This window comes from Lygodium microphyllum, chromosome 1, assembly GCF_053477565.2.
Source record: "Lygodium microphyllum isolate KBCC chromosome 1, Lygodium_microphyllum_v1.1.10, whole genome shotgun sequence".
Taxonomy (NCBI): Eukaryota; Viridiplantae; Streptophyta; class Polypodiopsida; order Schizaeales; family Lygodiaceae; genus Lygodium; species Lygodium microphyllum.
The window spans coordinates 111808785-111952963 of NC_141135.1; the positions used below are offsets into that span (position 1 = coordinate 111808785).

General features: G+C 39.7%; 4 protein-coding genes across 5 annotated transcripts; 3 read left to right on the forward strand and 1 right to left on the reverse strand.

Moving 5' to 3' along the window:
- The first annotated feature begins 31926 nt into the window (after positions 1-31926).
- LOC148041556 (pentatricopeptide repeat-containing protein At2g33680-like) lies at positions 31927-36694 on the forward strand. The gene has a single exon (XM_087680721.1). It carries the CDS (start codon positions 32511-32513, stop codon positions 35862-35864), a length of 3354 nt encoding a protein of 1117 aa, XP_087536847.1. The 5' UTR covers positions 31927-32510; the 3' UTR covers positions 35865-36694.
- A 513-nt stretch (positions 36695-37207) lies between these two features.
- LOC148041557 (pentatricopeptide repeat-containing protein At5g27110-like) lies at positions 37208-40152 on the reverse strand. Its single transcript, XM_087680722.1, has one exon. It carries the CDS (start codon positions 39789-39791, stop codon positions 37248-37250), a length of 2544 nt encoding a protein of 847 aa, XP_087536848.1. The 5' UTR covers positions 39792-40152; the 3' UTR covers positions 37208-37247.
- LOC148041558 (uncharacterized) lies at positions 40141-63846 on the forward strand. Of its 2 annotated transcripts, none has more exons than XM_087680726.1 (3): positions 40141-40588; positions 40732-40893; positions 63721-63846. In XM_087680726.1, the coding sequence occupies exons 1-2, from the start codon at positions 40358-40360 to the stop codon at positions 40831-40833; spliced, it is 333 nt and encodes a 110-aa protein (XP_087536852.1). In that variant the 5' UTR covers positions 40141-40357; the 3' UTR covers positions 40834-40893; positions 63721-63846. The 2 variants fall into 2 exon arrangements, with proteins under 2 accessions (XP_087536852.1, XP_087536850.1); XM_087680724.1 differs by lacking the exon at positions 63721-63846 and adding an exon at positions 62054-62400.
- A 1827-nt stretch (positions 63847-65673) lies between these two features.
- Positions 65674-85350, forward strand: LOC148041559 (putative pentatricopeptide repeat-containing protein At3g25970). The gene is made up of 4 exons (XM_087689958.1): positions 65674-65980; positions 66126-66310; positions 66546-66653; positions 82222-85350. Exons 1-4 carry the CDS (start codon positions 65674-65676, stop codon positions 85348-85350), a joined length of 3729 nt encoding a protein of 1242 aa, XP_087546084.1.
- Positions 85351-144179: the final 58829 nt, after the last annotated feature.

The window sequence follows — 144179 nt, forward strand, 5'->3', positions numbered from 1 at the left end:
AAAAGACTTAATTAATGAAGCTAATTTTAAATGTCACACATAAATGTGGTAGGATCTAATTAGAAAACTAAAGCTATCAAGGGAAGCGGGTGAACGGAATCCCCAATGGGTCCGTCCTACGGCTGGGTGGTTCCAGAGAATTGGAAGACTTCTCACAAGGTTTTATCGATGATGACTTTAGGTATTGTTAAGTTAGAACCCTATTCATGCCATTTTAGGGGATCGGAATGGACTATGCCCTATGGGCAGAGAGGTTGAGCGGCGCATCCCTCTCGTTTCCCATTCTCTTTGAACCAAGTGCGGTATAGATTTGCTTCGGATTGGATATCTTTGTGTAAAGCAGGATGTCTAAAACCCGACGCTAGGATGCTATCAGGAGACTTTGTCTACTAGGAACCCAAATTTCAGGTTGATCCTAGTGGGTTTGACCATGGACGTTCCGTTGCAAGGCGGACTCGAGTAACCCTAGGGGACAAACCTTGAAACATTCCATGGAAGTGCCGGGCGGCGACGCCTAGAATCGTTTCTCGATGGACCGCTAAAACGTGCTTGGACAGCCGATAGGAGGGCACATTACAGTTGGTATCAAAGCAAAACTTCATGATGATACGTGATTGATTAATGTTTGGTTCATAGACATATCCTAAATAGAAATAACTTGAGTGGTATGGCTTGATTGCTAGGCACCTTCTGCATCCACGAATGCTGACATGCAAGAGAAGAAATTCCTTCTCAAGCAAATTAAGGCACTCGAGTTTGATGGAGAAGGGTTAGATGTTGCAATGGAGGCGGAGATATGGATTGAGTCGATGGATGACTATTTCTTTGCTTCAGGAACTACTGCTACCAATCAAGCAATGATTGGCAAACTGAAGTTAGTTGGCCAAGCTCGATTATGGTGGAAGCGATGGTGCTAAGATCAAGGTATTTCTACAGCCACTGTCACTTGGGCTCAGCTAAAAGATGCTGTACACGGACGATACCTTCCACCAACCTACCAGAATTTAAAGATGAATGAGTTCTTGAAGCTCAAGCAGCTGGAATTAACCCTGGAAGCTTACTACTCAAAGTTTGTAACCCTACTAAAATATGTGCCACCTATGGATATTGCACAGCAAGTATCCAAGTTTTGCCATGGCCTGAACACTTCTCTGAACCACAGTCTTGAAGAAATGCGTCCAACAGACTTGCAAGATGCATTACTTCGAGTGAATCCAATCGTCCAAGAACTTAAATTGGGAAATTGTAGCAAAGATGACTCCCGAGATCAGGATAAGAGATACCATACGTGCAGAGAGATAGGGCACATTCGTAGGAGATGTCCCTACCGTCAATGCTTCCATTGTAATGAGCTAGGACACATCCAAGCAGACTATCCTGATCTAAGTCCAAAAGACATTGAGCCTCCAAGAAAACGAAGCTACACACGTGCAGTCTAAGGATATATAGAGGAATCAAATGAAGGCGAAGACCTAGAACCTACAATACCTCCTCAGGATGACTAAAAATCCTAGAAGCTTAATAGGTATGTAACACAATTGAGAATAAATCCTACTCTTGTACCTATGGTTAATTGGAATAATATGAGTGCACTACTTGAAACATTAAGAGTAGCATAGCGGATGCATGGTGGGTCTTAACCCACACGCCCCAAGCCCCATTAATGCTTGTCTTCCCCAGTTTCTCTCGAGATGAGGACATCTCGGTTTCTCTAAGGGGAGGAGAATGTAATATTTCCATGCAATAAAAGTTAGTTGGCTAGTTTGAAAGTTGGTTAGTCAGTTAATAAGTTAGTAAGATTACTAACTAAAGACTAACTAAAGTAAAAACTAACTAATATTAATAAATAATATTTTTTATTTAATTAAAAAAATTTTAAAATAAACCAAGAGTCATAATCCAACATTTTTCTCGGATTGACAAGGACCGTAGCCACCCTTTACAGAAGTTACAACGTGAATGAGACTTATGAGCCATATTAATCACTAGTATTAATGTGTATAGTTTGGATGGTCCAAAAATATTAGATTTTTGGGAAAAAAAACTAGTATATTTTAGATATTATCCTAAAAAGATAGAGCTGAAAGTCATTTAAAAGAAAAGACAAGTGATGTTTTAGTTAGTTTTGGAGAATTTATAAAAAGAAAAAAATAAAGAAAAGTGATTGGCAAAATCGTATACGCCGCGATCGCAGTCTACAAGAAGACAATACTTTGAATAGAGAAAATAAGAAGGAGTGAACTGAGAGCTTTCTAAGCAAGTGTCTTGGAGTTTTGCCTCCCTTTTGGAGCCAATGCAACCATTGGATTTATGATCTGAGCATCGGATCATTGAGTCTTCCAAGAGCCCCTCCACTCTTGTTCTCAGCCTTATCCCCTCCCCTCTAAATCATTATAAATATGAGGTATGGGGGGGCACAAGGGAGCATAAGGAGACCTCGAGAGGTTGTGAGAGAGAGGTAGAGAGAAGGACACCCCTCCAAGAGAGAGAGAGAGAGAGAGAGAGAGAGAGAGAGAGAGAGAGAGAGAGAGAGAGAGAGAGAGAGAGAGAGAGAGAGAAGAGTTACCTCGAGAGGCTACACAATTCCCTCTATCTCGATCCTTGACTTATTTATCTTCTCTTACCCTCTTCCATATCGAATCTATTTTACCTTCTTAATCTCTTGAGTCTACTTGCGGACAGTGGTCTCCAAGTGAAGAATGTCGCATGTGGATGTCAATCCTACAACTAGCAACGAAGCTTCGGCCGAAGGGATCACTGTCAATCCAACTGTGGTACCGGTCGTAAGTAATGTATTTTCAAATTGATAGATGCTTGTTTTGATTCTCATATGAGATACATTAGGCTCCATACTATGATGGATGAGAATAGGTCATGGGAAGGGATAGGCCTCTTCTCACATATTTGAAAGATGGAATAGGCCATGGGAAGGGATAGGCCTCTTCTCACATATTTGAAAGATGGAATTTACAAAATGCATGTATCAAGGGAAGTTAATTGCACTTAGTTGCGTAAGGCTTATTCGTTGATAGAGCAATCGGTCAGGGGTTATGAATAGCATAATGGTAAAAAGAACGACATTAAGAATTGTGCGTACAAGTATTAAGAAAATTTTGCATAGAATCGCTCTTTGATCCCAAGGGGGAGAGCAAATATGCGATGGTTTTATTATTGCGTCTATTCTTGTATTGTTTGGGAAAAATACAATTAGTTTTGTTGGTTGATTGAACAACACCCTAAATGTTTTCTTTCAATCAATTGATTGTTGCATTGTGATTTGGATAGATGTTCCAAGTGCTTGTGTTGATGGCAAAAGCATGGCAAAGGTCAGAAATGGCAAGTAGCCATGGAAAATAAAGGAATGTTTCACTGGAAGATGATATTAGGATGATTGCCTTGGTTGTGATTGATTTCTAAATGGATTAATTAAGGAAGGATATTTTGCGTGGGTGGATCATCTCCAAGATCGCACCGTGGATTACCCCGAGAGGGCATTGCTCGATTCATAGGCTGATGGTCGAGTGGTGAAAAGGCCAACCACGGAAAGTGTGTCTTACTCCTAGGTCGCTTAGGGTCAGTGGAGCTCTAGACACCCCTTATCGAGTCTGAAACGGAGTTGTAGATTATCATGAGCCCAACGTTTGTGGCGTTGGAAGATCCTATTCTAGATAAAGGATGGAAATTTTGGTGCCATGTGATTTGGACCAGGTACTTCTGTTGGACAGAAGGGATACATAATTCTCTTGTATGGGCAGGAGACAAAGATTAACTTGAAGATAAGTTAAGGAACTTGTTTGTCAAAATGACTACTTGTTTTGTTTTCTTGTCTGTGCTGTAAATTATGCGAACGAACCCTGTTCCCTAAAAGGCTTAATTAATTAAGCTGGTTTTAAATGTCACACATAAATGTGGTAAGACCTAACTAGAAAACTAAAGCTATCAAGGGAAGCAGGTGGGCCAAATCCCCGACGAGTCCATCCTACGGCTGGGTGGTTCCAGAGAACTGGGAGGCTTCTCACAAGGTTTTATTGATGATGACTTTAGGTATTGTTAAGCTAGAACCCAATTCATGCCGTTTTAGGGGACCGGAATGGAACTATGCTCTATGAGTAGAGAGGTTGAGCGGCGCAACCCTCTCGTTTCCCATTCTCTTTGAACCAAGTGAGGTATGGATCTCTTCGGATTGGGTATCTCTGCGTAAAGTAGGATGTCCAAAACTCGATGCTAGGATGCTGTCAGGAGACTTTGTCTACTAGGAACCCAAATTTCAGGTTGATCCTAGTGGATTCGATCGTGGACGTTCTGTTGTGAGGCAGACTCAAGAAACCCTAGGCGACAAACCCTGAAACATTCCATGGGAGTGCCGGGCGGCGACGCCTAGAATTGTTTCTTGATGGACCGCTAAAACGTGCTTGGACAGCCGTTAGGCGGGCACATTACATATAAGGTCTGGGCTTACCCTATTAAGTAGAAATCAAATGTCTTGTCTACCTTTCAGCATTGGCTTGCTCTTGTTGAGAACTAGTCTTGGTATATGCTGAAATACCTAAGGTCAAATTGTGGGGGTGAGTATGTCTCAAAAGATTTTGAGCAGTTTTGCGATGAGCGGGGTATTAAGTATCAGTTGGCTGCCCTCTACATCCCTCCCTAGAATGGTACTGCCAAATGCATGAACATGATGATTTAGGAGAGATTTTGTTGTATGCTTAGCCATGTAGGCTTACCCTAGTACTTTTGGATTGAGGCAATTACTATTGTTGTACGCTTCATTAATCAGTCCCCTTGCACTGGTATTGATTGCCAAGTTGTAGAAGAGGTTTAGACTAGGAAAACCTTCATCATATGCTCATTTGTGTGTGTTTGGTTGTGAGGCATTCTGCCATGTTTCCAAAGACAAGTGCAATAAGTTGGATCCTAAGTATGTGAAATGCATCTTTCTTAGTTATGGGGATGTAGGTGAGATGGGCTATCACCTATGGGATCTGCAAGCTTACAAGATTATCCATAGCCATGATGTTGTTTTACATGAGAAAAATATACATAAGTAGTGTGAGCAAGTGGTTGAGATACACATGTGATGTTTCAAGAGTAGCCTCTTGCTCCCCCATAGCCATCTAGACAGCCTACAATAGTTGATGCTCCAGTAGCCTAGGTCCCCCGCTTGTTGTGCAGGATAGATGTCAAAGCGCTTTCATTAGGGGAGTTTTGAGATCTCGAAATGCCATGTAAGTGATCCTAAAGAGAGAAAATATTTTAGAAAACAAAATTATTTTTTAGATTTTTAAAACCTTTTATATTTTGGCAAGTAAATATATCAAAATTTGTTAATAAGTCATTGTCGTGATATTCTCATGGTCACATCAAACCTAGAAATCTAGGCCACCATAAAGGTGATAAAGATTGTCATTATGAAGATCTTACTCATCCTCATTAAAGTGAAAACTAATATTCAATTTGAATTTTGTTCGAAGTTTGATTACTTCCCTCCATTCTCACACTCTTCTTTCTTTCCCATCCTTATTAGTTTCTTCCTTCTTGTTTCTAATTCGCATAGTTTTTCAATCCAATCTTCTAATCACATCCTTAGCTATGGATCAGCCATCCAATGATCTCTGTAGCTCTAGTAAAAGGCATCTCTATCATCTTCATATTGAGTTGAATAGTGAGTATAAACCAATAAGGAAGAGAACAAGAACCATTATTATTACAAAGTCTATGAAACATATACTCAGGTTTGAAGGAAAGAAGAATCTTGATCTTTGGTTAGATGACAGGCTATATCCCAAAGATCCTAGCAAAAATAGCACTCCGCCTTTCTATAATAGCTCTTCATTGTTGAGGTTCATTGGTGATGGTTATAATGGGTTTCTAGGTTATACACTTAACTTGGTTGCAGAAAATTATGTCCCCAAATTGGAGAATCATCGTTTATCAAAAGATAACAACGAGTTACTGCAAAAGCTAGAGGGCTATCAATAGAAGATTCATTCATTGGAGAAATGCATCAAATCTTATTAGCGAAACAAACTATTTTAGGCCTTCGAAATCGACAAAAGGCTCTTAGAAATATTGAGAGTCTTAGACGAGGAGGAGGTGGTTGTAGTAAAAGAATCCAAGCAACAAGATACACTTTTTTCCACTTTAAAATATGAAATATGACTTTGTTTATAATTAATTGTATTGATTTGTGATGTTGATTTTGTTTAGGTCTCTTCTTCAACCGAATGCAAGTGAAAGAGATTCTTTGAAAGTATCTTAGTTTTATTATCATCTTCTTCCTTCAGTAGTTTCAAAAGATATTTTGGAGAGGGAGAAAATTAAAAAGGCAAAGAAACAATGCTTAGAGTCATTTATAAATGATCATTCTTTGGATACTGAGTTAGTACAGAAGACACTAGATAATATTGGTATCAGTCGAGATGCTTATATACAACTTTTCTAGCTTTTACAGTCAAATATGAAGCAAGGACAAATACGTAATTGCATACTTCCAAGGCCATCTGTGGTTAGAACTATTAGACAGAGAGTGAATAACAAAGTGATGGAGATTTTGGGTGAGCCTTTCTATATCAAGGCCAGCTTCAAGGGCAAGAAAAAGAAAGTTGTATTCAATGAATTTAACCATATTTTCCTTGACTTGCCCACCCTACAATGTTTAATGATTAGATTATATGGCTTGTCACTAGAAAAGGCACAAGGAGTGGCTAGATTTGTGGTTAAACTTGATGAAAGTGAGATTCTAAAATGTGCAAAACTAGAGAGGGTCTCTATACCCTTCATGGATAGAGCACTTTCATCAAATCATTGCAATCACTCAATGTTATTTAGTGTTTGTTGGGGGTAAAGACGCCTGTCACAGTCACTTATTCTTTATTCTTTTAGTGACAGATTGAATAAAGGAAGGCCCGGCCACACATTGTGGTTGTTGGAGTTCCCATTTCTTGTCTCTCTCTTTCTTGCTCTTGCTCTCCTACTATAGCTCTTACGTGCAAGCTTCGATCATTCTCACATTTCAACCGGTATCAGAGCAGGTCCTTTGCGAGTGCTTCCTAGCCTTCCTCGGCATCTACACGAGGTATGAGAGCTTGCTTCTCACTCAATTCTCAGCCATTCTTTGACATGAATAGCAGGGTTTCATGAAGAGGCAGCCATAACTTCCATCATTGAAGCTTGTTCTCTTCACCTCTTGCTTGGACTTGTCCTAGGCTTGTGTAGGCCTATTGTAGGCCTTCATTGGGCTCTTGCTTATTTCCTACCCACCCTGATTTGGTCCCTCAAGTATAGCAACATGCTCACATTTTATTTGCGCATGTTTACAAAAATGGCTCAAAAAATCACTCTTTTTGTCATATCTCGGGCATTCAAAACCCAATTCAGGCAAGGTAAGAGTCTAAATTAGGATTTTGGCATGCTTCAGACACGATGATGATGTCAAATTTTCCAAATTCTAATGACATGATATTCTGCAACAAATTTTAGGTCTGAGACAGCATGTATTTATATGCCTATGGCTTATGTGATGCTTCTACTGATGTCTATTGATACCGGATCACTTGTGGATGTTATGCCTCTTATGTGAGATGCATTTGGAGCTGATTTAGCTCAGCCATTGACTGTTTTGAACAGTCCTAGATCTGGCCAAAACAGGGCAGCACTTATCTCTTGAAGTCTATGCTTACCGAGATTGATCACTTGCTGTATATTGATGCCCGAATGATGTCTACATGTATGGAGATGCTATGTTAATGGATTGCCATCATTTTGGTATTGATTTGAGGCTTGAAATACATAGTCTCGAGCAGTGAATGTCTGTTGTAAACAGTTGCGTTGAAGCTATTATACTCATGTATGCTTATGCCTATGCTATTCGGGTCATGCCTTGGAGATGTACATTGATGTATTGACCATTGGGGATTGGAAAAGAGTTCGACATTGCTTCTTAATCATTGGTTGAGCTTGAGCTTGGCTTCCCATAGCATTTGGATATTTATCTTGGATGTATCTTGGCACTTATCGGTCTATTCTTGACCACTTTGGACATGCACTTATGCTCATGTCACCTACCTATGTCAGTTACATTGTTTGAGCTTGGATGCTATTGGAGCTTTACTTGGGCTTGACATTCGATTGTCTAGAGCATATTTTGGAGATTTATTGGCTTGCTAGAGTTTATTTTGGGATATACTATTCAAGATGCGGGATCTAGAGCATGGCAAAGGCGGAAGCTATGGAGGATGGAAGATAAAGACACAACTCATATTGACATGACAATATAGACAACTGTTACACAAGTGAATTAGGTTTCGAGATTGAGACTTGAACTCATAAACACAATCTTGTGTATGGACAACAATGACACAGACACTTGACAGAAGAGACAAGTACTATTGCACTATCATCATATGAAGGTGATAGTTCAAGTACATCATTATATAGAGTTCTTTGGTAGCACTTAACATCCACTGTGCATATGGGATTTTGTCTCTCTTCATGGACTACATCTTCCTAGCCTAGCTGTCCTATACCAAGGGACTAAAGTAGATGTGATTGCAAATATCTCAACATATACTTGATGTATATGGACGCTACATATGGATTCCACACCGCTTCCATGTTTGGGATGTCTCATTGATGCTTGATCTTGGACACTTGTCACTGGTGCTTGTACATGCTTTGTTCGAGCTTTGTTGCTTGATATTTATGGACTTTGTGCCAATGTGAGCGAATTTTGATGCTTGATAGACATTGAGCAGGCGGTCTATGCTATTTGAGCTTTTGAGACTATTTGGGATTTCTTACCCTTTGGGATGATGCATGGTTCATATGTCTTGGTTCCTTCCGATGCTTACGAGCTGACTCTTTGACTTGGGTCCCTTTCCTTGTGAGCTGACACCTACTTGTGCCAAGTCTTGGTAGTAGCAGGCACACTTTGCTCCGTTGACTGGGGGTGTGCCTACTCACTGGTAGATATTTCATGACATGTTTGGGTGTTGGGTTTATGCTTATCGACTGTCATATGCCTATGTTATGCCCGCATGATGCTGGTTATGGTCTTTGTAGTATATGATTGACTTGGGATCCGCTTTTGCCATAATTAGCTCTCATTTACTGAAATCTGTCATTTATTACAGCAAGCTGAAATCTATAAATTTTGAGCATTTCTATGAGGGTAATGCTTACTATTTGATGTTATCTTGGTCATATTTGGTGGACAGGTGCTTCTCTTGGTGAAATCCACCCTTTCAACTAGTTTTAATAGTGGTTTTAGTGTATTTTCTGCTAATTACAGCAACCTGCAATTTTATCTTTTTGCATTGATTTGGGACAATATGGTTGGTCATATGAAAGACACAGCTCTCTTTAACATTGCCAAGTTGGATGGTACCAACTAAGGATATTGGAATTCCCAAATATGGCAGGTTTTGGTGTAGAAGTTGCAGATTAAACCCTTGCGTTTCAAAGGTGTCAAACCTGAGGATATGGATGATGATGTTTGGATGGAAGTTGATGAGCTATGCAAGTCTACCATTATTTTGTCACTCTCAAAAGAGGTCCATCATAATGTTGTTGAAGATGAGAATTAGAGTGCATGGGATTTATGGGAGAAGATTCAAGAGCTCTATGCGGAGCAGAGTCCTACATCACAGATATATTGGCTGAAGCAGTTAATGGATCTTCGCATGAAGGAGGGGACCTCCCTTTCATCTCATTTCAGTCAGTTTCATGCTATCATGAAGAGTCTCTTGTCACAGAGTATTGAGTTCAAAGACAACTTGCACCCGTTGTTTCTGCTTGGCACCTTTTCTGAATCATGAGATGTCTTCCGTACTGCCATATGCACGAACAAGCTTGATGGGCTGAAAATCAAAGATGTTGAGAGTGCTTTACTGAGGAAATCAACAGGAGAAACAATGATGCTTCCCACTCTTCACATGCATTGACCGTTAGAGGTGGCAGACATGTCAGCCATGATAATGATCATAAGGTAGGGACTCTCAAAAGTCCAGTCCAAGTCACGTGGTCGTAGTAAGTCCCGTGGATGAAAGTCTGATCTTACCTGTCATTATTGTGGGAAAGTAGGACATATTAGGCTGTAGTGCCATAAAATGGGTGATGATAAGCGCAAGGAAAAGCAAAAAGAAAAAGTGCAGGAAAAGTCTTTTGAGCGTAGTATTGTACCTGCAAAGTCTAGTGTGAAGATAGAAGAGGTTAATGTCATGCAGGCCACTGATTCAGATGACGATTATATACTTGCAGCTTCTTCATGCGATGCCTTATAGACTTCTGAGATACACTCTATGTATGCACAGTGCTGATTCTTGGATTAGGGTGCGTCATTTCATGTGATAGACTGTAGAGATTGGTTTCATACCTATCATACTATGTCTGGTTCTGTGTGTCTTCATGATGACAGGTCTCTTGACATTGTGGGCATTGGAGATGTTAGGCTGCAGTTTCCTTCTGGCAGCTCTTTTATTTTGCATGATGTACGCCATGTACATGTGTTGACTCGCAGCCTTATGTCAGCTGGACAGCTTGATGATGCAGGGTATTTTGTGTCTTTTGGAGACTCTGCATGGAAGATTACTCGTTGGCAGGCTTGTACTTTTGCAAGAGGTGCCAAGTCTGGCAACCTCTATCCCTTACTTGTATCTGAAGCTACATTGGATCATGTTTTGTCGGTGGGTTCTATTTTCCATGTATCCCTTTGGCATGCTCGTTTGGGGCATATGTCTCTTAAAGGAATGAAAATGCTCCGTGCTTTGCAGTATCTTCCACCTTTTGACTCTTCGCATTTTGATTCTTGTGATCATTGTTTGTATGGCAAGCAGACTAGAAATACGCATAAAAAGTTTGGTAAGAAACGCATGGGTGAGCCCTTGGCTCTTATGCACTTAGATGTATGTGGGCCCATGCCCTGTCAGTCACCTAGTGGGGAAAAGTAATTTGTTACTTTCATAGATGATTACTCACGTAAGGTTTGGGCTTATCCCATAAAGAGAAAATCCAATGTCTTAGACACATTTCAGCATTGGCTTGCATTGGCAGAGAACCAGTTTGAGAAAAGGCTCAAATGCCTACGGTGAGATAATGGGGGTGAGTATGTATCACGTGCTTTTGAGCAGTTTTGTGATGAGCGGGGTATTAAGCATCACTTGATTGCCCCTTACATCCCACCCCAGAATGGTATGGCTGAACGCATGAATAGGACCATTTAGGAAAGGGTCCATAGCATGCTTAACTAGGCTGGCTTACCAGAGCACTTTTGGGCTGAGGCAATTACTACTACAGTGCATCTCATTAATAGGTCGCCTAGCAGTGACATTGACTTTCAAGTTACAGAGGAGGTATGGGCAGGCAAACCCCCCCTCTTATGATCATTTGCATGTCTTTGGCTATGAGGCGTTCTACCATGTGCCCAAGGACAAACGCAATAAGTTGGATCTTGAGAGTGTCAAATGCATTTTTATTGGCTATGGAGATACAGGAGAGATGGGTTACCACCTATGGGATCCACATGCATGGAAAGTGATCCACAACCATGATGTCATCTTTCATGAGGAAAAAATGCATATGCAGCCTGAGAAAGTGGTTGAGGTACGTAGAGTTATCTTTTAGGAGGAGCCACATGCTCCCGTTCTGCATGCTCCACGGCTAGCTAGACACCGCCCAGCATCACTTGATGCTCATAGCCCAGATGTTAGACATGCTTATGCTAGACAGGATGTTGATCAAGTAGTAAAGCATGGCTTGAGGCGTTCTACTAGAGATAGATGGCCTCCTGACCGTTGTGCACCCTCTATGGGTTATGTACTGGTTACGAATGCAGGAGAGCCTCTTACTTATGATGAGGCTATGCGTAGGGGTGATTGTCACTCTTGGGAGAGGGCTATGCAGTCTAAGCTTGACTCATTGCATAAGAATAAGACTTGGGATTTGGTTTCCTTGCCTCAGGGTAAAAAGGCTTTGCCATGCAAGTGGGTGTATAAGCTGAAAAGTACCCCTGGACACCCCAAGCCGGGATACAAGACTCGATTGGTTGCTAAGGGTTTTAGGCATGAGCATGGTGTTGACTTTGATGAAGTCTTTTCTCTTGTGGTCAAGATGACCACCCTACGCTTAGTCTTGGCCTTGGTTGCACAGCTTTGAGCTAGACTTGTACTAGATGGATATTAAGACGGCTTTTTTACATGGGGACTTGCATGATGAGATTAACATGAAGCGGCCTAAGGGCTTTATAAACCCTGGCAGGGAACACCTAGTGTGCAAGCTAAAGAAGAGTCTATATGGCTTGAAGCAGGCACCTAGGGATCTGTGCTTGTACACGAAGAAAGCTCATGACGGTTCTTTATTGATTTTGGTACTCTATATGGATGACATGATTTTAGCAAGGACAACTCATGAGGAGCTCGATACTATTAAGGCTCAGCTCAAGAAAAGCTTTGAGATGAAAGATTTGGGGCATGCCTCTCATATACTTGGTATGTGCATCACACACAATAGATCTCAGGGACTCCTCTATCTGTCACAGAGGGAGTACGTACATAAAGTCCTTGAGCGCTTCCGCATGTAGGATGTTAAGCCTATTGGCTGTCCATTACCTTCTCATGTGAAGGTTTCACAGGCCGATTGTCTGCAGACATATGAGCAGAGGGTTGAGATGGCCAAGATTCCCTATGCATCAGCCATGGCAGTCTTATGTATGCCATGATAGCCACCCATCCAGATATTGCTTTTGCAGTTGGGGTTGTGGCACGTTATATGGCTACACCTTTCAAGAAATATTGGGATGCCATGAAGGGTATCATGAGGTACCTGAAAGGCACAACACATATGTGTCTTTGTTATAGCAACCAGGATACAAGCATCGTGGTGTACACTGACTTTGATTATCCAGGTCATGCAGATAGTAGGAAGTCCACTTCTGGCTATGTGTTCACTTAAGCTGGAGGGGCTACTCTTGGATGTCCAGGGCGCAAAAGTGTACGACCATTTTTATTACAGAGGCCGAGTATATTGTAGTCACACAGGCTTGCAAGGAGGCTATCTAGTTAGGCTGTTTGATTGCATACCTTGGTACGACAGATGCTATGCCTACAGTGCATTTGGATTCTATGAGTGTTATTCAGTTGGCCAAGAATCCGGTCTTCCATGCGAAGACGAAACATATTGAGGTGAGGTATCACTTCATTTGCGAGGTCATTGAGGACAGGTTTGTTGACCTTGTCAAGATTCTAACTGAGCAGAATCCTGCAGACTTACTCACGAAAAGCCTCACTCTATCGAGCGCTTTGCCTTCCTCAGGAGATTGATGGGCATTGGATGAGATGGCGTCTTTTTCCTCATCCTGTTGTACATGTGTACATGTTGTATTGTCTTTTCTTTTTTCTCTCTCACTAGGGCATATTCGCCTTTAAGTGGGAGGTTGTTGGGGGTAAAGGCGCCTTCGCCTAGTCACCCATGTATTACTACACTGAAATGACAATACCTGCCATTGTTCACTGCAAGTGGCGGGCGCCTGTCGCAGTCACTTATTCTTTATTCTTTTAGTGACAGTTTGAATAAAGGAAGGCCTGGCCACACATTGTGGTTGTTGGAGTTCCCATTTCTTATCTCTCTCTTTCTTGCTCTTGCTCTCCCTCCATAGCTCTCGCATGCAAGCTTTGATTCTTCTCACCTTTCAGTGTATCGGAACACAACATCTAGTGGCTAGGAGCATTTGAAGTAGATACATAGGATTTTGATATATTGTATTGGGTTTTTTATCGAACACTAATACCTGATGTTATTAAGAGACAACAAGCAGGAGAAGAGCTATTTGTTGAAGGATTTGGGAACTATAAGATTGAGTGGCACATAGCTGGTGACTTGAAGACACTTAAATGTATGTACAATGTATCAAAGGGAGCCAACTCTAGATCTCCTTACATGTATTGCATGTCCCCAGCCATAGAGTTGAACTCAAGCAATTGGAATAGAGCTCCCTCCAAGCACAACAAGGATCCAGAGTTTAAACCAGTCCTAGATATTCCTTTAGTGAATGCCCATATCTGTACACTTCATGCACTTTGTAGGATAATTGAAAAGCTTGTTCATCTTTATATAGGATTTGCATGGAAGCTGAAGCCATTATCAACTAGAACAGATGCTATAACAAAGATTGAAAGTCATATCTGCAATTGGTTTGCATGGTGGTAATGTTGTTATTGAACCAGATCTTCAAAAGTCTAAGGGTGGGAATTGTGTCCCCAAAAAGTCATCTATTGGTTGAATGAAGGCTAGAAGGTTCCTAGACTTTCATGGGAGACTTGGTAAGATAAACTCTAGGAATGGTGGCTCAACTATTAGATACAATCAGTGGAAGTGCCTACATAATGCAGTTAAGGATCATGCTAATAATGGACAAGGTCGAAATAGAAAAGCCAATGTTTGGGAAACACTAGACAAAGTATTCTTTTACTGTGATAAAACTGAGTGGAATGATGATGATCTCAAAGACTTCAAAAACCAATTGAACCTTTTTAAAAAAGCAATGACAAAAGCTTAGGGCAATTAACATTTCACTCACTATATGGTAAGAAGTTTGCATATGTATGTCTCTTTATTGTCTGACTCATATAGGGTTTTCTAATTGAATTTCTTTATTTGTTAACTATGCATCATATTTTATACAACCCTGCTCCATATTTTATCAAGAAATATGGATCTCTATCTATCTGGTCAACCTAAGGTATGGAAAAATCACATTATCAAGCAATAACAAAATGCTTTAGACACACAAGACATGGAGGTGGAAGATACAAAGCAAACAGTTTATTAGAAGCATTTTAATGGTTCTACAAACAAAATTGGCACAAATTCAAGCTCAAAGACACAACTGCATCATGTAATACATCATCTTTAGCAAGGACTATATCCACTGTTACCCAAAGAAGAAAAGAGGAATATTTAAAGTTTTGTGCAAAGCTCAGAATGGTTACAAACTAGACAAAGAGATGGAAAAAGATGGGTTTCAAGAAACCCTTAACATCTTTTAGTCTCACTCTGTTGCAAAAGAGTCTTTAGTTTCAGGGAATTCACGAGGTCCTCTAAAGGAATCTTTTGTTTCATCCCACTCGATGAGACCTCTACATTTTAGGAACTCTTGTTTCCTATAGTCTGGAAGGAGCTTCAAATTCTTGGCATCTCCTACATGGGAGAGCAAATAAGAGCCAAGAACTCCCAATCTAGGCATGAAGTCAAAAACTCTTATAGCTTTTTTCTTCTTCACCAAAATTATCTTGTCTGAACCTCTATTGAAAGCTTAGGATCCAATCACCTTGGAGATAGCTTTCAAAGTCATTATTGGTAAGCTTAGAGAGCTTGATAACATGCTATGATAAATTGCAACTGTTTGATTATTTAAGCTTCAAATATAATGATCAAGGTCTTGACTTTTGCCAAAGCTTCAATGGCCTTGAGCCCTTGGCTCTTCCAAGAAAGTTGTCTACATCTTCAATTTCTATCTGCACAATAAACCACAACAGTATAAGATGTCAGTAGATAAATATCCAATAATATTTGTCTATAATGCATAACATTCTCTAATATCAATCACAATGGATATCTTAGAATTATCTTTCATACCTTAGGGTTTTCATATTCTTCAAGAAGACTATCATCGTACAGATTTATTGAACTTTTTGGTTTCTCCACTAATGGAGACTTTAGTTTCTCTTCATACCCCATGTTATCAATACTAAGTCTCTTCTGAATCTGTAAGAACTCTTCCTTTGTAGGTTACCCCCCCTTTTCATATTCCACGATCTAATTAATACAAGAATGCAAGGCTATAGAGCTATCTTGAAAATTCTCTCCCTCAACATAAAGAGTTGCTAGCAATTCCTCTTTATAACCTATAAAATTATTATCATTGTGGGTGCAAGGATTTCCAAGCAATAATCTTCTCTAAGATCAAAAAGGTGTTGAGTATCATTTAGCAATACATATCTCTTTTTGTTGATGAGATAACTGGGAAATGTTGGGACACATGCAAGATGACATGTTTCAATCTATGCACTCAAGTCTATCTCTTTTCCTTCCACTTTCGTAATGTTCTCACTTTTAAACAAAGCAATATCAAATCCTTGCACTAATAACTGGTTCTCAATATCATCTTAAAACATTTCCCCCTTCTCTTCAACTTCTTTGTCTTTGCATGCAATATCCGTTATCTTCTTCTCTTGTATTGTATCTGAAGAACAACTATCCACATATTGAAGATATACAAGAAATCCAATATTCTTCAGTATAAGAAGACATTGATGTTGATTCTGAGGAAAAGGGCAATCTGCTTTCCACTTCTTGAATTCCTCATCAGTAAGGTTAAACCTTGTTTGCAAAGTTGTTCTAGTAGCATTGGTAGCTTCAATTACATCGCTATAATGGACAAATCCCTCAATCTCTAGGCCTTCCACATGTCTATCATAAAACTCCCTATAATCCTTCAATTTATCTTCAAGATCATTCAAGAGCTCTTGCAAATCAAAGGGAACATTGAGCATATCTCTGATGTAAATAAATCATCACAAGTATCCTCTAGATCCTCCTCCTCCATTCCCTCCAAAGAAAATTTCCTTTTAGTCATCTTGATCACTCACAAGAAAAAATTAAAATTAGGGGCATAATATACCAATCCACATCTACTCATATCCAGAAGACTAAAGAAAGATTGCTAAAAAATTTAAGTCCAAACCTACAAGGCACTGCTTTTGAATTTTGACAAATTTAACATGTTTGTCATGCTAGAGATTTAGAAATGCAAGATGAATGAAGTTAATTCAAACTTTATGCAACAGAGAAAGCCAAAAAAATTCACTGTCTCATTGATCAAATTTTGTTATACATCCATGACTCATAAAATGCGAAAACGATGATCCAAAACGCTTCACAGTTCATAAAATCATGTTTCACATATCACTTTTAAAAAAAATTGACAAATTCACATTTAAAACATCCGAAAAATTTGTCCAAAACAATGCATCTAGAACATCAAAATCCCATCGTTTAATGGAGACACTACCGTGAACGTCATGTTGCCTCTTATGTTGTCCCTCAAGGTGAGCTCTTGATAATTTCAATGAAGTATTTGACATTTTCCAATGTGGGAATATCCTTGTTCTTCCCCACACTGTTCAAAATTATGAACTCTAAAGGAAAGACCTAGCTAGGGGAAATTGTTTAAAACTAGTTTCATAATATGAAATAAGTTTCATATTTCCTAGTTCCATGAAATGTGATAACAAACTTTTGAAATTACATAAAACTAGGAAAAAGAAATTTTTAATTTTTGTTTTTCATGAAACGAGAAAATATACTTTCAAAACAATTAAGAAGTTGTAAAATCACGTTTCATACATCTATGAATCATTTGATCATCTTCAATACCTTGAAATTCAGGGTAAGAGGGAAAAAATGACAAGAAAAAGTTTATTACCTGAGATTTTTCGTCCTTGTTGAGGAGAATAAATGGTCTATTGTTAGAATACATTGGTAAAGCTTACTATGCTTACAAGATAAAATAGCTCGTCAAAGATAAGACAAAATAAGTCAAAGACCCGGCTCTGAGTGTCACACACACACACACACACACACACACACATATGTATGTATGTATGTATGCCAACTGTCACCACACGTTTGTCCAAGATGTACTAACTCGGAGGAGCTAAGGAAAAAAAATGCTAAGAATGATCTTTTACCTTTAAAAAAGGAGCCATGAAAGTGCAATCATTCCAAAAAAGAAAGTGACACGTGGCACAACTTTCCATGTAAAAATGACCTTCCCGTCGCACGTGTGAAAATAATTATGCATTAGGGTAGCCACACTTGTAAACCAATATCCTTTTAAACCCAAATCTTGAACCACAAAAGAGTTTTTTCGAAGACAAAGCTCTTTCTATACTCGATCACACCGATGCAAGCTCGCTAAGACATAGTCCAAAGTTATTCTTCAGCACAAGGCAACTAAAGAAGGTTTCCTTGCCCATCATATACACCGAACCCTCGGAAATGTAAGTTTTAAGGTTACTCCGCAACTCTTGCCAAATCTTGCCAAATTATACAAAAAAAGGCCCGACATATGAAACACGATTACTCATAATCTTCCAATTGACAAGAGTTCATTTACGTTTCATACATCGCCGAGAATGCAAGTTTCCTCAAATGGAAATTTTTTCCACTAATGTAAATTTGGTCATGGCACCTCCCATGGACAAGACTTCTTTCGTGTTTCATACATCACTAGAATGCAAGTTTCTTGATATACAATCGTGGCTTGTAAAACTTCATGATAATAAGAGGTTCTATTCTTAGGATACTTGTTGATAATAAAATGTTCTATTTTGAGACGCGTAAAAATTTATGACATTTATTCTCTTTGATCAAATATGTGCCCTAAAAAGGAGTGACGTATGAAACACGAAAAGTCATGGTTCTTCCCTTTGAAAAGATTTCTTTCGCGTTTCATAGGACACCGAAATGCAAGTTACTTGATATTCAATCCTCGCTTGTAAAACTTCATGATAATAAGATGTTATTTTTTAAGGATACTTGTTGATAATAAGATGGTCTTTTTTGAAACTTATAAAACTTCATGACATTTATTATCTTTGATCAAATATGCATCCTAAAAAGGAGTGATGTGTGAAACGCGAGAGGTGTTGGTTTCTCTTGTCTAGAAGGAGTCCTCACGTTTCTTATGTCTTTTGCCTGCATTGTTTTATTCAAATTGAAGGTAGACTATGTGATTAGTGTTTGTTTGCTACTAGGTGATTTTAGATAACATTATGTCAGAAATTTGGAGATTGATCTTAATTTTCTTGTATTATTATTTTTTCTTTGATGTTCCAAATGGCTAGAACAAAGGTCACTGCAAGGAAGCAAAAAGTTGATCCTAGAGGTCTTGCCTTAAAGATCCATCAGTCCTCCAAGCCTTCCAAACTTACAAGGAAATCAAAGCCAAGGAGAAGGTTCTCACAGCATGTTAGGTGCCTTATGGAGATTAGAAGTGCAATGAAGGCTTTGGATAATGCAATTCCAAATCTATCTTTTTAGAGGCTTATCAGAGAAATTTGTGACAAGCACAGCCTTGATAGTTTTAGATGGACTAGGGTAGCTCTCAACTGTATTTAGGAGGCTACATAAAAAATTTGATTGAGTTTTTCCAAGATTCTTATATCTGTGTTGCTCATGCACATAGGCTTATCCTTATGGATAAAGACATGATAATTCTCAGGAGATTGAGATACAGGTTTTCAAAGGTCCTTGAGCCAGTCCCTCTTTCTGATGTGAAGGCTTTCAATATTTTAAATGTCCCTCCATATAGAAAGAAGAAAAATGATCTCGATCTTAAGGTTGAAGATGTCACCCATGAAAAGGACACAAAACAACATGAGAAAGAGGAAAAGGCCACAGAAGAGCAAGCAGATAAATGGAGGTAGTATAAAAGAAAGAAGGAAGAAGAAAAGGAAGCATAACAACTCCCACCATTTGAAGATGACTTATCTACCCTTCTTGAGAGGGTTGACCCTAAGGGCTTCAATGTTTGTTGCTTTTTACCTGGTGATATTAGCAAAAGATCTACTATGTTGTTTCTGGACTCTAATTGTGTTCAAATTCTCAAGAATAAAGTGAGAGAAGTGAATGGCTCTATTCTTCTTGCTGGGATGAGGTATAGTATATCAAAATTTATTTTTACTCACTATATTTTTCTAGCAATAGACTTTCATGTTGATACTTACTATCTCCATTCCTTTGCTAGGTGTGCAATGCATGAGCTCCCCTTTGATATACAACAAAAGATTGAGGTTCTTGATCCATCTATCTCATACTATATGAGGAGTGAGCTTGATGCAAGTGCATTTGACAATTGATTCAATTCAATTGACTTTGAAACTTTGGAGGTTCTTATAATTCCATACAATGAAAAGTAAGTAATTTGATATTTTGTTAGATTTTATGAGATCTTATTTTGCTAGATTATTGAAATATGTTTGTTTTCAGTTCTCATTGGAGCCTAATTGGAATAGACTATGTGGAGAGGCAATGTTTTCTCATCAATTCTATAAAAGGAAGCCATGGAAATGCCAAGTTATAAGTTATATAATCTAGGGTCTCCTTGATATTTTGATATATTTTTTGTAGGTACTCTAAATATTTTGATCTTTCTTTTGTAATTACTCTAAATTTTATTACCTTTTTGGTACAAAGCTGTAAAAGGATTGATTGAAGTGCTAGAGAAAAAGCCTCATATGCCTTCTGACTTACTTACAACAATGCAATATAGACAAGTGCAGCAAGTTCTTGATTAATATGGTTGGAACATAATATGAAAATTTATTCTAAAAACTACCATAAACAAGTTTCATAGTTTTACTTTATATTGTCGGTTGCAGTGTCCTCATCAGGATGATAGTTACTCTTGTGGTTGGAGAGTAATTGTGAATGCTAGAAGATTGGTTCAATTTATTTATCTCAATGATGATAAACTTATAAAGGTAATGTGAAACGTACTAAACTTTAAGATAGAGGTTTATTGCAAAATAGTCCATTGTGAAAAAATAACAGTGAACTAAAAATCTTTTCTTACAAATATATGATAGTTTACAAGGGATTGCTATACAAGTGAGCATGTTTGGTATATAAGAGCAAAGCTCATGAAGTACATAATGGTCAATTGTATATAGCCGACAAGAATGGACAATAGTGGGGGCTTGGACATTGAAAGAGAGGAGGTACATGTAACTACAGTAGGTGAAGCTATGCCTTCAACACCCAAGGCGACCAAAGCATCAAAGATAGGCAAAAGAACTCCTAGAAAGGATGTCCCTTCTCCTAAGAAAAGTTCTCAAAAAAAGTAGCTTTGCCTCATTGATTGTAAGCCCTTGTGTATAAATCATGGAGATGACTAACAAAAATTTACCACAAAATTTGTACATGTATTTTATATTGATAGTAAAGAGATCTTTTTTTCAATATCATTGCATTGTATATTCTTCTCTCTCCTCGTTGATATCTGTAAAAAAATATGTTACAAATATTTATTAATCAAAAAGTGAAATTAGATATACACCTAAGTGGATATAACATGATATAAAAACTTACTCGTTTGTTATTAAGTTGGAACACAAATGAGTATGGCAGTTCAATATCTTCATTCTATAGATCCATGCTTATCAACTTCCTAAGGAAGGCAAAACACATTGTTGAGAGATTTTTCATTAGCAAAAACTATAGGATTTTGGTTAGTTGAGATCTTGACAAGTTCAACAGACTTGTCCTCAATGACTTCTTTGATGAGATGGTAATGCACCTCAATGTGTTTTGTCTTCACATGGAAGACCCTAACTGGATAGCACTCATAAAATTCAAATGGAGTGTAGGGACGACATCAATAATATCGGCCTAACTAGAGAGCCTCCTTGTAAGCCTTTGTGGCTACAACATACTCAGCCTCGGTAATAGAGAGGGCCATGGGAAAGGATAAAGTATAGGAAAATAATCCTGATCATAACATTATCCCTAGCAAGTTGAGTGTCAAGATTGAAGAGATTAATGTTGTACAAATAGATTCTAATGCTGACAACATACTTGTAGCTTCTTCTCTTGATGTTTCATAGTTGATTGATGCCTTGTCTGCCTATGCTCAGTGTTGGATGCTTGATTCAGGGGCTTCATTTCATGTCACCCTTCATCGAGAGTGGTTCCACTCCTGCCATAGCACGATAGAATCTATTAGATTGGGTAATAACTTGGCATTGGATCTTGTTGGTATTGGAGATATCCAATTGTAGTTTCCTTTGGGCAGTATGTTTACTTTGCATGATGTACACCATGTTTTGGCTATGACTAAAAGTCTAGTTTCAGCTGGACAGTTAGATGATGCAGGTTATTCTCTTTTGGGTTTCTCATGGAAGCTTACCTATGGGAATCTTGTCGTGGCATGAGGTGCTAAGTCTGGTACTCATTACCCCTTACTTTATCTTGGTCTATCGACTATGTTTTTTGGTAGTGGTTGTAGTACCACATGTATCATTATGGCATCGGTAAATTGGGCACATGTCATTAAATAGAGTGAACATTCTTACTCTTTGCAGTATCTTCCACTCCTTGACTATAAGATTGATTCTTGTGATTATTGTCTTTATGGCTAGTAGACTCATAATTCCCATAAGAATTCTAGCAGCACTATGCGCATGGGTGAGCCTCTAGCTCTTGTTCATTTTGATGTTTGTGAACCTATGCCTTGTAAGTCTTTAGGTGGCGCAAAGCATTTCATTACTTTTCATTGATGATTACTTGAATAATATTTGGGCATATCCCATGAAGCAAAAATCGAAAGTCATGGCTACATTTCAACATCAGCTTGCTTTTGTTAAGAACTAGTTTGGGTATAGGCTGAAATGCCTATGATCTGACAATGGGAGTGAGCATGTATTTAAAGTCTTTGAGCAGTGTTGTGATGAGAGGGGTATTAAGCATCAGTTGATTGCCCCATACATCCCATGCTAAAGTGGTATGGTTAAGTATATGAATAGGACGATTCAGGAGTGACTTCGCGTAGTATGCTTAGACAGGTAGGCTTATCGGAGTACTTTTGGGTTGAGGCAGTTACTATTGCCATACATTTGATTAATCGATCTCCATGCACTATCACGTTGTAGAGAAGGTATGGTCTGGAAAACCTCCATCATATGCTCATATGAATGTCATTGGTTGTAAGACTTTCTGCCATGTTTCCAAGGACAAGCACAATAAGTTGGATTCTAAATCTCTCAAATGCATCTTTCTTGGTCATGGGAATGTAAGTGAGATGGGCTATCGCCTATGGGGTCCATAGGCTTAGAAGGTCATCTACAACCATGATGTTATTTTCCATGAGGTGAAAATGATTAAGCAACCTGAGCAAGTTGTTGAGGTATGTAGGGTGATATTTTAGGAGGAGCCTCCTGTTACTGTATAGCCAGCTAGATAGCCTATAACAATTGATGCTCCAATGGCTTAGGACCATGATATTAGACAGGATGTATAGGCCCCACAGCTTGTTTTGCAGTGGTCTACTAGAGATAGACATCAACCTGATCAGTTTGTACCCTCTATGGATTATGTTATGGTGACAGATGTGCTGGTGAGCCTCTTACCTATGATGAGGCCATGCGCAGAGGTGATAGTCACTCTTGGGAGAGGGCCATGCAATAAGAGTATGACTCACTATAGAAAAAATCATATGTGGGATTTGGTTTCTTTGCCTAGTGAAAAACGTGATTTGCCATGCAAGTGGGTGTATAAGTTGAAGAGTATCCCTAAAGAGTTACCAAGGGTTTTAAGTAAGAGCATGGTGTTGACTTTGATGAAGTCTTCTCTCATATCGTCCAGATGACTACCCTATGCTTGGTCTTGGCTTTGGTTGCACAACTGATTTGGACATCTATTAGATGGATGTAAATGCAATTTTCTTACATGGAGACTTACATGATGAGATTTATATGCAACAGCTTAAAGGGCTTTGAGGAAAAAGGCATGGAACACCTAGTGTGAAAGTCGAGAAAGAGCCTTTATGGCCCTAAGCAGGCACCTAGGGAATGGTGCCACAAGTTTGACGCTTTCATGCATTCACAAGGATATACTCATAGTGATATGGATTCGTGTTTATACACAAAGAAGGCCCGTGATGGAGGCCTTATGATTTTGTTACTCTATGTGGATGACATGCTCATTGTTGGGAGTGCACATGATGAGATGGATGCCTTGAAAGGTCAGCTCAAGAAGAGATTTGAGATGAAGGACATGGGACATGCCTCATATATTCTTGGGATGCACATCACACATGATCACTCTAAGGAGCTCCTTTGCTTGTCACAAAAGGAGTACATTCAAAAGGTCCTTGAGTGGTTTTATATGTAGGATATTAAGCCTATTGTATGTCCTGTAAACCTTCTCATTTGAAGGTTAGTCAAGCCGATTGTCCATAGTTTGATGAGCAGAAGGCCAAGATAGCCAAAATCCCTTATGCGTCCACACTGGGTAGTTTGTTGTATGCCATGATAGCTACTTGTCATGACATAGCATTTGCAGTGGGGATTATGGCATGCTATATAGTACACCTGGCAAGCAACATTGGGATGTCATGAAGGGTATCATGAGGTTTATTAAGGTCGCTGCAGATATGTGTATATGTTATGGTGGTCAGGATACATGAGTCATGGGATACATTGACTCTGATTATGTAGGACATGCAGATAGTAAGAAGACCAATGTCTTCACCTTTGCTGGAGATACTATTTCTTGGATGTCCTGCGTGTAGAAATGCATGGCCATGTTGGATATACTCAATGCCCCACCCTCATAAGATGCCACCAATGATCTATGGTGCTCTAAGTTGTAAGGCTCCCCTTATGAGGAGAAGCCATGTGTGAGCAGCACTGACATTGGGTGGGTCCTAACTTGTATATCAAATAAGGTCTATGTGACAAGATAGCAAAAAGGCGACCTTTGTGGATTTAGCCTTTGGGTAAGATAGAGTATTTATGCTAGTAGCAACTCAAGCGATAGCATCGAATTGTGGGGTGTGGGAGTTATCAGGGGTCCTTTTTTGGGGTATGGGGGCCACGAAAGCAGCCCCTGGCTGGGGGGGTCTTGGGGGGGTAGCACCCCCGACTTGACGGTAAAGGAAATATTCCCTGGTCAACTAGGGAAGATTTGTAATATGGTCCAGACATGTTTTCTAGACTACCTTCCCGGACTATAAAAGGAAGACCCCTCTAAAGCCATCGTTAATCTATCTTTCACCCAGTCAGAGTTCTTCCATCTACCCTAAGTTCTTCGCCTATCATCTATCTATATCGCCATCTAAGCTTCACAATGGAAGCATACGGGTAGATAGAGCCATGTTTGTATCGGTTTGTTTGAAATTAAAGCAATCTCTGTTCTTCTCATATTTTCCGTGTGTTCTCTCCTCCTTGCTCAGATTTTCTGTCCGATGTGTCATGTAATTTCTACATGGTATCAAAACCCATGGGGCTTTGAGGAGTGAAGAGTACATGAGAGGAAGGGCTTCAATAGCAAAGAGGATAAATATCACCTGTTGCATCAAGTAGTGGTGTTGGCACATTAGGTGGTGGTGATGATGTACCAACAATTCAAATACTGAGGATTCGTCCACCAACCTTGAACAAAGGCTGGTTAGATTGTACAAACTATACTTTTCCTGCAAATTATAGCCAATTCTTGGTATATAAGCCATACATTTTTCATTCGAGCCATACAATTACTAACACTCCTATGGTTACTCCTATAGCAAGTAATAAACACTATAGATTAAGGTTTGAATTGATTCGATAAAATCTCTTAATATTTTCAAATTCCATCCACTACTAGAAATACCATGAGGATGCTCCTCGTCTGACTTACATGTGTTAGGCATGTTGCCAGTGTTCATCCTAAGCTAGGAAAAACTTACATGTCCACAACGGTTGGGAGCTCTACCACAATGACAAAAGCTGAAGGGGAGTTGCTAGGAACACATAGGATCCACGTTTTTCTTAAAGAAAGGTTTTTTATATGGAAGAAGTATGTAGGGTATTTCTTAAGCAAGTATAGTCCATTCCGAATTGATGAGGATATGAATGCCTAATCCAAAGCGCATGGATGGCTTGACACAATCAGAGTGGTGTACCGTATAGGCCATGTCACAAAACACCTATTTTGCTCCAATCAGGATTCTTACCATCTAAGGGAATTCAATTAGTAGGGTCTGAGAAAACTAGTTGCATTTGGAATAAAAAGAAGTACATAATCTCAACAAATCACTTGTGAATTGAGCCATGTTATGCAAGCTTTTTTTTTACCAAGAATAATAAAGAGCAGGTGTGTTTGTAACTTTGGGGGGCACTATAGCCGGTATACTCGTAATTGGTTTAATGGGAATATTTGTGGAAGTTTAAAATCACAACTATTCTTTGATTCTTATGAGCTTCTAGAGACAATATTGGGGACTGACCAAGAACCAAAACCCACCCCCGACCCATGAAATTCAAGTGTTATGATTCCTCCAAATGCAAATCTCATATGAGATTGGAGATAAAGGAACACAAATGTACTATGTATCTTAGTTACAAGCTATTCTGATAGTGTTTTGACCTTGATTCATCATACAACCAAAGGCATCAGATGCTTGGAACGTACTAAGGAGATGGTACAAAATGCAAAATCAAACAAGGATTCAGAACTTGGAGAATCAACTAGTAGCAGAGAAGTTTGTTGAAAGGAGAGACAATTGAAGCATTCATCTCTTGGATTAAGAATCTGCATGACTAGATGACTGGAGTGCCGAGATAGAAAAGACTAGTGAGGAGCTAGCTTGGAGGTGTCTTTGGATTTGTCCACCAAAGTTTAATGGATTAGTAACTACCCTAAACACTCAGCTGAGACCCTAAGCTTTGGCATTTGAGGAATTTTGTGCACTAAGGCTTAAAGCCCAAGAGGACACAACAGTAGAGATATTGCATTCTTCGCCAATGTGAAAGGTAAAGGCGATTCCTCTACCAACAGTGATAAAAAGAAGAATGGTGGTAAGAAAAAGTTTCAAGGAGAGTGCTTCTACTACAAGAAGAAATGACATGCAATTGCAGATTGTCGTGTCAAGAAGGCATATGAAAAGAATGGCACGGTGAAGGATAAAGGGAAGAAGACGGCCAATATGGCTGAAGAAAAGTTGGAGTTATTCATGGAGACCATTGATAAAGTGTATTCCTTGGTGCAAGAAATATCTAACACTGACTCATTGGTATTGGATAGTGGCACCTCCCATCACATGACCAACAAGAAAGGTATATATAGTTCTATGAAGCCTCTATAAGAACCTATCATTGTGATGGTTGGGAATGATGAAAAATGCCTTATTGAGGGCCCAAGTACTATTTTCTTTGTCATCACTGCAAATGGTGAACTCAAGAATCTTTCAAATGTGTTGTATGTTCCAGAGATTAAGAGAAATCTGCTATCACCTACTTCTATAACTGATTTGGGCCATGAGGCGAGGTTCACTAAGATAGGTGCAAAAATTATCGATAGTGTTGGCAAAGTTGTTGGTAAAGGAGAAAGAAGGAACAACCTGTATGAGCTAGGTGCTCTTACAGTCACTATTAGTGTGGGCACTAGTAAACTTTGGCATGAAAGATTTGGTCACATTAGTTTTGCAGTGTTAAAGGAGATGCATAAGCAAGATATGGTTTCTCACCTACCTACAGTAACTGAAATGAAGGAACCATGTGAAGCTTGTATGATGGGCAAGCAATAGAGAAAGGCATTTCCACAAGAAAGCAAGAACAGAGTGAAGCCTACTCTAGAGTTGGTGCATGTTGACTTTGTGTAGTAAAATGCCTACAAAAGCCTTGGGAGTATCTTCTTATTTTATGTTGATCATCGACAAATACAATAGAAAGATGTGGGTGTACTTCCTTTGTAATAAGACTTGAGCTTTTGGTAAGTTTAAAGAATGACTAAAACTTGTTGATAATGAAACATGGCAAAGTGTGAAGAAGTTTAGAACAAATGGTGGTGGTGAGTTCAACTCAAGGGAGTTTGAAGACTTTTGTAAGAGCAAAGGGATTAAGCATCAATTGATGATGCCTCAAACACCTCATCAAAATGGTGTTATTGAACGCCAAAATCATACCATTGTGGAAATGGCAAGGTGCATGCTTAAGGGCAAGGGATTGCCCAGCTAGTTTTGGGCAGAAGCTATTAATACTGCATTCTAGATTCTCAATCAGAGTTACATAAAAGTTCTCAAGGGCAAAACTCCTCATGAGGCCTATTCTAGTAAGAAACCATCTATCTCACATTTTAGAATTTTTAGATGTAAATGTTATGCACATGTTCCAAAGGATAAGAGAAACAAGTTAAATCTAAAAAGCACAAAATGTATCTTCATGGGTTATAGTGATGAGCAAAAGGCTTACAAATTGTATGACCAAGAGGCAAAGAAGATCATAGCAAGCCGTGATATGGTGTTCAAGGAGCATCCATATACAATGGAGGAGGATAAAATAAGTTCTTCCACTTTATCATCTAGCGAAGTAGTCCACTATAAGCCTATCCCAAGAGCTGTCCCTACTCTCAAGGAGGAGGAAGCATCGTCTTTGAATAATGAGAACAAAGTTCACCAATCTACAATCACTCCATTGGAAAATCCATTGCCACGATAGGTGAAGCACCTCTATAATTGCATCAATCCTATGCCTACCACAATTAAGAAAAAGGTAGATGGACCAAGGAGGTCACTAAGAATAGAGGAGCAAGGAAAGGCTTCTCCTCACATAGTCAATATGGCCTTGATGGTGGCTGAGATTATGAGAGAAGTAAAGAAGCCAACCGACTTGGAAGAAGCACTTGCCGATCCAATATGGAGAGCAGCTATGCAAGATGAGTATGACAATATAATGAATAATGACACTTGGGAGCTAGTGGATTAACCTGAAAAGAGGAAGATTATTGGCACCAAGTGGGTATGGAAGGTAAAGTATAAGGTTGATGGAAGCTTAGAAAAGTACAAAGACAAATTAGTTGCACATGGATTTTCACAAGTTGAAGGATTTGATTTTCAAGAATCATTTGCTCCAACTTCTAGGATGATCACTTTCGCACAGTACTTGCATTGACTGCTTATCAGAAGTGGCAAGTTTACCAAATGGATGTCAAATCAACGTTCTTGAATGGTGACCTTAGGGAGGAGATGTATGTGGCTTAGCCACCAAGGTTTGAGGCCCCCCATTCTGAGAACAAAGTTTGTAACATGAAGAAGGCATTATATGGGCTAAAACAAGCCCTAGAGCATGGTTCCAGCACATAGATAAATTCTTTCTAGGTTTGAATTTCAAAACATATGCCTCATATACTAACTTGTATGTTTACATGGATAGTGAAAAGTCTGTAGTGATTGTCCTATATGTGAACGACCTTCTTACTATAGGTAACTATGAAGATATGATCCATTAGACTCGAAAGGCTTTGAGCTCTAAGTTTGAAATTATAGATTTGGGCTTATTGCACTATTGTTTGGGGATTGAAGTATGGTAAGTGCCTTACAAAATATTCATCTCTCAAAAGAAGTATGCATGGGATATCTTAAAAGCATTTAGCATGATCGAGTGTAAGAAGATAGCTACACCTATGGAGATCAATGTGAAGTTATCCATTGAGGGTACATCAACACTAGTAAACATTGGGAGGTATAGGAGGTTGATTGGCAGCCTCATCTACTTGTGTAACACTAGGCCAGATATCTGTTTTGATGTTGGTGTTTTGAGCAAGTTCTCAAACAAACAACAAGAAAGTCATTGCTAGGATGTGGGTGCTTAGATACTTGAAGGGAACTCTTGACTATGGTATTGCATACAATTTTGAAAGTGCTCTTACAGGGAACTGTGTCTTAGATTGGATAGGTGACAATGATTCCAAGAAATCAATTTTTGGATATTGTTTCTCTTTAGGTTCAAGAATCTTCTCTTAGATCAGTAAGAAGTAACCAACTATGGCATTGTTGTCTTCTACCGAAGCAGAGTACAAGGCAACTTGCTTTGCTGCATGTGAAGCAGTATGGTTAAGGAGGATCCTATGGCATATGGGAGTACATGATGAAGATCCAACAATGCTAAGATGTGATAATCAGAGTTGCATTGCCATTGCCCAAAATCCAATTTTTCATGCATGCACCAAACACATTGAGATCCAATATCACTATGTGCATGACTTGATCAAGGATGGGATGATAGAGCTGGGGTCTACTGTCCAACGGAAGAGAATGGAGTAGATATTTTCACCAAAGCTCTTACGAAGGATCTCCTTCGAATTCATCTTTAGAGACTCGGCAATGGACCGAGATTGTAGTTCACCTTCAAGTGGATATTGAGGGGAGGGGGATATTAGATATACTCAATGCTCCACCTCATAAGGTGCCACCCATGATCCATGATGCTCTAAGTTGTAAGGTCCCCATTATGAGGAGAAGCTATGTGTGAGCACGGACATTGGGTCGGTCCTGACTTGTATGTGAGATAAATTCTATGTGACTGAGTGGAAAAAGGTGACCTTTGTGGATCTAGCATTTGGATTAGATAGAGTAGTTGACTATTGTCTTGACTCCATATGTGTTGTTAGCTCATGTTCCATGGCTAAAAACTACAATTCTTGTAACAAAGAAGAGAAGAATACAGTTGTCTCTAAACTTGTGCTTCTCAAAATGAAGAGAAGAAGACCCTAAATAACCGAGATTAGCTTTTTAAATGAGTAACCGAGGACTCCGCAATCCAATCTTGTTTTTATTTAAGAGCTCATTAATGACTCGGTCATTAATAATAAGTGAGCTACTTACTGGACCAAACCTAAGCACAAGCTAGCAAAACCTTCAAATGATCATCAAACCTAAGATGAAACTTTCAAATGAATGAAAGTTTCATTCTTTTTTCTTAGCCTTCAATTAATGATAGTTTCACATTGTGCCTTGTTTCTTTTGCCCCATCCTTGTACCACATAGCCTATACACTTGTCCATTGTATGTCCAAGTGTAAAATCCTTCACGGTTGGTGTAATGGTCACGGTGCTAAGAGCTAGAAGTACCAAAATTAGAGTTCATTTTAGTTAAGTCATTAAGCCCATTTCTCACTCTGGTGACATATTTTCCCTCTTGAAAGATTGCAAGTGACCCCAATTACATAATAGTTAAGATTCAACACAGCATCCAAAATGACCAATACAAGTTTTCCAAGAACCAAGCATTGTATTGTTATTGTATGTATTCTCAATGTACAAATATCTAAACATAGTTCCAAGTAACTAAGCACATTGTTGTTCCTAAATGCATTGGCAAATATACAAATGTTTGTATATGGTTTCAAGTAATCAAGCATATAAATGTTACTCCATGTATTACCCTTGTACTATTGTGCAAGTTGGTAGCCATTGTGCTAGTAGACAACCAATCACAAGTGCACATATCCATGGCTATCAAAATGGTACTCACTACACTAGTGAATAACAAAGTGGAGTTGTAGAAACACACGTGTCTGCCACATTGATCACAGTATGTCTCAAAGCTTATTGTCTACTAAGACAAGAGGACACAACAAACCCACTAGCTTCATTCAAGCAATGCAAATTCTTTTAAAAAATATCCATCTATTTTCTCAAAGTTAGCCAAAGAAAGTATTTATCACTTTCTTAGTAGCATCAATACATCGAAGCCCTGCAATTGTAGACTATTACTTTTTTGACACCAAAGATGACCATACCTTTTTAAAAATTAACTCCATTTAGCTATCAAACTTAGCATAGCATATGCTTTACTTATTGGAGGTCCAAATACACCAAGATGCCACAACAAGAGATTCACCCACTCCCATATCACTTGTGTATCATCCTCAAAGCTCAAACCTACCATTGACAAATCAAGTGTATAGAAACATCCAATCAACATATACAAAAGCCCTCAATATAAGTACATGCCTAAAGCCTACAAGATCATGAACACGAAGGCTCTAACAAGTTGTAACTAACTTCAAATAAAAAGTTCGTGTCATAATGCATAAACATTGTGCACTGATCAAAAGCTCTAAAGGGCTATCAAAACCTCCCCTGTAATCCTTATCCATCTATCCATAGGATCATTCAAGCATTAGCCTATGATCCTTTGTTCAGACCAAGTCAAAAGGAAACTAAATTGGCTCGTACATATGTACACAGATCAAATACAGAATGAATTTGAAATCATCACATTGATCATCATGTTTAGCCAAAATACAATGAAATGAACAACACATTTAAACAAAGATAATTTAGTAGAAAAGAATTCATTATGTTGAAGAGAGAGCTTGGGCACATGTGCCTCCCTAGGCAAGGTTGCGGCAGTAGAGCGTTAGCCACCACACCACCTCTTTCCTTATCAGATTTCAATCAGAAACACCCTTCGGAGTCTGACTAATGACTCCTTCATGTACCGTCAGGCAAGGTCCGGCGGGGTTCAGCAACCAACTAGCTTCCTCCAGGTTGACCTTAACCTGTCACAGAGATTTTATCGAAGCATGTGCCCATAACTCCGATTCAATGGAAGTAAAATATGGCACAATTGCCTCTGCGTGAAATAGTCTCTGGCCAGCTGGATCTTCTTCAGAAATTTGACGGAAGGCCTCGTGTGCCCATGGGTGAGAGTCGCCTGCATTGGTCGACCTGATGTATTCTCTGGATTGCTAAATTCATCGACTGAAGGTCCTTTTTAGGCTACATAGGTCTGTTGGGTCATAATTAAAACGTCTCCAGGCTATGTGGGACCCTCTCGTGCTTAACGAGATATCTCCAGGGGAGAGAGCGAGCGAGGGAGCCGAGAGAAGGCGGAGTCCGGACATCCATCACCATTCCTGAAGTGTTCGCATCCAGAGAAAGCGTGATCTTTTCTGCTATTATGTTGCGAAGAAGGGATGCAGGCCGAGCTGCCTGCATTGGTCAGAGAGAATCTGATTGCAGCCCTCCAGGAATGCAGACAGAAGAAGGATGTACAGCAGGCCAGGCAGTTGCATGCCTACATGCGCCAGCAACAGCTGGATTGCCATCCAGTGTTTGGCAATCACCTTGTCCCCATGCTTGTGGAATGTGGACGCTTGCCATACGCGCAGCTCACCTTCGACAGACTCCCCTGCCGCAATGAGCACTCCTGGACGTCCCTCATCTCTGGGTACATTAGCTCTGGAGACCCCCAACATGCCTTCCTGTTGTATGACAAGATGCAGCAGGATTGCACCGTACGACCAAACAGGGTCACTTACCTCACCCTCCTCAATGCTTGCGCACGGCTTAAGGATGCAGAGAGAGGCCACCGATTGCATGTGGATATCACCCTGCAAGGCTTGGAAAGTGAGCTTACTGCCAGCAGTCTGGGAAACACGATGGTGGATATGTACGGTAAATGCAGCCTGCTTGCAGAAGCACACAAAGTGTTCGATGGGCTGTCAGTTAAAAATGCCATTTCCTGGGCTGCGTTGATTACAGCATATGGTGAACATGGGTCTGGTGAGGAACTGCAATTTTGTCTCCAAAAAATGAAATCGGAAGGCGTGTCTCCTGATTCTGTTGCTTTGATTTGCAGCTTGAAAGCTTGTGGCAAGACAGGAGCTGTTCAAACAGGCTTTGAGATCCATGCTGACATTCTCAGAACAGGAATGGAAACACAAACTCATGTCAGAAGTACACTGGTGGATATGTATATGAGATTTGGTCTAATTGCAGAAGCATGCCAGGTGTTTAATAAACCATCCATTGGATATGTATGCTCATGGAATGCATTGATTGCAGGGTACACTGAACATGGACTTCAGGAGGAAGTAGAGAGCTGCTTTAACCGGATGCAGCTGGAAGGTCTGCCCATGGACTCTGCCACCTCTGTTTGCAGCTTGAAAGCTTGTGGCATATTTAGACTTCTAGAAACAGGCCAAAAATTACATACCGAAGTAGCAAAAATGGGATTGGAAACAGAACTTTATGTAGGTAGTACATTGGTGGAAATGTACAATAAATGCAGCTCACTCTCAGAAGCTCATGATGTTTTTTGTGGACTACCAGTTCGAGATGCAGTATCTTGGGCTGCAATGATTCTAGGATATACTGAACATGGTTTGGGTGAGGAGGCTTGGAACTGTTTTGAACAAATGCAGCTGGAAGGCATATCTCCTGATTCTGTGACAGTTGTTTGCACTTTGAAGGCTTGTGGCACCATAGGATCCCTAGAAACAAGCCACAAAGTACACTCTGAAATACTGAAAAGGGGATTGGAAACAGAACTTTATGTTAGCAGTACTTTAGTGGATGTCTATCTGAAATGTGGCTCACTAGCAGAAGCATGGCAGGCTTTTGACAAACTACAAGTTCGAGATGTGGTCTTGTGGAATGCAGTCATTGCAGGATATACTGAACAAGGGAATGATACAGAAGCATGGAACTGCTTCCAACAAATGCAACTTGAAGGTGTGTCTGCAGATGCTGTTACCTTCATCTGCAGCTTAAAATCCTGTTGTGTCATGGGTGCTCTAGAATCGGGCCACACAATTCATGCTGAATTAACCAGAAGGGGCTTAGAAAGACAGCCTAATGAGGCCAGTGCATTAGTGGATATGTATACCAGATGTGGCTTGCTTGCAGACGCAGTTCAAGTGTTCAATTGCCTACCAGACCATAATTTGATGTCTTGGAACGCATTAATTTCAGGCTTTGCTGAACATGGCCTTGGTAAAGAAGTTAACAACTGTTTCCGGCAAATGCAATTAAATGGCACATCTCCTGATTCTGTTACTTTTGTCTGTGCTTTGAAAGCTTGTGGAAACCAAGAATATTTAGATTTTTGTCAAAAATTACACGCTGAAGTAATCAAAAGAGGATTGGAAACAGACAATTATATTGGCAACACCCTTGTGGATGTGTACTCCAAAACCAGCTTATTTGCAGAAGCCCAACATGTTTTCGAGGGTCTTCCAATCAGAGATTCTGTGTGCTGGAATGCACTGATTTCAGGATATGCTGACCATGGCTTTGATTTGGAGGTCGAAAGTTGTTTCAAACAGATGCAGCTAGAAGGAATCTCTGTTGATGCAGTTACATTTGTTCTCTGCTTGAAATCCTGTGGTATTATAGAAGCCTTAGAAACTGGCCAAGTAATACATGTGGAACTGACCAAGAGAGGACTGGAAAAAGAACGTTTTGTTGGCCACACTTTGGTAGATATGTACAGCAAGTGTAGCTTACTTACTGAAGCACGACGAGTATTTGACAAATTATATGTTCGAGGTCTAGGCTCATGGAATGCAATGATTTCAGGATACGCTGAGCATGGTCTCGATGATCAAGCATTGAACTGCTTCAAAGAGATGCAGCTGGAAGGTGTGTCTGCAGATGATGTCACATTTGTTGTTTGCTTGAAAGCTTGTAGTGGCATGGTGGCTTTAGAAACAGGTCTAGAAATACACACTGAAATCTGGAAGTTGGGTTCAGAAGCAGATGTTTTTGTCGGTAATGTAATGGTAGATATGTATGGCAGATGTGGGTTGGTTGGAGAAGCATGGAGTGTATTCAACAGTATTCCTATCCGAGATGTGATAACTTGGAATGCAATGATAAAGGCTTTTGGTGAGAATCATTATGGATACTTAGCTATACAATGTTTTGAGGACATGCAAGAGCAGGGTGTAAGGCCAGATTCCATCACGTTCACCTGTCTTCTTGCTGCATGCAGCCATTCTAGTCTGGTATATGAGGGTCAGGCTTATTTCAAGCTGATGAAAGAAAAATGTGGTGTAGCGGCAACATTAGAGCACTACGCTTGTATGGTTGATTTACTTGGCAGATCAGGGCATGTTTGTGAGGCAGAGAGATTTATTGGAGGCCTGCAATGTCCTCCATGCTGTGTTATCTTGATGGCTCTGCTGAATGCCTGTAAGATTTACGGGGAAGTGGAACTGGGTGAAAGATGCTTTCAGCAGCTAGTGGAGACAAATCAAGAAGATGCTTCTGCATACTTGCTGATGACAGACATGTATGCATGTGCTGGCAGGTGGCTGGATGCAAACAGAGTAGAGGAGACGAGGTCATATGCAGGTGCCAAAAAAAAAGCAGGTAATGCATCTCTTGAGGTGGATGGCAGTTTGCAGGTATTTGTTGTGGGTATCAAGCAAAGCAAGGCGATAACCCAAATCCTATGCCTTATAAGCTCATCCACAAGGCATGAAGGTTATGTGCCAAATTTAGATATGACTACAAAGTGCTCATTTGATGAAAAAGGATTATGAATGTAGTATCGTCCTTCTTAGCAAAGTTTCACTCTGTCTATCATTGAAAGCCCTGGACGCTTATGTTGGATGCTCGAATAGTATTGAAAGAGGGATCTAACCCTGATACTGAATATACTAACTGCTGCTCTAGAGAAGATTCTGTAGCACTACTCTGCAGTGTTGAGTATGAAAGATTAGGGCTTTGTGATAATGTATTTTAAGGCTGGAGAAGTGCCAGCTTGGGAACCCTTTGCCAGTCTTTGTACTTGTATCATCTCTTCTGAGAATTGAAGCCTACATGTGGGCACTGAGTGCTTCAGATATGGTTAGGGATGCATGAGGTATCAGTCTGTATCCTCTAGTAAGAGGCTAACTCATGACCTTGGGAGCACATAGGAGCAGTTGCAGTGAATGGTGGAAGAGCTGAGAGCAAGCTCATTGGCCGCCACACAGGCCACTTTCTGCTAGGGCGCAGCGGGGGGAACACATTGACATGATTATACCAGTTTGATTTAGTACATCCAAGTCAATAGGAGATGAGCAAATAATCCTTAGGTTTTCTTTCTTACTAGGACTCTAACTACGAGTAGACGTTGGACCAATCAAAATAAAGTTCTGGGTTCTATTTTTTATTTCAGATCACACAAATCCTATAATGGGTACACTTGCAATAGCAGAGTGCTACACTACTAAGACTGATGAATTGTATCATCACCCAGTGTGAGCTACATAGCGCATTGCAAAGTAACACAACTAATCTTCTCCACTAGAAGACCCTCTAAAAGATAACTCTAGAACTATTTATACAAGTATTTATGCATACATAAACATATGTGCATAGACTCGTCCACACTTGAACAAGGCAAAATGGAGCACATACCATGATAGAATCAAACTTGCTTTTTCCCTTTTATCTTGACTGTTGTCATCTTTGACTAGTAATTAATAATTAATCTATCTCCCTCTCCCTCTCCCTCTCTCTCTCCAGCTTTTGTAACTAAACAAGTTCTCTCCCTCCCGCTTCCTGGCCCCCACAAGAGACTACCCTAACCCTCCTTGGATCCATTTTACTAGATGGTTCATGGCCAACATCGTCCTTCTGTGAAATTAGTTAGTACATAGCCCTCCATTCCTCATGGTCCTGTGAACTTACTGGACCTGATTGCCAAGAGAGCCTAACTTCTTAGGTAATTATAAACTGCCACCAATTGCTTTTTATGTATTAACACTTAAGATTGATTCTCAACTACACATCTGGTTTAACCAACAACAGGCAGTGGCCCACTCTAAACTACTGAACAAGAATGCAGTGCTAGTCCTCAGTCACAATATGCTCACAAGACCTATTAACCTACTTGACATTTCCTTCTTATACCGTTGAGCTGGTTACATTAACCATCTCTAAGCTCCACATTTGTGTGATATAATTTTCTCATTTAAAAAACGAAAGTGCTGAGATTTTGCAAAACTTAATGAAAACTTATCAAGCAACCTGTAAGACAATGTTTCTTTTCCTTCATGAGTGTCATATTTCATAATAACATCTAGATGTGGTATATGTCCTACCTTCTTCATGCATAAACTAAGAAAATCTAACATTTCCAATGTATTGTTGCCTTGCTTGACACCACCAACAAATTGGTGCACCTTTTTGTCCACCTCAAGTAATGCACCTCCAGGCTTTTTCTTTGCTCTAGCAAATATCCTCATCTCCTCTACTTTTTTTGCATCTTTCCACCTGCCAGCACTTGCATACATATCTGCTATTAGCAAATATGCAGACGCATCATCCTGACACATCTCCACAAGCTGCTGGAAGCATCTTTGTCCTAGTTCCACTTTTCCATAGATCTTACAAGCACTAAGCATAGCCAATAAGGTTACACTGGATGGAGGGCAGCCCATGGCTGCAAGAAATCTCTCTGCCTCATGAACATGACCCGATCTTGCAAAAAGATCTATCATGCATGCATAGTGTTCCACTGTCGGCTCAATTTCATGTTTTTCTTTCATCACTTTGAAGTAAGCCTGACCCTTGACAAGCAGGCTGGAATGGCTGCATGCAGCAAGAAGGCAGGTGAATGTGACAGAATCTGGCTTCACACATTGAGCTTGCATATCCTCAAAGCACTGTAGAGCCAAGCTAATATTTTGATTCTCACCATAAGCCATTATGATTGCATTCCATGATACGACATTCCGAACAGGTAGCTTGTCAAACACTTCACGTGCTTCTGTAACTGAGCCACATTTCCCATACATGTCTAGCAATGCATTGCCCACATAGAGATCTATTTCTAGCCCTGATTTTCTTACCTCAATATGTATTTCTCGACCTGTTTCTAATGCTCCTAAAGTACCACAGGCTTTCAAGCAGAGAAGGGATGTCACTGCATCCCCTGTCATACCTTCGAGTTGCATCTGATGAAAGCAATTCAGCACTTCCACATCAGAATTATGTTCACTATATCCTGTAATCAGCGCATTCCATGACACAGCATCTCGTTTTGGCAGCCTGACAAACACCTGTCGTGCTTCAGCAAGGAAGCCACACTTCCCATATGCATCAATCAAAGTGTTGCCCATATCAACTTCCATTTCAAATCCTCTTTTGGTAATTTCAGTGTGTATTTTCCAACCTTTTTCTATAGCCCTGACAATACCACAAACTTTCAGACTGCAAAGGAAAGTGATGAAAGCAGGAGATATGCCTTCCATGTGCATTTGTCGAAAGCAGTCCTTATCAAGCTCATAGCTTCGAGCACATCCAGTAATCAACGCATTCCATGAGACAGCATCTCGGGATGGAAGCTTTTCAAACACATGGTATGATTCAGCAAATGATGAACATTTGCCATACAAATCCACTAGTGCATTGCCTACATAAAGCTCTGTTTCCAACCCCCTTTTTGTTATTTCATTATGTAACTGCTGTCCTGTCTCCAAAGCTCTCATGGTGCCACAAGCCTTTAAGTTAGAAACAAAAGTAAATGGGTCAGGTAATATGCCCTGCTGCTGCATTTCTTGAAAACAGGTTTTGGCTTCCATAACAAACCCACATTCAGTATATCCTGCAATCAGTGCAGCCCAGGAGACTGTATCTCGATCTGGCAGCCTGTCAAACACTTGTCGTGCATCTCCTAATGAACAGCATTTTGTGTACATATCGACCAGAGTGCTGCCCACATAAACATTTCTTTCTAACCCATAAAGTAGTAACTCCATGTGCAATTCTCTGCCTAATTGCAAGGCAGCAATAGAAGCACAAGCTTTAAGGCTGCAAATAAATGTGACAGAATCAGGGCAGATGCCTTCCTGCCGCATTTGCTGCACACAAATCCCTGCTTCCTTGGCAAGTTTATGTTCTGCATACCCTGCAATGAGTGCATTCCATGACACAACGTTGCGGCATGACAACTGATCAAACACGCCACATGCATCTGCAGGCAAGCCACACTTGCCATACATATCAACCAAAGTGTTGCCTATCAGGGCACTATCTATGTGAAGGTCTCGTTCCAATCCACGAAGGACAATGTCGGTATGCAGGCATCTACCCTGTTCTGCATCCCTATTCCGGGCGCAGGAATTGAGCAAGGCAAGGTAGGTTACCCTATTGGGCTGAACAGAGGCATCCTGCCGCATGCGCCAGTAGAGGCAGTATGCCTGGTTGGGATCGTCATGCTCAAGGTAGCCAGAGATGAGGGAGGTCCAGGAATACTCGTTGCGGCAGGGGAGGTGGTCGAAGAGGTGGCGGGCGAGGCCCAGGTCGCCACAATCGGCGAGGAGAGGCACGAGATAGTTGCCCAGGACAGGGTGGAGCTCGAGCTGCTGCTGCTGCAGGAGGGCATGGAGGCGCTTGGCTTGCTGCAGATCCCTGTGCTGCCTGCACTGCTGCAGAGCCTCGACCCACCTGATGTGAGAGGAGGCAGCAGGCCACTGCATCCGGTGCTCTCATAACGTCCCCGAGCTTCATTCATGTCCTTCGTAAGACTCGCGTAGCGCATGTTCATGCTCTCTGGGTACCATGCTCTCGCAATTTACATCCTCCCTCTCAGCATTTATACCCTCCTGCACAGAATATTCAATTCCCACTATAATCCTACATTGTGTAGTACAATAACATCATGAGCTTTTGCACGGTAAGGACCCACAGTGGCCGCCCGATGCCTACCGAACTTCCTAGTGCCCACTGCCCACAGGGCCCAGCGCCCGCAGCCCAAGCCCCAAGACCCCTAAATTTTAACCTAAAAGCCACAGCGACTCAAGATTCGTCACTCAAGAGTCGTGAGTATGACTCACGAGAGATGAAGAAAATTGGATTCTTGACAGTGACAGTCTGAGTCTCGCATGTCGCGTCTCGGACCCTCTGGGAACTACAGCTGCCACTGGCCAGCGACGTAGACGTAGGTACTAGGCAGAATCTGGGTCACTGGGTGACGGGTCCTGCAACCTTGCAGGCTGCCGCCAGCGGCGACTCGCGACCCTCCAAGCTCCAGCTCCAGCCGCCAATGGCCCTTGACCCTCAGGCCTCCACTGCCCAGGCTCTAGCCGCCAACAGCGACTCGCGAGTCCATACCTCCATTGTCCAGGCTCCAGCCGCCAACAACGACTCGCGACCCTCCAGGCTCCAGCTCCAGCCACCGGCGGCCCTTGACCCTCGGGCCTCCACTGTCCAGGCTCCAACTTGCAACTCCAGCGGCCAGCCTCGGCTCTCCAGGCTCCACTGCTCGCAACTCCAGGTGGGTCCAGACTCCAGAATAGTCTCCAAGGCTCCCAAGCCTCCCACTCCAATACACGCTTCTTCCAAGTTCCGCTGCACACCTCCACCAACTTACCAAGTTCCAAGTTCCAACTTAATAATGTCTTGACTTTTTCTTGCCAGTTTTATCCCAGCGATTTCCGTCACCCGTGGACTCTGGAGTCTGGACGCACTATCCACAACAACGCAGCCAGAGTCCAGACTGAGCTGAAGCCTGAAGGCTGAGAGTCGAGACTTGACTCTCGAGAGGGATGCACACAGCAGCACACGTGACACGTCACACAGGTATGTACTATGGCCATTGCAATTTGCAATATGGAAAATGCTTAATAAGAAGAGATATTAGGAAAACTTCTTAGAGTGACTATCATCAAATCTTTACATGTATGCCCAAAACATAAGTACTTGAAATCTTTTAATCAATGCCCTTAGTCAAATGCTAGTATACACTTTATAGTTGTATGCTCCAACATTATGTCTTCAAAAAAGTTGATTTAATCATTTTTTCTCTACATTTACTATCAATGATATCCTCATTTTTCTTTGGTTTGTCGCTTTTCATAAATTTGACTACGAAATGAAACCACAATTCATATAATGGATGGGTGAAACCTTGACCTTACTAAGATATAAATGACATAAAATAGTTGATGTGACCTTTGAAAATTTATTTCTTTATTTGAAACTTATGAGCTTATTGTTATTGATAATGGCCAGTTGCATTTGAAGTTATGGCCTTCTCGACAAGAATTGGGCCCCCTAAAAAGGATTCTCAGCAATTAAGCCTCTCAATGGCTTTTTTGCGAAAGAGAAAATCAATAGAGGATATGCCCAATAGTGTTGAAGACAATGATGTTCCAAATGCAAGCTCTAGTGCATACACACATCCTACAAGGAATGTGAATGTGGACCTCAATGTGAGGTTAGAAGAGGAGGAAGATAACATTCACATGGAACAAAATGTGAATGTACTACAAAGCATACATGAAGTAAGAGAACAATATGAGGCACATGTGGATGCAGTTTTAGACTATAAAGGTTCAGTGTCAAAAAAAGCAAAGGGTCAGCATGTATATCAGGAACATTGGAAGGTGTACTTTCCATGGAGCTATGCTATACATGATGCAGATGGCAAACAAAGAATCCGTTGCAAGATGTGTACACACTTTAAGATTAGCAATGTTTTTGCTAATATTGGTAGCACAGTTCTCCAACGACCATCATTGGAGATGCACGAAAAGTCCAAAGAACACAACAAAGCAAAGTTCTTATGGGCAGAGAAAGAGCACAGATCAACTTTACCTCTTGATACACATTTGCACAATATGGATCAAGCAGAGATAGACAAAAGGGTTGCACAGGTCAAAGTGTTGCTTCAAGTGATGTATTTCATTGTGATCAGGGATAAGCCTGTTTCAGACTTTCAAAAGAATGTTGAGGAATTAGTATTTTTTGGAGCACCATATGTACCTAGTCAAGCAACTTATGCATCCTATCTTTCTTCATCTTCTGCTCATATGTTTTTGGAGGCATGCTACAAACACTTGTATGAGAAAGCAAAGGCAGAGATTTGTGAAAGTCCCTTGTACTCACTGATGGTGGATGAGAGCACGGATGTTTCTAACGATCACCACATAATCGTATGTATCACATATTTATGTGATAAGGGCAATGGATATGTATGTAATAGATTTGTTTACACATAATGGAACAACAAAGGGATTGTATGATGGACTCTCGGAGTTTTTACTCAGCTTTGGGTTATCAAAATCTAAGCTTGTAGGATTTTCCACTGATGGATGTAGTGTGATGCTTGGGCAAAATGGATTAGTCAACCGATTTGCACGAGAGGTACTACACCTAGTTGGAGTTCATTGTATAGCACATAGAGATGCATTGGCGGCTAAGGATGCTTTGTCTACATTGGCTATCTTTGAGATAGTAGAAATGGCCGCTTGAAAGTCTTACAAATGGTTCAGTAGTTCTTACAAAAGGCATGGAGAATCGAAAGATTTAGCCATTGAATTTGAGCTACCAGTTCATGAGCTCTTGAAGGTGCATGAGATTCGTTGGCTCTCAAGAGGACAAGTAGTGAAAAGGCTTGTTACATTGATGCCAGCTCTATTGGGTATATGGATGAGGGAAAATGCAGAGTTGTATATGTTGTTCACCTCATTCAAGGTTGAATTCTTCCTACATCTGTTAGCTGAGGTGCTACACTACTTAAACCTTCTAAATAAAAAGTTCCAAGTTGAACAAGTAGACATAACCTCAATAGGAACAGAGCTTATGGTCACTATAGATATTCTAGAGGCACGCTTCTTATTGGGAGACTTTGGTCATGGGACACAATATCTCACAAAGTTTTATCAGCAAGTTAAAGATGGATACATGCATTTTCCAGTCAACAATGTTGGAGCTATGGAAAGGCATACTCTTCATAATAATCAGTTGGGACCTAAGGATAAATGTATCCAATTGACAACTTGGGAGAGCTGCATTGAAATTGGCAAGCAATTTGTACAGAAAGTTATATCTGCACTTTATGTGAGGTTTGCCGATTTAAAGCTATTTGAGGCTGCAAAGATATTTAGCCCTAAGGATTACCCACATGATGTCCGTGGATGCTTCACAATGGGTGCAATTTGGATAAATGCCTTATTAGAAAAGTTTGGGACCCTTGTTGATGTTGATGCATGCAAGCTTGAGTATGGAGACTTTATGGTGGAGTTAAAGAGGACATGTCCAGGTCAAAATATGCATGGTGCATGGCAATTATGTGGGCATGATATTGAGTTTGATAAAGCCTTTGGAGAGATGAAAAAGTTATGGCATTCATGCTTACTTATTGTTGCAAGCACAGTTGATTGTGAGAGAGGATTCTCTAAAATGAATCATATCAAGTCCAACGATCGCAATAGACTATCATTGGAGACCTTGAATCAACTCATGTTTCTTTCATATAATGGTGCTAAAGACCCTTTAGATGTTGATTGGGATGCCATCTATGCCACGTGGGATGGATTGAAAACTCATCGTAGTGTCAATGTGGTAGGAACAGAGTTGGTGTAAGAAAGCATGAGTAATGGCATGCTTTGATTGTGTTGCTATTTTGATATGTGACCATGGATTATTATAGAACTATCTTGTTTCCCTTTTGAACTATCTTGCCTAATTGAACTCTAGCCTTCCTCCTAGCATTACACTTTATTCTCATGATATTATTTACAATTTTATTTTGTTATGCTTAAAATCATTAGCTGAGTGGTATACTGAGCGTAGAAAATTTTATCGTATCATTGTTGGTATTATAGTTTTGTAAAGAATAATGAACATGACAAGGCAAGAAAACAGTTCAAAGAGATTATACATTGATTAAATCGGAGTTTGTAAAATAGTATTCTTTTAGCTAGAAAGGCAAAATTTAGAATAGGCGACTCTCGAAGGGCAAAGTTTTGAAAAAGCCCTTCCATAAGAAAGGCACTTGCTAACGAGCCTTTCACATGAAAAAACCTAGGGTACTTGCAAAAATGAACACTGACCCATAAGGGCCTGCAAGGCCCCACCCCTTGCGAGCATTTGTGAGAAAGGGACCATATACCTAGCCAGGCATAGTTGGGGACAGGGGCACTACTGGCTCCCATCGATTGGGGGCAGGGGGTTGCGAGTCCCACCCCTGGTTGCACCTAGCTGGATATGCAATGCCTCACAAGGAAAAGCTGGTGCGCAGATCGGACGCTGTATGCTCGCGTAGTGAATGCCGGAAGGTCCCTAAGAACAATGAACTCCTAGAAGAACTTAACTTGCAGAAGGATTGTTCCTGCTCAAAACTTAACTTGTGCTCAAAACTTGCAGAACTTAACCTGAAGATACTTTGCTGAACTTAATTTTGTTGGGTGTGACCTGAAGTTTGTGACTTGCAAGGTTGAAAACTTAAGTGCCTAAGCTTGATGGATTAAGCTTAGAGCTTAATAAGAAAGAAACGGCGCAGATCGTGGGGGGAGGGGGGGGGGTTTCCGCCGAAATTCACACTGAAGACACCGAATTACCAGACGTCCGAATTTTTGTGGCTTGTGGCTTTATTATTAAGCTTAATACTCATTAAAGCTTGTAAGCTTTTGAAAATATGAGCTTATCTCAGTTTATCCACGACTTGATGAAGGAGATGTAGGAGTGGTCCTCCGCCTCTATAGCCCGGTCCTTCGCAATCCAATGACAGAAACAGGGGTTCTTGATCGCCAAAAGTCTGCCTGTATCGACGGTTCGCGACGAGATTGACCGTAGAGCCCGATCGTTCCAGGAGCTCCGCCTTCGCACGAGATGGGTAGCGATTGGAAGCTCTTGATCTTAGCTCCGCTCTAATACCACTGGTGCGCAGATCGGACGCTGTATGCTCGCATAGTGAATGCCGGAAGGTCCCCAAGAATAATGAACTCTACTTTTTGCACAAGTTACAAGGTAAAAAGCATGAACGACAAGAGCAAGAGACCAATTGGGTGCAATCTCCCCCCATGCCTTGTGTGAGCGCTTCACAAAGCATGTATTTTTTATGTATATTTCATCTTCATGCTCAATAATAGCCCAATTTACAAAAATATAACAAGCTTTTAGCTTTTGAGTTTGCTTTTACAAAAATAGGAATAAAGCTAATGGACAGTGCCCAAAGAGTCTAGCACGCCCAATACAATGTCCAAATAGAAATAACATAACCGTGCGCCCATGCGCATACAAAATAATAATAAATAATCAATACATCAATTGAAGCATTCACAATCGTTAGTAAAATAATACAATTAAACCGACAAAAGTGAATACCAAGCAGTCTTCAGCTACATAAATATGCGCACTCAAAACTCATAAACGTTTATTAATTTAATATGCATTTTGCAGAATCGCCCGCTATGGAATCACCCATGTACACACTAAATTAATGAAACGCCCGAAAAGGACAGGCGTCCCCATCAACTTCTCGCACAAAGAATCCACTTTGTGTATGAGCCCCGGTCATCAAAGTTTACGGAATCCACCGTAAAACCTCACGGAATCCACCGTGGCAAGGAATCCACTGTGGAATATGCCTCCTGGCATCAAAAGCTCCCGATGTTGGACACTATATGGAAAAAAAAGGGAAAAGAATCTCGTTTTCCTAAATGGAAAAATGTCAAAACTTCTTGATGCTAGGGTAATGGGACCAATAAAGTAATACTCCCCAAAAACAAAGCGCAACCCGTCCCAATTGAGTGACAATTTCGCAAAAAAGATATAGCTTTTTTAGCGACTCAACATTATGATACAAATTTTTTAATATGACATATTAGCTTAATGCAAGTTAGACAATTGAGCCATATAAACTTTTTAATATTTGGATTATGTAAAACATTAAAACAATTCATCCTCGAGTGTCACTCTATTGGCCGCTCTTTTTGAAAGAAAAGTTCAACATAGGAATTCCCTCAACAAATCAAGATGGTAATTGAATTCAAAAACTACTAAAAATAATAGGTGTTGAAAAGCGATACCTACCAAAATGGCAATTGTTTGAGTTGAAAGTGTGAAGAAGGCTACCAAGGGCATTAGCAGCTCTATTGGAAGCATTATGAATGCATCCACATCTCTTAAAATTGTATCTATTTATTTTCTACTCTTGAGAGTAGTCCATGTATTTGAGAGTCAATTGTAAAACACTAATAGCATGTGAAGAAAGCTTATTATAAAATCCTAGCATTGGGTTCACTCCTATGTAAATTGTATGAACTCATGGACAAACTAAAATGTCCAATAGGTGTGCATACACTAAATATCCCATAGGCTAGATATGAAAATCATGTGTACACATTTTAGTATCCCATATGCAAGCCTTAAAGGCCTAGTCACAAGATTGGGCATTGTAGTGGACAAGAGAGGGATCAAAGGATTGAGGGACCCACCCCAAAAGGACCTATGGTATGATGTGTAAAAATGAATAGAAAGCTCATTCTTCAATATACAAACTTTTGAGATCTTGCTTCCACCTACTTCCTTCTTGTTTCCAACATGGCCAAAGCTTGAGAGAGTGTGTGTGTGTTCGGTGTATAACAAAAAGAGTGAGGCACTAACATGTAGAATCCCCTACTATTACTTCTCTTCTCTTCTTCTTCTTCTTGTATACAATGTGGAGACTTGAGGGGCCATTGCAACAATGACAAAGAGCAAGTGAGAGAGTTAGGGACTAGGAAGGAGAATCTTCTTCTCCTCTTTTCTACTCTCTTGATGGCATTGGAGGTGAATAGATTGGATGAGAAGCAGTGGTTTGAGAGCTTGAGGAGGCATCACTCAAATCACAAGACCGTCAAGCTTCCTTTTAGTAGAAAGACCACAATAAGAAAAATAAGACCGATAAGTCTACCACAACCTTTGACCCATTTGTACTTTTTGTTCATGGGGATTGAATGGAGAGACAGAGATGGTTTGGAGCTAGAGTACAAGCTGATTATGTGAGAGATAGCTTGAGACCATTAAAGAGGAAGGAGACTCTTGAAAGCATGAGAGCCCACCATCTATTGTGTATAAGACCAACATTTGGGTTCTATTGCCATGACAAAGACAATTCTCTTTCTTCATGGTTGCTTAGGTTATTATTGTGTGTAGGAATAGGAGATTGTGAGTGCTTGAAAGCATTGAGCCTTTTTGCTATCCAATTAGAGGAGGTATGGCTTCTCCAAAACACACATGACTAGTTTAGGATCACTTGTTGTTGTGGAATATGAGGTTAAGCTTGTCCAAAAGGATTGAGCCCTCACTCTATGATTAGAGAAGTATCATCTACTCTGAAACACACAAAATTAATCTAAGAGAGTGAAATAGATATGGAAACACATACAGTTTAGGTAAAAATGCCAAATCAATATGGAAATGGTTTGATGGATGAATTAGTAGAGTAGGATCTACTTTTTCTTCTATAAAGCATATAAAAACTATAAAAATATTCATCTATATCTTGTTTCAAACTAAGTTTGTATCATACATATGTTGCCTTGTTTGTTTGCATGGATTCTTGAGTTTCATGATATGTTTTCCTTGTAGAGCATGAGCTAAAGCATTCAGAATATAGGCATCATAGCATATAATATTCATGGTGCACAAATCGGATACTAGATGCGTACGTAGCAAGCGTCGGAAGGTCCTCAAGAACAAAGAACTCTACTAAAACTCATAAAAAGCAAGAAGAGAGTTTGCATGACATGAGGCAAAAAGACAAATTGAGTACAATCTCCCTTCATGCCTTGTGTGAGTGATTCACAAGGCATGTATTTATAAATTTATTCATCTCAAAGCTAAAAAATAGCCCAATTTTACAATTAGCATGCTTTGGCTTTTGTGTTTGCTTTTGTCCAAATAAAGAATAAAACAGTTGGGCAGCCCAAGTGTCGAGCTGTGCCCAAATACAATGTCCAATAATAAAATATTTAAACCGAGCGCCCATGCGCATACAAAATAATAAATATTTGTTAAATGCTTCAATAAATAAGCACGCCTAAATAAATATTAGTGCCACTCCTTTAATGATAAGACGCACGCCCATTAAAAATGATAATTTCTTATAGGTAATTTGAATACACGCTATCGCCCAGTGCTTCCCAACGCCACCGTCGCCTGCTCTACACATCAACTAAAGCATTCACAATTGTTAGAAAATAATAAAATTAATCTGACAAAAGTGAATACCTATCAGTCTTCACCTACAAAATAAATACATAGGTTGGAACTTTGTGTCCTAACCTTAATTTAATATGAGTGCACTCTAAACTCATAAACATCCATTAATTTAAATATGTATTTTGTGGAATCACTTGCCATGGAATCACCCACGTGCACATTAAATTAACATGACACCCGAAAAGGACAGGCATCCTTGTCAACTTCTCGCACAAGGAATCCACCTTGTGTACGAGCCCTGGCAAATAAATATAGTTTTACGGAATCCACAGCAAAACTTCACAGAATCCACCATGGAATATAAAAAAACTCACGGAATCCACCATGGTCTCACGAAATCCGCCGTGGAATATGCCTCATGGCATCAATTCATGCTTAATTTGACTTGATCTATCATAAGAAATGGCTTCAAAGTGTTGGTACATGTAGTAGGGTTGGAGTACTTCATGGTTGATATCATTCGGATACATTATGCTTGTGTATACCACAAGGAGGAATGGGCTTGTGGTCACCTTCATCCCATCAACTTGATTTCTGATTTTTGTGCCATAATTCTTAGCATTTCCTGTCTTTGATGTTGGAAATGCTATGCATGGCATCTACAAGATAAGACCCAACTATCGCATAGCCATCAATGTTGTTGGACATTGTTTCGTCCGTAAATTGGAAGTTTTCTTAATCACCTTGACTAGACCAAGGCATTGGTTAAAGTATTGGTTTTGAAGTCCTATTTCTTAGCACTTTAGACTCCTACTATAGAAACTCTATGTAAGCATGACACCTAGAGCGGAAGGTCTGCCAATCAACAACTGGAATGTCAAACATGATTGCTATCCACCTTTGGAAACCTCAAGTCATCACCTCAATTACTACCAACCATCACCTTCACCAACTAGTTTTTAGGCCATAAGGTTCATATTTAATGCTTTTGAAATTGTAGTGGAATGCATCTAGGAGGTAAAGTCTACACCATTGCATATCCATTGAAAGCATTGCATGACTTTTTGCACATAAACAAGACGATTGCATTTAGCCATCACCCCATGTACAAGCTTTGGGACTTTAAACTTACGTGTTTTTCAATGCTCAGACATAGTGAATAGTATCTCAAATATAAGGCCTAGTCATTGCACAACTTTGGGACTTAAGACTTACATGCTTTTCTGCTCAAATATAGTGAAAAGTATCTTAGATACAAGGCCTAGTGATTGCACAACTTTGGGGGGCATCAAACATTGTCGTAAATTACTTTTTAGAGACCTTGAAGTGATCACCCTAACAATGGCTTGCCATCATATTGACTATGATTGGTTGCAAACAAAAATTGAAGTACTTAGAGGTCAAGAACAAGTCATTTCACTACTAGTCATTTGTGAGTATAAGGCATCATCGGAGCTACTCCATGAGCATAACTAGGGATCACCTTGAGTGACTTTATCCCAAGGTCCAAAAATCCATCTCTTGGATAGTGCATTCACATCAAAGGGATAAAATCCTAAATCACAATTGAGAATTGGGATCATTGAGAGCTTGTTAGGCTCCATTAAGAGACTAGGATTTCTTAGCACCTTGGCTACTATCATGATCATCTCGAGCAACTTGATGGAGATTTAGAGCACCTAAATTTCTTTCCTTTGAAGTTTTTGAGATTGGTGTGTATATCCTAGAACTTCAAGTCACAACATAGCTAGCATAGAAGTTCATGGAAACTAAGACTACCATCATCTACGTAGGATTTCCTCTTCACCATATGTGCATTGCAAAACCTATACACCTTGCAACAAAACCATAATTCCATATGAAGTATACATTTGTTTATGAAGCATGCTTCTGCTTTTCCTTCTTCTTCTGCTTCTTCTTCTTTTCTCTCTTTGTATGTGTGTGTGTGTGTGGATTACTGTCTAGCTAATGGCACTTATAAATACTAGTATCAACACCTTAAGGGAAAAATTTTAAGCATAGTTAGACTATAACTTACTCTCGACGAAGTCAAAATCATTTGTATCGATAAAACCCTTAACAAGAGAATCTCCTTAGCATATATTTTTTATCACTATAATCTTGAGAACAATAGAAAAATAGATTTGCTAGTCCTAATGCATGCTACTTGGGTTCAAAAAGAACTTGTACATGTGATCCATCCCCTTTATCTTATCTATATTTTCCTTAATTGGAGATAGAACCATGACATAGTAATTATATGTGTGCCCTACACTTAGAAACACACGTCCAAGCTATACTTTCCCCCCCTATATAACCAAATTTTTCTAGAGCTAGGTCACCCCAATGTGCCATAAGGGGATCAATGTAAGCAAAGAACCAAAACAATTCATGTCTAAAAATTGATTGAAAATATATATTCAAAACATTTGGATACATGGGTTTATGGGTCACCAAAAAATTCTTACATCATGCATACAATAGTAAATAATGCAACAAGTGCAATTAAGAATTCTCTCACAAAGGTAGACATAGATTTTACATGGTACAACAAATGCAGTAACAATAGTAGAATAAACATAGTGGTGATAGCACTAAAAATATAATTGTGAATGCTCTGAAAGTAATGTGTTGTGCATGATTTTGAGAGATTAGCAATGGTTAAGGAATGTACCTAGTCCAATAGGCTAGGCTTCTAGAAATCAAAGGTCAACTCAAAAGAAAATAAATAAATGAACCATAAGATAATTTAATTAAGAGTAGTTCCTACCATGGGTTTGATGACGTGCCAGAAAAAAAGAACCGAAATTGCCAAACAAACATTGGTGTATTTTTGCATTACTCATATGATTCACCTGCTTTGGAGGAAACTGCACAAACTGTTGCTCTTAGAGTAAAAGTTTCATGGAATGCATGGGCCTCCCCAATAGTTACAAGATATTGGCCAAATGCATCATGTGAAGGGTTGGAGTTTCAATAATTCTCTTGTTGGGAATGTGTTGTTGGAAATGGCCCTGAGCAATAAACCTTAGAAAGTCTAGAGTTTTGAAAATCATGCTAACTCCTTAAAGGAAATACTAGGATCTCAACTCTAGGATCCCTTACCAGGAAACAATAATTATTACTTGGTTGCAAATGTAGCCTTGGGTCAAAATCGATAAAAATTATGACCCTAAGTCATATGCTAGGTCTATCGAAAGATTAAAGCAATAGTTCTAGAATGCACCCCCAAGTTAAAGGCTATTTTGAATACTCTAACAAAACCCTAAGATAAAAATTGATATAAATGGAAAGTGAGAGGTTACCCTAGGATCCTTGATTAAGCATGCCAACATTGAGTATTTTAGACTACTCAAATAAATCCCATGTTCTTTAGCAAGAAAATACCCTCAATTCAAGTTGAAGCTTGATAATTATAACATCAACTTATGATGAGAATCCTTTAGTAAACCACATGCTATGAAAGGGTTGGGAAAAGAGTCTTAGGTCCTAGAAGAATCCAAGGTAGAATACCTTAATGTTTTAAATCAAAAAAACAAGGCAAAAAGTGTTGAGATTGATGATGACCACTTCTCAAGATCCTTCACCATGTCATTGGTTACGTCAATGTCATCGGTCACGGTGTTGTACTAAATTAATTTGCTTGAAACATTGGCCAATGACCTACTAGTAATAATGTCACCATGAAAGAAATGATTCCTTCTTGTGGTAGTAGAGGAACCAATGGGACTTTGGTCATAATCTCTTGTTGTTCACCTATGATGGAGTTGAAGCCTCCATGAGTTAGACATGGTTTGTATCCAAAGACTCAAATTCTAGACAAAGGGCATTGGCCTAGTGTAGGGCAAAGTATTTATTTCACTTGGCCCTCATGTACTCTCAATTGTCCTACACTGTGTAAAAGCATTCATACATAGCATTTGGCCCTACACTAGGCCAATTCCCTTCATCTAGAACCTAAAAGCATTAACCTCAATTTTCAAAGAACCGTTTTACTTATTTTTGTGTCATGTTCTTAAAGAACATGGAAAGGAACCTCATGCAAAAGGATCAATCAATGAAGTTGTTTTCATATGTCAAACAATGTGGTAGCATGCCTTGTTTAGAAAAGTAAAGAATGCCTTGTTTGCCTCGAGTGGAGTTGGAAAAAGTGGGTAGGCCCTATAGATGGGTGGACCAGACTAGTTGGGTAACTTTCCAACATAAGGTAACAATAGATATAGTTGTTAGGATGGGACATTAGAACCTTTGATCAACTTGGTTTAGAGGAATTTGGTGGTAGATTATTGGCCTTTGAGGACATTAAACTAGTTACCCTTCTCTATGGACCAAGTGTAGGTGATGTTATTCCATTAAAATGCCTTTTAGCCCAAAGAGGACAACATTTCTAAAACTAGATAGTCTATGTTCAGTAATTATTATCTGATAAGTTAGGTCAATGTCATGCTTAATACATGGCACCCCAAAAATATTTTGGGAATACATTTTTCCAAATAGAAATTAAATTAGTTGCAAAAGATACAGAAGTTCCAAGTCCAACGAAGGGGGTGGAGAGAATGTGTGTATATGAGCATATCCACATGGGTGAATATGATTATGAGTACAAGTGTGTGTGTGTGTGTGTGTGTGTGTGTGTGTGTGTGTGTGTGTGTGTGTGTGTGTGTGTGTGTGTGTGTGTGTGTGTGTGTGTGTGTGTGTGTGTGTGTGTGTGTGTGTGTGTGTGTGTGTGTGTGTGTGTGTGTGTGTGTGTGTGTGTGTGTGTGTGTGTGTGTGGAGAGAGACAGAGAGAGAGGTGTTTGGTGTATGGTAAAAGGGAGTATTTATTATTTAGGTCCTACCATAAATGCATTATACAAGTCTAATCCCTTTATTTATCCAATCCTTTGGTAGACTATAAAAGCTTACATGATCCTATTAGGTTGGTTACAATGCAAATGAAGGGAGTTGATTATGATATCTTGTTGGGAAGACTATGGATGAGGAATACACGTGCAATCAAGGACTAGGGAAAGGGCTTGATGTTCTTCAATAATCACATGGAGGCAATTCAAATTGAAATGGATACCTAGAAATCCTCTCTATTTGACCTAGATGCTATATTGGCTATGTTGGAAAGGAAAATCTAAAACCACACCAAATTATGGTCCACTCACAAAGTACATCCCTTGTTTTGATGACTACAAACAATCTGTTGATAGAGCAAGTGATGTAGAAAAGCAAGACAAAATGGAAAAAACCTAAAAGTATACCCTACTTCCAGTACCAATTTGCATGTTGGCCTGAAGTGCAAATATGACTCCTTGCATGACCTATCAAGTGCCTATGAATAAACTAGAACTAATGAGATTCCTAGAGTTGCTAAAGAAGGAACTTCAAAACAACCCTAGCACTAATTTGAAACCTCTAGGGGAGCTCTTGGATGCTCAAAAATGGTAGTGGACCAAGGTGCACAACCTAAATCTCTTATACAATTGGGCCCTTCATATGAAAGTAATACTCTCAATAATGATGCACCTTCTAATGATGAATCTTCCAATGAAGTACACTAAAAGTGCTTACACTGATTACAAATCCAAGGGAGAAGCCTCAGAATTGAGTCAACACAATTGAGGATTACATCAATAGGCATACAATGGAGCAAATAATCATGGACTCTAAGCTTAGAGACGTGCCTATGATACTCATTGATGGAATAGTCAAGATGGACTACGATCAAAACTTGGCTTGAATACCTCAAGGAACTAGATTATTAGCAAGCAAGGCTCAACCAAGTGAAATCAATTGCACTATACAACATTGGAGTTGAGTTCACCATATGAAATACCCTTGTCTAGGAAAGGATGTGACTAGAAGTCCGATTAGAAAGTTAGCTCTAATAGTGATCTAGAAATCTCAAACACCAAGGGGGACCTCCTAGTCCACCTAAGGTGCAAAACATTGGAGGAAAGAGAAGGACCACCAAGGACTTGGAAGCTTAGAAAAAGAAAAACCTTAAGATCTCCCCAACTGCTTCACTAAGTTTAAGAAGGGAGATTGAGTCATGGTGCTACTATGAGTTGTGTGTCAAGGATAGACCAATGAGCTAATAGAGGGACCCGCCAAGGTAAACGAAGTCAACCTAGCTAAAGAGGGTAACAAACCCTAACATTTCTTTATACATGATGACCTTAATGAGGACGAGGAAAAATATCTCATAAATCTCTTGAGAATATTTTCAACATATTTTCCTGGTCCATGAAAGAGCTCAAAGGGATAAATCCTAGAATCATTGCCCATAATATCCCCATGATGTTAGATGCAATACCAGTAAAACAATGACCATATACAATGAGTCTAAACACACTCCTACTATCAAAGATGAACTAGACAAACTCCTACATGCTAGATTCAACTCTTGCCACACAAGATATTCAATCTCTTCTTGAAGGATGCACACTTTTTCTTTTTGGCCAAAAGCTTATTTTCATGAAGAATTTCAAGGAAAATGGTCTAGATAATCTTTCTCTACCTTGGAAGAAGTGAGAATATCATGAAAAAATGTGAGGAAAATTTCATCTAGGTATGGCTAGAAAATATCCTGGACTAGCTTGTCAAAATTAGCAAGGGTCTTGGTCAACCTAAAAGACATTATAGTAAATCCATAATGGCCATACCTAGTGTTGAAGGTCGTCTTTGGTATGTCCTTTATCGAAATTTGATAATACTAGACCTTGAATTGATCTTAGAAAATATCACTACCCCAAGATTTTGATCCAACTCCTCATTGATTTGGGAAATGGGATACATATTCTTGATGGTGGCTTGATTCAATCCCTTGTAATCTATAAATAGTTTGAGGGTTCTGCCTTTCTTTTTCTAGAATAGAATAGGAGCACCCCAAGGAGAGTCATTGGGATGAATAAACCCTTGATCAAGTAATTTCTTTAATCACTCCTTCAATTCAATTGCCTCAGGGATGGACATTTTATAGGGGCTTCTGGTGATTAATTCAACTCCAAGGACTAATGGAGCCAAACCAAAGTGGCAGTCAAAAGCCTAATAGTTGTCTCTTGCCTATCAAGCTCTCAAAATGAATGAGTTTTTTAGACTTAAGCAATAAGGGATGACTCTAAAAGGATATTGTTCCACTTTGTTTCACTACAGAAGTATGCACTCCACATGTCCATGAGTCAACATATGGCACATTTCTATCAAGGCTTGAATCCACATCTCAATGGTTAGTTGGAAGCAATGAGACCCACTAACCTGGAAGATGCCTTGATGAGGGCACAAACACAAAGTGACTCTTTCCATGGAATACAATAGGTTCAATAGGTTTCGTTATGCCAAAAGAGCTTGAGTGAATTACCAATAGGAAAAATTTAACCATGGCCACACAAATCTTGCCAATACTCCCCAAAATTGTGACAATAATACCAATAGTAATGAGGTTTGGAATAATAAGAAGTTTTGCTTCAAGTGCAACCAACCATGCCACTTCTATACTCAATGTCCTAATAAGGGAATGAACTCCTATGCTAAAGTTCATTGTAATCATCCAAGGGAAGGAAATTTCAATAATCTGGGATGTGGACACATGGCAAGGTGTGGAGTTGGACCAAAGGCTATGGACATAGAGCAAGGCAAAAAGCAGGATGTGGAGCTAGAGCTTGTGTATGTGTTATTGGAAACGATGAGTTAGATTTGTCTCTCAAAGAAGAAGTCAAAAGAGTTCTATTCATGCATCAATCATTAACCATGGTGACAATTCTCTGTCATCCAAATTCCAATAGAACATTAAGGTAATTCTTTCCAAATCCTAATCAATAGTGGAGCTACTCATTCATTCATTTTTCCTAAGTGTACAAAAAGGCTAAAGTTAAATCACACACCCTTTAGAAAACTCATCGTAGAACTAACAAACAAGAGGGAAACAATGTCAACCCATCCATTAGCAATGTCTAGTTTCAATTAGGGGGGAAGAGTCCACGACAACAAATTTCAGTCATGGATGACGACCTACCAGGAATGGATTGGTTAACACCCCAACCAAGCATACACTGTGGGGAAGCTCGGGTCACATTCAAAAACCTATTTGGAAAAATGGTCCAATCATAGGGGAAAGCATGCAAATCTAATATTCAATTAGCTAAAACTAGTTGAATCCTAAAGGGATTAATGAAAGGATTTCTTGTCTACCTAGTCAAACTCAACAAAGTCAAGGATACGAAGGATGAGGATGAGCCATCATGGTTAAGTGAGTTCATTGATGTCTTTCCCAAGGAATTAACAAAATTAGCTCTTAAAAGGGATGTGATGAGATCGACTTAGTTAATAGTGGAGCTACTCATTCATTCATTTTTCCTAAGTGTACAAAAAGGCTAAAGTAAATCACATACCCTTTAGTAAACTCATCGTAGAACTAACAAATGAGAGGGAAATAATGTCAACCCAATCCATTAGCAATGTCTAGTTTCAATTAAGCAGGAAGGGACCATGAAAGTAAATTTCAGAGTCATGCCTTTAGGAATCTATGATTGCATGTTAGGAATGGATTGGTTAGCACCCCAACCAAGCAAACATACATTGGGGGGAAGGTTGGGTCACATTCAAAAACGTATTTGGAAAAATGGTCTAATCATAGGGGAAAGCATGCAAACCTAATATTCAATTAGCCAAAGCTAGTTGAATACGAAAGGGATTAATGAAATGACTTCTTTCTACCTAGTCAAACTCAACAAAGTCAAGGATACGAAGAATGAGGATGAGCAAAGTATTTATTTCACTTGGCCCTCATGTAATCTCAATTGTCCTACACTATGTAAAAGCATTAATACATAGCATTTGGCCGTACACTAGGCCACTTCCCTTCATCTAGAACCTAAAAGCATTAACCTCAATTTTCAAAGAACCATTTTACTTATTTTTGTGTCATGTTCTTAAAGAACATGGAAAGGAACCTCATGCAAAAGGATCAATCAATGAAGTTGTTTTTATATGTCAAACAATGTGGTAGCATGCCTTGTTTAGAAAAGTAAAGAATGCCTTGTTTGCCTCGAGTGGAGTTGGAAAAAGTGGGTAGGCCCTATAGATGGGTGGACCAGACTAGTTGGGTAGCTTTCCAACATAAGGTAACAATAGATATAGTTGTTAGGATGGGACATTAGAACCTTTGATCAACTTGGTTTAGAGGAATTTGGTGGTAGATTATTGGCCTTTGAGGACATTAAACTAGTTACCCTTCTCTATGGACCAAGTGTAGGTGATGTTATTCCATTAAAATGCCTTTTAGCCCAAAGAATACAACATTTCTAAAACTAGATAGTCTATGTTCAGTAATTATTATCTGATAAGTTAGGTCAATGTCATGCTTAATACATGGCACCCCAAAAATATTTTGGGAATACATTTTTCCAAATAGAAATTAAATTAGTTGCAAAAGATACAGAAGTTCCAAGTCCAACGAAGGGGGTGGAGAGAATGTGTGTATATGAGCATATCCACATGGGTGAATATGATTATGAGTACAAGTGTGTGTGTGTGTGTGTGTGTGTGTGTGTGTGTGTGTGTGTGTGTGTGTGTGTGTGTGTGTGTGTGTGTGTGTGTGTGTGTGTGTGTGTGTGTGTGTGTGTGTGTGTGTGTGTGTGTGTGTGTGTGTGTGTGTGTGTGTGTGTGTGTGTGTGTGTGTGTGTGTGTGTGTTGTGGGGGGTGTGTGTGTGTGTGTGTGTGTGTGTGTGTGTGTGTGTGTGTGTGTGTGTGTGTGTGTGTGTGGAGAGAGACAGAGAGAGAGGTGTTTGGTGTATGGTAAAAGGGAGTATTTATTATTTAGATCCTACCATAAATGCATTATACAAGTCTAATCCCTTTATTTATCCAATCCTTTGGTAGACTATAAAAGCTTACATGATCCTATTAGGTTGGTTATAATGCAAATGAAGGGAGTTGATTATGATATCTTGTTGGGAAGACTATGGATGAGGAATACACATGCAATCAAGGACTAGGGAAAGTGCTTGATGTTCTTCAATAATCACATGGAGGCAATTCAAATTGAAATGGATACCTAGAAATCCTCTCTATTTGACCTAGATGCTATATTGGCTATGTTGGAAAGGAAAATCTAAAACCACACCAAATTATGGTCCACTCACAAAGTACATCCCTTGTTTTGATGACTACAAACAATCTGTTGATAGAGCAAGTGATGTAGAAAAGCAAGACAAAATGGAAAAAACCTAAAAGTATACCCTACTTCCAGTACCAATTTGCATGTTGGCCTGAAGTGCAAATATGACTCCTTGCATGACCTATCAAGTGCCTATGAATAAACTAGAACTAATGAGATTCCTAGAGTTGCTAAAGAAGGAACTTCAAAACAACCCTAGCACTAATTTGAAACCTCTAGGGGAGCTCTTGGATGCTCAAAAATGGTAGTGGACCAAGGTGCACAACCTAAATCTCTTATACAATTGGGCCCTTCATATGAAAGTAATACTCTCAATAATGATGCACCTTCTAATGATGAATCTTCCAATGAAGTACACTAAAAGTGCTTACACTGATTACAAATCCAAGGGAGAAGCCTCAGAATTGAGTCAACACAATTGAGGATTACACCAATAGGCATACAATGGAGCAAATAATCATGGACTCTAAGCTTAGAGACGTGCCTATGATGCTCATTGATGGAATAGTCAAGATGGACTACGATCAAAACTTGGCTTGAATACCTCAAGGAACTAGATTATTAGCAAGCAAGGCTCAACCAAGTGAAATCAATTGCACTATACAACATTGGAGTTGAGTTCACCATATGAAATACCATTGTCTAGGAAAGGATGTGACTAGAAGTCCGATTAGAAAGTTAGCTCTAATAGTGATCTAGAAATCTCAAACACCAAGGGGGACCTCCTAGTCCACCTAAGGTGCAAAACATTGGAGGAAAGAGAAGGACCACCAAGGACTTGGAAGCTTAGAAAAAGAAAAACCTTAAGATCTCCCCAACTGCTTCACTAAGTTTAAGAAGGGAGATTGAGTCATGGTGCTACTATGAGTTGTGTGTCAAGGATAGACCAATGAGCTAATAGAGGGACCCGCCAAGGTAAACGAAGTCAACCTAGCTAAAGAGGGTAACAAACCCTAACATTTCTTTATACATGATGACCTTAATGAGGACGAGGAAAACAATCTCATAAATCTCTTGAGAATATTTTCAACATATTTTCCTGGTCCATGAAAGAGCTCAAAGGGATAAATCCTAAAATCATTGCCCATAATATCCCCATGATGTTAGATGCACTACTAGTAAAACAATGACCATATACAATGAGTCTAAACACACTCCTACTATCAAAGATGAACTAGACAAACTCCTACATGCTAGATTCAACTCTTGCCACACAAGATATTCAATCTCTTCTTGAAGGATGCACACTGTTTCTTTTTGGCCAAAAGCTTATTTTCATGAAGAATTTCAAGGAAAACGGTCTAGATAATCTTTCTCTACCTTGGAAGAAGTGAGAATATCATGAAAAAATGTGAGGAAAAATTCATCTAGGTATGGCTAGAAAATATCCTGAACTAGCTTGTCAAAATTAGCAAGGGTCTTGGTCAACCTAAAGGACATTATAGTAAATTCATAATGGCCATACCTAGTGTTGAAGGTCATCTTTGGTATGTCCTTTATCCAAATTTGATAATACTAGACCTTGAATTGATCTTAGAAAATATCACTACCCCAAGATTTTGATCCAACTCCTCATTGATTTGGGAAATGGGATCCTTCATATCCTTGACTTTGTTGAGTTTGACTAGGTAGAAAGAAGTCCTTTCATTAATCCCTTTCATATTCAACTAGCTTTTGCTAATTGAATATTAGGTTTGCATGCTTTCCCCTATGATTAGACCATTTTTCCAAATACGTTTTTGAATGTGACCCAACCTTCCCCCCAATGTATGTTTGCTTGATTGGGGTGTTAACCAATCCATTCCTAACATGCAATCATAGATTCCTAAAGGCATGACTCTAAAATTTACTTTCATGGTCCCTTCCCGCTTAATTGAAACTAGACATTACTAATGGATTGGGTTGACATTATTTCCCTCTCATTTGTTAGTTCTATGATGAGTTTACTAAAGGGTATGTGATTTACTTTAGCCTTTTTGTACACTTAGGAAAAATGAATGAATGAGTAGCTCCACTATTAACTAAGTCGATCTCATCACATCCCTTTTAAGAGGTAATTTTGTTAATTCCTTGGGAAAGACATCAATGAACTCACTTAACCATGATGGCTCATCCTCATCCTTCGTATCCTTGACTTTGTTGAGTTTGACTAGGTAGACAAGAAATCCTTTCATTAATCCCTTTAGGATTCAACTAGTTTTAGCTAATTGAATATTAGATTTGCATGCTTTCCCCTGATTGGACCATTTTTCCAAATAGGTTTTTGAATGTGACCCGACCTTCCCCACAGTGTATGCTTGGTTGGGGTGTTAACCAATCCATTCCTAATAGGTCGTCATCCATGACTGAAATTTGTTGTCGTGGACTCTTCCCCCCTAATTGAAACTAGACATTGCTAATGGATGGGTTGACATTGTTTCCCTCTCGTTTGTTAGTTCTACGATGAGTTTTCTAAAGGGTGTGTGATTTAATTTTAGCCTTTTTGTACACTTAGGAAAAATGAATGAATGAGTAGCTCCACTATTGATTAGGATTTGGAAAGAATTACCTTAATGTTCTATTGGAATTTGGATGACAGAGAATTGTCACCATGGTTAATGATTGATGCATGAATAGAACTCTTTTGACTTCTTCTTTGAGAGACAAATCTAACTCATCGTTTCCAATAACACAGACACAAGCTCTAGCTCCACATCCTGCTTTTTGCCTTGCTCTATGTCCATAGCCTTTGGTCCAACTCCACACCTTGCCATGTGTCCACATCCTCGATTATTGAAATTTCCTTCCCTTGGATGATTACAATGAACTTTAGCATAGGAGTTCATTCCCTTATTAGGACATTGAGTATAGAAGTGGCATGGTTGGTTGCACTTGAAGCAAAACTTCTTATTATTCCAAACCTCATTACTATTGGTATTATTGTCACAATTTTGGGGAGTATTGGCAAGATTTGTGTGGCCATGGTTAAATTTTTCCTATTGGTAATTCACTCGAGCTCTTTTGGCATAACGAAACCTATTGAACCTATTGTATTGCATGGAAAGAGTCACTTTGTGTTTGTGCCCTCATCAAGGCATCTTCCAGGTTAGTGGGTCTCATTGCTTCCAACTAACCATTGAGATGTGGATTCAAGCCTTGATAGAAATGTGCCATATGTTGACTCATGGACATGTGGAGCGCATACTTCAAACAAAGTGGAACAATATCCTTTTAGAGTCATCCCTTATTGCTTAAGTTTGAAAAACTCATTCATTTTGAGAGCTTGATAGGCAAGAGACAACTATCAAGCTTGGACTGCCACTTTGGTTTGGTGGATTCCATGAGGTTTTACGGTGGATTCCGTAAACTTTGTTGACTGGGGCTCATACACAAAGTGGATTCTTTGTGCGAGAAGTTGATGGGGACACCTATCCTTTTCGGGCGTTTCATTAATTTAGTGTGTACATGGGTGATTCCATAGCGGGTGATTCCGCAAAATACATATTAAATTAATAAACGTTTATGAGTTTAGAGTGTGTACTCGTGATAAATTAAGGTTAGGATTGATTTCTAACCAGTTGATCTATTTATGTAGTTGAAGACTGCTAGGTATTCACTTTTGTCGATTTAATTGTATTATTTTACTAACAATTGTGAATGCTTCAGTTGATGTGTAGAGATAGTAGCAGTGGCGGATGAAAGCATCGGAGAATAGCGTGTATTCGAGTTATCACTTACATTTTGATGGGCGCATACCTTAGGCATGGCGCCTATATTTTGTCGCGCCTATTTATTAAGGCGTTGGATATTTATTTATTATTTTATATGCGCATGGGCGCACGATTATGATATTTGTATTTGGACATTGTATTGGGTATGCCTGACTCTTTGGGCGCCCACCCATTAGCTTTATTTCTATTTTGTGCTAAAGCAAACTCAAAAGCCAAAAGCGTGCTATTTTGTAATTTGGGCTATTATTTGAGCTTGAAGATGATTAATACATAAAATACATGATTTGTGGAGCGCTCACACAAGGCATGGGAGGAGATTGCACCCAATTGGTCTCTTGTTCATGTTGTGCATGCTTTCTACCTTGAGTTTTGTGCAAAAAGTAGAGTTCTTTTGTTCTTGGGGACCTTCCGACACTCACTACGTGAGCATACAGCATCCGATCTGTGCATCAGAGAGAGAGAGAAAGAGAGAAAGAAAAAGAGAGAGAGTCACAAAGAGAATGAGAGAGAGAGTGTGTGCATGGGGGAGAGAGAGAGAGAGAGAGAGAGTGTGTGTGTGTGTGTGTGTGTGTGCATGGGTGAGAGAGAGAAAGTGAGGGGGTAAGTGAGAAAGATAGGGAGAGAGAGAGAGAGAGGGGGGAAGGGAGATGAAGAGAGGGTAAGAGAGAGAAAAAGACAGAGAGAGAGAGAGAGACTTAAAGGAGTAGGTGAAAGAGACAAAGAGAGGGTGAGAGAGAGGTTAAGGGGAGAGAGAGAGAGAGAGAGAGAGAGAGAGAGAGAGAGAGAGAGAGAGAGAGAAAGTGAGAGGGAAAGAAAGCATGGGTGAGAGAGAGAAAGTGAGGGGATAAGAGAGAAAGAAAGGGAGAGCATGTTTGAATATTTTCACCCCAAACTTCTCATGAAAGTTTTCTTCATATGTTTTAAACATGGTTATGCTTTCTAGAAGGCAATTATTATCCCATGATTTGATATAGATATGAAGTGTATTATTGTTGTGTATTTTATAAACATGATAAAATATGATGATTTTATGTCGTCATTTGTATTTTTTTAAAAAAATACATGATTTTTAAAAACATTTTTTATAATATTTCCCCATCTTTCAAGAAGATATGTACTTTCATGGAAGAAGAAAGATATGGTTGAGAGATACGGCGTAGTATGAGAGATATGGTTAAGAGCTTTTATAGAAGAAGAAATATATGTATGAAGAAGGGAAGAAGAAAGAGAATAAGATGAAAATGGCAAAATTGGTATTTATATTTTCTTTTAATATAGAAGAATATAGAATTTTATTTGGTCTTGTTTAAGGTTTTTATTCCAAAGCTCTTTATTTTAATACTTGGATGCTTAAGTTGTTCTTTTTTTCTTATTTGTCAAACTTTTAATTGTCTCAATATGTTTGTATATGCAAATACACAAAAGGGCAACAAGAAGGAAGAGAAGAAGAAAGAAAACAATAACAATTTATATTTGTTTTCTCTATATTTAATATGGAAAAATATATAGTTTTATTTTTCCTTATTTAAGATTTTTGATCCAAAGTACTTTAATTTAATATTTGATATTCTTATTTTCATTTCCTTTGGCCTTGCATTGTAGATGGATGCACATATCCTCCTTTTATTGCATGTGCCATACTACTTTGTGGTATAATGGATTGCACATTTAGTAAAATATTGCAAGCGAAGGTGGAGATCCATGATAAGGAGCAAAACATTGTGCTTACTCACAAGGAGATCCAAATCCTCATCCACAACAAGCACTTGCATGCATGTTAGGATTTGGTAGCTTTTAGTGCTCAGATATTGAATACAAGCCAAAATTGGGCTTTCTCTAAACTCAGATTCCAATTATAATGCAAAAAATAATACTATTTTATCAATCTCTATTTTTTCCAACATTTTATTGTGTCAAGCAATGTTATTGTGTGTATAATTTAATATAAAGTGGATTATGTTTGTATAAATGCACAATATGATACAAAGAAGGATAGACAATAGTTCTTTAATATGATTCTCAATCCAATGTGGCTAGAAGGATGGCAAGGTTGCAAAGCCCCGCCTGTAAAAATCCCCCCCCCCCCCCCCCCTACAATTGTCACTCTTTGTGTACCAAGCACTTGTACTACATGTAGCTTCTAGTGTTTAGAATGGATACAAATACAAACATATTTATACACTAACCCATGCTTATAGAAGAAAACTTGCACCTCATCTTTGGCATACAAGCACTTGTATTACATGTGCCGTAAGTGTTTAGAATAGATGCAAATGTAAACTTGTTTATATACCAACCCATATGCATAGAAGTTGCTCCTCACATTTGAAAGTAAAATAACTTTTCTAGTGTCACTCAAAGTGTGACCAATAAGAAAAATTCAAGAAGAAAAGGAAGCTGTTAGGACTTGAATTCCACTGTATATTTAGCACTATTTTATGCCTTAGAATTATTGTGCTTGTTATCTTTTGGATCAACATATATGAAGTAGCCTTTATCTTGTGTATGATGTTTCACATGAAAGTCAGGGTGCATGTCTAAAAACATCAGGCGGTTGTATTCGAGGGGTTGTTGTATGATCAAGAATGAAATGCGATGAGAGACAGCACCCTGAAATGGCAGCTAATGATTGATCCTATTGCTCTTTGGTTATTCCCTGAGTATTAATGTTGTTCTCTTTCACATTAGTCAACTAATGATCTATGGTGATAGTAAACAGTGTGATATTTGATGGGCAGCAGTTCCGTGTTGCTAAATATGATAAGTGCTTCATGTTTGGATATACTTCTTGAATGTTATATGGTATCAATAGCTACAAATTTATTCATGAAGTTTTCTACAATATTGTGGTGTTTTCAGGTAGAATAATGTGTCTTGATTGTTATGGCATTAGAACAAGGCATAACACTTTTGGCGACCCTGCCAGTCTCAGGAAAATAATTTTTTGATTTAGGTGCAGATCTGGATGTCAGGCAATTATCCTTATCAATCCAACCCTATTATTACCAAGAGCAGATCACGAGAATTAAGGGAGGCATTAGCAAGGCAACAACAGTAGGAATTTTTTCTTAATGATGCAGAGGTTGTAGCATTAGGCAGGTTGGATGAAGAACATGCTATATCTGATAGTTAAGATGATCAGGATGTGGGTCCCTCTGGGGGTACAACAACCATTTATAATTCTCCTATTGATTTTGAAGAATCTTTTCCAACTCCTCTGACTCCTAAAGTTTCACCTAATGTTTTGGAAGATGAGGAACTATCATACCACCTAAAGATCAAGAAACTCCTCCTAAGCAGGCACTCAAAAGACTACAACATATAGTGCTTGGGAGATCAGTTTAATTGAGAGGTATAGCCCTTCAATCTAAGGAGTCTTGAAAATTTAATCCTCTACCGCCATTGTGGAGGCCTCATAAGCCGAACATAGTGAATCCAAATCAGATTGTTAACCCAAAGGTTAGAGCCTCTAAGTTTTCAAGAAAGAAAAAAGAAGACCCTGATTGTCATGTGGCCTAGTTTGAGACTAGGTGGACAGCAAGTGGATTCAACCAAATGTATGGGGATCAGGTCAAAAAGCAACAGTTTGCTGCCACCTTCCAGGGAAAGGCTATGGACTGGTTCGCCAGTTATGGTATGGCAGCCTTCAATTCATATGACGCTTTAAAAACAACATTTTTAGGCAGGTTCCATAAGGACAAAACTCCAAGAGACATTTTGAGGAAGATCAAGAAGATCAAACAAAAGACTATGTTAGTGGAGGACTATGCCCAGAAATTTAGGAACTTGTTAAATAGGCTGGATGCTGATGATACACCTTCAGTGGAGATGCAGATCACCTACTTTATGAAGGGCTTGAGAGGTAAGATTTGGAATCCCATTACCAATGTTGAGATGGGTCAGAATGATACATTAGATACATTGATTAGCGCATGGAAAAAGACTTGGTACCTCTAGATCTAAGAACAGTAAAGATGAGGACTCTTTGAACTCGGATTTTGATGCAGATTCAGAATCAGATTTAGACACAGATAGTGATGATAAGGATAGTGATTACAGCTCAAATTCTGATGATGATTCAAGTGACTTTGATGAGGATAACTCTAGCAGGAGGAGGCATAAGAAGAAAAGGAAGAAATCAGGATCAGCCAAGACCAAACAGAAGAAAGCAAAGGATAAAGATAAGAAGAATGTTGGGAGTAAAGGCACCTCCGCCTAGCCGCCCGTGTATTACCGGTCACACATTGTGACTATTGGAGTTCCCATTTTGTGTCTCTCTCTTTCTTGCTCTTGCTGTCCCGTCATAGCTCTTCCAAGCAAGCTTCAATCCTTCTCACCTTTCAACTGGTATCAAAGCATGGATTCATGACTAATCGAGCTTGGTTTGTGGCATCTTCAGCTTCTTATTGATTACCTACACTCATTAGGTCTCCTTCCCAGTAGCCATAACCGACTCTCTTGAGCTCTCGTCACTCTCCCGCTTCTCGAGCGCCCTACCCGGCCCCTTTGGACACCCTCAAGGCATTACATCAGAGGTACTTCTTCATTTGTTTCAGGGTTTTCATTGAGCTCACTGGTTCACAATAGGGTTTGAGTTTGTGGCAACCATTGGAGAGCTTGGTTGCTTACCTAGCTTGATTTGTGGCCTTCTTTGGCCCCTAGCAACCACCATAAAGCTTGTGGTAGCCCCAACCCCCCTACAGTCATTGGTAGCCTCATTTGGGCACTATACACTTGGTTTATGCTTGGCATTTGATCCCGAGCCTTGGCATTGAGCATTCATGTGATTTATTTCAGGTTTGGTACTATTATACATAGTTTACATGCAACCCATAATGGTGCTACATTAGCATTTTATGTCTGGACCACTTTGGCATTGACATTGGTTGCCCGGTTGGCCTGAATGCTCCCTGAATGCTAGGGGAATGCATGCCTATGATGTGAGATGCTTTTGGGGCTGAATTTTCTCAGTCATTGACTATTTTACATAGTCCACAGAGGTAGCCCAAAACAAGGCAACCCCCTATCATTACATTTTATTCTTATGCTACATGGGCATTTGATGCCCGATTATGCCTATACATATGGGAAGGTATGCCTATGGTTTTGAGCTTGGATTGAGCCACTGTTTGATCAGTTTTGGATATTTATTTGCTACTAGAATATTCAGGGCTAAAGGTCATTTGCTTATGTTTAGATATGCCTATTGGATTCGGGCTATGACCTGGATGTATACATTGATGTAGTGACTCTCAGGGATCAACATAGAGCTTGGATTTGCTCTCGGATCATTTGTTGAGCTTGAGCTCGCTTTGCATAGCATTTGGATCTCCACCTTTGATGTACTTATGGCATGTACTTTACTTATGTCTGACCGATCTGTTGGGGATAAAGGCGCCTCCGCCTAGCCGCCCGTGTATTACTACACTAACAGTCACCGCCACTGCACACTGCAGGTGGCGGGCGCCCGTCATCGTCATCACTTTATTCTTTATTCTTTTAGTGACAGTTTGAATAAAGGAAGGCCCGGTCACACATTGTGACTGTTGGAGTTCCCATTTCTTCTCTCTCTCTCTCTCTCTCTCTCTCTCTCTCTCTCTTGCTCTTCTGCCATAGCTCTCGAGTCCAAGCTTTGATCCGTCTCTCCCTTTCAACTGGTATTAGAGCTCGGCTTCTTGACTCTTGAGCTTGGTTCGTGGCATTCTCAGCTTTCCATCGACTCCCAACTCGCATTGGGTCTCCTTCCCGGCAACCATATCCGACTCCTTCAAGCTCCCGTCACTCCCCGGCTTCCCGAGCACCTTCCCGGCATTATTGGGCACCTTCAGGGCATTACATCAAAGGTATTTGATTATTTTTCTTCAGGGTTTACTTTAGTTCTCAAGTCACACAGGCTGTGAATAGTTTGGGACAGCCACCATTGAAGCTCCATTGCTTCATATCTTCATTGCCCCTGCTCAAGAACCCTTGAGGCTTGGTGTGTGCCCCCTTAGGCACCTACTTGAGCCCCTACTCCACCCCAGGTGTGCCACATGGGCTGCAGGCCCCCCAAGATAGCAGCACACTGTTTGCGCCTATTTTCAGGCTACTCTACATCTACTCCACACCGGTCCTCCTCAAGCTCCAGGCCATTGGGCACTTCCACAGGCTTCATTTGAGGCATTTGCACATGCTTTGATGCTTGGTATTGAAGGCTGAGCACTGACATTGCTTTTGGGCTGATTTAGCACTATTTTGGGACTGTCATAACAGTCTACAAATAGTTTATAATAGTGCTACAGTAAGATTTGATGCTTATGCTTGCTCGACATTGTCATTTGATGCCCAGTTGGTCCTGTATGATGCCTACATGTTAAGGGAATGTATGCCTATTGTTTGGCAACCATTTGGCACTGATTTGGGACTGGAATTTCTCAGTTTTTGACAATCATTTCATGCTATAATAAAAGCGGGCTGAAGCTATCCTACATGCTTTGGGTTATGCCTATTGGTTCCGGCCTATGTCTTGGATATATGCCATGAAGTATTGATCTTTGGGGTACGACTTCGAGCTTGGATTTCATTCCAGATGCTTTTGGAAGAGCTTTGACATTACGCACTCATTGACATGGTTTGTCCTTGATAGTGGTATATGCTTTGACAGTGATGCTCCTTGGGTTTATGCATACCCGTTGCCTATGGCTTGATGCTCATGTCACGGTTGATTACCCTATGCATACGTTGAGCTTGAATGCTCATTGAAGCTCTACCTTGCATGCATTTTGGATTATCTGGAGTAGTCTTGGATGTTACTTGGCTTGTTAGAGTTTGGATTGGGATGTATTTGATGTCTTACATGCTTATGGATGCTACATACGGATGCTCTACCGCCTACATGTTCGGGATGTACTATTGATGTATTGTCTTGGACTTATGTCATTCGCACTATGTCTTGCCTTGGCTTGAGCTCTTGAGCTCGTACATATGACTTTTGTGCCAGTGGGAGCATTCTTGAATGCTTATCAGACATTGAGCACGCGGTACTTTTATGCATTGAGCAGTTATAGACACTTGAGACTTTGGGATTTCTTACCCCCCCTTTGGGATGATACATTATATGTCTTGGTTCACTGTATGCTTATGAGCTAAGTCTCAGTTTTGGATCCCATATCTTTGTGAACTGACACCTACTTGTGTCAAGTTTTGGTAGTGGCAGGAACACTTTGCCCTGTTGACTGGGGGGTGTGCCTACTCACTGGCAGATGTTTGTATGACATACTTGGGTGTTGGATTCATGCTTATTGACCGTCATATGCTTATGCTATGCCCGCATGATGCCGGCTTTGGTCTTGGTAGTATTTGATTGCCTTGGGATCCGATTTTGGCACTGTTAGCTCTCTTTTACTGAAATTTGAAATTTATTACAGCAAGCATATATGTATGGACTAACATGGATTTTTCATGCCGAAACATTCTGAAATGATGTACTTTCATTAGTACTTGGTGGGAAACAGTTTGGTTCCACTTTTCTCGCCATTTTCCCTCGATTCTGGTGATTTTTTGGTCATTTTCTGCAGTAAACAACAAGCAGTTTTGAACTGTCTATCAGTCTTCTAGCTTGCATTATGGCGAGTTCGTCCACTGATCATGCTGTTTTCAACATCACTAAGCTTGATGGTACGAATTAATGTTATTGGAAGAGCCAGATTTGACAGGTGTTGGTGCAGAAATTGCAGATCAAACCTTTGAGGTTGAGCGGGCATCCGCCTGCAACTATGCTAGATGAGGAATGGCTTGAGCTTGATGAGTTATGCAAGTCCACTATTGTATTGTGTCTCACAGAACAGGTTCATTACAATGTCTCTGAGGAAGAACAGAGTGCATGGCAGTTGTGGGATAAAATCAAGAATCTCTATAACAAGAAAAGTCCAGCAAGCCAGATGTATTGGCTGAAGCAGCTTATGGATCTATGCATGAAGGAGAATGTGACCATTTCTGCTCACTTGAGCCAGTTCCATGTTATACTCAAGAACTTGACTTCGCAGGACATCACTTTTGCAAAGGATATCACTCCTCTTTTCTTGCTTGGTACTCTTAATGAGTCATGGGATGTATTCCGCACTGCATTATGTGCCTCTATTGCTACCTTGAAATTATCTGATGTTGAGAGTGCTATTCTGCAGGAAGAGGTTAACCGTAAGAATTTAGATGCCTCTCATGTGTCGCATGCTATGACAGTTAGAGGCAGGAATGATGGATATGGAAAGCATGGCAGTGGTAGTGGCCGTGGACGGGATTCTCAGAAATCTCGGTCCAAGTCTCGTGGGAAGTCACGTAGCAAATCCCGTGGTAGAAATGCAGATGTTACTTGTCACCATTGTGGAAAAAAGGACCATATTAGGCCACAATGCTATGAACTGCGCAATGAAAGGCGCAAAGATAAGGGAAAAGACAAAGTGCAGGACAAGTCTTCTAATCGCAGCATAGTGCCTGCAAAGTCCAGTGTTAAAATTGAAGAGATCAATGTTATGCAGCCTGAGGATATTGATGATGATGATTATATCCTAGCCACTTCTTCTAGTGCTTTGCAGATGACAGAGATACACTCTATGTATGCATAGTGTTGGCTCTTGGACTCAGGTGCGTCCTTTCATGTGACACCTTGCCGAGAGTGGTTTCATTCATACCGTACTATTTCGGGTTCTGTGCACTTGAGTGATGACAGCTCTCTTGATATTGTGGGCATTGGTGATGTTAGGCTGCAGTTTCCTTCTGGCAGCAGTTTTGTTATGCAGGATGTACGTCATGTACATGCTTTGACACGTAGTCTCATGTCAGCTGAACAGCTTCATGATGCAGGTTATCATGTATCTTTTGGAGACTCTGCATGGAAGATCACTCGTGGCAGACTCGTGACTGGGAGAGGTGCCAAGGCTGGCAGCCTCTATCCCTTGATTGTATCCGCTTCTTCCCTTGATCATGTTTTGTCTGTGGGTTCTATCCCACATATATCTCTTTGGCATGCCCATTTGGGACATATGTCTTTGAAGGGAATGGAAATGCTTTCTGGTTTGCAATACTTACCGCCCCTTGATTATGCATGTTTTGATTCATGTGAGCATTGTCTTTATGGCAGGCAGACTAGGTTTACGCATAAAAAATCTAGTGGGCCACGCATGAGTGAGCCCTTGGCATTGGTACATTCGGATGTCCGTGGGCCTATGCCTTGTCAGTCTATGGGTGGTGCAAAGCATTTTGTTACGTTCATAGATGATTTTTCACGGAAATTTTGGGCTTATCCCATTAAGCTGAAATCCGATGTCTTGGCTGTGTTTTAGAGATGGCTTGCATTGGTTGAGAACCAATCTGGGTATAGGCTAAAATTCCTAAGGACAGATAATGGGGGTGAGTATGTCTCACGTGCTTTTGAGCAGTTATGTGATAAGAGGGGTATTAAGCGTCAGTTGACCGCCCGCTACACCCCCCTAGAATGGTTTGGTTGAGCGGATAAATAGAACCATCCAGGAGCGTGTACATTGTATGCTTAGCCACGCAGGCCTACCACAAAGCTTTTGGACTGAGGCAGTTAGTACAGTTGTGCATGTCATAAACAAATCACCTTCTAGTGGTTTGGATTTCCAGGTTGCAGAGGAAGTATGGACTGGAAAACCTCCCTCTTATGTGTATCTCCGTGTCTTTGGATGTGAGGCATTTTGCCATGTGCCCAGGGACAAGAGAAGTAAGTTGGATCCTAAGAGTGTCAAATGCATTTTCCTTGGTTATGGGGATGCAAGCGAGATGGGTTACCATCTTTGGGATCCGCAGGCGCGGAAAGTCATTCGCAGTCATGATGTAGTCTTCCATGAAGACAAGATGCATCGGCAGCCTGAGAGAGTTGTTGAGATCCGCAGGGTCATATTTCAGGAGGAGCTGAGAGCTCCCGCACAGCCAGTTGGACAGCCTACACCTGCAGCAGATGCTCATGGTCAGGGTGGTGGACATGCAGCTGGGCATGCAGCAGAGCCTGTCGTGAGACGATCTACTAGAGACAGACGTCCACTGATAGATTTCAGCCCTCGATGCATTATGTCTTGGTTACAGATGCATGCAAGCCTTTCACTTATGATGAGGCTATGCACATGGGTGACAGTCACTCCTGGGAGAGGGCTATGCAGTCTGAGATAGACTCCTTGCATCAGAATGAGACTTGGGATTTGGTTTCCTTGCCTACGGGCAAGAAGGCTTTGCCATGCAAGTGGGTGTACAAGCTGAAAAGTACCCCTAGACACCCCAAACTTGTTAGAAGATGGGCATAGAAACCCACTGTAAGCAAGGGAGTATAAGGGCAGATGGGTGTGAATAGCCCTAGGGGCAGGGGAAACCCTAACCCTAGCTGGCAAAGGGCTACATAAACAGCCTATGGGTCACTATCATTTGTGAGAGAGTGTACCCAAGTTGTACTCTAAGCAACTTAGTAAGCAAGATTTCATTCTTGTACTTTGAGCTCTTCTCTCCCTCTTGTGTACACATTCTACTGCTGCAAACTCTGATTCTCAACATGGTATCAGAGCCATCTCTGATCTCCCCAGCTTCCCTCAGCATCAGTCATCACTAAGTGCACATTAGCTGTCATTTTCTTCACTCTATCCTTCTTTCCTCCATAGCTGCCTGCAACCTACCTCCATTGGAGGACTTGAGGAGGACAAAGGAGGCCATATTAGCCTGAGATTTCTTCTGGAGATCTTTTCCCCACATCAGGGCGTAGCTCCCTGTCAGTTCAAACACTGACATTGTCCACGTGTGAGGCCAGCATTATCAAGATTCGAAAAAACGGCGCAGTCTGGACAGGCGCAGATCTCGGGCTGAAACGCGAGCAGCAGGCGACGCAATCTCAGCCACTATCATAGGGGTTTGATAGCCCCCCAAGTGGGCTATCCTCAGCTAAGAGGGCTCTGGGAAATTCTTCTTCTGCTGGCTGCTACAAGCCAAACCCTAACTGTGTTTTCTTGGGCAGCCATAGCCAACAAGCTCCAAGCTTGACATTTTGGGATTTTTACACTCTAAGCTTCATTAACAGTGATTCTAATCACTGAAGCAGAGTCTCTGAATCCTATTCTAGAGTCTAAAGCTCTTGGGCATGATTAACGGACATCACCAAGCATCAGGAAGCCGACTTCCAACCAGGTTCCATTCAAGCACTTCACTAAGCTTGACAATAGTGTTCTCTTAACACTAATCATAAATCATCAATTGAATAGCTTGCTGGGCATTCACTAAGACCCAGTGAGTCCTTTATTCCTCTTCATATATTGTTGTAAGGTTATGTGTAAGATGAACACATAGACCATTATGCACAAAAAGTGTATTGCATACTGTAATAAGCATTGAGATCATAGACAAACCGTGTCCAACACAAGCTTCATCCACTAAGCCGTACCACAAGGAGGAGCTTGAAGTCCAGTCTAGGTTTACTTCATTAAAACCTAAAAAGACTATTAAACCACGGAAGAAGCTTGCACATAAGAAAGGACCACCAAAGTCATACCTGGAAATATTACACTTATATGATTTTCAGCCTTTTTCTTCATTGCAACTTTGACTTCACTTTGTCTAAATTGCTTCCGCATTCAGTGAAAGGTTTGTAAGGAACTAGACACTGCCCTTGCCCTAACAAGTGGTAAGACCTTCCCAATGACCACAACATATGCTGATGTCCGTCCTCAAATTCGAAAGTTTGATGGTAAGGATTTCCATCCATGGCATGTACTTATAAAATACAAAATGATGGAGAGAGGGTATTGGCCTCTTATTCAAGGCAATAGAGTTGTAAACTCTGCAAATATGATTGATATAGAGGATGACCAACGGGCTCAAGCAATCATAATGCTACACTTAGATGAATCCCTGATTCATCATGTTGATCAACTAAACACTGCTAAAGAAAAATGGGATGAGCTTGAAAAGCTCTATTGAGCCACTGGCAAGAATACTAAAATCTTCCTTGAAATTGAATTCTTTAGCTTGGAATATTGTTCAGGAGAAGATTTGGAAAAATTCATTTCTCATATGAAGGGACTTATGGCACAGCTTGCTTCTGTACAAGCTCCAATACTTGAAGAAGATGCTATTGCTATTCTCCTAAAAGCTGTAAAACAGGTGTTTCCTACTCTTGTAACCACTCTCACCAACATTCCAGATCCTACTTTGCAACAGTCAGGCAACTTCAAATTCCCGTGAACAAGTATTGGTTCATACAGTTCTCACTAAATGTTCTTTCTGTAAGAAAAAAGGACATATTGTAAACAACTGCTGGAAGAAGTATCCGAGAAGATGAAATGTAACAAATGCAAGAAGATAGGGCATATAACAAGTAAATGCCCCAACACTCCTGAAATACCAAAGAATTGGTGGCCAACTATGTCTCCAATTCATCTGAAGATAGATTGTTTTGACTATTTAAATCATCTACCTAAAACAACCTTGTAAGCCTGATTTATAAAGGCATCCCAAAAAGGGGGGGGATCTTTTACATGCCTTGTAATCCAATGCCACCCTGGCATTGAGGGGGGTGTTAGAAAATGGGCATAGAAACCCACTGTAAGCAAGGGAGTATAAGGGTAGATGGGTGTGAATAGCCCTAGGGGCAGGGGAAACCCTAACCCTAGCTGGCAAAGGGCTATATAAACAGCCTATGGGTCACTATCATTTGTGAGAGAGTGTACCCAAGTTGTACTCTAAGCAACTTAGTAAGCAAGATTTCATTCTTGTACTTTGAGCTCTTCTCTCCCTCTTGTGCACACATTCTACTGCTGCAAACTCTAATTCTCAACAAAACTGGCATACAAGGCTAGATTAGTAGCAAAGGGTTTTAAACAGGAGCATGGTGTGGACTTTGATGATGTCTTTTCTCCTATGGTTAAGATGACCACACTGCGCTTAGTCTTGGCTTTGGTTGCTCAGCTTGACTTAGATTTATACCAGATGGATGTCAAGACGGCCTTCTTACATGGGGACTTGCATGATGCGATTTATATGGAGCAGCCAAGGGCTTTACAGAACCTGGCAGGGAGCACCTAGTGTGTAAATTGAAGAAAAGTCTTTATGGCTTAAAATAGGCACCTAGGGAGTGGTATCATAAGTTTGATACCTTTATGTAGTCACAGGGCTACAGCAGGAGTGCTATGGATCCGTGTCTTTACACAAAGAAAGCCCGTGATGGTTCTTTATTGATTTTGGTCCTCTATGTGATTGATATGCTAATAGCAGGGAAAGCTCATGATGAGCTAGATTCTCTTAAGGCTTAGCTCAAGAAGAGCTTTGAGATGAAAGATCTGGGACAGGCCGCTCACATACTTGGTATGCGCATTAGACGCGACAGGCATCAGGGACTCCTCTACTTGTCACAGAGGGAGTACATTCATAAAGTCCTTGAGCGCTTCCGCATGCATGACCTAAAGCCTATTGGCTATCCATTGCCTTCTTATGTGAAGGTATCACATGCTGATTATCCACAGACAGATGAGTAGAGGGCCGAGATGGCCAAGATTCCCTATGCATCTGCAGTGGGCAGTCTTATGTATGCCATGATAGCCACTCATCCAGATATTGCCTTTGCAATTGGTATTGTGGCACGCTATATGGCTACACTAGCAAGAAGCATTGGGATGCCGTGAAGGGTATCATGAGGTACCTAAAGGGTAGTGCAGATATGTGCATGTGCTAGGATACAGGAGTTGTGGGGTACACTGACTCTGATTATGCAGGACATGCAGATAGTAGGAAGTCCACTTCTGGCTATGTATTCACCTATGCTGGAGGTGCTATTTCTTGGATGTCTAGGGTGTAGAAATGCACGGCCCTTTCTATTACAGAGGCCGAGTATGTTGCAGCCACCACTGAGACTTGCATGGAGGCCATTTGGTTGGGTCATTTGGTTGCTGACCTTGGTATTGATGCTATCCCTACACTGCATTCGGATTCTATGAGTGCTATTCAATTAGCCAAGAATCCGGTCTTCCATGCGAAGATGAAACACATTGAGGTGAGGTATCACTTCATACGTGGGGTCGTTGAGGACAAGTCTGTTGATCTTGTCAAGATCTCGACTGACCAGAATCCTGCAGATCTGCTCACGAAAAGCCTCTCTATAGAGCGCTTTGCCTTCCTCAGGAGGTTGAAGGGCGTGGGATGAGATGACGTCTTTCCTCATCCTGTTGTACATGTGTACATGTTGTACTGTCTTTTTCTTTTTCTTTTCATTCCTCACTAGGGCAGATTCACCTCTAAGTGGGAGGTTGTTGGGGGTAAAGGCGCCTCCACCTAGCCACTCGTATATTACTACACTGACAGTCACCGCCACTGCACACTGCAGGTGGCGGGCGCCCATCACCGTCACTTTATTCTTTATTCTTTTAGTGACAGTTTGAATAAAGGAAGGCCTGGTCACACATTGTGACTATTGGAGTTCCCATTTCTTGTCTCTCTCTCTCTTGCTCTTGCTCTCCCGCCATAGCTCTCGAGTCCAAGCTTCGATCCGTCTCTCCCTTTCACGATCTTGACATGCTTGGCTTATGCCATCTCTATATATGCTAGTTACATTGTCTTGGAGTTGATTGCTACTGCGGCTTACTTGGGCTTGACATTTGATTGCCATGAGCTTACTTTGGCTATTTCTTGGCTTGCCAAAGTTACAATTTGGATGTATTTGATATCTATGGATGCTATGTATGGTTGCTACGGAGCCTATATACTCGGGATGTCTCATTGATGCTTGATCTTGGACACTTGTCACTAGTGCACTCTTACATGCCTTGTTCGAGCTTTCTTGCTTGACATTTACGGCTTTTGTGCTAGTGGGAGCATTTTGATATGCTTGATAGACATAGAGCAGGTGGGTTTATGCTACTTGAACATTTAGACACTTGAGACTGGGATCTTCACTTGGATGTTGCATGTTTGATATGCCATGGTCCTCAAAGATGTACTTGGGCTGATTTGAGATTTGCACTCCCTGAGCATACACCTATTTGTGTCAGGTCTTGCCAGTGTTGTATACACTTTACCTTATTACATAGGGGGTGTGCCGGCTTACTGACGGATTTATATGTCATGCTTGGGCGTTTTCTCAATGTCTGTATGACTATCACATGCTGATTTATGCCCGCTTGATGCTAGTTATGCTTTGACAATCAGTGGTTAACTTAGTGCATTCATTTTGCCTACAGTTTGCTCTCATTGTACTTGGTTGTAGTTTATTACAACAAGCAATTATGCATGGACTATGATGTATTTTTCATGCTGAATCATCCTAATTTTATGTACTTTTGATGGTACTTGGTGGGCAACATCATTAGCTATCAATTCATGGTCATTTTGCCTTGGTTTTGGTGGTATTTTGGCTGTTTACAGCAGAAAACAGCAAGTAGTTTTGAACTGTCTGCACCGTTTTGGACTGCAATATGGCATCTTCTTCCACTAACAGTGCTATCTTCAACATCACTAAGCTTGATGGTACAAATTATGTCTATTGTAAGAGCCAAGTTTGGCAGGTATTGGTGCAGAAATCACAGATAAAACCACTAAGGTTGCATGGAGAGTAGCCTAAAACTATGGTTGATTACGAATGGATGGAGCTTGATGAGTTATGCAAGTCCACCCTCATCTTGTCTCTTACTAAACAGGTGCATTACAATGTGGTTGAGGAAGCACAGAGTGCGTGGCAGCTTTGGGATAAGATTAAGAACCTCTATGACAAGAAAAGTCCAGTAAGTCAGATGTGTTGGCTGAAGCAACTTATGGATCTGCGCATGAAGGAGAATATGATGATGTCTGCTTATTTGAGCCAGTTCCATGCTATCCTCAAGAACTTGACTTCACAGGGCATTACCTTCAATAATGAGGTTACTCCATAGTTTTTTCTTGGGACTTTGAGTGAGTCATGGGATGTATTCTGCACTGCTTTATGTGCTCTTGCTACTATTTTGAACTTGCCTGATGTAGAGAGTGCTCTTCTACAGGAAGAAATCAACCGTAAGAACTTGGATGTCTCTCGTGTGTTGCATGCTTTGATTATTAAAGGCAAAGATAGTAATGGAAAGAATGACCGTGGGAATGGCCATGGCAGAGACTCACAGAAGTCTAGGTCTAAGTCGAGTGGTAAGTTGCGCAGCAAGTCTCGTGGGAGAAATGCTAATGTGACATGTCATCATTACGGCAAGAAGGGTCATATACACCCACAATGTCATGAGTTGCGCAATGAGAAGCGTAAAGAGAAGGGGAAAGACAAAGTACAATAAAAGTCCTCTGATCGCAGCATGGTACCTGCGAAATCCAGTGTGAAAATCGAGGAAATAAATGTCACGCAGATTGAGGACTCCGATGGGGAGTACATATTTGCAACTAGTTTTTGTGACGCTACACCATTGACCGAGGTTCAATATATGCGCAATGCTAGCTTTTGGATTCTGGTGCTTCATTTCATGTTACACCATGCCGTGAGTGGTTCCACTCCTACCGTACTGTTTCTGGTTCAATTTACTTGGGTGATGATAGGTCACTTGCTATTGTTGGCATTGGGGATGTATGGCTATAACTCTCTACTGGTAGTACTTTTCTATTACAAGATGTGCGTCATGTACCTGCACTTACACGCAGTCTTATGTTTGCAAGCTAGCTTGATGATGCTGGGTATCAAACGTGGTAGACTTGTGCCTGCTAGACGTACCAAGGCTGGCAGCCTCTATCCTCTTGTAGTTGATGGGTCCTTTGTTGACCATGTTTTATCAGTGGGTTCCATCCCACATGTATCTCTTTGGCATGCCCGTTTGGGCCATATATCCTTGAAGGGAATGAAAATGCTTTCTGGTTTGCAGTACTTACCACCCCTTGACTATACATGTTTTGATTCATGTGAGCATTGTCTTTATGGCAGACAGAATAGGAATACACATAACAAGTCTGGTAGGACACGCATGAGTAAGTGTTGAGATGTTTGCAATCACACCTACTTCAGTCTCTTTGGAAGGAGCAGTGAGGGCTCAAGACTAGAATCCCATAAGCATAGTAGGAGAAGTGCTACAATCTAGTTTCCTATAAAGCATTGGAAGGAGCAGTGAGGGCTCAAGACTAGAATCCCATAAGCACAGTAGGAGAAGTGCTACAATCCAGTTTCCTATAAAGCATTGTACTTGCTCTCTTTTCTAATGCAATGTCATAATACTTTTGTCCTTCAGTAAAGTCTCTGTGTCATTGTCAGTCTATACACAAGATTGTATTTATGAGTCCAAGCTTCCATCTTGGAACCTAATTCACTTGTGTAACAATCAGTAATGTCAGTGTCTCCATGAACTCACTCTTTCTCTTCCAACCTCCATAGCTTCTGTCTCAAGCCATGTTCTAGATCCATATTTTTATATGATATCAAACTGGTAGGCATATGATTTGAGTGGCAAGAGAGAGAAAATGAAGAATTTCAAGAGCTTGATGTTGAAGATGGCTATGGCTAGAATTAGGGGGTTGCCCTGTTTTGGGTTGCTTGTGGACTATGTAAAATTGCCAATGGTTGAGCAAATTCAGTCCCAAAAGCATCTCAAAACTTTGGGCAAACATCCCCAAAGCATCTGAGCATCAAATACCAAGCCTCATGAGCATCACATAAGCTAAGATCATGACATTTTCTTGTTGTAAATCAACTCAGATCTATTGCAGAACCTTCTCTGATCAGAATTTGGTAGATTTGATATCGCCATTGCATCCAAAACATGTCAAAACCCCAAGTTGGACTCTTACCTTGCCTAAATCGGGTTACGGATGCCCGAGATATGAGAAAAAATGGGATTTTTGAGCTAGATTTTGAAATAGGCGCAAAAAAACCATGAGCTGCTACTGTGGGGCGGCCTACTGGTTATCCTGAGGATAAGGGGGCAAATGGGAGCATACAAGGTGGCCAATGAAGCTAAGGAATACCTGCAAAGAGCCTATGAGAGCCAGGGAGAGGCGGGAGATGAAATCTTACCTCGGGGGGAAGAAGCCATGGTTGGTGTTGAAGCTCCAAGCTCTAGGTCTTCAATCCAGGTTGAAGTAATGCCAGGCCAAGCTCCACGATCAAGCTCTGATCCAAAGCTCTGATACCAGTTGAAGGGGATGCAATGGCAGTGGAGAAGGAGAAGAGGAAGATGAGGGAGAGAAGAGCACACACAATGTAGGTGATGTCAAGAATGATATGACAGCCTTATTGCACTATCTCATATATATGAATAAAGAATATGGGCGGTCAGTGTACACGGGCAGGCCCAAGGGCCTTTTACCCCAACATATTTGACTCCCTTTTTAAAGAATTTGAGCCCCGAGTTATACAAATCCTAACAAAGGGGAGGAATGAGAAAATTGAACTAGATATAGTATTTCCAAGCCCAAGCAAATTGTAAAGAGCCACAATTAGCAACATAAGGTTCTTCCAATTCTTGGATTGGTTGATATGAGGGTCGCCTACACCTTTATTTAATAGACTGACCCAATCTTAATTAGCGAAGAGAATACTTCTAACTATCTACTTAGTAGATATCATGTCAACCAAGTTTCTAAATTAGACAAACTAAGGCTTCCTTTCTCCTTGGCATGGTAACCTACCTTGGGACTTCTATACTTATGCATGGTCTCAAACTCTTTGAGAGTAGCTTTGGGGATCTTTAATTAGGGGGGGGGGGGGGGGGGGGGGGGTGGAAGGTATCTAAGCCTAGCCATAACCTAATGCGAAACTATGATACCCATGGAAATGTTTGGCAACTTGAAAGCCCTACCATCTTCAATCCAAGAGCAACCTTATCCAAACAATCACTTTGGTTTTTCTAGGGTTAAGTATGGAGCTAGAGGCATGATAGAAATTAGAAGTATAGTTCCAAAGAACTCTATAAAAGTTAAATCATTGTGTAGAGTACTAGTTGAATCATCTCCAAATTGGTTCAAAAGCATATCTTTGTTAGCATTGTCCTTTAGGGTATATGCTTATACAATGGTATAGTGACAAAGTGGTGCAAGTCCCAAAAAAATTACCCATAGTTAACTTTAATTAAGCGGTCTTTATTTTTAGCAAATTACAAAAAGGGTGTTCTCACACACACACACACACACACACACACACACACACACACACACACACACACATGTAGAAAAAAGGGCAATGTTCTTGTGTGCAATAGTGTGCCCTTCTTAGAATTTGGGAGAGATTTATTTGCAAGGTGACATGTAATTGACACATAATTTTCTTTTCTTAAATTCCTAAAAGTGACATTTGAATTTGGCTCATAACATCACGTGAGCATACATTTGGAGATTTTGACCAGCAGGAGAATGGAGATCTATAGTAGGACTGTTGAAACGAAGCATGTTGTCATGTTGTAGTAATAGTTGAGTGGACAATAGGTGAAACATTCTCCTTTTGGTTAATCTTTTTGTTTTTAGATGCTTCAATGCACCTAGGCTATGCAACACATGACAAAGATGCATAGTAGTAGCTGGTGAAAAACCTTCTAAAGAATTTGCAACATTAGCCGCTTGTTCTAAATGGCCCTTTGAATGGACTTTTCCAACGGGGTTGATGGATGACTTTTCCGTTTCCTAAAGCATGTGAACCTAAAAGCTAGCCTCTAGAATGGGTTTTTTTAGCAAGGTCGACAGATGGCTCTTTTTGTTTCTTGGGGCATGTGAAGTTGAGGAGTGACCGTTTGATTTCTTATTTTATTTTGTAAGGTATGCATGACTAGGTTGAGCAAACAATATCACAAAGGCCAAACCCTTAAGCCTCTAGTTTCGCCAGACTATGCTGCTTATGATCTTCTGAAAATATCTATACAGCCTGGGGATTGAAGCTCATGTGAAGTTGTTCTAATAACCATCATTTCTTGTGTGAGCAAAACAAAACATGCCTCTCTTTTTTTGGGTGAAGAGGTTAAATTAAATAAGACTGTTTACACCAGGCCTTCTGGCCAGCAAAACCTCTCTTCTCTCCATCCATCCATCGCTCTGCGTACGTTTCCTCTTTCACGGGGAATCGAAGCAACAGGGCAAATATCAATCGCACCTCCGTGTGCTTCGTGATACTCCTGACTCTACAAGTTATGTTGGAAGGTAGGGATGCAGGCCGTCGTGCCTGCGGCTCATGTCAAGAATTTGATCGCGCTCTTGCAGAAATGCAGGCAGGAGAGGAATCTCACTGCAGGCATGCTTTTGATCGCATGTGTGCACGAAGAATCGCTGGAATCACATCCGATCGTGGGGAACTACATGATTCCATTGCTGGTAGAATGCGGCAGCTTGGCCGATGCCCAGCTTGCCTTCGACAGCCTCCTCACCAGCAATGAGCACTCCTGGACCTCCCTCATCTCTGGTTACATTGCCTCGGGTGATCCCAGTCCCGCCTTCCTCCTCTACCAGCACATGCGGCAGCATCATTCAGTGCAGCCTAACAGGGTCACCTATCTAGCCCTTCTCAACGCATGTGCAAGGTTCAAGGATCTGGAACGAGGCCATGAAGTGCATGCTGACATCCTTCAAAGAGGATTCGAATCTGATGTCTCGGATGGCTGTGTGCCCGTCTGTAATGCGCTGGTGGACATGTATGGTAAATGTGGATTGTTGGCAGATGCTCGGCGAGTGTTTGATGCGCTTCCAATTCGGAATGCAGTCTCCTGGTCGGCATTGGCTGCAGCACATGCTGAACATGGGCTTGGCCAAGAAGCAGGGGATTGCTATCAACAAATGCAGCAGGAGGGCATAGCCCCTGACTTAGTCACCTTCATTTGTGGGTTAAATGCTTGTATCCACATAGAACACATAGAAATAGGCAGGGATTTACATACCGAGGTCGTAAAAAGAGGATTGGAAACAGAGCTTCGTGTTGGCAATGCACTTGTGGACATGTACGCAAATTGCGGCTCATGTGTTGAAGCACAGTTTGTGTTTGGTGGGCTCCGGGTTCAAGATGCAAACTCTTTGAATGCATTGATGAATGGGTATGTTCAACATGGATTGGATGAGGAAGCAGTGGACTGTGTATTTCAAATGCAGTTCAACTCTCTGTCTCCAAATGCCACCACATTTGTTTACAGCCTGAAAGCATGCAGCAAGTTAGGAGCATTAAAAACAGGTCAACAAATACATGCTGAAGCAAGCAAAAGGGGTTGGGAAGCAGAACTTTATGTTGGAAGTATGCTAGTGGTTATGTACACCAAATGCCACTTACTTTGTGAAGCACGCCATGTGTTTGATAGCTTATCCGTTCGAGACGCTGTCTCATGGGCTGCACTTATTTCAGGTTACTCTGAATGTGAACTATATAAGGAAGCAAGTATTTGTTTCCAACAGATGCAACAGGAAGGTGTTTCTCCTGATGCTATCACATGTGTTAGTAGCTTGAAAGCCTGTGAAGCCCTAGAAGTAGGCCAAGAACTACATGCTAGAGTAACGAAAATGGGATTGGAAGCTGAGCTCTATGTGGGTAGTGCATTGGTACATATGTATGCAAAATGTGCCTCACTTACTGAAGCTCACCAAGTGTTTGATGGGCTGTCAAAACGAGACGCAGTTTCCTGGAATGCATTGATTGCAGGATATGCTGGTCAAGGGTTTGTTCGAGAAGCAGGGTGTTCTTTCCAACAAATGCAGCTGGAAGGTTTTCTTGTGGATACCGGCACATGTGTTTGCATCCTGAAATCTTATAACAATGCAGGGTTTATACAAACAGGCCAACAAGTACATGCTGAAATAACTAAAAGGGGATTGGAGACACAGATCCGTGTTGGAAATGCAGTGGTAGATATGTATACAAAATGTGGTTTGCTTCCAGAAGCACATAGAGCACTTAAGAGGCTACCATCTCGGAATCTAATCTCATGGAATACTTTAATTGCAGGATATGCAGAAAAGGGGCTTGGGGAAGAAGCTGAAAGCTGTTACATGCAAATGCAACTGGATGCCATATTACCTAATGTTGTGACATTTATCTGTATGTTGAAAGCTTGTGGCAGCATAAACGCATTAGAAAGAGGAAGAGAAATACATGAGGCCGTATTGCAATACGGATTGGAAACAGAGCATGTTATCGGCAATGCACTTGTAAGAATGTATACCAAATGTGAATCCCTTGCAGAAGCGCGCAGAGTGTTTGACAGGATGCCATTTCAGGATGCAGTCTCCTGGAATGTTTTGATCACAGGATATGCTGAACATGGTTTGGATGAGGATGTGCTGAATTGCTTCAAGAAGATACAATTGTATGGTGTGTTTGTGACAGCTGTTACATACACTCTTTGTTTAAAAGCTTGCAGCAACATGGGAGCCCTAGCAACAGGCCAAGAAATACATGCTGAGATCAGAAAGTCAGGATTTGAAAGTGACCCTTTTGTGGGGAATATCCTGATTGATATGTACGGCAAATGTTCTTCAATTGCAGAAGCAAAGGAAGTATTTGACAAGATGTCTTTCAGAAATACTGTATCATGGAATGCAATGATAAAGGCTTATGCTGAGAACCAGGAAGGTATCTTGGCTGTACAATGTTTTGAAGACATGCGAAGTCAGAGCGTAAAGCCAGATTCTATAACATTCATATGCCTTCTTACTGCATGCAGCCATGCCAGTCTGGTTCTCCAAGGCCAGGAGTACTTCAATTTGATGAGAGAAAAGCATGCAATTGAGCCAACATTGGATCATTATGCTTGTATGGTTGATCTTCTTGCAAGAGCAGGGCATGTGCATGAGGCAGTGAAATATATTGCAGCCATGAAGTGCCCTTTTTCCAGCTCAAGTTTGATGGCTGTGCTTAGTGCCTGCAAGACGTATGGGGAACTGGAACTGGGAGAAACATGCTTTCAGCAGCTTCTGGAGGGGAATCAGGAAGATTCTTCTCCTTATATGCTGATAGCAGACATGTATATTAGTGCTGGGAGGTTGTCTGATGCAAGCAGAGTAGAAGAGATGAGGAATTGTGCAGGAGCTAACAGAAAGCCAGGTGGTGCAAAGACACAGGTGAACAACATGCTGTTTGAATTTATGGTGGGTGTTAGTCAATGTGAGGGAGTGTTAGAAATGTTAAGGCTTTTGAGGTTAAAGTTGAAGGATGTAGGATATGTTCCAAATGTAGGGTTTGGTTCCAATATTATGCATGATAAAAGTGAAGAAACATATCATAAAGTTGTAGATGAAGAGTCTTTGTGCTTAATCAATCACAAGCATACATCAGACTTATCAGGACCTTGAAGATGTGCTTTAAAAAAAAACGTCAAAGCAACATCAAAGTCTAGTTGAATAGGTGACAACCATTTACTTTGGGGGGAAGCTTTTAATGTCCAATTGGCAAAGCGGTCACATGGTAGATTGTTAATCCTCTTAATAGCACATGCTGTTCCATCATTGAGTAGCTAAAAGGAAACCACAACAATTTAACTTAGGCTGAAAAAAAGGATAGAGGGCGCAAGGGGAATTTGTCTAGGCAATACCTTGCTATTGAAATGATAAATATGTAGTGCAAACATTTTATCAAAGAAGACATTTATAGGGATATCTTAGCTCCCTAGGCTTCACCTAGGTCAACTAATAGGTCTTATTTCACATATGGTAGTGTGGCTTCCAGGTTTGCTATTGCCAAATTTTAACTTCCAAGATAAGGTGCCCATAGAAGTTGTCTTAGTTGTGAAACTACGTTTGGCCAGCAGTCCAGCATTTGCATGGATAGTGATGGCAATCTTGGCCTTGCAAGCAATTGCAAGTCTCTCAGCTTTTGTTGGGGTTTTGTTTAGTGATGATGTGCCTAGAGACGATGAGTATTTCCATGTCTATAAAATGCTGGAAATACCTTTGCTTTGGTAGGTTAAAATTTGATGTTTTTATAACCCAATTAAGGTAGGGAGGAGTAGATCTATGCGACCTTTGTTGGTGGAAGGCTCTAGGTCAGCTGAATCAAGGGTGCTTTTCAAGAGGCAAGTCAAAAGTTGTTAAAGGAAAGTCAATTGGGCTTTGGATCTCTTTGGAAGATAGGCTTTCTAGTTTTGTAAATCATAGCATCTATCCCCTAATAATTTTCGTTTTCATTCTTTGTTTTAGTATTGCAAATCTAGGATATCGAAAGAGAGGGAGGGAGGAGACTTTGGCGATGGTCGACGGGGGAGAGATTTTGGAAGTGCTTGCTTCTCTCTCCCTCGCCCCTTTTGTTGTTTCCTTTTCCCTCTATAATGTGCGAGCTTGACATGGTGTTCTTCCTCAATACGCTCTGCCCCTCGAGGAGGCTCTCTTTGCCTTCATGGCACAGTTGTTCAACCATGTGCCCCAACCACAATCACATTGCTTTCATCGATTCCATGTGTTGCCTTCTACACTTGGATTTCTCGAATCCTTCTTCCTCATGCGAGAAGATCCTAGAGCATCCACACACAGACACACAGACAAGACTAAGACACAAGGGGTTCTTTCAAAACATTTGCATATTATTTATAATATTTGCATTGGATTTTTGCTCTAGAGTCCGATACAAAATCCTTTCTCTTCCTCAGAGCAATAACTAACCCATAATTCTCCGCCTTGATGCTTGATGTATTGTACTCATACATATTTTTTATCCATCATATGCAAGTGCCTTTTTTAAATAGTCACCTTAGTTACGTATTCCTATAGGAGGGAACCTTTTGTATAGGACCTTCTTGCCTAGATGTTGGTTAGGCGGTCATAGGCAAAATAAAATCGACTCAAATTGAGCCCTAGGAGTTGCCCTTGGGAGAGTGTAAACTGCTCAATCCTACCTATCATTTGGGCATAAGCAAAAGTTTTTATAAATTTTTGGATGTATTTTGCAAATAATTTGCAAACATGGAACAATATCCAACCAGTCCTTCTCAATCAATATTTTATTGGTTTAATGAGAAAGGAGATTTATAACTCATATATGACCTTGCTCTAGTAATTGTATTAAGCTAAGTAGCATATTCACTATTCAATTCTTTGATAAAATTTACAATGCACTATTAGTTAGAATTATATACTTTTACCATTGTGCGTACTTTGTCATGTGTGAGCAATCATGAGTTTTAATTAGTTCCACCCATTCCATAGCTTGGATAATAGTTGCACATGTTTAGGCCTCATTGTATTTAACCAGCATGTGGTTGAAACCATGCGCCCATCTGTCCATTTGTCATGCATGAGTCTAATTATAAAACGAGGTACATTTCTATCGGCACTATAGGATCCTATGGTCTTATGCATAGTGTGGAGTTATAGCGACCATAAAGTTACGATTTATAGACCAAGTGGTTTATGAAATTGAGGATAACAACAATATGGTTTTGAATATATACGAGCCTTAAAATAAAGGTTTGATCGAGACTAACTATTTGAAGGGAGTGAGCCCTAAAGTGGAAGCATTCCATAGCTTGGATAATAATTGCAGGATGTTTAGGCCCCATCTTATTTAACGAGTAGGTGGTTGAAACCATGTGCCCATCTGTCCATCTGTCATGCATGAGTTTAATTATAAAGCGAGGTAGATTTCTATTGGCACTATAGGATCGTATGGTCTTATGCATAGTGCGGAGTTACAGTGACCATAAAGTTACGATTTATAGACCAAGTGGTTTATGAAATTGAGGATAACAACAATATGGTCTTGAATATATATGAGCCTTAAAATAAAGGTTTGATCGAGACCAACTATGTGAAGGGAGTGAGCCTTGAAGTGGAAGCATGGAGTAGAAACAAGAGCTACAGTGGAAGAGAGAGAGAGAGAGAGAGAGAGAGAGAGAGAGAGAGAGAGAGAGAGAGAGAGAGAGAGAGAGATGTGGGAACTTGAATGGTCACAATGTGATCGACTTTCTCTTTATTCAAATGTCATTGAAAGAATAAAGAATAACTGTGATGGGTGTCCGTCAATTGACGTGTGCGGGCAACTAATATGTAGTGTAGGTATTGTCAATGCAACTAATACACACTTAGTTTTATCATCGTGTATACTCAAGGAACATTTCCAATCTACGTAATGGGACGAGCTGTATCATCCCCTGTCTCCACATAGCCTGGAGACTTTGGACTATGTATCTCTCTAATCCACTCTTTGTGAGAAGTCATGTGGTTAGAGGCACCTAACTCTATATACCATACATCATTCTTTGATGTACCATCAACATTCATAGGATTCATAAAGTGCTGCATAATAAACAACTATTCACTATTGTCATCATTGTTCTTGCTATTGGATGCATAGATATCGTGCTACTTTTTTCCATTTCTAATTTCAGCCTTCTTTTCAAACTAATTTTTAGAAATATGACATTTTTGACCACAATGCTAGCACTCCCTGCTATTAATAGTTGCCTATTAGAATCTACAACTTGGCCTCTTTTAACTCCCCCTTCATTTTCGAGATTGTCCTCCTCTATTTTGCTGTGCATCATAACTTTGTCCATGACCACCTCCTTGGCCTCTACCATGATCTCTATCTTTGCTATTAGAGTAAACCACATGTTCAAACTGCTCCAAGAAGAAGAGGAATCTAAGCCAAGGTTCTTCTCCTCAAGTATCATTATATAAATCAAGTGTGTAAAATTAGGGATATCATCCCTCGTATTCATAGATGATCTAAAGCTCTTCTATTAATCTACAAGTCCATTTAAGCATGCATGCATAACATCATCATTATCAACTATCATACTGATAGATTCAAGAGCTTTCACAATACTCTTGATCTTCAAGGCATAATTATTAATGGACAAGTTCTCTCTTTTCACTTGGTTTAGCTTCAACTTGAGTTGCAACTTTTTGGCCTTTGTGTTTACTTCGAATAGCCTTGCTAGATTCTTCCACGCGATAGCGAGAGTATCAGATTCCTGCAAATAGTCCATTATGCTATTTGTGACATTGAAAGACAACTAATACATGACTTTACTTTGTGTTTGCTCCCAATTTTTCCTAGCCTTTACTTGTTCTATAGTAGCATTTCGCGTAGGACTTCTTGTGCTACTACCATGTCTCCTTCAATGTAATTCCAAACACCTTTGCCCTTCAAGAAAATTCTCATCTTAAAATTCCATGCAAGATAATTGTTCATATCAAGCTTCTAGCTGTCAATCTGGTTGAAGTTGTTAGACATTTTGATAAAATAGAAAACTACAATTTGCGAGTTGATACTAGATGCACCACAACTCAATATGTAGCCTTTTTCATAGACTGTACAACAATAACCTCAAGTGCAATATATAGACGGATGTCGTCTATATCTGCAACCTAGCTAAACACATGAAACTTTATAGATTCAAAATCTATAACCTATGCACCTATAAACATCTAATACAATCGAAACTACAATATACCCAAAAATTGCTATTAGACCACTTGTAGGTCCAGAATGGAGGCCGAAATAACCTTAGATGCCAAAAATACAATTTCTTACCTGTTTCATTGCAATTGAAGACTGCAACCTTGCTAACCTCAGGAGTCTCTTATAGCTATAATCCAAGGAAAATCAAGTAAGGTGGAAGAGCTACTTACCCTTGCTTGCTTTCATGCTCCAATGCCTTTACCTTAGCCTTCAAGACAAGAGGGTGGAGAGGTGAAGAAACCAAGAGTACACACACACTAACAATGGACTTATCAATATTGCATAATAAGGGGGCGATACCAAGGCAAACCGTAGGGGGGGACAACCTTGCCTTATGCTCCTTCTCAACATGAAGCTCTTTGAAAAATAATAATTAATTGCAATCATAGTTGAGACATTACTAAAAAGTGCTCTAACCATCCTAATGAACATGTATTCAAAACTTGCTTTTTCCAATACAGACAAGATGAATTCCTAGCATACCTTGTTGTATGCCTTGTCCAGGTCTCTAAAACATTGCTGCGATATCTTCTTCATCTCTTATCTCGTTAATTGATTTATCCTTGATCATTACAATGGACTTAGCTCTATGTTTACTTTTCAACACTACCACATGAGCTACTAGAGAGGCTTCTCCCATCTACCTCCTTGTGATCTTAACTGTACTTTTAAAGTAGCAACTCTGTCATGCTCTCTTTTCTAAATATACTTTCGTTATGCAATAAATATGCTAAAATGCAATCCTTTGCATTGAGTGTTGCCACTACAAGATTAGATTTGCATCGGTGCACATTGTCATCTATCTTCTTGTTGAATCTACCTTTAGTGCACCCATGCATTTTGGAGAATTCAATCACTTCCCATGCAGTGATTACACTTCACTGTTGTGTCTATGTGATAGTCTTTGTCAATATTCCACACATTGTTTGCCCCTACTAGGCACCTTGAATCTTTGATAAAACTAACATTTAATATGAAGGAGGGCCCTTACTGGACATCCCAATGCCAATGATTTTGCAAGTTGTCATAATTAGATTAAGATCAAATGATATCACATACCCAAAAACATGCCCACATGCCCTCTTTGCTAAAGTAAAACCTTTCTAAATGTGCCTTCCTCCAAGTAAGATTTGCATGTCTATTATGCCATGTGATCTTCTTGCTATCCTTGGACCTGGCAACTTTGGCCACATCTAACCATTTCCCAACATCCATTAGAGAAATACATGCTTCCTTCTCCATGTTCACCATATTGCCAAAGCCATGTGATTGGTCCTCTGCCTCAATAGTCATGTTCCAATCATGTCCAAGCTCCAACAATTGCAACAACTAAGTGACTTTCACACTTCCACCCTCATGTGTGATGCATTTGGTGCATACACTGAAAAGAAATCTAAAGTTTCACCATGTAAGCATACTCTTACTCCAATAACACTAGCATTCGCATCTTTCAAAATCATAGAGGGCTATAGGCCATCCTTGACAATCGTAAATGTCCCACCCCTCCCTTTATCTACAACATTGCCAAACGAGGATAATCCTAGGATCCTTAAATCTAGGTCAACTTCTTGATTGAGCATCACTTCCTGTAGCTCAATAATATCGTGCTTAACTCTTCTGATCAAGGCTTTGACTTCTGCTAATCTCTCCTTAGGACAAAGTCCTCTCACATTCCATGAGAGGATCTCAACTCTTTGAGATAGTTCCTCCATCAGTGATTTAATTTGGAATCTCATTCGCATCCGCCAATGGAACATAGATATTAGTGAACACCTGCACACCATTGGAACTTCTTGATGGAAGCCTTACTCATCTTGCTCTTATCTACAATCATAGCCAAGTAGGTCCCACATTTTCCTTTACTTTGGCTTTAGTTTGTTCACACTCCATGATGCTCCTTTGTTAGAATCCAACATTTGCAAATCTAATCTGCACCCTTCGGGTTTCTTGTTCTTTTCCTGATTGTGTCCAACCACCTCCAATTTCTTCTTGGAAATCTTTGAATTATATTTCTAGCAGGTATCAGCTTCTTTACTGTAGCCTTCACCATGAGGAACCACCTCTTTGCATTTCCCATCCTGCACGTTTGCTTTCTTGACATTATCACCATATTCCTCACCTTTAGCATCCTTTCCCAAATTTCTAGGACATGTACGGGCGAAATGCCTAGGTTTCTTGCTTGTTTCAAAAGTAGCAAACATAAGGGAAATTAAAAAATGAGACTGCACAAAGCATGGTAAAGCCTCTCCTATCATAAATCTCTAGCACTTTAGCGGGATCCACTTGGCGATCCCAAAGGATGCACACTCTACACTCATCCTTAGGGTTAAACACCAATGGAGGGATGTACAAAACCTTGCCAAGCCAAGGAGCAATGGCATGGACTTTGGTCTCAAAGAGACTACATGCAATTTAGGAAATGTAAGCCACATGGGGCACTCTAATAGAATAACCTCCTCTGCCAAGGAAGAAGTAGTCCAAGACATGCTATAATCTGACTTCCCTCTAAATCCCACTAAGCATGAAAGAACCCAATTATTTTTAGCTTGGGAACCAACCAAGATGGTGAAAATTCTTTGCCAAGAAAATGGTGATAGACTAGGGAGTAATGTGTCTGAAAGGTGTTGTTAAACCACCATGAGAACTCTTCATTTGTAGGCACTTGACCCATGAAGAGAGAGAGAGAGAGAGAGAGAGAGAGAGAGAGAGAGAGAGAGATTGTGCAAGACTTGGTGTTTTCAACGAATTGCCACACAACACCCCAAGTTATAAACTAAGCAATGTAGGGTACTTCCTCCTCTTGCTCCTCCACTACCCTCATCATTGCTTCACAACCAAACATGACTAGGTAGTCCCAACCTCAACCTCAACCTCAAGAAGCTTAGGATCGATGAGCACTATGAGATCTAGTGGGACGAGTCTTGTGGTAAAGAATAAAGAAGAGAAAGAATCATCACTTAGAAACCCTCAAGGAAATGTGCACACACTAGAAAAGCATAGAGTTGTTCATTAAAAAAGTACCCTTCACACATACAATGAAGAAAATTATTTGGTCTTATGGAGACCAAATTCACATGCAAGGATTAGCAATAGAGGCTATCCAAGAAAGTCTTAGAATCTTACCTCATTGGCCTTTTTGAGAGGATGTGTATGTATGTGCAATTCGTGCCAAGTTATTCATTATTATGTAGAAGGACATGCAATTAGCCAAAAGGCTAAGAGGAGAGAGAAAGACATGCCAAAAGGCTAAGAGGGGAGAGAAAGACATGCCAAGTGCTTAGAATTTTTGTAGATGCTCAATAAAACACAATGCACTTTGTATATTTTGACATGTTATGAAATACCTTTTCTTTCAATTCAACAAGAAATGTCTCATACAAATATTTACTTATGATATTGTAAGCTCCATGTGCCCTCTAGACAAGTTACTTCAATTTCTTACTATAATTTTTTCATAATTGGTCACCAATGACATTGTTGCCATGACTAACACACCTAACTTTGAATTGTAAAAATCTTGAAGATTATAGTCATCTTAAATAGAAAAATATGAAATATATTTATAGCATAGAGAGATTATACAAAAATGCATTTATATTATTGATAAGTAGATTACAAGGATTTTTTAAAAGGAGGATATGATATATCAATAATAGTACAAATGTCATTTCATTAATTGCTTGAATTTTTCATGGGCTTGCCTGCATCACTTCTTGGACTCAAGTAGCAGACTAGTCCTACCATTGAGCTCCATGGCCTTCTTGCTCACTTCCATAGCCTTTTCAACATCCACAACTCACAATACCCTCCCAATAGGCATGTGCCAAATGTGTGCTTCGCAAGCCTTCTTCACAAGAATAGCGTTATGCATGTTCAAAGTGATTGTGCAAGCACAAAGGACCTTTGGCAAGATCTCAAAATTGTGAGTTGGGTTCATGAGTCTAGGGTGCACGAGGCATGTATAATGGTAACATCACCACATTTACGATCTCATTAATGTAACATGCAATTGAAGCATCCTTTCGAAAAGCTCCATAGCCCTTTGTCTTGCAAAATAATTGATGTCGAGTCTAACCTATATTCACAAGAAGTTACCTCAAAATAGTATGCACAATAAAACAAAATCCCAAAGTGAACGATTGTTATATTACTTCTTGCTCCCCATTAGCAATCTAGTCTAGTCCAGGTTGTGGACTTAGACTCGTCAAATGGGGGAACCTTGCTATTGTGTATCCTTTAAGGGTACCTAACCTTGCTAGTCCATTGAGTTGATGGCATCCCTAGAGCCACAATAGCACCCTCCATAGGCAAGCCCTTTGACACAAGGGGCAATTCATTGACAATTGCTAGTATTGATAATGTCTCATCCTCCCTTATTTTGAAAATTCTCCACATCATGGAGAAAAATAAATATATTGTTATCAATGAGCACTTCACTCATGCTATTAAATGCGACAATATATATTTACCACAATTGGCTTATGCTTTTCTCCACCCAAGCCACTCCCCAAGCCATTATCCATAGCCACTATAGCTCTCTCCACCATAAGATCTAGAGCTTTTTGTTCATCCACTCCCTAGGCTTCTTCTTTTGTTGTATCAATTGATAAGGGCTTTGGATCAAGGGTATCTTTGAGCAATCCTCCCACCCGTTCTTTAGCACTCACCATAATAAGAGAGGGTTCCTCACCTTCATTGAGCAACAAAACAAATGTGGTCATCCAAGAGAGGTAGTCTGTGCCATTCCAATCAACCCACATATCATTCTAGTTATACCCATATGTTCCAGCCTCTTGAGGGGTGATCTTCTTAAAGAAAGCGGGTGGAGGATTATTACAAAAATAACCTAATCATTTGTGGAAGGCTTGATTTCCACAGATATACATAAGGAGGTTATGGAACACCTAATGCTCATCAGAATCTTGGAAGACCATAAAATATTTTCAACACTAGTCATTCATGTAGCAGAGATGATAGTCCAAACTTGGGCCATGACACAAGATGGTGTCATAGAAATTGATGTTGGGAAAAAAGATATGGTACATGTCTAATCTCCTTGCAAACTCCATGGCTTGAAAAACTGAAGGAAGTTAGCAAAAGCAAATTCCACCAAGAGAGGATAGGTAGAAGGCAAATTGCAAGGGGTGTTTGAGAGAGAAGAAGTGGTTAGAGAGTTAAAAAGTGAAAATGAGGGCTAGTCATTCGTTTATATAGACAATAGATTTAATATTTTCTTTTAAATTCTCATATTATTTTAAAAATTAGATTTTAAATGTAAATAAAATAAATTATAAAATAAAAATATTCAATGTTAAAATTAAAATATATTTAAATAATAAATTTTTTTATCAATCCATTCATTATGAATTTTTGATATATCGTTTATCTCCACATAAATTTTAACTTATTACAAAGCACTCAATACCATATTATTCTTCTAAATTCTTTTACCCATCTAAAAAAAGAAAAAATAATAATTCTATCTACTTAAAAGAAACAATACTAATATTTAACAAGCTTACCTTTCTACCAACAATTTGAAAGTTAAAGCTCTCTATACTTACACTTCCTATCAGTAAAAGATACTCCTACAAATTTAGTAGGCTCTAACAATCACTGATTGTGACAAACTCAAGCATTCCACCAGGCATACGAATTTGAATGTCACAAAGGCATGTTCCATGTCTTCAGTGGACATTAAGGGAATCCATTTGTCCGCCTTTTGCATCCATCATTGGTAATAGAAGCACATGTATAATGATGAACGTACAATCAAGTAATGAAAGGTAACACTAAAGGGACCATCACTTTGCATTAAAAAATGCCACATTTGTGCACCCCACCCACTTCATCCCATCCTTCTTCAAGTTTTGAAATGAAAAAGTCCTCGCTTATATCCTTATAAATAAACATAGAGGGACAATTATGTGCATTAATGGTTTTGAAGATATAAGCAAAAACATGAATTGGCACAAACCATGAAAGGCCCATAGATTTTGAAGCTTTTCCAAATTTCAATAAACCATGAATGTCATCTATGATCTTTAACTTCAATGTTTGAAGTGACTACTCATCCCAAATGGGTTATTCCAAAGAATTGAGAGGTGAATAAGAAAGTAAATCAAGAAAACCATACAAATTAACTTATCTAGGCATTATATACATGAATTTATAGAACAAAATCTTGTGATCTAGAAGATATTGTATTAACTTTTTGATCATCATTATCTCACCTACATCTACATGTAGAGCTTTGTATATCCTAATAAGCTTCTCTAAGGTTGATCCTCACTAAGATTCAAAGGGAAAATGTTTAATAGGAGAGAACAATTTAAACCTCAACAACAAACAAAAAACGAAGAACATCAAAGTGGTGACTTATAATTTGAGGGGAAGACTTGAAGTAGTCCCAGGAGGTAGTTTCAAGTCCTTTGCACTATATATGTAATGTCCTCGGCCCCTGCATAAAGCCCCCCCCCCCCCCCCCCCATTTTCATAAAATAATCAAAATTTTCTTAAATCCCCTCCCCCTATCATCGCCGACAGGTGGCGGGGGGGGGGGGGGGGGGGCGGGGGGGGGGGGGGGGGGGGGAAGAGGATGACGAGGAAAGAAGGAGAAGAGGGCACGATGTCGATAGTAGGGGGAGAAAGCTGAGAAGGAGATGACACAGCAGCTGATGTGGGGGAGATGACATTGCTAAGGAAGGAGTGGAGGAGTTCATGATGACGATGAAGAGGGGGGAGGCCACGTGGCCAAGCACCCCCCCTTGGGCTCAACGACCAGACCATAGTGCCATGCACCCAACAAGTGGAGGGTGGGAGAGATAACCACCACACCTCTTCCACACCCCCCCCCCCCCCCCCCAATCGCAATAAGAAAAAGGAGGCATTGGAAGGAGTGGAACGGCATGCCGAAGGGTGGTAGAGAGAGAGAGAGAGGGGGGAGAGGAAGAGAGAGGGAGGGAGAGAAGAGAAAGAAGAGAAAGAAGAGAAAGAAGAAAGAGAAGTGAGAAGAGAGAAGAGAGAAGAAGAAGGGGGGAGAGAGAGAGAGAGAGAGAGAGAGAGAGAGAGAGAGAGAGAGAGAGAGAGAGAGAGAGAGAGAGAGAGTTCTGGGAGATTCCTCCCTTCTCCTCCTTAGAGGGTGACCACACATTCTGTCTCTTCCCCCTCACAACCTATTCCCTTTTTCTGCGGGTTAAACCCCCTTCACGATAGAGGAGAGTCACCCCGACACGCTACCTCCTTGACAAAAATCCTTCTCAATTCTTTGGAAGAAGGAAATAAATCCTCTTCAAATTTCTCAAAATATAGTTATATTTGTTAAATATATGTATAAGATACCATCTCAATGGGGGATACTTCCTTCTAACGTGCTAATGAAAAGGATTTACTTTCTCTTCCTCTAAATTCTTTTTTAGAAACCTTATACCCAAATACAATCATTGCATCCCAGTGCTACACGACAAAATCAAACGTAGCATGAAGGGCATATAAGGTTACCTTGAGGTTGTGCACATAGACGGTACATACATGAAAAAGGTTATACAAAATTAGCATCGATGGTACATAAGTTGATCTTGCAATAAAGTCTTGCATCCATCCTATGAAGGTTTCACATTGAGTAATGGTTAAAGGGTTACCTTGTGCTGCCAAACCATGAGTTGAGTACAACTCACGCAATAATTCGAGGATTACTTTGCATTAGAAGATAGTGTTGCATTGTTACAATTTTGTCTCGCATTCTTTAGGGGAGAGGAAGATAAAGTCAATTAAAATTTTGCATAGAATCGCTCATTGATCCCAAGGTGGAGAGCGGATATGCGATGGAAATGATATTATTGCATTGTTTGGAGAAAGATACAATCGATTGTTGGTTGATCATCGAACAACACCCTAAATGTTTTTACATTCAGCTGATTGTTGGATTGAGATTTGGATGATTATTCCAAGTGCTTGAGTTTGATGGTAAATGCATGGCAAGGGTCAGTAATGACAAGTTGCCATGGAAAAATAAAGGAATGTTTTCTTGGAAGATGATATTAGGTTGATTTCCTTGATTGTGCTGATTCTTAATTGGATTAATTAAGGAAGGATATTTTGCACGGGTGGATCATCTCCAAGGTCACACCACGTTTCAACCCGAGAGGGCACTGCTTGATTCACAGGCCAAAGGTCGAGTGGTAAAAAGGCCATCCACGGAAATTGTGTCTCACTCCTAGATCACTTGGGGTCAGTGAAGCTCTGGACACCCCTTTCCAAGTCCAAGATGAAGCTAGAGACTACCGTGAGCACAACGTCTATGGCATTGGAAGATCCTATTCTAGATAAAGGATGGAATTTGTGGTGCCATGTGATTTGGACCAGTTACTTCTACAGGGCAAAAGGGGTACTTTTGTTGGACAGAAGGGAATATATAGTTTCTCCTGTATGGATAGGAGACAAAGATTAACTTGAAGATAAGTTAAGGAACTTATTTTAAACTTTTTTGTCACAAGGACTGCTTGCTCTGTTTTCGTGTCAGTGCTATAAGTTACGCAAATGAATCCCGTTCCCAAAAAGTTCTAATTAAGGAAGTTGGTTTTGAATGTCACACATAAATGTGATAGGACCTAATTAGAAAACTAAAGCTATCAAGGGAAGCGGGTGGGTGGAACCCCCGACGGGTCCACCGTCCTACGGTAGGGTGGTCCCAAAGAACTGGGAGGCTTCTCACAAGGTTTTACCATCGATCAAATCGACCTTAAGCATTGCTAGGTTAGAACTCGATTCATGCAGTTTTAGGGGATTAGAATGGGACTGTGCCCTATGGGCAGAGAAGTTGAGCGGCGCATCCCTCTCATTTCCTATTCTCTTTGAACCAAGTGTGCCATGGGTCTGCTTTAGATTGGGTATCTCTGTGTAAAGTAGGATGTCCAAAACCTGATGCTAGAATGCTGTCAGGAGACCTTGACCCTAGGAGCCTAGATTTCAAGTCGATCCTAGTGGGTTCGGCTGCAAACGTTTTGTTGTGAGGTGGACTCGGGAAACCCTAGGCGACAAACCCCATAACATTCCATGGGAGTCTTGGGCAGCGACGCTTAGATTCGTTTCTCAATGGACCCGCTAAAACGTGCTTGGACAACCGATAGGTAGGCACGTTACAATATACATGTTGAATCGATACAATAAGACCACCATCTCAAACCTCCCAAAACCCAAACACTCTACACTTCTAATAATTCTTCAATACACCATGACAATGAACTCAATGAGGCCCAATTGCTAAAGGCTACATATAAACACATGAATCCTTCTCGAACATTGCTCCTTTCCATTTACCATGCTCATCATTCATATTGGGTACATACATTGCAGAATGAAATCACAAGATCACCTTGTCTTAACATCTAGATGCCATTCGGGTGGATTTGAGAAAAATGTTACTTAAGAGGAGAGGAATGCAAGTAAGAAGACATCAAAATAATGGTAGAAATGGGGTGAAAGAAAGGGAGAAGTTAAGGGGTATATAGATGATATTAATCATTGTGTGACTATGGATTTGTGAGCATAGAAGGAGATATTGAACAAGAAAACTTGTGGAATGGAAGTAAGGGAATGATTGAATAGGAAGCATTTCTTGCACAAATGCACCAAAACATGCTTTTTTTGACTATACATAATGTAAAAAGAGGTTTCGAGGGGAGAAAATGTATTTCTATGGAGGGGAAAGATTTTCAAATTTTGGGCTCTGTTTTTAAATGCCTAGTAGGATCCACCTAATATAGGGGTGGTGAAAGTTTGGGTGGGGGCAAGTGATATAAACATGACATAGGGAAACAAGCCTATAATTGGTAGGTCCAAGGACAAAAGGAAGTGGATAAAATGTATATAGTCCCCCTCCCTCCTATTAGTTCACCTCAAATCTTTTGCAATTAGGAAAGTCATTAACTCCTAAGCTAAAGGATCCTTTTTGAGTCCATACTTTCTCTAATGATTTGGTCAGTCAAACTACATGGGTGATAAGTCAAGGTAAATCTCCCATATGTGTTTATGAGATATAACCTCCAACACTATATATTAATCCATAATGGCACTTTCCACACATCTTAGATATTGAGTACTTGTACTACCTATACTCATTATCCTACATCTATTGTTTGTCTATATCAACTCTTAGGAGTACACATGTAGACATAGCCTCCAACCATTAGTAATACTAGTTTGGTATAACAAAAAACGTACTATCTCCTATCCTCTCTTATACTTATATTCATGGTCACTAAAATTTTCTACTAGTTATATTTGAAGAAAGTTAAGTCCCAAAAAAACAAAAACTTTATGAAGTTACTATACCAATACAAAATGGATAAAAGTCTTGAAAATCCAACTTGGCTTTGTTTTAGTTTGTACTAGATATGACTTCTAAAGGTACATTTAAAACCTTAACTTTTAAAAAACATACAATATAGTGATCTTGAGCTTCCAAAATTTGATCCAAGCCTAAACATTTATGCACCATACTCTAATACTAATAAAGAAATATTGAGATTTTTATATCATTAGGGCTGAAAATGTGAAAAAATTAACACTTTTATGAATACCTTGATTAAGAAAAGAGCCAAAGAGAGTTTGCCATGTATACAAAAATATGATATTGTTGTCTCGTCCACTTTGAAGATAGTAGAGACCATTTCGTGGTTCTCTCCTCTTTTTTATCCGAAATATCTGAAGTCTAACATGTTTTGATAGTCCCAATAGTCCTATTCACCACTAATAAAGCTATCAAAAGATACAATATTTTGAAAATTGAGATACCCTCTTTAGCCAAAATATCTAAAGTCTAAGATGTTTAGGTAGTCCCAACAATCCTATTTAGTAATAAAAGTTGTCAAAAGATATGAAAAATATAGGATTTGAAGTTAATAAATATTTTGAAAATCGAGATATTTGACTACATGACTTCTTTTTGGTACCCATATATTTAAGCTCTCTCGATTCTCCTTTTTGACTTTCTTTTTGAGTTTCAGTCTCTACACAATATGTGTGCTTTTGTGCATATTCGATTCACAAACCAAAACAAAACAAAGATATAAGATCGAGTTCAATAGTGTAAACACATTGTAATTTTTCGATAAGAAAATACATCTGGATATTTGTTGTACACCATTGAAAAAATATTTGAATATTATTTACTTGGTAGAAGTTATATATCTCTTGCTATTGTATTTCTTGAAACGAATACATATAAACCATTGAGAATTTGATCTTGCTCATTAGCACTTCTTGTAAAGAAACATTTCAAAAAAAACTTCATATAATTCAATATGATTCTAAAATTGAAAATACATTTGATGTATATACCCAAATGAGAGAGGGAGAGGGAGAGGGAGAGGGAGGAAATGGAGCTAAGTCACCAAGTAAGTGGTGATTGTCCTCTAGGCAAAGACTCTTTTGATTATTGATCACCTTCTCAAGGGTTTGTGAAAGGAGATGAATGGAGACCAAAGTGGACTAGTGGTAAGAACCAAATGTGATTTTGGTGGGAAAATTTATGACTGAGTATAATCTTCTTTAAGAACTAAGAAATAAATTGAAGAGGAGAGAACGATGGTTCAAATGATTGTAGACGAAAACAAACATGATTTTGGTGGAAAAATGTGATAGCAAAATATTTAACCATTCAAAAAGAAAGAATAATGGCCGAAAAGTGACCTCTGACATGAGTTAACATCCTTAGGCATTTAATGACCAATCTCTTGAATGAATAATATATTCTCTCATTAATCACATCTGAATGGTCAAATTTGGAGGGTTCATTCTTCTAAAACCTCAACTAATTAGTAACTTAATCATTTTCTTACAATAACCATTTTTGAAAGATTTTTGGCCCTAATGGTCACTCATGCAATTAAGATAAGGAGAATACAGTCTAAAACAATAGGAAAGCCAATAATAAGGCAATTGCATGCGTGAAAAAGGCTTGGTCTAAAAAATATTTTACAAAAACTAAAATGAAAAATACACTCCTAAATGCCTTTTTTAAAAGATCTAATGGAAAGTCTACTGCTTGCCAAGAAACACTATATTAGGGAGTTTGGGAATTTTCATATACTTTGGGAATTCATAGGATGGTTAATATTTGATCACATGGTCAAATTATTACCCCCTTTCTTGAAGGCGAAACTTTTTCTAGGTACTATAGATGATAGTACCAAGTTCCATCTTCAAATAAGGGATTAAGATTTGGCCATATGGTCACATCTTTATTTCTAATTTGAGAGTGGAACTTGTTAGATTCCCAAATTCTCTAATATTGTGCTAAGAGTGAACTGTTGCTTTAGATCAATATGTAATGATTTACCTCTCACTTTCATTTCACATTGCATTTAAGTCAATATCTAATGGTTCACTTCTCACTTTCATTTCACATTTCATGTCAATCTCTCTCAAAGTGGTCAATACCTGCTCAATTCCACACCCACTCCCTAGTGTCACCTTATGATAAGGGCATGTTAAATAACATGTTATGGTCAAATAAAATCTTACAATTTGGGGAGATTGAAGTGTAAAAACCACATCAAGGTTGTAAAAATTTGATGATATACTAACATACATGTATCTAATTTACTAAGATATATGTACCAAACTTACTAATATCTATGTACCATAATATCTATGTAAATAGCATTAGATTCAACTAATATGCCAGCTAATATGCATTGTAATTACAGATTTTTGGCAAAAATAACCACTTTGAAAGATCGGCCTACTCTTTTCGTTGATACATAATCACTCGTCTTAATTGATTTCTCTCTCTATTAAAAAATGTAGACCTCAAAATACACATGTACTAAATGAATTGGCTCCTAAGAGTCAAACTTGTATCCATAGCACATTATCAATGCCCATTCTACCTCTTGCTCATAAGATTTGTGCTTTCTTAGTCATTGTGTAGATTCTTACCAAATAGTATCCATTCAGCTATTTAATATTTTCACATGTTAGAGTTTGATTAGCCAAAACATGGCATTTAGAAAAGTGTTTGTGCCCACTACCTTGCATACACAATGATAGCCAAGACTTACCTTAATAGTGATAACAAAGAAGGGGTAGCCTAAGAACTTTAAGAAGCAATAGACATTGCATTTTTCAAGACATAAAAAACAAAAAGATATCCAACAACAGTCATAACAAAGAAGGCAAAGCCTAAGAACTTTAAGAAGCAATAGACATTACATTATTCAAGACATAAAGAACAAAAAGATATCCAACAACATAAGCAGTTTCTAGATGGTTGTGTTAGTGTGCAATTTGACATGAGTATATTGTCACAAATGACATGCTTTAAGAAATAATCTTCAATTGGAAATGAAGGCAATGCCCAACAATGATGTTGGCAATTATTTTCTTAAAATGAAACCTTTAGTAGTTAACATAGCTTCTAAAAACATTCAAAAACTTTACTAGATCCTTGAAATCTCAATCATTTAAAAGTTTACTGCCAACCTTTTTAAGTTTAAAGACTTGATGTGTTGAACTTCAAAATAAAGGCAATGCATTTTCCCACCTTTGAGTGAGAACTATAATTGGTGTATGAGCATGTTTTTTCTTTTTTAAACCATATGCCCTAGTTTGGTGCAATGATAAGGTGATTCTTCTTTTAAAAATTGCCCCTATCTTAAGTGACCTGCTTTCAGGAAAGAATGCTAACAACAAAAGGGCAATGCTCCTACACATACTTGCATGCCTTGTTAATTTCCCAATTTAAGCATAAGACTCGTTATTCATAATTGTTCAAGGGTCATTTTTGGGCCCCAACTTAGGTCTTCATACAATGAACATTAATTATTCATAATTGTTTAAGGGTCATCTTTGGGCCCCAACTTAGGTCTTCAATCTAAGCATGTCTAAATCTCTAGCACAAAGCTTGTAGTTCTCGCGGCTTTGAGTGCTGTTGTGCTGGCTCTACTACCTCCTGGCAATCAATATGATCATGTCAATACCAACGGAGCAATGCTCTCATTCTGGTTCTTGCATGAGCCTAGGTTGACATATTCGAACCGAAACATCAGTCAGTGCACATCCATTTACCCAGAGCTTGACCCTAAATCATAACCCTGACAAGTAGCTACCACAGAAGAGGTGCATACACCAAGATTCAGAGTTCATGATGTCTAGTGTGAAGGGTAATATACAATCTTTTAAGTGATAACACATCTTACTAAGATTAGTAGATAACAACTATCATTGTGCAAACACCATCTTAGAGTTACAATATTCAGAATTCATGATGTCTACTGTGAAGGGTAATGTACAGTCTTTCAAGTGATAACATGTCTTACTAAGTCTACTAGATAACAACTTATCATTGTGTGTTGCTTTACTATAATTTGCATCATGTACAAAATTCTCTCTCTCATGTGAAAGATCCAAATCTAAATTTGCATGTGGCAAATACCCATCATCATTCGTACATGGAGGAACTTCTGAAATGGAATATGGTAGATTGGGATCCACAGCAGTTCCACGTAATTGTTCATTTATCTGAACAAATGTGTTACAAGGCTTTCTCTTTGCCCCAACATCCTTTATCTCCTTCACTCTGTTTATGTCATTCCACCTGCCAGCACTAGCATACAAGTCTTCCACCAGCAACTCTGCAGATGCCCCTCCTCCCTTCATCCCAACAAGCCACTGAAAGCATTTCAATCCCAGTTCCACTTCCCCATAGAATTTGCAGGCACTAAGCAGAGACATCAGGATCTCATGGTATGGACATTGCATCCCTGCAATAAATTTCTCCGCCTCACAGATGTATCCTGACTTTGCAAATAGATAAACCATACAGACATAATGATCTAGTGTTGGTTGAATATTATGTACATCTCTCATCAATTCAAAACATTCCTGTCCTTTCACAACTAGGCCGGCTTGACTACATGCAGCAAGAACACAAGTGAATGCAATAGAATCTGGCTTCACACCCTGCTCTAGCATGTGCTCAAAACATTGCACAGCCATTTCTGCTACATGGTTCTCAGCATATACCTCCATCATTATGGTCCAAGTTAAAATGTCTTTTACAGACATCTTATCAAACAGGTCCTGTGCTCCTTCAACCAAGCCAAATTTGCCATACATGTCTATCAATGTGTTGCTTACAGCAATATTTCTCTCTAATCCAGATTTCAAAACCTCTGAATGAATTTTCAGCCCTGTTTCTAAAGCTCCTACAGTGCCACAAGCTTTCAAGCAAAGAACAAGAGTGTTATCATCTGGAGGCACAACCTCCTCCAGCATCTGTTTAAAGTATATTAGCACTTTGTCATCAAGCTCAAGATTGGCAAATCCTGCAAGTACTATATTCCACAAAACAGTATCCCGTGCACACAGTCCATCAAATACTTGACAAGCTTCTGCAAGTGAGAGACATTTGCAATATGTGTCAACTACCGCACTCCCCACGTAAAGGTCTCTTTCCCAACCCCTTTTTACTACTTCAGCATGAATGTCTTGGCTTCTTTCTAAAGCTACTATTCTAGCACAAGCTTTCAAACTGCAAACAAATGTTTCTAAATCAGGGCTAACACCCTCCAGCTGCATCAACTGCAAACAGTTCGCTGCTTCCCTACAGAGTCCAAGTTCATTGTATCCTCCAATCAAGCCCACCCACAAGGCAATGTTCCGAACTGGTAACCAATTAAACACTTCGCATGCCTCCGCATGCAAGCCACATCCAAAGTACATATCCATCAGCGTGCTTCCTACAGAAACTTCTCTTTCCAGCCCTTTTTTCACTATGTCAGCATGTAATACATGACCTGCCTTTATACCTCCTAAAGGGCCATGACCTCTCAAGCTACCAGCAGAAGTGATAGCATCTTGAAACATACCTTCCACTTCCACTTGTCGGGGACAGTGCTCCATATGTTCACCAAGACCATGTACAGAAACCCCTGTAAAAGACACACTCTGTAAGATTGCATCTTCAAAAGGTAGCCCATGGAACACTTGGTGTGCTTCTATCAGCAACCCACATTTAGTATACATATGAACCAGTGTGCTTCCCACACTGAGCTCCCTTTCCAATCCTCGCTTGACTATTTCAGCATATATTTCTTGGCCCATTTCTGGCACTCTTAGATTGCCACAAGCTTTTAAGCTGCAAACAAACATACTAACATTAACAGGCACTTTATCCATCTGCATTTGCTGGTAAAATTTCAGTACTTCTTCATCAAGTCCATAATCACCATATCCTGCGGCAAGTGCATTCCAGGAAACCGAATCTCGAAATGGCAGCCCACTAAAGACTACACGGGCTTCCAAAAGAAGACCACATTTAGCATATGTATGGACAATTTCATTCCCAACATGCTGCTCTTGTTCCCACCCTCTTTTGATTATTTGTGTGTGTATTTCCTGGCCTGTTTTCAAGAGCTGAATCATTCCACAAGCTCTCAAGCAGCAAATGTATGAGATGGGATCAGGGTTTACATCTTTTGATAGCATTTCCCAAAAACACTTAATTGCTTTATCACCAAGCCCATGTTCGACATATCCTGCAATCAATGCACACCATGGCACTGCATTTTGAACCGGCAGCTCATCTAGTATATGATATGCTTCTGCAAACAAGCTATAATTAATGTACATATCCACCAGTGTGCTGCCTACATATACATCAGTTTCCAGCCCTTTTTTGACTATCTCAGCATGTATATCTCTGCCTGTTTCAGAGGCACTCATTGCATCACAAACTTTCAAGCTGAAAATATACGTGACTGCATCTGTAGGTGCACCTTCCAGCTGCATTTGACACAAACAGTCCACTGCTTCCGTTGTAAATCCATGCTCAAGATATCCTGCAATAAGCACATTCCACGAAACTGTTCCTCGAACTGGCAGCCTGACAAACACATGATATGCTTCTGCCAGTGAGCCATATTTCCTGTACACATCAACAAGTGTACTGCCCACATAAGGGTCATTGTCCAACCCTGCAATAACAATTCTAGTGTGTATATCTTCTGCAGCTTCTAAATCCCAAGCATTGCCACAAGCTTTCAGGCCACAGACAAAGATGCCCGCATCTGCAGGCACTCCATCTAGCTGCATTTCACAGAAACACTTCAATACTTCACTATCTCGCCCTTGGTCACTGTAGCCTGCAATTAGTGCACCCCATGAAACAACACTTCGTATCAACAGCCGGTCAAAGACTTGCTGTGATTCTGCTAAAAGGCTGCATTTAGCATATAGGTCCACCAATATGCTGCCTAAGTGGGGCTCTCTATCCAACCCTCTCATGCTTATTTCAGCATGTAATCTTTGACCAAGTGCTACTGATCGTCCAGTGCAACAAGCCTTCAAAATGAGAACAAAGGTGACAGAATCAGGGCAAACCTCTTCCAACTGCATCGTCTTTAAACAGCCCCCTACTTCTTCACTAAGCCCATTATCAGCATAGCCTGCAATTAAAGCATTCCATATTACTGTGTTGCGAAGTGCCAATTCATCAAACACTTTACAAGCTTCGACAAGTGCACCAGACCTAGAGTACATATCAACTAGGGCAGTTCCGATGAAAGGTTCCTTTTCGTGTCCTGCTTCAACAATCTGAGCATGTGTTTCTTGGCCTGTTTTCAGAGAACCTGCAGTGCTACAAGTTTTCAAGTTGCAAACAAAGATGACAGGATCAGGTGATATGCCTTCGTAGCGCATTTGTTGAAGATGATGTAGTTCCTCATCCAGACCCTGTACAGCATATCCTGCAAGCAATGTAGCCCATGAGACTGCATCTCGACCTGGCAACCTTTCAAACACTTCCCGTGCTTCTACAAGCGACCCACTTTTGGTGTACATATCCACCAAAGAGTTACCAATATGAAGCTGTGTTTCCAAACCCCTGAAGACAATCCGAGCATGAATCTCTTGACCTGTTGGCAGATCTCCTGACGTTCCACATGCTTTTAAGCAACAAAGAAACATGACAGAATCAGGCAATATCCCTTCCAACTCCATTTGCTGCAAATAATTTCCCACTGGTTCAGTCACTCCTCTTTCGGCATATCCTGCAATCAATGCAGCCCAGGAGACAACATCCCTCCCCGGCAGCCTGTCCAAGACTCCATGCGCTTCAGGAAGGGAGCTGCACTTAGAGTACATGTCCACCAATGCGTTGCCCACAAGTGGGCTACCTTTCAGAAGGTCTCTGTCAAAACCCCTGTGAATGATGTCCCCATGTATTTCCCGGCCCCTGTCAAGATCCAGCGAACCAGCACAAGCATTGAGCAAGGCCAGGTAAGTGAACCTGGAAGGCTGCACCGAGCCATCATGTTGCATGCTGTGGTAAAGGCGGAAGGCGAGCTGCAGTTCGCCGCACTGGATGTACCCTGACATGAGTGAGGTCCATGCATGCTCGCTGCGATGGGGCAAATTCTCAAAGACCTGTTGAGCATCTTGCAGCAGGCCACATTCAACGAGGGTGGGAACGAGGTGGTTGCCCAGGACTGGATGGGATGAGAGGCCATGCTGGCACATGTAACCATGGAGGCGCCTGGCATGCTCTAGACTCTTCCTGTGTCTGCACGTGTGGAGGGTCTCGATCAGGTTCCTCTCGGCTGCAGCAGGCAACAGCACTGCCTCCTGCATCCCTCTCTCTCACCCCATCTCCAAATGCATTTTACAGGCAAGAGAGACCTGTATATTCAATGTTGTAATTTAAGAACTTAGAACATTCAATCGAAGTATTTATTCTATTATTTTTTAAAAAATATTAATGGCTAGATTTGTAGAAATTGTTACATAAAATAACTTATCTGTTTTGTTGAAACATCAATTAGTTAACTATGAACAGTTCTGTTTGTTTGTTTGTTTGTTTTGGCTTGCCTTTCCAAAGCCTCAATTTTCAAGTTTATGCTAATTAACTTCCATAGTGACCTCAAGCCTATGGGGATCAAAGAGAGTCTTGTTACTTATGTCATGAAATTGGTCACTATGCAAAAGATTGCCAACAAAAATTTGCGAGGCCCAATCAGAAAGATGGAGATGCAAGGCAAACTGAAGGAAGAAGAGACACCCAACACAATTAATATGCAAAATAATGCAAAGAAAAAGAAGCCCATGGGGTTGGAGAGGATAGCTTGGAGAGACCAATTGCTTGGGGACACATAGAATGCAAGTAAGAAAGATCATAAGGAAAAGACTTGTGCCATTTTCAAAGGAGGGACAAAGCTCATATTAGGGGAAGCAAGGGAAGGAGAATGTGCCTCGAATTGGTCATAAGTACCAATTTGTATCTCAAGGTAAGAAGAAGATTTCACTTCAAAAAATGGCAAGAACTTGGCAAGAACTCCTTTGGTTGACTTGAATGTTTATGCCATCCTTGATGGAGATTATGAGATGGATAATTGCAAAGATCTATACTATGAATGCCACTACTAAACTCACTCTGATCTCATGGAACATATGTGGTGCATGCTCTAACTCAATGAAAAGAGAATGTAAGTGGCTTCTTAGGAAAGGAAGGCCAAATGTGTTGGTGTTATAGGAGGTCAAAATCTAGGATGGAGGTTGGCAAGAGATGAATTCTAGAGATACAAGTGTCTACTACGTGCAAGAAAAGGAAAGGTAGGACTTTGATTCTAATCAAAGAAATTGTGAAGCTTAGATGCAAAAAGAAGGATGTAGAGGGCTACTTTCTTGTTGGAGCTATTGTGATTGATAGTTACCTTAATGTTGTAATGGCCTACTCCAAGCAATATGGTTGTGGTAGAGCTAAATCTTCTAGGGTTTTCATGGACTCTACCATTTACTATAGTACTTCTTTACTTAATGCTTCTACTCTCTAGCCTAACAATGTTGTGCTTATGTGGCTCATACAAGAGGATATGGATTACATCAAAGCTTAAAAAAGATACCAAGTTTGTGGTATTAAGCTGCAATGAAAGGCCAAATTTGATATAGAAGGAGAGTCTAATTCAAACATTGCAAGTTAAAAAGAAGAAAGAAACAGTCATGGCCATCCAAGATGGTGAGGGAGCTCTACATCAAGATGATTTCTCTATTGATAAAGCCTTTGTCAACCACTTATCATCTATCATGGGTCAAGAAGCAAAAGTATGATTAGGATATACTAAAGCCCTAGGTAGCATTTTGACACCTTGTATAGGCAAGGTCACCCAAAGATTGCTTCAATGATAACTAGACTCTTTCTAGTAGAAGAGCTCCTCTTTGTGTTTAAGAAGATGAAGACTAGAAAATCTCATAGCCTAGATGGCTCCCTATTGAATTCTATCATAGCTTTGGTGAGGTATGCAACAAAGACATATGTGAGCATGCCAATCACTTTAAGAAAGTGGCTACCTGCTGCCAGAATCTGTCAACTATGGGATGATCAATTTAATCCCAAATTCGACAAATAAACTCATGATTACTCAATGGAGGCCTCTAACAATGTTGAATGTGTGCTATAAGATAATTACTAAGGCCATTTCTTTGAAATTTTAGTATTGGCAGTAGCTAGTTGCCCAAAATCCGACATAGGGATTCATATGGATTCCTTCATGGAAAGCATACACATGATGCTATCCTCAACCTAGTTTGTTCAATTGATCTAGCACTAGAGAGGGATGGCCACTTTGTACTTTTTAATGTGGACATGGATACGCCTTATGACACAATCAAGTGGGACTTCATCATTGCTACATTGGAATGGATGGAATTTGGCTCCCCTTTCTACATGATGATTTCAGGTTTGTTTAAGAATGCCATGGTAGTGGTCAATATCAATGGCTTAATCTTGCATTCCTTTCAACTAAAGAGATCAGGTAGGCAAGGGTGTCCCCTAGCACCCCTCATCAACCCCCTACTAAGAATTATACACTTTAAGATTCAACAAGGTTCGTTGAAAGGTTTGCCATTGCCTAATGGATCCATCTTCTATACTAAGATGTTTGCTTATGACAATTCAAACATAGTCAATGCAAATAAGGAAAGCATAGATACTCTTCTTGGAATCTATGACCTTTTTTGCTTTGTCTCAAGCTCATTAATAAGCATTAAGAAGACTCAGATGTTACATATCTTGGCAATCAGGAGAAGGAGGAGTTGAAGCATTATGGCTTTAAATTAATAAAGCTCAGGTAGATATTTGGATACATGGGATATCCTATGGGTATTTGTGTGGCATTTGCTATAGTTAAAGCAAAGATCTCATCTTTCCAAAAACTCCCAATCAATCCATAAGACAGGACAATCATCCTTAACATTGCCAACAATCCAATCACGTCATTTGTGGCTAGGACCAATGCATTCTCTAAAACATGTTGGGACAAGATAAAGGAAGTTGGTTAAGACTTCATTTGGAGCTATGCTAACAAACACAACTGGCATGCAATCTCATGGGATGTACTATGCTTGTCGAGGGCAAATGTCAGAGACTCAAAGTTGAGGCAATGAAGGAGAAGGTGGATCACATGGCTCTCAAAATGGTTTTGAGATTGGAATAAGGCCTCCCATAGGAAACCAGTAAAGGGCTAATGGGAGAGTCTAACATGGCAAGTCATCTTGTTTGTAAAAATGAAGTTTAAGATCAAGCAATCAAGTGTAGCCAACATGCTACTGAAGACCTAGAAGACCACTATCAAGCACTTAATATGGGTGGAGATGATAGAAAGAGGTGGGGACAAACCACTAACATAACACATGGTTATTCCCTCATGCATACAACGATAAAGTTGCATTGGTTAAAAGGGATTTGAGGAAATTCAAAGCAAAACTGATTCTCAACAAGAGCAAGCAGCCACAACATTGAGAATATGTAGATGAAGTATCAATCAATTGAGATGCATAAAGAGAGAAAGCTACTAAGATGTACTCATCATCTAAGTTAAGCTGCACTACATTTATCTCTTTAATCTTTACACTAGACTTAGTAGGGACAATATTGCAATCATCAGACTTTTCTTGCACTTTGCCCTTGCCTTTCTCTTTGCACTTATCATCATGCATCTTATGGTACTATGGTTGGATATGACCCTAATTTCCATAATAATGACATGTTAGAAAAGACTTATAACCATGAAACTTACTATGAGACTGCCCACAAGACTGAGATGTTTGTGAGTCTCTACCACATCAGTTATTATTACTCTTACAATCATGTTTCCCCTTAACAGTCAATGCATGAGAAGTGTGGGCTACATCCACATCCTTTTTGTTTATTCCTTTATGAATAAAGCACCCTCAACATCCTGAAGTTTCAAGCCATCCTTAGGTAGATCATCACACATGGTTGTACAAAAAGTATCCCATGACTCGAGAAGTGTCACTTAAAAACAAGGGAGGTAAGTTGTCCTTGAACTCAATACCTTGCAAAGTCGACTAGTTGAAGATTGAATAAAGTTCATTCAAATGTGAGGACACACTAGTCCATATATAAGGGTGGATTTACATAGCTCATCCAATTCATCCCAATCATCTTGGTTCATATGTTTAGGCTTTACACTCTTGGTTTTCAATAACCAAACCTGCTCCTTTTGAACTAGTACATGCTATATCTGCATCTTCCAATAGTTGAAATGTGTGCCATTAAGCTTTTCAATATAAAGGCCATGTATAAAAACTAAGAAATGAAATGATAAGCTCATTCTTGTGGTGTGCAATCTTGTGGAGCTCTCTTCTTGCAACTTGCTTTTGAGAGAGAGAGAGAGAGAGAGAGAGAGAGAGAGAGTGTGTGTGTGTGTGTGTGTGTGTGTGTGTGTGTGTTTGTGTGTGTTTGTGTGGGACGAGTGTGGGTAAAGCTCTTGCTGCTACTTCTTCTTCTTCTTCTTTTCCTATGCTAAGCTCATGCTATGATTGAGGCCATGGAGGTGGAGCTTGCTTGAGCTCCATCGCTTGAGTCGTGGAGCTATCAATGAACCTTGTGGATATACTACAATAAGAAGGTAAATCAGTGAGTTTGCTATGTTTATTTGAGAGTGTGAAATGGTTATGTGAGAGGTAGTCATAGCCGTGTCACTTGAAGTGCTTGAAATGAAAAGCATTCCATCAAGTGTAGCATTCATAGCTTGTGAGAGCAAAAATAGTGGTATTGAATTATGGAAGAGAGAATTAGTAGGAAAGCCTACTCTTCCAAAGGGTGTTTCAATGTTGGTACCCATGTTTGGGTACATTAAATTCCATTAAGAAGGAGTTAAAGATTATTTGAAGCATGTACAAGAGTTCACAAAGTTTGTAACACTAGTGATTCATTATTAGAAACATATCATCTACATTCTTCAAACTCCAAATGCCCAAGAAGAGATATTTGTCATAGATTTTTGGCAAAAAAAAAGTGATCTAACAAGTATAGACCTAGATGATGTGGATGACTTTGTTGGATTGGAAGAGTTTAATGACCACTATTGAGGTCCTCTACAATAAATGACCCAAGCATGCATTTGAACCAATGCTAGATGTCAAGAAAGATGACTTTGTGCTTGTTTGACCTTCCAATTTGGTATATCCTCACTGATCGATACAAATCAAAACTCCAAAAACTTCAAGAAGATATATAGACAAAATTGGGGTCTTGTTTATAGTCAATAAAAATAGAGGTAGATGTGTATCTTAATTGTTGGAATAAAGATTGGATGTTTTAGAAGAAAGATCTAAAACAATGGTAAACAATAGAGGACATTGTCTTATCTTGGATGAAGAAAGATGCAAAAAATCCCCCAAAAATTTCCCCAAAGGTTGTACTAAAGTCCAAAAAAAGTTTATAAAAATATTCAGATTGAAGATTTTCCTTGAAGTAGTAAGGCTACTAGAATTAAGGTGTTTATCAACACCATCTTCATGAGTTTTTTTCAATCTCTTACAAATAAGCATATTTCTATGCAAGTTTCAAATTTATGAAATTTCCAAAATTCATGAAATTCATCTTGATTTGGAATTCATGTATTGATTTGAAATTGGCGAATTCCCTAATATGTAGTTGCTTAAGCAACATGAGATGAACCACTTGAATAGAACAACATTAAAGTGACACAAAATATCATAAACAGTAGGATGAAATTGATCCAAGAAAGAAATTGTGCAATCTAATATCAACTAGGAAGTGAAACATCATGAGAGGTCTCCGAATTGCCATAAATAACAACATGAAATTGATCTGGTAATGGGCTTAGTAGAAGAAATTGAACTATGAGTTTATATCATAGCATATATTGATTGCAATAATCTAAAAACCCACAACTACTAACATAAAATTGCATGATATTCACACCTAACAACACATACATTAGGATGACAATCCACAATTTTGCATTCCAAGAAGCTAGAGGTGGAGAGTGTTGTAGTGCTTTGTTTGTAGCATGCCCAATCTTATGTTGGGAGGCTTGAATGATGAAGCTCATAAACCCATAATTTCTAGTAGGTTGTAGTGCAAGTTGATTGATGAAGCTTGTAATCTTGTAATTTCTAGAAGATAAAAGAGTAGGTCATAGGTAGGTCGAATGATTGCATGATTGCAATTAGTGTAATCGTGTAGCTTTTAGGGATCACATATCACTTGCAATTGACACTCATTGTAACTGGTGTAATCAAAGCATTGCACATATGGTGACAATGATTAAAAACCCATCAAGAGTAGGTTGCCAATCAACCCCACAGAGATGAATGGCACATGCATAGAGAGTGCACAGAGGAGGGTGACAATGGTCACACATACACACACGCCTGCATGCACACATGCACGCATGTATGCATGTGCACACATGCGTGCACGCGTGCACGCACACACACACACAAGGAAATCTAGATTGGTTCTTCCTTACCCTAGATAAATCCATGCAAGGAAGTTATTCCATCCAAATTTAATGGAAAAGAGGGTAGGGAAGCATTAATTTTTCCAAAATGTGGGTGTTCACTATGTTGCTTAGTGTCTAGATGTCCAGAGGCCACTTGTTGAAATATGCCTATCCTATTGGTCAATTCACATCATATGGTGTTTGTCCTCCACCTTAGCCTTTTTTTTTTTAAAAGTAGTGATATACTATCTACATAATATTTACATCTACATCCTTAAAGATGCAACAGGGATACAAAATGGTAAGATCCCAATACTTTTTAACCTATAGCTCATTTTTCAAAAGCTTCACACTAACTTTGAACACATTCTCCTTCTTCCTAAGCTCCTTGAGGAGAGTTAGATTTCTCTCACTTACTTCCCAAAGACAACTTGCACAAGCATTATATTGGTTTTAGTACAACTACCACAAGATTGTCTTCATCTTGATGTCTACATTTAGGCCACCAGCCACCTGAATGCATTCCTTCACCCCCTTCCATGTTTCCTAAGTAGCTAGACAATGCCACATTAAGCGAGATGCTGATTATTTAGATCAGAGGCACATTGTGTAAATTTTCCCCATCAAGTGAGATATTGATTATTTAGATTAGAGGCACATTGTATAAAGTTCCCCCATCTTCATAAAATTTTCCAACTTGTCCTTGGTGGCTAGCTTCTTGGAATAGATATTCCAAAGCAAGGTATTGAGCTTGCTGGAGGGCATTGATTTCCAAACCTTGATGACTCTATGCCTCCAAGCTCTCCAATGTTTGTAGGGGAGAATGATTTCCATTCTCCTTGCTACTTCAAGAATATATCATTATTCCTTACATCAAAATCTTTCTTTCCTTTAGTCAAGAAGATCTTCTTCCCTCTATCATTTATTGTAGCTCTGCCCATGAATTCTTTTTTTTTTACCATCCCATACATCTTGCCACCACCTAATTCCATTTATCGGGGATGAGTATGTTTCTAAATCATTTGAGAAATTTTGTGACGAGAGGTGTATTAAGCATCAGTTGACCACCTTGTACCTCCCACCCCAAAATGGTATTGCACAACGCATGAACATGACCAATTTGGAAAGAGTCTATAGTATACTTAGTCATGTAGGCTTACCACAACATTTGATAAATAGATTCCCATGCACTGCTATTGGCTATTGAGTTACAAAGGAGGTATACTCTAGAAAACCTTCCTCATATATGTATCTTAGAGTCTTTGAATATGAAGCTTTTTGCCATGTTCCCAAGGACAAACGCAATAAGTTGGATCTTGAGTCGGTGAAATGCATCTTTTTTGGTCATTGGGATGCAAGTGAAATGGGCTATCACTTATGGAATCCATAGGCTTAGAAGGTCATCTACAACCATCCATCATGATGTTGTTTTCCATGAGGAGAAGATGCATAAGCAGCCTAAGCAAGTAGTTGAGGTATGCATGGTAAGCTTTTAGGAGGAGCCTCTTGCTATGGTTTTAAGTAGGAGCATGGTATAGACTTTGATGGTATTTTCTCTTATAGTCAAAATGACTACCCTACACTTAGTTTTGGTCGTGGTTGTGCAATTAGATTTGGACTTTTATTGGATGGATATGAAAACAACTTTTTTGCATGGGAACTTACATGAGGATATTGATATACAACACCTAAGGAATTTATGAAAAGGAGCAAGGAACACCTAGTATGCAAGTTGAGAAAGTGTCTTTATGGTCTTAAGAAGACACCTAGGGAATGGTAAAATAAGTTCGATGCATTCATGCACTCACAGGGATATACTTATAATGATATGGATCTGTGTTTATATAGAAGAAGGCCTATGATGGAAGCCTTATTATCTTAGTACTTTATATCGAAGATATGTTGATGGTTGGGAGAGCTCATGAGATGAGTTGGATGCTTTGAAGACTCAACTCAAGAAGAGCTTTGAGATGAAGGACATGGGATAGGCCTCACATATTCTTGGTTTGCACATCATGTGCGATGGCTCTAAGGGATTCCTTTACCTATCACAGCAGGCATACATATGAAAGATACTTGAGCAATTCCATACGCAAGATGTTCAGCCTATTGGCTATCCTTTACCTTCCCATGTGAAGGTCAATTAGGCCGATTGTCCCCAATCAGATAAGCAAAAGGCTAAGATAGCCAAGATCTTTTATATATCTATAATGGGCATTTTGATGTATGCCATGGTAGCCACTCACCTTGACACATGGCATTTTGCAATGAGAGTTGTGGCACACTATATGGCTACACCCGCTCGAAGACATTGGGACACCATGAAGGGTATCACGAGGTATGTGAAAGGTATTGCAGATACGAGCATTTTCTACAGTGGCCAAGATACTATAATCATGGGTTACACTGACTTCGACTATGTAGAACATGCAGATATTAGGAAGTCCACCTTTGGATATGTCTTCACTTTTGCATGAGGTGTTGTTTCTTGGATGTCCAAGGTGTAGAAATACATAGCTTTATCTACTACCGAGGCAAAGCATGTTGCAACCATTGAGACTTGCAAGGAGGCCCTATGGTTAGGCCATCTAGTTATAGACCTTGGTATTACTATTACTCCTACACTACATTCGGATTCTATGAGTATTATTCAGTTGGCCATCTGTCTTCCATGTGAAGACAAAGCATATTGAAGTGCACTATTACTTCATCAAGGAGGTGATAGAGGATAAGTTTTTTGAGCTTGTCAAGATCTTGACTAATGAGAATCTTACAGATCTACTCACTTAAAGTCTCTTAGTGAAACATTTTTCCTTTCTTAGAAAGATGATAAGCGTAAGATGAGATGATGTCTATTCATCCTGTTGTACTTTATATGCATTCATACTTTGTCACTAGAGACACATTCACATTTAATTGGGAGGTTGTTGGGGGTAAAGGTGCATGTACCTATACCGCCTTGTATTTACTACACACACTATGACCACATACATGTACACTACGTGTGGCAGACACCCATCACCATGATTTTATTCTTTTAGTGACTATTGAAAAAGGGATGGCCAGCCACACATTTTGACTATTGGAGTTTTCACATATGGTGTCTCTCTCTCTTGCTCTCTTACTTCATCCACCATAGCACTTTCTTTGCTTTTTCTTCCACTTGTGTGCTTCCACTTGAGCTCTACCATTCAAAAAGAATGGAATGCAAAATACAAAAAATAAATGAATTAGTTCTCCGTAGTGATTGATAACACTATGTTAGGGTATATAAAAATTTTTGAGAATTCACATGTAGCTTGAAAGACACTTGAAAATACATATATTTTTAGTAAATACAAAGGCATGAAATATTCAACTCAAGTAGGAGTTGAGTACTTTGAAGAAAGAGAATATGTCTATAGATGAGTATGTCTTGAATGTTAGGAGCATTGTAGATGCCTTAGCAGCTATTGATGCAATGATTGATGATGATTTGGCTTTGTCTACTTTGGGTGGCCTTAATAATGAGAAGGAAACATTTTTTTACTTCTATGTATGTATGAAAGTCATTTCTAAATTTTGATGACTTTATCTCTCTCATGATTACTAAAGAGATCAATATGCAAGGTAAATCATAAAAAAGAAGTGGTGAATAGATTCGATTATTTTTCTCAAGTTCAAGAAGGAGAAATGGTCAATCCTCTTTCAAAGGCCATGGCATGGGTTGTACTAATGCTAATCAATAAAACATATTCAATCAATTGTTTGGTGACATGCAAACTTCGGGAGACCATAGTGATTCTAAAGGTATGGGGAGCTCTAGAGAAACAGATGGACGGTATAGCAGAGATCCTAGCAATTATGGTATTGTTTGTCATTACTATGGAAAAACATATCATATTACAATCCATTGTTAAGAAGGATGACATTACTGACGAAATTTGCAACAAGGAAATTATGCATCATCTTCAAGATAAAATGATGACAAAATGAGCATTTGTTTGTCATGCAACATATGTTAAAAGATGTTATAGAAAAGGGGATATGTGATTATGTATAATATATTGATTTAGTTGCAACAAATCATATGATCAACCATGTCAAATGGTTTAGAGAAATGTAAGATTTAGAGATCGAGGTTATGTAGAGATGGGTGACGATTCATGCCACCCAATCACACACATTGGCAAAGTTCATTTGTCCTTGTATGATGATAAGACAAAGTGTTCATCACAAAGATTTTAGTATCTGTTGGTCAAATGGTAGAGAAAGGATTACAAGTTGGATTTAATGGAAAGGGTTGTTTTATTAAAGACTTCAATAATAAGTGTAGGTTGATTGCAAAAGGAAGCAAAGTTGGCGGCATGTTTACTTTGGATATTGGAATTTATGCTCAATGCTACTATGTATGCTAAATATAAAGGTGTGGTTGTTGTAGCCATTGAAATATGGCACAAATGTATTGGACATACAAATATACAAACACTGAAATTAATACTATCTAAACAATTCAGTTGGGTTATAGGTTTGCCTATATTTAGGCCTATATTTAGACATGCAAATCTCCAATGGCTAAACTTAATTCTATAAATGTTGTTATGTATGCTAAATATAAAGGTGTGGTTATTTGCAGACATTGAAATATGGCACAAATGTATTAGACATGTAAATCTCCAAAGGCTCAAATAATCCTATTTAAAAGGTTTAGTTTGGTTATAGGTTTACGTTATCAAAGAGTTTATTGTTCATAATATAAATCATGGGATTCTTATGAACACAGAAGCACTTCACTAGGATTTATATGAGGAATTTGTATACAAAATTCAGTTATTATTACCCAAGAACCAACTTAATTACATAAGTTCTTTTGTATCTAGCATATAATTTTCATTTGTACCATGTATATTGATAAAAAAATAAGTCTATGGGAACCTACAACTTGGTCAGCTGGAAGTAATTGATAGTCTGCAGGATAAATCACATTGATTCAAGTGCAAAAATATGGTTAGAACTCAAGAAAAATGCCAAAAGTCTACTAGGTTTACGGGGGACCTGAAGTAATGGACTAATGTGACTAGCAAGTGACCTGAGTAGGTCAAAAAGTGACCTGGGCCTAAGCAGGATGCAACCCTCATTTTTCGGTGCAAAATGCGGGCCTGCACATCCTGATTGCAATTGGAGAGAGCTGGAGCCATGGTGCATGCTTTGGAGCATGAAAACTAGAGATTAACAGGAGCTGAAGATGAAGATACAAACACGGTGAGAGCTCCACTTATCCGTCCATTTGGTCTGACGAAAATGCATGGTATGACAGTCTATAAAAGGGGAAAATCTAAGAGAAAAGTATTCAACCTGCTCTTATGTACGTCTTCTCTCATTTTGTCTACCTTATTCATGGTCTAATGAAGCCCGACTTGTACCCAAGTACTTGAGTGACTTTGGGGCAAGCAACGGGTGAGGATTTTGAAGGTGTATGGGCTGTTATGGGCTGAAATAACTAGTCATAAGCAGGGCAGCCCACTATTCTTGTCCATTTTTATGAGCAAACAAGAGATTTATGTGGTTGTAATAGAAGAAAATGACATCTTTTCATCAAGACTTTACTCATTAATGATTAGAGGAGCTTATTCATGAGTTTATGTACTCTTTTTGAGCTTGATTATGGGCTGGAATTTTCTATTTTAAAACAGGGCTGAAGTTAAAATTATGCTCCTTCAGTGCATTTCATGTACCATTGGCCTAAATCTTGAATGTATTTGAAGTCTACCATCATAATACTTGTTTCCTAGAGTTGAAATCCATCTATGTACTTGTGATAAAAGCCATTAGAGCTTGCATTTGATATTCGTATTTAGATTAAGAATCTGAGTATATCCTTTATGTTACGGAATATGTTTCCAAAAGCATTTGATGTAATCAAGATAGAGTTATTTATTCCATACATGTATGCTAAATACATAGAAAAAACTTGAATTCTTCTTCCACATCTAAATCATTTCTAAAACCGGATCTTGTCAAACTCCAATCTTTTTCCCTTTCCTAAACTTTGAATCCCATACTCCTCTTCTGCACTAAGCCCCAGTGGTAGACCTTCAACCTTTAACACGACGACAACGTACATTTAGAGTTGTAGAATTACATAAAGTCTATGAAGCATGTCAATTTGGGAAGTAGACAATGCAACTGTTTTGACAAAGATGTAAACAAGAATATACTTGATGTTGTGCTTGCAAATGTTTGGGAGATTATGCAAAATATATCTCTTGGTGGCACAAGTATTTTATTACATCCATTGATGCTTTCTATAGGAAAATCTGGGTATATCTCATGAAGGAAAAGAATCAAGAGTTTGAGCATTTCAATTTTTTCAAGGCCATTGTTAAAAGAGAAACATGCATGAAAGTTAAGTGTTTGAGGTCAAATGGAGGGGAAAAATACATCTCTAAGAGTTTAGTGATTTTTAAAGGTCTCATAGAATAAAGTGATAGTTTATATACAAGTATATCCCATTAGAAAATGATATTGCAAAAAGAAAATACATGCATATTGCAAAAGCTGCATGAGTATCAATGGCGGTTAAAAAGATTATACCCAAGTATTTTTTGTCCAGGGCTATTTAAACTTCCATAACTACAGTTTATGGTTTGACTCTTGAAGTATATTTACACACAAGAAACATGATGTATCACACCTAAAAGTGTTTGGTTGTATTACATATGTTCATGTGTCTAATGAATTGAGGAAAAAATTGGACCCAAAGACTGAGAAATGTATCTTCATTGAATACTCTACTAAATATATAGCATATGGATATGAAGAATCCCTTCTTGCATGGTGATTTACTAGGAGAGTATATATGGAGCAACCAATAGGTTATGAGGATTGAAAGCATCCCATGTATGTGTGCAAGTTTAAGAAGGCACTCTATGGGGCCGAAGCAAGCACCTAGAGTATGGTTTGACAAGATTAGAGATTATCTTATCAACATTGGCTTTTATGTTTCTAATGCAGATCATTCACTTTTTGTGAGAAGGGTGATGCGACCTATGAAGCCTCGTTTCGATGAAGTCAAATGCATCCTAAGGTATATATTAAAGTCCATCTTGCATTATGGACTTTTTATAGAGCAAGTTAGGATGTGCAATATTTGGGTACAGAATATGCAGATTGGGCTGGTAGCATGTCCAATAGAAGATCTACTAGTGAATTCATGTTTTCTCTTAGTAGTACGATGATTACTTGTCCATCTTGCATTATGGACTTTTTATAGAGCAAGTAAGGATGTGCAATATTTGGGTACATAATATGCAGATTGGGTTGGTAGCATGTCTAATAGAAGGCATGCAACCCTCATTATCGCCATAGGAAGCCCTAACCAATATTTGTGAGGATGCAAACAGGGCGCCATCCCCTTCTATATGCCTTTCTCCCTTTTTTTGGTCTATCCTTCTGAGGACAAGCCTTGCTCCACTCCATCACAACCAGTCCATGCAACTTAGCATAAGCCAAGATCTGCTAATGGCTGGAATATGCCCTGCAGTCAAAGCATGACAAATATCATCACAGGGGACCATCCCTCTACAACAAACACTGCATGCCTCACCTCACCCCTCCTCGTCATATGCGCTTGATAATCCACTGTTTTAATCCCTTTTATGCAAATAATTCTATCTTGCCTCAAAGCCTAACCTTGGTTCACATTTTGCAGATTCCCCCACAGTACCCGTCATGGAGCACACAATGCAACTGGCCTGCAAGGAAGCTCTTCATCGTGGGAGGGAGCATAAGGCACTAGCGCCCCCACCAGAACGCTATGTGCCTACTCTAAAGAGATACGCACCGAAAAGAGTCCCCAAGAGACACTGCCCAGGATGCAAGCCGAAAACTCCCCAAGCCAAGAGGACGAAGGCTCAAGGGAGCACCCGGGGTGTGGCAACACTGGCCGTGCAGGCCCCCACTAGAGGCTCGAGCACCAGGTGCTCGAAAGAGGAGAAGGAAGCTAGAGACAAGCGGAAATTTGATGAATTGTTTAAGAGCATTCTTGAAACAGCTGCGGCCAGCGATTACACCATTCAGGTCCTGGCCGATATCTTCTCCGTCTAGCCTGATAAGAGCTCACCACTGGCATAGCCTAGTTGTCTAATCACCCAAATTCACCCCGCCTCATACAAATAGAATAGGCCCTATGTTGTATAAGCTGCTTGCCAAATACCATCTTGTCATAACTTTTTGTCCTTAAGTGGTTAAAGGGGCAGGTCCCCCCAACTGTACAAACCTCCCTTACTACTAATCCATGGCATGTCTTTAACAAGCGCCAATGATATGCATCATAGCCAACACCATAGGATTTTGATAAACTAATATATTTTTGTGTTGCCTCTATTCATTATAATTGATGTATGTGACTTGCATATACTCTCACGAAGTGTCAAGTGGATGTAGGACTACACAGGTCTTTGTACGAAAGTGTTCAATGCCCAAGTCATCGCAAGACCACCAACCTCACAAAGAGCCATGACGAAGCCACACTGCCAAAAGAGAAAATCACCCTTGCCGATTCCCCACACTGCATGGCCCAAAGCATAATCAGTGGTGGCCACTTTCTCTTTTTGGGTCAAACTCTACACATGGCACTCACGGCAGCTATTACCTCGATTGGACCAACATCGCACGTTATAAAGAGGTTTTGCAAGATCTCTAGTGTATCTCCCCACCTCAACAATTGTTCCTCTAGTAACGAGGTTGGGACACAATCATCGATGTAATATCCAGTTTCGCAGCCTTTGAATCTCGATATTTCCCGATCCAATTGGAAGGCTGATAGCCTCAACGTATTGCAATGGTTGTACTCATGTTATTCTTTTTAAAAAAAAAAAGAAAAAGAAAAAGGAAAAAAATGAAAAGAAAAAGAAGAAAAAAGGAAAGGAAAATAAAAGAAAAAAAAGCACTCACAATCACAGCTCGACACCTAGGGGTCCTCAACTTAGGTACGTCCAGTGACCTTGGTCGGCTGGCTCCGTCCCTAGTCCCCTAGCCCCCTACACATCCCCCACAATTGTTCAGAGCACATCAAGGGTAGGACATACCTAGGGCGCTTGTCTCACCTATGGTGAGACCTGTCACCCTGACTCATTTGCACGATTTTAGTATCATTGCAATCGATCATGGTAAGCACCACACGAATGGCCATGAAAAGTACACCGACAAACCCAATAGCTACCGGCTACTGAAAGTTTGGTGTCAATGTGCTCAATTATGCTACATCATGCTGTCACAACGCAAAGGATGTCTCATACACCTTCCTGTGCACTTCTTCTCAACATGGATAACTTGAAGCCACACATTGTTAAGAGGAACCAGACCCGCGGTCTTCTAACTACGTAATATCTAAGTATGCACAAGCACTCACATAATATTTGCACCAAAATATATACACAGTTTGGGTCCTCAAGTGCCGGACAATACTCTCAGCTTGCTTAGAGTTCGACCTGTCTCCCAAACTAATCAAAATATATCTTGTGCATGATAAGAAGACTAGCACTACCCCCAGGGAGAGACCACATATGAGAGGTTTTCAATCATAGGTACTGAAGACTCCATCAAATGCATTGTCAGCTCTTCATCATCACTCAATTTTGACCTCTTGACCATTCCTATCATGCAAGCCCACCAAACAATCGGTTGATGCAGAATCCCCACAAACCACCACCTGTACCAGCTCCTAGTGCAATTCCCAGCAACGAATAGATCTTCCCCCAACTCTCACCACCCTACCACCAGCCACCCATGCTAACAACATGGCCCCAACAACCTTCATCTTCCAACCACCAGAAGTCCTCCAAGGCAACCACATATGTCCCTTCCACCCACATCCTCAATACATGCCAAAGCCTGCTACCTATGATGTCCCTTCCACCCATGTCTTCGATACATACCAAAGCCTACTACCTATGATGGTGAGTGCCATGGGACTGGCACTCGTCTAGGAGGGGGGTAATGTTAACCCTCAGACGAACAAGGTAGAAAATCCAAAAAATCTAAAGCATAAGACAAAGGCCAAGGCAAAAGTGAAACGGAAGATGAAGGCGCGCTAAGAAAAATATGGAAACACAAGAAGTGCAAAAAATTCCTAAATAAAGGAAAAAGGCGCACAAGAAAAAGCATGAGTCTATGCTGTTGTAATAAAGCGCAAGGCGCACCATGATTTATTTTAAGAGTGACAGGCTCTCACCCGTGCAATTTGTAAATGTAGACAGGCGGTGGAAAGGAAGTTAGGAAGATAGGAGGACAATAGGAAAAAGGGCCTAGGCCACGGCCGACCATGTAAAAAAGGGGATAAGGGGACGACCGCCCAAAAGGGATTTAGGGTTTTGTATATAAAGTTGAAAAGAGAATGAGAAGCTCATTCTTGTGTGTGGCCAAAAGGAGCTCTCTTCTTCTTATTCTTCTTATTCTTCTTCTTGCTTGCTTGAGCTTGTGCTTGAGAGAGGGAGTGTAAGAGTGTGAGAGTGTGAGGGAGTGAGTGTGTGAGGGTGAGGGACCGGGAAGGAGAAGCTTTCCATCTTCTCCTCTCTTCTTCTCTTCTCTTCTCTTCTCTTCTCTTCTCTTACTCACGGCAGTGGAGCTTGGAGCGTGGAGCTTGAGGATGGAGCTTGCTTGAAGCTTGCACTTGGATCGTGGAGCTACCAGAGTGCGCGTGAGAGGAGGTAACTCGATCGGCATGTAGGTAAGCTCACTACACCCCATAGATTAGGGAGGGCGCGTCGGCTATGTGAGAGGTAGCCATGGCCGCTCGGCTTGAAATGCTTGACCAATAAGTGGTCCGTAGGTCTCGAGGGTTGAGCTCGAAGTTCCCTTCAGTAAGATGATCAACATTGATGAGGTTGTATATGCCTTCATGTCTCAAATGTCTCTCATACTGGTATCTTCCATTGTATAGTAAAGATGGGTTATCAATTTGATCCAAAATAAGCATGAATCGATCTCTCATGTCAAAGTTCAGAGAGAGCATAGCTAACATGAACATGACCTGAAATACTTAGAATATTTGTTATACTTCATCACTCTGATCCAAATTCATTAAGCAATAGTGACATGAAGAATTTATTATTAGCTCACTCTTGCTTAATTTTAACAGTTTGTAATAATATCTATATTTATACAAAATTTTATTTTTCACTTTGATACCAAGTGTAACATGCTTATGTATCAACTTCGATAGGATGTATTTTAGTAGCCGATCAAGAAGTAATCAAGACTACTCCAGCCCAAAACTCATTATTAGAATAGCTAGATATCTATAATCCCCCTCAACCCCACAAGGATTGACCTGAAAAAAGAAAACCTAATTTAAATGCCATAGTCTCCTATTAGCCTTCTAGCATCAGCTTCTAAGGTGTATTTCTATCATCCTCCAAGCTGAAGCAAAATTGAGCGACACGCTAGGATAGTCAACATTCGGCCCTTCACAGACTTGTGTAACCTAATGCTTGAATTATGATTGAAGCCTCTTAGTGAACCGAGACCACCCTGGCTTTGGCAAGTCCCCTCGAGAGTCTAGTCACTTGCATTCCTCTAAGGTTTCTCTAGTTTACTAATTAATCTTACCACAATTTAGTTTCACATATAGAAATTAGCTTTGTTAATTAATCCTTTAAAAGAATGTTCATTTGCATAAAATAGGCATCGATACAAATACAATTTCAAACAATCTTTTTGAAAACAAATGTAAGCAGTATATTTATTTTCATATTCTTCAAGGTGCAATACCGTATCGGCATTCTGTCCCTTACATCGGAACTTGTGTTCAAAGTACTTGGATACCCATGCATGGGCAAGAGGCGATTGCTTCGTCATTTGTGTATGTTGGATTTTAATTTGGAGTTATAGGTAGTTTTGATCTTTTTAATGAAGGTAGAATTGTGAGAAATTAATGTTCAAATGCTTAAAAATCCATGAAATATAGAACTTCTTAGTTTTTGTAAGTCCACAAAGAGAACAACCAAAAGTAGGGTTTTAAGAAGCAAGGGGTTTGAGATGAATTTGTAGTCTTATGAGTCATAGAGTGTTTCACACTTGCCTTTGGCTTTTGCATTGGGTGTTTACTTTAGTGTTTTTTGTAAAAGCTATTGGAATTATGGAAGCTATATGAACAAGGCGAGTCAACTGAAGAGAGATGGTGAATTGGAGTTTCATGTTATAGAGGTGAGTGAAGGAGATAGAAGCGAATTTGATTATGAGAAGGATCAATTCTACTCCACTGCATCCATAGCAAGAGCTTACACACATGGCTTCCATGATATTTATTTGTACGATTTGTGTGTGCATTTAAAATGGGTGCTCGTGTTCCATTTGCTTTCTTAAAAATGGTTGAATAGGCTCTTTCTTGAGGACATTGGCATTAGGCAAATTAAATTGGTTATGAGACCATCATTAGAATAATGATTCCTCATGAAGAGCAATAGGCCATTTTGGCCTTTAAGAGGGGAAAATTTTATCGTCTATTAAACAAGAATTAAGTAGCCACTTCGATCGCTAGAAGGCCTATAGGCCTCCATAAGAAAATAATAGACTACTTAGCCCTTCTTAAGGCCTTATGGCCTTTTGATATTGTAAAATCAACCGTCTAAGGCCATCTCTAATAGGCCTAATTTAAGACCCTAGTGAAGAGAAGAAATTGGCCACCTAAAGGCCTCATTAATAAAATTTGGCCACTATAAGCCAAATTTGGCCACTTAAAAGCCAATTTATAACATGCCACATTGGCCTTCAAACTTGTTGCTTTGGGCCTTTATATATTAGGCCACATTGGCCTTGAGATTATAAGCTTTCCTAAGGCCATAAATTAAAAAAATTGTGTGCCACATAAAAAATTTTGACCATTAGGCCTTATTGTGAAAATTAGATCGTAAATCCTCCAAATTGGCCTATATAGACCATTAGAAAGAAATTCGATTGTACCCTGAAATTGACCTATAAAGGCTACTGGAAAATAAATTAGCTAGCCCATTAATGAATAAAATCACTCTATTAGGCCATTAGATATTATTCAACCTCCTATTAATCGAAATAAATTGACCCATTATGGCCATTATTTAATCAATTTTGTCCCATGAAGCTCATTAGAAATAAATTCAATCACTATTTGATCATCCCACATAGGTTGCTCACCGATTGCAATGTGATTTGGATGCATAGATTTCACAAGGCACATCATCACTAGATGCAACTCAAGGTATGAGAAAGTACTTAATCGACTTTGGCTTCAAACTCATAATTGACACTTCACATAGGATACACTAGAAGATAGTATAAGGGATGTTTGGTACTACCGTAAGACTTAGGCCATTGAGTAACCTTGGGCCAAGCTTGCCTCTCTAATTTGCTAAGTCTCAATATAGGGAGATGAAGCCATTGGTAGGTAGGGTAATTAAACTCTAAACAAGCATATTCAATTAAACTAAGAGTCTAGGATTTTTAATTTTGAGCATGCAATACTCTAGAAACTTGCATATGAGAAGAATCATTGTCGCATGCAAGGGAACTTGTTGACTTTGAATCATTGAGTAAAACACCTAAATTATTTTGTTTTCCCTCTGAGTTAGCATAGTGCAAGCATATTCAATTAAACTAAGAGTCTAGGATTTGCAATTTTGAGCATGCAATACTCTAGAAACTTGTATATGAGAAGAAAAATTGCCGCATGCAAGGGAACTTGTTGACTTTGAATCATTGAGTAAAACACCTTATTATTTTTTTTCCCTCTGAGTTAGCATAGGGCAAGCACATGCTGTGTTGGACTCATCGAGATAGTACATCACTTACAACCTTCAAGTATTCTCTTTAGGCCTTAGCTTTTCCCAAAATCCAAACAACTAGTACTTGAGTTCACATGCATTCAAATCCAAGAGGAGACAACCATAAGTGTGAAGGCAATACCCTCAAGATAGTGCCATCAAGAAATTTGAGAAAGCCTCAAGCCCTAAAGACCTAGATCCATAATCAATGTAACCAAAGCTTGATAAGAAATAAGTGAATATCTTCTTGAAAATCCTGAGGCCAAGCCCACCAAATCATTGATGCAAACCTCAAGGGATATTTCCTACAAACCTATTAGACACCTTGAGGACATTGGTAGAGCAAGTATTTTGATGAGTCTAATTTTCCCACTACATACCTTCTAGATTCAACCAACTACAATAATCCCTTCTTGGAAACCTAGATCCACTTGAGTGGTAGTGGTGGGATTTCCCTCCAAATGACTAGGCAATGGAGCCACATAAAGAGATTGTGCAAGTTCAATACATGAAGTTGCCTCAAATTGAACTTGACTTGGTCAAGAGCCCTTTGGGGAAAGACTCCATAGAAAGGAAGTCCACCTCACCTTAGTACACATAGGTGCAAAAGCATCACCATTCAATCTTGCCAAGATAGTTGCTACATTGCTTGTAGCTGTTTTGACCATTGCTTGTGAAAAAATTATTGGATTTTCTAACACCCCTAAGCCCTTGCACTTAAAACTTAGATTTGCAACACATTATTTAGGCTTTTGATTATAATTTCAATTATTTTAGCAGTCAAGATGGGGCACCTAATTTAGTGTTTTCACTGTCTCTTAAACTTAGATGATTAGATCCACATGTTGGGTGGTTGCTCCAAAACTCATTACATGTGTTTGCACATTTTTTGGCATTCCAACTATTGACTCAATTTTGTCTCAAGCTAGCACTAGTGGTGCATACAAAGCCTTACTTCATTCCTCGAGTCTTAGAATGAGTATTAAGCCTCTAGGAGATCCTTCTTATGACTAAAAATCCAAGACACTAGATTTCTAAGAGATCCTTCTTATGACTCAAAATCTAAGATATTGGATTTCTCTCATTGAATGTTGTAACTACCATAGAATTCAAGAAGAGAGATGGAGGCCAAAGCATTTTCTTGCTGATTTTTCTTCCTTCTTCTTCTCATAATACAATGTACAAAGTATAAATAAGACACAACATAAAAGAGAGTGGCCTACAAAGTTAAATAGTGCATAACTGACTGCACTAATTGACTGCTATAACTATGCCGGCTATAGGTAGGTGTAACTAATCAAATATAATAAGCAATAACTCAATGGCCATGTGAGGATCATAATCACCACCCATGAGTTAAGTGTAGACATGTGGATCAATCTAACTAGGTGGTCCATCATTAATGTATGCACATGTTGAGCTTGCCATCTCAACACTTCCCCTCAAGCTCAACTACATCTCTGTGACTCCAAGTAAGCTTTGAAATCCTTGAAGCTTCTTTGCACCTAATGAAATGGTATTGCACCTCAATATGTTTTATCTTAGCATAGAATACTGGGTTCTATGTATTGCTCGTGTTATCATCATGAATGACAACTAGACCATGTCCCTGCATATCCAAATCACCTAATAAGTTTTATAGTCATGCCACCTTACATGCTACCATAGCAACATCTCTATAATCCTCTATACTTGTTGATAAAGCAATTGTTGGTTTGCTTTTGCTGCTCCAAGTAATCATCGTACTACTAAGAGAAAACATGAATCCACCTGCGCTTGACTATCATTGCTTGTGTGTGTTGGTATTATCTATACACTGTCACAAGATGCATTGTTTATTTATGTACATATTTACGAATCCATGTCACTTCGTAAGGATAAAAACCAATTGTAGAACTCAGGATTGTACTGGAGTGTGGCACACACATCCAGTACTCGTGGCAGCTAACTCAATAACAATAGATATTTTGCAACATCAAGTAGCATGGTACCTTGCCCGAGCCTACTCGCAACAGGTAGCTCCTCCTCCGTGAGAACCTTATCAATAGAGAGTTTTCTTGGATAGTTTCGGCTAAGTCCATACCCCAAATGGCAGTCAGCACCACTAGAAAGGAAGTTGGCACCACATAGGTTGGATCTCTTTGAGACCACCATTTGGCCAAACGCTCCTCTAAGTTTGTCATGATCTGGGCTCCCAGTTCGGCCATTGTAATGCAGTTTTCAAACTAATGCTTTTCAAATTGACTTCAACCCTCTGATTGTCGTTTTACATCTCTAAGGGATGTGGTTGGTAGAGCACATCATTGAATGTCACAGTTAAGCATAGTTCGTCGGCTTCCTTATTAGAAATGAGTCACGTGCGTTCATGCAGGAGCCTGCCATAGTTCTCATCAAGATGTTCTTGCTCTTCCCAAGATAGGGAAAATGGCAAGTATTCTTCGAGATGCTCCCTAGGGAATGCACCCATGTCTGCAAGGACGTAGACACATGCGAACACTTTGAGCTTAGCATCCAACTCAGTTAAGCATTCTCTAACACTTCTATTTTCGATGAGGGCTTGCTCAGTTGCTATCTTATGCAAGGTTCTAGGAGTTTCCCTAGGCTTTAGCATAGCTAGGGGCTCAGGCCTAGATGTGCAAGATTGGTCAATGCTAGGATTGGTTATGCTCTCGGGGTTTCCATGTTTCTCTTGAGGCCTTGCTGCTATTGTGTCATGGTTCTCCTTGGATGTGATCGATATAGTCTTGTCGCCCTGTTGTGACAGTGTTGTATCCACTTTTGATTGGTCAATACGAGTTATGTTGTTGGTGGATTGAGTGTTGCAAGCAACCATTGATGGTAATGGTTGCTTCGACTTATCAGAACACCCAGATGTGTCTGAGGTCTCACTGCTATTAGGAGAGATGGCAATGGGTTCATTCATGGGTGGACTCGATGCCTCATTGCTCAACTCTTCAGCGTTCTTGACCTCAATGTCCTTGGTATCTTCGTCCACTAGCAATTGCCGTTGTTTTCATTATTTTGTCCTCTTTTTCTTAGGCAATTGCGATGTCTCGTTTAAGGACTCAGGACCCTGAATTAGGTCAATCGTTGATGTGTTTGGTTGGGCCTCAGCCTTCTCTTTCTCTAGTCTGTCCTTATGGGGCATAGTTGTGGTCTGTTGAATTGCCTTGCTAGCTTGTGAGGGTACAACTGCCTCTCTTTTGGAGAGTCTAGCTCCTTAGCAAAATCCCCTCTGTTTAGCTCCTCAAGTTTACGCTTTAGATGCTTTGGAAGTGCTAAAGTTATTGAGGATGTTGGTTGTGACACCTACTCCACAAGTGAATTGCTAAAAACAGGTTTCACAAGGGGCATTGTCATAACCAAGGGCTATGACTGATGTGATCCCTGTAGTACCAGCTAGTTTAGTGGACTGGCCACTATTGGTAGGCTACAGTGTCAAGTCCTTAAGCAGGTCAGAAGTGGCAGTGTCTTTGGTTGCCCTTTGTGCATTCACATGTGCAGATCGAGTTAGTCACAATGGATTACACAGGCATATCCTTAGGCTGAGAGCTAAGGGTGGTGTCATGCCCCGCATTTTGGACATTTGGAAGCTCCGATGGAGATGGAGGTTGGGATTGAGCAGCTACACTTGATGACTGTTGGTGTGCCTTTTGTATCCATTTAGGGAAAGAGGGTGTAGGAGACCTGGGACTCCTAAGTGGCTTTGACACTGGCTAGACGATTTGCTTATGGCTGTTAGATGATTCCACCATTTTCCTTGTTGAGCACTCAACATTACCATGAGCAATGTTGCGCCTATGATGCTCGTTATCCTCTTGGGAAATCAAAGGCTCATTAGGCGCTAGTGGCTTTTGTGTACACTCGACGGGTACATATGATATTCCCTTCTTAAGTGCACTAAGCTGAGGATCTATCCTTTGAATAGTCCTATTTGATTTCTTGATTTTCATGAGGGGCTCAGTCACTCCAACCTCGTTGAGAGAAGACTTGGATTTCTGTCTAGATTTCCCCCTTCGCTTCTTTGCTTTTGATACGATCTAGCCTTCAACTAATAGAGGTGATTTAGTCGGGGGCTTTGGTACCCAAATGCATTGGTTACCTGCATAATACCCTTGAGCACGTAGCAACGCTTTGGATATCCATCACGGCATTGTGCTCGCTCTCCATCGATGCCTTTGTCTGTAAGTCTTAGGCTTCTTTTGTGGTCTTCTATGATATTTGTAAGTCCAAAGCTTGTCTTTGGCATTGTCCCTTGACCTTCTTATTTCAAGCATGGCCTCACTCAATGGTTCTCTCTATTCAACATGCGCTTGTATCAACTTTTCCAATAAGTCCTTGCTCTCACCACTAAGCTTACATGGCGTATCGAAATGTTCCTTGTCCTTCCCTTGGGGTTTGATGAGTCACCTTTGCTAAAGGTTGTGATTACCCTCACCCGTGGTAGCTTCAAGTGTATCTTTTGTGCTACATAATCGGCCTCACACTTCGTCGCCTTTTTGAAGGGTCGTCCTAGGAGGGTTTCTTTTCCGCAAGTAGCACTATTTGGAGGAACATGGAATAGGATAGGCAAGCTTTCCGTTTCAATAGTTACAAGGATTTTTCACTTCCCTATAAGTGCTTGTGAGTGTCCCCCATAAGGACTAAGAGTTGCATTAGTCGGTGTGAGCTCCAGTTGGCCTAGCTGAGTCCATGCTTCATAGGTCAAGATATTAAAATCAGCTCCTTCATCAATGAGAGCATCGACACGGTGCTCCCTTTTTGTAGTGATTTTGACCCTAAGATAAGTAGGTGGTACTATGTCTTCATCTTCCGGGTCTTGGCTTATAACCTTAAGCCTTCTAACAAATGCCCTTGAGTCCCTAGTTGCACGACTAGATGTGGATTCTCCACTAATATCTTGGATCGTCAGTGCGGTGCTATTCAAGGTGCACCTACTGTCAAGACTGTCATATCTAGTCATCCTCGTAGTTGTAGCTTGATGTTGTTGCTTTTCGCTTTGACTAGATGCAGTCCGAATACAACAGATACGTGTTTTTGTGATGTGGCCTTTTTGCCCTTGTTGGCTAGATTGGCCCATTGAGGTTCAAGGGTCTCTCTTTGTCTTTGTTTGGGTATGGGCTTTTGGTTGCTCTTTACTACACTAGGATCTAATTTGGAGGACTTGTCATGGCACACGTTTTCTCTCCAACCTACTTGGGGGACGTGCAGAGGGGGCACTCTACGGGGAGTCTGGGGGGGCATTTCCCCCTGGCGCATAGGGCCATTAAGGTAAGCACCATGAGTGAATTGAAGGACCGTTTGTATCCAAGTTTTGAACTACTTGCTCTCGATTTCGGTCTAGTGATAGATCTATGCTGTGCTTTTGGCTCTATATGGCCTCTGTGTCGGTTTCAGGGTCTATAGGTTCGATCCTAGTCTTGGTCCAACTGGAGTTGGTCTGATTGTCTGACGTTGGTCCGATCGGATGGGTGGGTCCAAGTCTAAAAATGGGTCCTACTGCTAGGTGGCAGGGTCCGATTGGCAGAGTCGAATGGTTCGATCGCGTAGTTGGTCCGATCGGACCAAGTGGTCTGACTCGACGAGTGGTCCGACTTGTAGAGTCGGACAGTCCGAGTGTCCAATTTTGGGACTCGGATACCTGCCTGGTCTGTCTGCATTTTCTGCGGCGCAATTGCGAGGATGCGAATGAAAAATGCTACGCGTGGGGGTCCTGGTACAAGCTCCAACTTTCCAGATCAAACAAATACAATACAGAGAAGGTCAAAGAATACCTGGAATAGCTAGGCGACAGCAAAATAACCGAATAGAATCCCTTCTATACCTGCACTCACGGTCTCTCTCTCAAGCTCTCTCTCTCAATGTCTAACTACAAAATGAGGCTTCTCCTGACCTTTTGAGCCTCTTATCGCCCTGCTCAAGTCTCCTTCAACCTTATGGTTGCTCCTCTTGCACCCATCTACTCAAGATTTAGATTTTATGCCCCTTTCTCCCTGTTTTCTGCCTATTTTCAACAGCAGAACCCCTTCTATTTTCCCTGTTTCCTTCGTCTTAATTCTATCCTAATGCAACAAAAATAAAAAAGAAAACACCTACACTACTCCAACCTGCTTTTTCAAATCCAGAAAACCAAAAATCTACTTGCTAAGGAGATCGAATACCTTTTCAAACTCCCTCACTTCCTACCACCTACCTCAAGTATCGGTTCGGGGAAAGCCCTACTTCAATGCTCGATTCAAAGCATGCAAATGCTCAAGGCTTGAATTCGTCATGTCTCAGCAACAGAACCAAAATGAAGGGAGCTTCGAGCTCAACCCCCGAGATCTACGGACTACTTATTGGTCAAGCGTTTCAAGCCGAGCAACCATGGCTACCTTTCACATAGCCGACACGCCCTCCCTACCTATGGGGTGTAGTGAGCTTACCTCCATGCCGATCGAGTTACCTCCTCTCCCGCGCACTCTGGTAGCTCCACGATCCAAGTGCAAGCTTCAAGAAAGCTCCATCCTCAAGCTCCATGCTCCAAGCTCCATTGCCACGAGTAAGACAAGAGAAGAGAAGAAGAGATGAGAATATGGAGAGCTTCTCCTCCCCGATCCCTCACCCTCACACACTCACTCCCTCACACTCTCACACTCCTTCTCTCAAGCACAAGCTCAAGCAAGCAAGAAGAATAATAATAATAAGAAGAAGAGAGCTCCTTTTGGCCACACACAAGAATGAGCTTCTCATTCTCTTTTCAACTTTATATACAAAACCCTAAATCCCTTTTTGGCGGTCATCCCCTTACCCCTTTTTGACATGGTTGGCCATGGCCTAGGCCCTTTTCCCCATTGTCCTCCTATCTTCCTAGCTTCCTTTCCACCGCCCCTCTATATTTACAAATTGCACGGGTGAGAGCCCGACAATCTTAAAATAAATCATGGTGTGCCTTGCACTTTTTTACAATAGTATAGACTCGCACTTTTTCTTGTGCGCCTTTTTCCTTTATTTAGGACTTTTTTGCACTTCTTGTGTTTCCATATTTTTATTGGCGCACATTCGTCTTCCATTTCACTTTTGCCTTGGCCTTTGTCTTTTGCTTTAGATTTTTTGGATTTTCCACCTTGTTCGTATGAGGGTTAACACCTACTTATATCCAAACAAACCTGAAGTGAATTCAGTGGATAGAAGGCTTTAAGGTTATCTACTTATTTTTTTTTGTACAATCCAAATGAAACCCTACCCTCCACATAGCGTGATGCCAAATTCAACGAAATTGCTAAGTCTATGAGCAAGTTATATGAGTTATTCTAACTGATAGAATTGCTATCCTATGCTACTCACACACCCCAGTTTATCCCAAGATGAGGACATCTCGATACCTCTAAGGGGAAAAGGATGTAACATCATCGTATATATACAAGAAGAGACAAAAACCAAACATGTTCAAGAGAGTAACTCAAGAAATCAACGCTATAAAGGATTGCTAGCCAAAAGTCTAGCATAGTAGTAGCCTTGGCCTACTAACAATAATCCATAGTCCCAAAAATACTATCAATTCTAGTGAAGTTTCCTACCCTGCAACACAAGATTCACAACAACAATAGATCCAATATACCAGAACTATTGCTCAAGCAAGTGTGACTTGCTTCCAAGGCCAAAGAGACCACAACATCTTCAATAAGGGATGAAGAGAAATAGCAATGTTTGACTTCTTCAAACCTACAATTGATAAAATCCAACAAAAGTAGAATAAAAAAGCAACACAACTACAACCAACAACTTGACAAGTGCTTAGAGGTAAAAGATCAAATGTATCACCAAGTAAGTTTTGCCAAGTCCAAACCTTCTACTAGGTGAAATCTTGGTTATGCTTGACGAACCATCTAAAAAAACATTGAAGGGCTTAGTAGTAGAGTCATGTGTAGTCATACAAAATATTTCACCTAGCTTGACATGATCTTCACTATACTAGTGAGGGCATATGAGATGATGGACATGGGTGCAAGAGACAACATTGTTGAGGCCCTATCTAATGTATCCAATGGTCTATGACCTAAGAGGACCATGAGCACATTTATATCAAAATTGTGCTAATTAAGGATGACTTCTTAAAGACTCTATGACTGAAAAGAAAGCTCAAGCACTTTACCTCATTTCCCCTATGCTACAATTACAAAGATTTCAAATGAGCCAAAAATCAATGACCTTAAAGACAAATCACATTCTAATAATCCCTTCTTGAGAGAATGATATAACGATAGTTGCATGAATAGACAATTGTCTTATGCCTAATGCTAAGTAGCACAGAGGGGTAAAAATGCGCCAATAATGCCCCAACATATGGTGGCCACACATCTCTCAAATCCATCATTTTCGCACAAGTCATAGATTTTCTATGAGAATCTCAACACTAGCCTTTATTAGATAAAGTTTTGCTAGACGAGGAGCTGCACATTAGCGAGTTGTTTTAGAATGTCGAATTTTCTCTTAAAATTCATCATGTACATAATTGTCTTAGCATGTCAACCAAGCAACTTTGACCCTTTAGTAGACCTCCAATATAATTTAAACTTCTACAATTGGTGAATGCCTAAGCCCTAGGTTCACTCAACTCTCTATATAAGTAATCCTCCAATTCATTTAAAATCACAAAAATCATGTAGACAATAGGAAAACTACCAAAGTCCATGAAGTACGCACCGTACCCTTGAAACACTAGGATGCATTACACATCTACTGTGTAAGGGACGTGTAGTGCAATGTAATAGGTCAAGGTGGTCAAGGTAAATCTTTGGCCAATTTTTTTGCAAGATTTAGCTAAATTTCATTGAACTTAAACATGGAAAGTGCTCAAGCATATCATTTTATTCATGTGCCAAAGTAAGGACAATGATCGTTTGTTCCCACCAAGGAGGTTGAGGGAAGGAAAAGGTTATCATCACACCTGAGCAATTACCCAATTGTTCATAAAGCCCAAGATTTGGTACTTCTAGGAGCTAAATTTAAAAAAAAAAAAGAAACCTAAATTTGGTGGTTGCCAATAAAAACAAGGTGAAAAGAACAATTGAACAACGTGACTTTACTCTTTATGAAAATGTGTTGCACAAACTCTACCATGAAATCATTGATTGTCATTGACACATGTAAGAGACTTTACTTAAGTTAAGGTGGTCTCCTCTTTAGCACCATAACAAACAATTATTTGCACCTAAAGGCAAGGATCGCCAATGTATTGTATTCACCAACATAAGGTCAAAGTCTTACATGGCAAGGATCCCTAAGAGCCTCATGGAAGTCCTCATAACAAGGAGCACAGTGAACTAAAACTTGAATGGCATATAGATCAATGCAACTCATGAATAAATAGTGAAGGCTTCAAAAGTCATCATTAGGGATCCTGGTGTCAAATGTAGACACAAAGATAGTGATGATCAATTGTGACAGTCACCTTATCCAAGGTCAACCAATAATCCTAATGCTCCCTTCCTAGCCAAGTCAACATAAACAAGCCAATCACACAAAAACCTAATCACACTACCAAGAATCCCAAGCCGACCAAGGTACAACTCATTTCCGTAACCCTCAAGCTCTAATAGTAGAAGTCCAACCACCTTTGAGGAGGAAGAAAAAAGAAGATCCAAGAACCCAAAGGATCGTGGGACTCTAACAAAGGAAGAGAAACACTAGAGAATAGAAGTCATGAAACAAAGAAAAGAAAGAACGAAAAGGGAAGAAGAAAATGAGATAAATGAAAAATAAAAAGAGGTTAGCTCAAGAAAGAAATAAGGAGAAGATAGAAATGAATCGACACAATAAGGATTCTAGAGCACAAACAAGAAGCCATGATTCTCAAGAGGTGGTGGAGTATGAAGATGTCCTAGAAGAATCCAAGAAAGACTTCAAAGCTAGGGAAATAAGAAGAGAAACAAAACATGGCAAACCCTTAGTATCCTTCAGAAACAAAAAGCTCCAACAAAGGCATGTCAAATGTCATGAAATATATCCTAGTTTCTCAAATTTTTGCCACAAAAAATCTCATGAAACTAATGAAAATGATGCAAGAGCTGAAGGAAGAAGTGACCCACATGAAAAGAAAGGTGGTAAAAGAATACACTATAGCAACATCCCATAACAAGAGACCTATTGAATCAACTACTGACTCATAGGATCATGGGTTGTACACTTGAGAGTGTTCCCATTGTCAAATGGCCTTTGTGAAGAGTTCAAATAGGATAAGGCTAAAGCTATCAAGGAGTGGCTAGAGGTCCAAATTCCATTGGATGAAGCAAAGACTCTCTCCTAGGAATAGTTCAAGCTACCATCAAGAGCTCCTAATTGCCAACAACGAGATTGAAACTATGAAGGCCATAGTGGATGAACATGCATATTCAATGGGCTACAATCCATCATCAAGAACTCGCTTGTAGAAGCTGTAAAAATTGTTGAAGAGAAAGGCACAAAAAAGAAGAAGGTGCGATGGAGCTAGTTTGCAAGGTGACTTCAAATCTATCAAATTCATAGGTAGAGAATTACTTAGCATTTTTTATGATGAGAGCTACTTTTGGGGTTAGGGAACTATGTACAACATGCTCTCTATTATTTTTATATATGGAATGATGGATGACAAAAAGTCAAGCCTTGATGTATGCTTTCTATTTTGAGACCATTATGTGTGCAACTTATGTACTATAAACAAGAGACCCATCAAAGTATAATTGTCTAGCACTTCATATAGGGCATGGCATGGCAAAAAAAACCATATGTTTCTCCTTGCATCTTTCTAGTTACTTGGATTATGCATAAGTACATGTGCAACATCACAAAAATTGGATGACAAGGTTATGAAATTGTATCTTTGTTGATTATAGTTTTGAAAGCAAAGGGTACATGTTATACCATCCATAAACTAAACATGTTATGGTTAGTCATGATGTTACCTTGGTGAAAGATGATGTGTAGCCTTTACTTTCATGTACCAAGGAGATAGATGTATGCTCAAATGCGTGATACTTCTTTATCTCTTACTTGTGATAGAAAGTCAGTGTCGCACCAAATTAGGTAGTTTTTTAGCTTATGCAAGTTTCTAATGATTCCATACATCAACATATTTTTTATGCACATGTGAATGATGTGCTTATTAATGAGAGAGTAGAGATTGAGGGGTTCAAGACTATGCCAAAATGGCTCGAGTGAGCATTCCATGATAGTCAATTGGATGCCACCTCTAATTAATCATACTCATTCTAGCTCTCTTAGTGTGTATTATGGATCAAATTGTTATATACTAGTTGTTCCCAATATATGATGAGGATGGCTCTTTTAGGCAATTTGAGTGTAATGCTATTTTCATTAATTGCAGTTGATTCTTGTGTGAATTTTTTTTCCAGTAAAAATCCATTAGAACTAAGCAAGTTTACAAATCAAAACATAGCCCAAATGGTAGTGTTGAGATCAAAACATTGGGCTTGTTTGCTAGCAAAAACCCCATTGGAACTAAGTGGGTTTACAAATGAAAACATAAACCAAATGGTAGTGTTGACCACTATACTACTAGACTTGTTGCAAAGGCTTTAATAGAAGGATATACTAAAGGACATTGACTTTGATGAGACCTTTGCTTCTACTTATCATATGTATTTTCTAGCATTTTTGTATTAGTGACTCACAATACTTGGAATGTACATCAATTCAACACTAAAATGCATTTTTGAATGGTGATTTGCATGAGGAAGTATATATATTTTAATCTTGCCATTGTTTTAGCAAGGGAAGAAAAGCCAACTATGTAGATTGAAGGAATTATTCTGTGGTCTAAAGCAAGCACCTTGGGTTTGTTCATTCCCAATTTTATGATGAGTAGGTATAGCATACCCCAAGCATCTTTGGTTTTTTTTTATTACAAGGGGGGATAATCCCACCTAATTACATGCTTGTTTGGACTTTGACTAGGCTGATTGTTACCACACATATATTTGCTCCATGCTTGGCAACTCATGTATATCATGGTTGAGCAAGAAGCAACCTATTGTGGAAACTCATAGTTGTGAAGTTGAGTATATGGCTCTATATATGGAAGCTTTCACATCTATGATTGAGTAAGTTTGACTCATACACTTTTTGGCTAATTTGACTATGAAATAAACATTTGCCCCACCATCTTTATTGAAAATCACAACGCATCAAAAATTGCATGGAACCTAGTGTCCATGCTCATACTAAGCATGTTGAGGTGCATTTTCATCAAGCCAATGAGAGACTCTTTGGAGATATCACCTCGGTCTATGTGCCAACATCAGACAACCTTGTAGATATTTTCATAAAGGCTTTGCCTCATAGAAATTTGAAAGATTTTTGTTAAGCATCGAACTTAGTATTGTTTGTGGATCGATCATAGGCCACTGCACTTATCACTCCCAATACATGAGTAAGTTTGACTCATACACCTTTTGGCTAATTTGACTATGAAATAAACATCTGCCACCACCATCTTTATTGAAAATAAAAGCGCATCAAAAATTGCATGGAACCTAGTGTCCATGCTCATACTAAGCATGTTGAGGTGCATTTTCATCAAGCCAATGAGAGACTCTTTGGAGATATCACCTCAGTCTATGTGCCAACATAAGACAACCTTATAGATCTTTTCATAAAGGCTTTGCCTCATAGAAATTTAAAAGATTTTTGTTAAGCATTGGACTTAGTATTGTTTGTGGATCGATCATAGTCCACGACACTTATCACTCCCAATACATGAGTATCAACTCTTTTTTACTACAATTTCAGTGGGGATTTTGTTGCCATATTTTGGTGTGATGTGCGTGGATATCGATTACAAGGAAAGAAGCATGTAGACTTATGGGTGGATGGAAATATTTATCCACTAGACCCTTTTACAAGTAAACATCCTCCTTTTTACAATATTCACAACTTCATAGGATATGTTGGAGATGTTGTGATGGGATTCTTGGCTATTGTATGAGGTTATATTCTGCATCTTATGCATTTAAAGAACAGATACATGAAATGAAGGAATCATTAACATCGGCACAAAAAACTATTTCTGAGCTGATGAACAAGAATAATGTTCTAGAAAATTTGCAAGAAAAATTTCTACGCTTGAAGGAAACTTCAATAGGATTTAGAGAGAGAAAAATACCACTAAAAAATATAATGGGCTTGTGTAGTCGAGTGAAAAAAGGGAGGCTAAATCTTGTTAAGAGATGTGTCCCTAATATTTCAAGCATTAATATTCAAGAGAACGATGAGAGAATTAAGCTTATTAAAGAAACCATGACAAAAAATGATATTTTTAGGATTCTAAAATCACCTGATAATGTAGACTTGAGAAGCCAAACTTTGAAAGAGTTAGTGAAAGATTTGAAAGGAACAGTCAAACCAAATGAAATAGTGGAGACATGTGGCAATATGGGTATCAGCCTCGTAAAGGTTATTATGCTCTCTCAAATTTGTGATTTACAAACCTTAGATGTCATAGGATAATTGCATTCGGTTTGCCTCGGCCTTTTGCAGTTTCAATTGCTAGGACGGCCATGAATTGTAGGATTCTAGATGTCTTTGGGGAGTATATTCATATAGAAGGATCTATGCCCTATGAAAAGCATTAAAAAAGGCTTTTTTTGAATGCAACACATTTAATAATATTTGGATTGATATTAAAAGAGTCCAAATTGCAATGGTCCATATGTATAAATTTACAATTCAAGAATGTAATGGTATTTTGAAGTTTGCACTAAAATTGGATGAAGCACAGATTCAAAAGGGACAAAAGATAGAAAGAGTCAGCATTTGTATCATGAATAGGGCATTGGATTATAGTAATGGTAGGGGACAAGAACAACAATTTAATATACAATCCAAGATGGAATTTTGGTGGATTGGTGCGGCCCAAGTACCAACTGAAAGTCATGAAATCCTGAAATGGTTGTTCTCTCATATAGGTATTCTGATATTATAAAGTCTCAACGTGAAGGGAAAATGTTAATAGTCGATGGTGTTGGTAGTTTTAATGTTGAGTTGCATAAGAGTGTTGACTTGAAAACTATCAAATGTATGCTTGGAGTAAGTAATGGGGCCAATGCAAAATATCCTTGTATTTATTGCATGGAGAGTTTGGGATCCAAAGAACGGAGTACTTTGCTGCCAGCAAGAAGAGTCCCGACTAGGAACTCCATAGATTTGAGCAAGTTCAAAAATGTGAATGGCTTATGGGATCCTATTCTTTCAATCTCTTTAAGGAACTTTCATATTTGTACATTCCACGCAGAGATTAGAATAATTGATAAGTTGCTTAGGTTGCATCTTGACTATGCATATTCAATAAAACTAGTATCTTTGTTAGACTACATTGATAAATGTAAGGCTTTGCTCTCAAAATTAGATTTTTATGGAGGTCAAATTCACCTGAGAAAGGATCTAATAGCCTCAGGGAAAACAAGAGATGTTTTAGCAAAAGTTTCTATGGGGGTTGTAAAAGCTAAATGATTTCTAGGAAATCATATAGGTAAACAAATGAGTGCATTGTGGGAGTGCTAGAGAGAGTTGTGTGCAATCAAAACAAATGTGGCTAGTACACTACGAGTGGCATTCCCACGAATGGAGGTTTGGAGACATCTTGACATATTTTTAAAAGTACTCATGAACAAAAGATAACATCCAATTATTCAGAAGAAGAGTACAAACGTTCAATTGTAAATCTTGTTCAGGTAATCAAGGAAGCTTGGGGAGAAAATGATATTACTTTCTACTTGGTAAGATAGACATAAATTTGAGTCTTTGTGCTTGGAAAAGAAGGTTTAATGATTCAAACTGATTTTTGCTTTTATGGGTTGTCACAACATAATATTCTTGTTCACGGGGCTTATTTTGTGGAAGAGCAAGGGCCCCTAGCAACTTACAGTAGCCAAGATATGGAGAAATCTCACTACCAAGCATGTATGTGTTTCTTTCGGAGCTCTAGACACAGAGGAGGAGTAATTAAAACCAATGCCCTTGAGGAGTTATTCAATTGGTTTTTTCGAAGACAACTTCAAAGAGTGAAGAACACAAGAAATTGCAATGGAATTTAGAATACCCATACTATTTTTAAAATAATTTATACATGGCTAGCCTTTACATCCTCATCCTCCTCATGCATTTTTCCTCTATAACATACTCTTGTATCCAGCTATGGGCTTGATATCTATTTTATTTGTTGCTAAAGCATAAGATGAGAATGCTAGGAAATATCTAGCTTTGGAGGTAGAGAAGCTAGGGCCCGGGACCATAACCAAATATTTGAATGGCTATTGTTTTTTCTAGGAAAATGACTTTGTGTGCATTGTACTACAAACTTGAGTACCCAAGGAGCCTTGTAAGTGCTTTGGCACAAACAATCAGCCATGAGGCCTCCCTCCAAGAAAGTGCTATGCAAAACCAATAGAGCATTGGGATCAATCCTTGATATGTAATGCCCAAGTGCAACATCCTTTAGGGAACTGCCACCAATTATTGATCCTTTGCCTCTTCCTAAGAAATTATCCTCATCTGCAATATCCAATTATAAACCAAAAGTTAGAATGAAAATTTTGAAAATATGTATGTGGTTTCACAAAAACATAAGAAACCATTACCATTTGATTTTTATCACTCTCAAGTTTACTTGGATTCCATAAACTAATTGATGTCTCCTTGATATCCTTGAGTTCCTTAACATATTTTGACTCCTCCCTTCCAAAATTGGAGATTCCAAGCTTCTCTTGAAATTGGTCAAACTCATTGTCAACAGCATGTAACTCTCTCTCAGCATCTCTTACCTTGCTTAAACATAGGGAAAATGCAACTGATACATCTATAAACTTATCATCTGACACTTGAGTTTCTAATTTTAGTAAGTCCTCCTTGGATTCATTCTCAACATCCACTATGCCTTCTACATCTGCAAATGCCTCTACAATAACTACCAAGCAATAATCCTCCCTCAAATTGAAAAGGATTTGTAGATCATGCAATAATATGTACTCTTTTTCTTTAATTGGGAAAGTTGGCAAGGATGGAACAATGAGGTTGGAAGGGGCATCAAATACTTCATCAACCTCTGCATTGCTCTCTTCAGTTACTGTCTCTGCTTTAAATTGAGCAATATCTAGGTCTTTTGCAATTGATGCTTCCATCTGTGGGTCTACTTACTCC

Coding starts and splice junctions, on each gene's coding strand:
- LOC148041556 (XM_087680721.1), top strand. CDS start 32,511: ATGCAGGCCGAGCTGCCTGCATTGGTCAGAGAGAATCTGATTGCAGCC.
- LOC148041557 (XM_087680722.1), bottom strand. CDS start 39,791: ATGCAGTGGCCTGCTGCCTCCTCTCACATCAGGTGGGTCGAGGCTCTG.
- LOC148041558 (XM_087680726.1), top strand. CDS start 40,358: ATGGCCCTTGACCCTCAGGCCTCCACTGCCCAGGCTCTAGCCGCCAAC. Junction 40,589..40,731: donor TCCACTGCTCGCAACTCCAG/GTGGGTCCAGAC, acceptor TTTTCTTGCCAG/TTTTATCCCAGCGATTTCCG.
- LOC148041559 (XM_087689958.1), top strand. CDS start 65,674: ATGTATGGGGATCAGGTCAAAAAGCAACAGTTTGCTGCCACCTTCCAG. Junction 65,981..66,125: donor CTTTATGAAGGGCTTGAGAG/GTAAGATTTGGA, acceptor ATTTTGATGCAG/ATTCAGAATCAGATTTAGAC. Junction 66,311..66,545: donor AGGATAAAGATAAGAAGAAT/GTTGGGAGTAAA, acceptor TACACTCATTAG/GTCTCCTTCCCAGTAGCCAT.